Below are 140230 nucleotides of genomic sequence, written 5' to 3'. Positions count from 1 at the left end.
AGAAAGTCGTTGATTTTGTTTCTGTATTTTCCGTCGTTGGGTTTCCTCGTCATGTCGATCGTCGCGAATCCGAAATCGTCACTGTTTCAGCAAGAAGAGCAGCGTTCCAAAAATTGATTGATCAACAGGCCGTTGAGTTTAGATAACATGGAAGGTAGAAATTCATGATCTACCGTGCGGTGTACAGTCTCCATTGTTTGCTTTCGGAAACCAAAGAAATTCATTGTCCTTGCTAGTTATTTATTGTGTATGTGAGACAGTTAAAGTTTTTTTTCATTTGCATTGCCTACAATTTTTACTGATTTCTAAACAATAGTGTCCCCAAGGCAACGTGTGGATTCCACAAGACAAAATACATCTTTTATCGTCATGCGGATCTAATGCTACTTTCCTAACTTCGTTTGTTGTAATCACATGGTCTACACTTTGGATTCTTTGTTCTATACTTAGTATCGTCGATTGTGAGTAAAGGCAATCGATGTAATCGTAGAAGTTGAGTTTGTTCTCCACCGTATTCTTGCCCACACCTTTTGCTTTCTTCGTGACGCTACTCTCTGTTCTCATGGCATACATCTTCGAACGCAAACCCGCGAACTCGACAATAATATCACCGTTACATTCATCTTTCAGTTTACCTAGGACTTTTTTGTTACGAGATGGAATTCCAAATCTGTTGGGTTGAGGATACGCAGAAGTATCGAAATACTCGAGCATGGAAGAATTTTTTATGTCTTCGTATAGGTTAGGTGTTTGTATGCTGTAAATGAAGCTGTCGGTGTCCGTGTACAAAAGTGATATCTTATCATTGTAGAAGGGTTTCATCACGTCGTAATGAAATTCGAACATGTAAAGTTTCGACAAGTCGAGAACCGTTGCACCAACGTAAATTGGTTTTCTAAATTTCATCAATTTTATATCTAGGTTGAAAAGTACCAAATTCTCGTTGTAAATTTTTCTCGACTTGAATCTAGGATCGGCTATCCACTTCCGACATTTATTCTTATCGGAAATTAATTTCACGTCTACGTGCTTTCTAACATTCTCCATGGTCTTTCCGTACACCGCATTGTTCATTAATTTAAAGAAGTCCTTGTCTAAATCGGAAGTGGCAGCTGTTCTATGTTGTGTGTTAGTTTCTATGTAAGGTCTTAACCACGTGGAATGTTTAAACTTTAGTATTCGTCTAACATTCACTATCTGAACACCCTTCCCAATCAAAAACCGGAGATTCTTGTAGTGGACGACGTATCTCTGTTTAGGGTCCAATGTTAACAAAAGCTTGTCTTGAACCGAGTCGGGTGGACATTTGATTTCGGGAGTCGGAGGCAAATCCGAAAACGTGTCGTGCAGGTGGTCGGAGAATTGGAGATCTACGTCTGCGAAGAAACCACACTCGCTATCGTCGAAATGAATAATGTCTATCGAAGTGGGATCTAACCATTCGAATCCCCCGTAAGGAAGTTTCTGTACCATGGCATGTCCGTAGAGATTATTAACGTCAGAGTAGAAGATGTAATTCGATGCTCGATTTGAATCGTAATCTTCTTTCATGTGTACGTTATTAGCTTTTGCATGTCTCTGTACGCATTGCACCATTCCACCTCGTATCCCTCTTTCGATAAATAGCAACATGTCAACGTCCGATATCAGTTCCAGCTTGACCTTTGTCTGGAATAACATTGCCGACCACGCTAATCCCGGTAGACTGTAGAAATACGCTGGATCTAATTTATAAATATTCGTTGCCGTTTTCCTGAACGCTTGAAAAACATCCGCGAGTATCGTCACGTCTAATTTTAAGTAGGCATCGTGGTAGTCTCCGAGTGTCCTACATCCTAATTTCTCCCACATGAGTTGCGCGTGTTGGTATTCTTCGTCCGTGATTCCTTTCTCTCTGAGTCTGCTGTAAAATTCTCTTGGAAGTGGAAGAGCGTCGTCGTTAAATTTAGAATTATCACTAACGTATTCGTAAGGATAAATCCCTTTACGTCTAACGAGTTCTATGTCTACGTTGGGAAAACTAGCTCCAGTTATTTTAAATTGATCGTCGGTGAGTTTGTTCGCTAAAGCATCCAGACTTGCAGAGAGAAATCTATACGAATCCAGGAAGCGCATCTCGATTGTATTTTTCGTTCCCGGAATCGACACTTGCTTGCTGAGACTAATGTAGCGTTCTTCATTCTCGGCCAAGACACCTATACGTTTCGGATCGTAGCCAAGATGTCTCACCAGGTGGTGAAAATCATATCCGCTTCCGTTGTGAAAAAATATGGGGATGAATTTAGGTTTCTGGATTTTAAGATTGCACGTGTTGCAAATTCCACCTATGTAGTTTCCGCTGAAATGATCGTGGTGGAATATTTTTTTGTTCTCATCAGTAAAACTTTGATCACATACCGGACACACCTCAGTGGAATTGTAATTTTGAAGTTCATTTTCAGTTAAAGGTGCCATCGGTTTTGATGTAAGCAGTACGCTACCAATTACCTCAACCTCCTCCACCATTTTTTCCAGGAAGTGTTCGATTACATTTGGCCCGCGGTATATATATGCTTCATTTATTTTATCACGTCGCACAACAACATAGCCGAAACTATTAGGTTGATGAAGCTGGTACGGCGTTGTGGAGGAAATTTCAGGATCCGGTTCGCAATAGGAGAGTGGTTTGAGGAACGCCTCGAAATCTGCGACGATGATTGCGGGATGTTCCAACAATGCCTTGTGTATTTTGAATTCTTCGACTTCGTTCGTTTCGGGCATCAACATTCTAGCCGGTCTGTTGTCACCGCAATAAATTTTATGTTCGGCAAGTTTCTCCAGAGCAATTTGACGACTATGAAGATTTTGATGATCACGTCGGTCACGATCGTCGAACGTGGTTAGGCATCTCGGGCAAACTTCGATGTTGTTTGCATACTTGGTAGTTTGACTTCTGACCAAACGTGATAGAGAACGAATTAGCGTGTAATGATGAACATCCTCGTTGGAAATAAGAAGAAGATTTATTACACAAGCATCGTCATCGTCGATATCGCTTATCCTGACGGGATGCACGAGATATTTATCTGACGTGAAGGAATACACATTAATAGCGATGCGTTTTCCTGTACGATTTTCGAACTTTGTTATATCCGACAATGTCACCGGGTATTCGATGTCAGACATTACACTTTCAAATTCGGACTCGTATTGCTTGTAATGATAAATCCGTTCTGGATTATTTTTGCAATGAACAGGATGCAGTGCAGCCAACACACACCAGAGAAAACACTTGTTATCGCTGTTCTGTATATTTAACACAGCCCTCTTGTGTTGAATGTTCGGTGGAAGAGGGACGTAGCTGGATGCACGAAGAGGCGAGAATCGGTTCACGTAAACGGTTAACGTGTGAGGACTTCCACATAGAGACCATCCCGACCCTTTAGCCTCGAAATCGTCATGTTTCTTAACCAGCTCGTTGGAAACTTTATAATAGAAGTTGTCCAAATTTTCGACGTCAGCAAAATAAAGTGTCTGGTTTTTTGTACAATGATAAAAAATACTCGTTGTGCCATCGACTTTCTCGTATTCGGAAAACAGAACAACATATACTTTTATAGAGTTGTTTTCAAGTTTATCTTTCAAAATATTTAGTACAGATGTTTTCGTTTCGTCCAAGAAACTAAGGATGTCACGGCCTGGTTCTGACTTAATTGAAAAATCCTGGAGTTGGTCGTTGAATGCAGATCTAATTGGTTTGCGTTCATTGGATAATTTAATTTGCTTGGAAGTGGAAGCTTCGGTTCCTGGATCATCGATTTTTCTTTTCAATGTTCCTTGTTCGGTCGATGGTTTGCAAATTTTGAGGTGAGTAGTGGTATTTATGATATTATAAAACCACGAAAGGAAGAGCTCCCCTCAAGGAGATTTGCTTACACTTAAAACTAGCTCAACATGCCCATATGAGCTTTTTGCTCAAGTGTGGAACCCTGTCTAATCCAAGATTTTTGTAAAAATGCCCTCATGGATTCCATGAGAAAGGAAGAGCTCTCTCAGATTGATTTGTCTATACTTACAAAAGGCACTTCTGTAAGATTGTTGTCCATAAATTTGTTAAAAATATGCCCCTCTTGGGCCATACTTAAAACTAGGCTATACCCACCTATATACACCTACACCCACCCACACCCACCCACACATATTCACTTCCGGTCCACTTCCGGTCCACTTCCGGTTCACTTCCGGTTCACTTCCGGTCCACTTCCGGTTCACTTCCGGTTCACTTCCGGTTCACTTCCGGTCCACTTCCGGTTCACTTCCGGTTCACTTCCGGTTTGCCTACTTCCGGTCCACTTGTGGCCAAGTTGTGGCCTATTTCTGCTTTTTTTATCCAGCATAGAGTTTTGATTTGAACCCCAAGAAATTTTATATAAATACCAAAGCCAAAAATATCAATACACATATACACATACATACACTAAATATACAAAACACAGTGTTGAACCCAACTGATATTTTTTATTAAGCATAGAATTTTGATTTGAACCCCAAGAAATTTTATATAATATAGATACCTGAACATGCAAACATATTTTGAAAGAAGAAACATTGCAAGATATATAAAATCAGATCACCTGTTGGATTGTTTTAGGAAAAAATTTGAAAATTTATCAGAGTATGATTTTTTTAAAGTGCAAAATGAAACAGAAGCAAGATGGGTACTTGACAGTGATGTTGGGTTTGGGTATGTGAGCATAGAATTGGGTTCTGAATATGATGAATTTGAATCCAATACATACTGGCATAGAATTGATGCATACCTGTTGCATTGTTATTGGGGAAAATATGTTGCTTTTTTTACAAAAAGTACTTCAAGTTTAGAAAAATTTAGGTTTTACAAATTTTTCCATGATCATAAAATTTATACAAACAGCAGGTGGCCTGTTGATGACATAACATGGGACACAACAATTTCCATACTTGATGAGGCAGGAAAATTGGATGTAAATTCTGGTTTATATTTTAATGAGTTGATTATGTACCTGCTTAAAAACAATATCAATTCTGGCTTATTCAATACAAGATGGACTTAAATAATTAGAGTTTTTACACAAAATATTTTTTTTGTAGATGGAACCTCCACCAGATTATAAGTTAAGTCCATGGATTCTGTCACACCTATTCTAATACAATTAATATCACAAGTACTATTACAAGGCATGCACCGCATAAAATCATAATTCCAAGCGATGGCATGGATTCCACGATTCCATATCATACATACTGCAATTGGAGCTTCAGCAGTTCGGGACTGTGCAATATATTGTCTACAAATGTAGGAAAAATAATATTGTACGGGTTGCAAACAAAACTCCCAAAGCTTATGTATTTCAGGTTTCTTAAATTTGAAACAGAATCCAAACTGTCTGGAAGTTCATAAAAGTGAAGCCATTCTACAAGCGGGTCTATCTCAGCTTCTGCATGATATATTTGAGCAAGAGGTGATGTGTTTATAATATTTGTTGGTATAGAGGTTTGTTCTGAGTACAATTATATCTTATCAATTATGAACAGCTCTGCTGCATGTTGTGATGACGAATATCTAGTCCCTAAACCTAACACAGCTGTGCAGTGATGTTGTTATTGGGAACAGGATTCAAATCCTACACAGATTTATGGAAGAATTAATTTTTGCTATGAAATTATATCTAGATCCCTGTGCAATAATGCTGTTATTGGGAACAAGATTCAAATCCTACACAGATACAGATTCTTGCTGAGCTTAATAGGTGATTGTCATGGAAGATACTCAATATTTCTGCTCTTATTAGGTACAAAATTCAATTATACAGACACAGATATAATATCTAGATGCATACAGAACTGTGGTTTCTATAAATCTATACTCAATATCCCTATACCTGACAGCTGTGCGGTGATGCTGTTATTGGGAACAAGATTCAAATCCTACACAGAAACAGATTTTTGCTGGGCTTAGAACTATTATGGATAGGTGATTGCCATGAAATAATATCCCTATACCTGACAGAGCTGTGCAGTGATGCTGTTATTGGGAAACAATTTTAACAGAGCTGTTGTTTCCATAAATCTATACTCAATATCCCTATACCTGACAGAGCTGTGCAGTGATGTTGTTATTGGAACAGGATTCAAATATACAGATCCTTGCTAAACTTAGAACTATGCCATGAACAAAACTGTGCGGTGATATAATTATTGGGAACAAGCTTCAAAACCTCGCACAATGCTGAGCTTAGAGTGAAGATACCAGTGATATAATTATTGAGAACAGGATTCAAATTTTGGATAGGTGATTACCATGAAGATACTCAATATTTTTGTTATTAGGTATAAATATTATTTTATTCAATTCTTCACCTCCATATCTATAACATCTCTGTGTAATTCCATAACAGTTCCATGATCAGCTCACAAACAAATCTCATCTAACAGTTCCATGCTCAGCTCTGTGTCTGTGTGAGGCAAGCACAGCTCTGTTAGAGATAGGGATTAAAAATTATTTCATTCTTCACAAATAAATCTCATCTAACAGTTCCATGCTCAGCTCTGTCTGTGTGGGGATTTGTGCCTAATAACATCAAAAACAACACAGCTCTGTTAGTTCAATTCTTAACATCCATGTCCATAACATCTCTGTGTAATTCCATAACAGTTCCATGCTCAGCTCTGTGTCTATGTAGAGCAGATAGGGATATTAAGTATAAATTTAAAAATTATTTTATTCTTCACAAACAAATCTCTTCTAACAATTCCATAGCAGTTCCATGCTCAGCTTGTATCTGTGTGGGATTTGTACAGCAACATTAGAGACAGAGTAGATGGGTATAAATATTATTTCATTCAATTCTTCACCTCCATATCCATAACAGCTCTGTGTTTATAATCTAACAATTCCCATAACAGTTTCATGCTCAGCAAGGCTCTGTGTCTGTGTAGTTTCATAACAGTTCCTGTGTGGGATTTGTACAGAGCACAGCTCTGAGATAGGGACTAACAGTTAGGGTATAATTAATTCTTCACATCTAACAACTATAACAATTCCTCCTATCTATTGAATGTCTAGATGTTATTTCATCCCTATGCCATGACAGTTTCAACTCTGTATTTGAGTGGGATTTAAAGCTTGTCCAATTCTTCACATCTCCCAATGTGTGGCATGAAATTGTGTTTTTTGCCAAAAAAATCTCAGCATGGCCCTGTGTCTGTGTGAGATTTGAGGCCTGTTCCCGGTATAGGTAGATTTGAAATAGGATCTGTGCCTCCCGGCTTGAGAAGAAAGGGACTATGCACATTGTTTTGAGGTGGGATCTGAATCTCAGCAAAAGCCCTAATGACAGCGGGGCTGTGTCAGGGATCATAATTGATAGGATATAATTGTATTCAGAACAAACCCCCCTATAAGATATGATAACTTTCAAGCTCTGTTGTTACAAACACTTCCCTGTATACATACTGGGCTATCACTATAATAATATTTGCCACATGTTCTGTGATTATAAGTAATCTTGTAATAATTATTCCTGTCGGTGATAAAAATATTGTTCAATTCTAACTAGTTCAATTCTTCACAATTCCATAACAGTTCCATGCTCAGCTAGCAGATAGGGATATTAAGTATAAATTTAAAAATTATTTCATTCTTCACAAACAAATCTCATTTAACAATTCCATAACAGTTCCATACTCAGCTCTGTGTCTGTGTGAGGCAAGCACAGCTCTGTTAATAAATTTCATTTTTTCCAATTGTATAATTGAACATAGCAAAAAATCTCAGCATGGCCCTGTGTCTGTGTTTGAGGCCTGTTCCCGGTATAGGTAGGTACAAATCTGGCAATCACATAGGATCTGTGCCCCCCGGCTTGAGATATGCATATTGTTTTGAAACCTTACTGGGTGGGATCTGAATCTCAGCAAAAGCCCTAATAAAATATAATTTGGATGTGTTTCTGTATTTTTCAAGCTCTGCTGTTACAAACACTTCCCTGTATACATACTCTGCAACATATGGGCCATCACTATAATAATATTTGCTACATGTTCTCTGATCTGTAATCTTGTAATAATTATTCCTGTCGGTGATACAAACATTGTCACAAATTTTCTGTCTTGAGGAAATATCAACAAGGCTTATTCTTCACAAACAAATCTCATCTAACAATTCCATGCTCAGCTCTGTGTCTGTGCGAGGAGGATTTGTACCTAATAACATCAGTACAGCACAGCAGCTCTGTTAGAGATAGGGATGATTTAATTACATTATTATTGAAACATCTAGAAATTATTCTTCACAAACAAATCTCATCTAACAATTCCATGCTCAGCTCTGTGTCTGTGCAAGGATTTGTACCTAATAACATCAGTACAGCACAGCTGCTCTGTTAGAGACAGAGCAAATAGGTATAAATATTATTTTATTTATTTCTTCACAACAGCTCTGTGTCTGTGTGAGGCAAGCACAGCTCTGTTAGAGATAGGGATATTGAGTATTGAAACATCTAGAAATTATTTTATTCTTCACAAACAAATCTCATCTAACAATTCCATGCTCAGCTCTGTGTCTGTGTGGGGATTTGTACCTAATAACATCAAAACAACACAGCTCTTGTCAGAGACAGAATATTCAATTCTTCACAATTCCATAACAGTTCCATGCTCAGCTCTGTGTCTATGTAGAGCAAAACTGTTAGAGATAGGGATATTAAGTATAAATTTAAAAATTATTTTATTCTTCACAAACAAATCTCATCTAACAATTCCATAACAGTTCCATGTTCAGCTCTGTGTCTGTGTGAGGCAAGCACAGCTCTGTTAAATATAGGAATATTAAGTATAGATCTAAATTTCATTATTCACAAACAAATCTCATCTAACAATTCCATAACAGTTCCGTGCTCAGCTCTGTGTCTGTGTGGGATTTGTACAGCAACATAGCTTTGTTAGAGACAGAGTAGATGGGTATAAATATTATTTCATTCAATTCTTCACCTCCATATCCATAACAGCTCTGTGACATTTATTCTTCATATCTAACAATTCCAATAATAGTTTCATGCTCAGCAAGGCTCTGTGTCTGTGTAGATAGGGATATTAATATTTCATTCCTTCATAACAGTTCCTGTGTCTGTGTGGGATTTGTACATAGCACAGCTCTGAGATAGTGACTAACAGTTAGGGTATAATTAATTCTTTACATCTATTGAGTGTCTAGATGTTATTTCATCCCTATGCCATGACAGTTTCAACTCTGTATTTGTATGGAATTTAGAACTTGTCTGAAAAGTGGCAATCAATGCCCATTGTTTCTATATAAATGTTTCAACGTATGTTCAACATAAGTGGCAATCAATGCCCATTGTTTCTATATAAACGTTTCAACGTATGTTCAACATGTTGTACAACAGATTTGTTTGTGAAGAATAAAATAATTTCTAGATGTTTCAATACTCAATATCCCTATCTCTAACAGAGCTGTGCTTGCCTCACACAGACACAGAGCTGTTGTGAAGAAATAAATAAAATAATATTTATACCTATTTGCTCTGTCTCTAACAGAGCAGCTGTGCTGTACTGATGTTATTAGGTACAAATCCTTGCACAGACACAGAGCTGAGCATGGAATTGTTAGATGAGATTTGTTTGTGAAGAATAATTTCTAGATGTTTCAATAATAATATAATTAAATCATCCCTATCTCTAACAGAGCTGCTGTGCTGTACTGATGTTATTAGGTACAAATCCTCCTCGCACAGACACAGAGCTGAGCATGGAATTGTTAGATGAGATTTGTTTGTGAAGAATAAGCCTTGTTGATATTTCCTCAAGACAGAAAATTTGTGACAATGTTTGTATCACCGACAGGAATAATTATTACAAGATTACAGATCAGAGAACATGTAGCAAATATTATTATAGTGATGGCCCATATGTTGCAGAGTATGTATACAGGGAAGTGTTTGTAACAGCAGAGCTTGAAAAATACAGAAACACATCCAAATTATATTTTATTAGGGCTTTTGCTGAGATTCAGATCCCACCCAGTAAGGTTTCAAAACAATATGCATATCTCAAGCCGGGGGGCACAGATCCTATGTGATTGCCAGATTTGTACCTACCTATACCGGGAACAGGCCTCAAACACAGACACAGGGCCATGCTGAGATTTTTTGCTATGTTCAATTATACAATTGGAAAAAATGAAATTTATTAACAGAGCTGTGCTTGCCTCACACAGACACAGAGCTGAGTATGGAACTGTTATGGAATTGTTAAATGAGATTTGTTTGTGAAGAATGAAATAATTTTTAAATTTATACTTAATATCCCTATCTGCTAGCTGAGCATGGAACTGTTATGGAATTGTGAAGAATTGAACTAGTTAGAATTGAACAATATTTTTATCACCGACAGGAATAATTATTACAAGATTACTTATAATCACAGAACATGTGGCAAATATTATTATAGTGATAGCCCAGTATGTATACAGGGAAGTGTTTGTAACAACAGAGCTTGAAAGTTATCATATCTTATAGGGGGGTTTGTTCTGAATACAATTATATCCTATCAATTATGATCCCTGACACAGCCCCGCTGTCATTAGGGCTTTTGCTGAGATTCAGATCCCACCTCAAAACAATGTGCATAGTCCCTTTCTTCTCAAGCCGGGAGGCACAGATCCTATTTCAAATCTACCTATACCGGGAACAGGCCTCAAATCTCACACAGACACAGGGCCATGCTGAGATTTTTTTGGCAAAAAACACAATTTCATGCCACACATTGGGAGATGTGAAGAATTGGACAAGCTTTAAATCCCACTCAAATACAGAGTTGAAACTGTCATGGCATAGGGATGAAATAACATCTAGACATTCAATAGATAGGAGGAATTGTTATAGTTGTTAGATGTGAAGAATTAATTATACCCTAACTGTTAGTCCCTATCTCAGAGCTGTGCTCTGTACAAATCCCACACAGGAACTGTTATGAAACTACACAGACACAGAGCCTTGCTGAGCATGAAACTGTTATGGGAATTGTTAGATTATAAACACAGAGCTGTTATGGATATGGAGGTGAAGAATTGAATGAAATAATATTTATACCCATCTACTCTGTCTCTAATGTTGCTGTACAAATCCCACACAGATACAAGCTGAGCATGGAACTGCTATGGAATTGTTAGAAGAGATTTGTTTGTGAAGAATAAAATAATTTTTAAATTTATACTTAATATCCCTATCTGCTCTACATAGACACAGAGCTGAGCATGGAACTGTTATGGAATTACACAGAGATGTTATGGACATGGATGTTAAGAATTGAACTAACAGAGCTGTGTTGTTTTTGATGTTATTAGGCACAAATCCCCACACAGACAGAGCTGAGCATGGAACTGTTAGATGAGATTTATTTGTGAAGAATGAAATAATTTTTAATCCCTATCTCTAACAGAGCTGTGCTTGCCTCACACAGACACAGAGCTGAGCATGGAACTGTTAGATGAGATTTGTTTGTGAGCTGATCATGGAACTGTTATGGAATTACACAGAGATGTTATAGATATGGAGGTGAAGAATTGAATAAAATAATATTTATACCTAATAACAAAAATATTGAGTATCTTCATGGTAATCACCTATCCAAAATTTGAATCCTGTTCTCAATAATTATATCACTGGTATCTTCACTCTAAGCTCAGCATTGTGCGAGGTTTTGAAGCTTGTTCCCAATAATTATATCACCGCACAGTTTTGTTCATGGCATAGTTCTAAGTTTAGCAAGGATCTGTATATTTGAATCCTGTTCCAATAACAACATCACTGCACAGCTCTGTCAGGTATAGGGATATTGAGTATAGATTTATGGAAACAACAGCTCTGTTAAAATTGTTTCCCAATAACAGCATCACTGCACAGCTCTGTCAGGTATAGGGATATTATTTCATGGCAATCACCTATCCATAATAGTTCTAAGCCCAGCAAAAATCTGTTTCTGTGTAGGATTTGAATCTTGTTCCCAATAACAGCATCACCGCACAGCTGTCAGGTATAGGGATATTGAGTATAGATTTATAGAAACCACAGTTCTGTATGCATCTAGATATTATATCTGTGTCTGTATAATTGAATTTTGTACCTAATAAGAGCAGAAATATTGAGTATCTTCCATGACAATCACCTATTAAGCTCAGCAAGAATCTGTATCTGTGTAGGATTTGAATCTTGTTCCCAATAACAGCATTATTGCACAGGGATCTAGATATAATTTCATAGCAAAAATTAATTCTTCCATAAATCTGTGTAGGATTTGAATCCTGTTCCCAATAACAACATCACTGCACAGCTGTGTTAGGTTTAGGGACTAGATATTCGTCATCACAACATGCAGCAGAGCTGTTCATAATTGATAAGATATAATTGTACTCAGAACAAACCTCTATACCAACAAATATTATAAACACATCACCTCTTGCTCAAATATATCATGCAGAAGCTGAGATAGACCCGCTTGTAGAATGGCTTCACTTTTATGAACTTCCAGACAGTTTGGATTCTGTTTCAAATTTAAGAAACCTGAAATACATAAGCTTTGGGAGTTTTGTTTGCAACCCGTACAATATTATTTTTCCTACATTTGTAGACAATATATTGCACAGTCCCGAACTGCTGAAGCTCCAATTGCAGTATGTATGATATGGAATCGTGGAATCCATGCCATCGCTTGGAATTATGATTTTATGCGGTGCATGCCTTGTAATAGTACTTGTGATATTAATTGTATTAGAATAGGTGTGACAGAATCCATGGACTTAACTTATAATCTGGTGGAGGTTCCATCTACAAAAAAAATATTTTGTGTAAAAACTCTAATTATTTAAGTCCATCTTGTATTGAATAAGCCAGAATTGATATTGTTTTTAAGCAGGTACATAATCAACTCATTAAAATATAAACCAGAATTTACATCCAATTTTCCTGCCTCATCAAGTATGGAAATTGTTGTGTCCCATGTTATGTCATCAACAGGCCACCTGCTGTTTGTATAAATTTTATGATCATGGAAAAATTTGTAAAACCTAAATTTTTCTAAACTTGAAGTACTTTTTGTAAAAAAAGCAACATATTTTCCCCAATAACAATGCAACAGGTATGCATCAATTCTATACCAGTATGTATTGGATTCAAATTCATCATATTCAGAACCCAATTCTATGCTCACATACCCAAACCCAACATCACTGTCAAGTACCCATCTTGCTTCTGTTTCATTTTGCACTTTAAAAAAATCATACTCTGATAAATTTTCAAATTTTTTCCTAAAACAATCCAACAGGTGATCTGATTTTATATATCTTGCAATGTTTCTTCTTTCAAAATATGTTTGCATGTTCAGGTATCTATATTATATAAAATTTCTTGGGGTTCAAATCAAAATTCTATGCTTAATAAAAAATATCAGTTGGGTTCAACACTGTGTTTTGTATATTTAGTGTATGTATGTGTATATGTGTATTGATATTTTTGGCTTTGGTATTTATATAAAATTTCTTGGGGTTCAAATCAAAACTCTATGCTGGATAAAAAAAGCAGAAATAGGCCACAACTTGGCCACAAGTGGACCGGAAGTAGGCAAACCGGAAGTGAACCGGAAGTGAACCGGAAGTGAACCGGAAGTGGACCGGAAGTGAACCGGAAGTGAACCGGAAGTGAACCGGAAGTGGACCGGAAGTGAACCGGAAGTGAACCGGAAGTGGACCGGAAGTGGACCGGAAGTGAATATGTGTGGGTGGGTGTGGGTGGGTGTAGGTGTATATAGGTGGGTATAGCCTAGTTTTAAGTATGGCCCAAGAGGGGCATATTTTTAACAAATTTATGGACAACAATCTTACAGAAGTGCCTTTTGTAAGTATAGACAAATCAATCTGAGAGAGCTCTTCCTTTCTCATGGAATCCATGAGGGCATTTTTACAAAAATCTTGGATTAGACAGGGTTCCACACTTGAGCAAAAAGCTCATATGGGCATGTTGAGCTAGTTTTAAGTGTAAGCAAATCTGCTTGAGGGGAGCTCTTCCTTTCGTGGGTTTATAATATCATAAATACCACTACTGAGGTGTTTACTTAAATTTGTAATGCTGATCATCTTTCCGCATCGAGCACAAGACTTATAAGATGACGAACGATTAATTCTCGAACATGTTTCGCTACATCTTGCCCTGTGTACCGATAAATTGTTCCTTGAGATTAGCTTCCCACAAGTAACACATTCAGTTTTATCATTTTTACGATTGAAACTGGTGGTGGATGCCATTGCTTTTTCGAAAATCACAGAAATCAAAAAGTCTAGTATATAGCGATACAATTTTCAGGTATGTTATTTATATAGAATTTTTTGAGGTGAAATAGAAAATGCACGATCACGTCAAAATTCAATCTGGTCGAAATTACTATAAAAAACCACGTGAAACACCTTTAAACTTGAAATAATAGATGGTATGTAGCTTCAAAGAAAATTAAATACCTATTTTTTTTACAAAAAACGAGGAGCGCTGCAACAGGACGTCCGTACTCTTCGGCTGCTCTCACGAGACTGACTGATCTGCAGTGTATGCCGTCTTATATAATAAAAACGCGGACCGTATTGAAAACACCTGTAATAATTAACCAATCAGAAGACGCCACGTTAGATATGACTCATCACATTACGTCATAACTTGTTGCAACATGTTGTGTAATAGTTTACTCCCTTATAGTTAATACAACGAAGAACATTAGATATGAGTCATCACAATGTTACGTAATAACTTGTTGCAAAAACGTTGTGCAATAGTATACCCTTATAAGTAATACAATTAAGAGGTATTTAATATGAGTCATCACAATGTTAGTTACATGGTTCTAGTTAGGATGATGATTTTTTTTTGGTTTGTTGGATAGAGGTTGAAGAAGACTATTTGTTGTAGTGACCACAGTATTGTTTTTTTTTTTTTTGTGTTTTCTGTTCTCTTACGAGAATTAATATAAGTTGCCATAGAACCCTCCAATTCATGACTTAGGAAAAATCTGTTTGCGGATTCATCACGTACGCCTATACGTGAGTAAAATGTGAATAGAACCTATGTTCGGAAATCCAAAATGGCGACCGGAAGTAGGATTATCTTAGAAACAGTAAGACTTAGGAAAAATCTGTTTGCTGATTCACCACGAACGCCTATATGTAAGTAAAATATGAATAGAACCTATGTTCGGAAATTCAAAATAGCGACCGGAAGTGGGGTTATCTTGGAAACGGTAAGACTTAGGAAAAATCTGTTTGGTGATTCATCGTGTACACATATATGTGAGAAAAAGTATGAATAGAAGCTATGATCGGAAATCCAAAATGGCGACCAGAAGTGGGGTTATCTTGGAAACGGTAAGACTTAGGAAAAATCTGTTTGCTGATTCATCACGTACGCCTATATGTAAGTAAAATATGAATAGAACCTATGCTCGGAAATCCAAAATGGTGACCGGAAGTGGGGTTAGGGGAACAGGAATCTTAAAAAAAATATTATTTGTTTGTTTGTTTGCGTCACAATATAGGCACGCGGGCGCGTGTGTGTGTGGCACATCGTTCCCGAGAGAGAGGTTTACAAAGGTCACGATATACAAACATTTGACCGGGGCTTGGAAAATTACGATAAGGTGCATTCATCCTTCAAGAATAAGAGACTGCATTATTTACTCATCACGTTGTGTCAGCACAATAAATAAGGCGCTGAACATAGAGAGAAAATGAGAGTTTTTGAGGTTTGGTGAACCTCAATTAATAAAAATAAGTTTTTGAGGTTTTGGTGAGCTCCAAATAATCAAAATGAGTTTTTGATGTTTTGGTGCTGTTTTCTACGCTGTGAAACATCGTCAGCGCAATAAATGAGGCGCGGAACGTGGAGAGAAAGTGAGTTTTTGAGGTTTGGCGAGCCCCAGGCGAGCTCCTCACTTCAGCTCCTCACAAGAGGTTTGTCAACCGGCCTGATTGGACTACTAGTTATGTTGGAAACAGTGAGAGTTAGAAAAAATCTGTTTGCGGATTCGTCACGTACGCCTATATGTAAGTAAAATATGAATAGAACCTATGTTCGGAAATCCAAAATGGCGACCGGAAGTGGGGTTATCTTGGAAACTGTAAGAGTTAGGAAAAATCTGTTTGCAGATTCATCAGGTACACCTATACGTGAGAAAAAGTATGAATAGAACCTATGTTCAGAAATCCAAAATGGCAACCGGAAGTGGGGTTATCTTGGAAACAGTAAGACTTAGGAAAAATCTGTTTGGGGATTCATCATATACACCTATACGTAAAAAAAAAATATGAATAAAACCAATAGTGTTCGGAAGTCATGCAGGTTTGGACGTGACGACGCAGTTCAATAACATAGGTTAGACCAAGAAAAAAACCTTGGTGATTTTATTTCGAGTAAAATGTTGGCAACACTGCGAGAAAATAAGGCTTATGTCTTACAAGAGCAAACTATTAAGTCGAGCCTCACCGAGCCTCACTTCGAGCCTCACTTTCGGTTGCAGCTCTGTCTTTATGGTTCTACTCTAAAGTAGGTCAAAGCACGTAGAGGCTCTCGTGTAGTTTAGCACAAAAAAAAATAAATAGGTTAAGTTATATCACGTAAGATCGTGGCATTCGTACCAAGTACGAGTGGGAAAAAAGGGAAAAATAGGAAATTTTACAAAAACATCGCTAAACGCTAAAACATCGACAAAAATTTGTCAAAATATGTCAAAAACTGATTTTCAATTGATAAAAAAAAAGCTACAAATGCATACCTACCAAGTACGAGTGGGAAGAAAATGAGATGTGGTGAAAATTGCACTGAAAAATCGTCAAACGCTAAAACATCGACAAAAAATTGTCAAAATATGTCAAAAAGTGATATTCAATTGATAAAAAAAGACAATACCTACTAAGTACGACTTTGAAACAATCCAATTACACTACTTCTATATAAAATATGTATGATGAATCTGCTTACTCTCAGTATCATCTAGACAATTTTAATGAAAACATCATGAAACCTGTCAAAAATTCTACGATGGAATAACATGATAAACTTCTAGACCGTATTACCCATAAGGATAGTGTTTCTAGATGCAAAAAACGTAGACGTGTGCCTTCTACCAAAATCGAAATTTCTGTTATAAAAACTGAACCGATCGATAGTGGACTGGATGTAACAACGGATTTTGATTTCATAAAAATACATAAAGAAAACAGTTTTTCCCAAAACAAAACCAAATGTTCGCAATTGCACAACATAGATGTCTTTTCATCTTTATCTTGCAAATATATATTTTCTAAATACTGAAAAAACCAAATATGTAGCAGTAGGATTCGAAAAACAGACACCTTTCAATCTGGTATGAAAGTTTTTGCAGCAAGGAAGATCGCCCGTACGAATTCATTCTTCACAAATTAGAGAATTGTGTGTTTTTAAATCTGATTTAATTAATTACTTTAAAACAGGTCGACGAATTAATTATGAGGCCACAGGGAATGTTACTGTCAGTGCTGTAATTTTTTTCGGAAAACGTTGTATTTCTATGTATCAACATTACTTTTATTTTTACACCCTCTGAAGTAACTATTTTTTTGTAAACTTTTCACACCCTTAAGGAAATTAATGAATAAACGTTATCATAAATTACAGCCACATATATGCATTGTATCGAAAATAATATGTTGTCAGAAAGAAAAGAAGTACCCGAGAATCTAATAAATCATTTTCATGTTCTTTGGTACAACGAATTGATGATTGATATATATCTTGAAAACGATCTTGGGCATTCATTTTTATTATAAATAACTTTATTATACATTATGTATTTTTACTCTAAATTAAAGATCATTATTCTTCATGTAGCGGAAATTGTATATCTTTATATGTATATTATTAAATTGTAAATAAAACATTTGTAAATGTTCAACATTTTTTCTATTACAGTTGAAATGGTACATTTTCCAAACATTTTCAACTGCACAGGTTTTTTACACATTGTTTGATTCAGTATGTTTTCTACATTTTTTTTCAGAAAGTTTTATACTCACCAATTTCAGACACCCAAATTCTCCAATATTATGTACAGTTAACATACTCACACGTTTTTCTCCAATACATTTTTCCAACCATTTAGTTTTTTCAGTACCTTTAACATATACATTTTCATTTACAAGTATAGAATATAAAAGATCTCCTAACTTCTCATACGGTACCCAACCATTTTCCCAGTCAAGTCCGTGTTTGTTTGCACGAAGAGTAATTGACACGACGATATTTTTAACTCAGAAAATGCAGACCGTATGGAAGTTCACTAAATAATCAAATGTACATTCAAAAGAAGACTTCAATATTCCAACTTCTTTCCACACAAATTCGCCGCCTTTTCCTCGAAAACCTTGAACGTCCAAAAAACATACATCCATTGTCCAACAGCTAAAAACCGTCAATGTATTTTTAATAGGTCTGCGACATATAGCACACTTATCGATTTGTGAGGTACAGGATCGACAACTGACGAAATGTCTGCATGCTAGAAACACCATATCACAAACATTATAAAAACAGATTTTACAAATCATTACAGAATCTGCATTCTTTTCAGCAACACTTTTTACAGATTTTTTCTATTACCACAATATTTACATTCGGACTTATAATGTAGTAATGCAACACTTCGTATAAAACTACAATGACGTACTAATGCAAGATGTCCTATAACAGGAAAATCTTCAGGTGTCCAATCACGAATTCTATAAAAACAATATGAACACAGTACTCTATCACCGTGGCCTGAATAGCAAAATCCTCCAGTCACTAACTCTTCAGGTGTCTGTTGTAATAACACAGGCCACTTTTCGTAAGTTTTGTATCGAGAATCGACTGATAGGTAGTTATTACAATGCCCCGAAAACCGGTAGCTGGGGTAACTAAATACCTTCATAAATCGACGAAAGAAAAACAGTCTGCTACAATAGGTGATGGGGTTCCAGGTATTGGTGATAATGGTACCAATACAGTATCTTCTAGGTCACTATCGAACAAAGATCTGGAAAAGCCAAGACTCTCCGAAGATACCACAGGAAAACAGGGATGTCCTTCTAATTCACGTAGTAGAGAACAGTTACAGGTAGTACACCACAAAATAGTTCTGTTTTCTAACACAGCAAGCTACTCTTTCACTCTTTGTTTTAAAGCTTCAGCAATGTCATCTTCATCCTTCCTTTGAATGAGTTCACACGAACATCTGTGACTAGGAAATCTTGTTATCTCATCCGTAAACTTTTTTCTTTACACTATCTCCTTCAACGTCTCACAGGAATGATGGACTGCTTCTCCCGATCTATTGAACAGGTAACATCCGCACCATGGAGCTTCACGTAGTGTAGCGTACATAAACGGAAAATGTTTCAACACTCGTTGTACAGCCTTACGATCGGTATCGACATCACCGCAAGATTCTATAACTTCCCAAAACTCCTCGTAACTTATCTCGTAGAAATTCAAAGCTTTCTCCGGTAACTTTATGCAATACTCTGCCATTGTGGCACACTCTTGTTCTTTTATACCGTCTATACATATATATATACTCTTCTTCCTATTACGTCATTTTCCCTAAACATGTCCAGATAAACAATTTTCTGAATTCTTAAAATAATGCATAGATCTTTTAATCAAATGAGTCAGCAACATATTCCCAGCTTCTCAAAGACCGGTTGTGAACCTCTATACTGAATGAGTCATAAAATTCTCAACAATACAGCAAGTTTGTACATGTTATCAAAAAACCTAAAATAACTTCTGTACCAAAAACAAACATAATAAATAAGAAAGGAAGCAGTAAAACCATTCCACTCTCTTATCTATAACTTCTGTACCAAAAAAACACAATAAATAAAAAAGAAAACAGTAAAAACATTCCCCATCTATTATCTATAACATTTTAACCTCTTATCTATCTCAAACTCCAGACATTTTTGGAACCCACCCAAAAAACAACAAAGCTTGCTTGTACACGTGAGAATTAAGGCGACTCGGGTATTTCCTGTCACGTGACTTTCACGTGAGACTGGTGGGAATTCTGAGAATCAAACTGACTCAGAAATTTCCTGCCACGTGACTCTGGTGGGAATTTTGAGAATCAAGCTCGGGAAAAAAAAACACCTATGACGTCACCATCTCATCCCAAAAAACAATATGAACCCTTCCCCTTATCCAAATCTCCACCCATTTTTGGAACCCACACAAAAAACAACAATGCTTGCTTGAACACTCTGCTTTATCATCAATTGATCTTTCATCGATCTTTTATCGGACCAAATCCGGGACCATAACTACAATAGCAATTCGTAATCAATAGTTTATCAATAAAGGATTAGGCGTAGGCCTATTTCCAAAATTCACACTCAAACTCATCATCTTCTTCGTCACAACCGGCGCACTATTCATGTGCTCACTTCTTACATTTTAAACATCTAATCCATCCTTTATTGTCTTTCGAGTCTGTCTGTTTCGTGGCCACTTTGCCCGGAATGACGCCATTACAAAAACTGTGGTCTAACTAACGTCTAACCTACATGACTTAACGTTTTCAAACACACATCAATTAAAAGGTTATTTTAAGCTGATCTACATCACAAGAGCATATAATTATAACACTTACTATTATTTAGCTATAATCAACAATTTGTACCACTTAGTTAAAATCAGACTTGCAAAATAACAATAAAATGAGTTCAAATCTAGAAAAGTGCAGCCTCACGCTTCAAAGTCACAGACAACACTGACAGCATCAGTAGCGACTGTTTTGCCCAGCTCCCGCGTGGCGAAAGCGCTATACAGCGAAAAAGACTCACATAGTCACTTTGCCCGTACTGGACACTTTACCCTTCCTTCCCCACACTCTAGTTTCCTGTATGCAAAATTTTTACGCACAAAGGAATCTAACGAGAATCAATTAAGACCATTGTGGTTTGTTATGCACTTTTATGAATTGTGTAAAAAACTGTAATAATTTTTTGTAGGCTTACTTGCTAAATCAGTAAAACATGGGCCCCTTACTCCACCACGGATTCTATTTGCTTCAAAGGGGAGACTCTTGCATCACTTCAGACAATGTTTGCCTGCTGGTTACGTTAACCATTTTGCAAAATATCGTGTGGTTGAAATACATGTGTTTGACACCCGACAAACAAATAGGAATTCCTTGATTGATCAATGACTTCTTGGAATACAGTGTCCTCATTAATATTTCAAATCTAGTTTAGAGGGAAATGTTGTATCGTCTTTACATTATGAAAAAACCTTCCTTAATGACTATGGTACGAAACCGAACGATATAAGGAGGGACCTCCTTCGCCTTACCCCATTTCCGTGGCACGAGGTCTCTGGATCGATTATCGCCACCACCTTTGGAGCAGAAGCGTACAAACCCCAAATATTAGGTTTTTTTTATGCTGATACTGATTTCTGGTTGGCCGCGGTGGCTCAGTCGGTAACGCGTCTGACTACCATGCTAAAGGTCCCGGGTTCGATCCCCGGCCGGTTCAAATCCGGGAACTTTTCTAACGATGGAAGCGGCCCCGGCGCCCACCCAGCGTCGAATAACATGGGTACCTGGGGGAAACCCTGGGGGGTAAAGGCGGTCAGGGGCGTGGTGCTGATCTCATCACCCCCACTCACGACCGGATCAAGAAAGTGTGGGGCGTTACCCCCACACCCCCTATACGCCTTCATGGAGTGGTGCTAAGCACAGGGGAACACTTTACCTTTTTTGATACTGATTTCTTCCAGTCACAAAATGGCTTAAGATATATGAATAAAATTAGAAGAATCCACTCCATAGCAGAAGAGTTGACATAATTATTTGTCACAAAATGAGGTTGTGCCTGAGGTACTTTAACAAACAACGTCTGCTACAGGCACAATGTAATATTATAAATATAAGAAAATAAATAGAATATAATTTGAGAGATTTTCAATCGTATTTATTTCACTGCAGCTTTTTTCTACTTGTCACTTTCTTGAACCTATATTCATAGGGTCTCGCCTAATAACACCATCAAGGCAAGCAACTCTTCTCAGTCACTACTTGCTCATCTAATGCTTCTTTCAATGTAACAAGCAATCCAAATATGGCATCTTCTGTCCATAATGTATGCAATCTCATTGATAGCCTCGCAGCCTCAAATGTCATTTATTTGTACTGCCGTTTAAAATTCTGAGAGCAATATATAACATGCTATGGAAATGATATCATGCATACAGTCAGAGTTAAAATTTGACTTTTCCTTTATAAAATGGATATCATAACACACACCTACGTTGCTTATCATTAGAGCCCGGATGTTCAGGCATTGAAAAGTATTAAAAATGGCAGCCAAAAAGGCAACGAAAAATTGAAAACAAGGCAGTGTGTCGAAAAAAAGCAGTCAAGTTTCAGAAAAAGGTAGTGAAAATTGAAGAAGAGGAAAAAAAATTGAAGTGAAGGACTTAAATTCTTCTTAAATTTTTATAAATGTATTTACAAATAATAATTTGAATAACAAGGGTTATTGAAAAACGAAATCAAATAGAAGAAGAGAAATATAATTTTCAAAAATGCCTTGTCGGAATGACAAAAGAGTCAAAAAAAGGCAAAAATGTTTGAAAAAGGCAGCGTAAGGTGAAATGGGCAAAAAAGGGCAACATAATACCTTGTTGGAATGACAAAAGAGGCAAAAAAAGGCAAAAATGTTTCAGCGTAAGGTGAAATAGGTAAAACAGGCAACATAAAGTATTGTTCAGAATGTTAAGAACCTTCGGATCGGTGTACTTTTGTGTTCAATTCTTGTCTACCAGTTTCGGAAACGATTAGGCATTTTGCCTAAAATCCGGGCTCTGCTTATCATATTTTATACGTTTGCATAGAGATATGATACACGTACATAAGATTTGAAAATGATACTTACACTCCATAAGATGCTTAGTGTAACCCGTATCAAACTACAAATTGTATCGCTTTCTAACCGAAATAATAAATGTGAAACACTATCACATTTTCATCGTGTTTGACAATAATTTGAGCCAGTAAGCTGTCCGACATCTTTCACTAGCCTACCTCCATGGTGGGATGGTTACATGATACACTACGAAGCCAGGGGTTCCAGGTTCGAGCTTGGGTATGAGTGTTCTTTCTAAGCAGATGCGAAAAAAAAATATCTGGAGAGGGGGGTCAAGTACCAGGACAAATGTGCCAATAATAATAATAGTAATATAGTGCTGGTAGTGGTAGTAATAGTAGTAGCATTAAAATACGTTATTTTCGTCGTAAATCATGAAAAAGGGGGTAGAAGTCTGTGCTAAAGCATTTGTGTTTGAACAAATGATATGAATTATTTTTACAACACGCAATTTCATGTTAGCTAATAATGGAAAACAAGCACACAAACTGTAATTTTGAAAGACAGAATATGCATGACGAACATTATTCCTTTTGTACATATGACACGTATAACTTCCATGTACAACATATATTTTACATATATGCAACATGGAGCGACGTAAAATAAGAAAATACATATGCAACATGTTAACGCTAAATTGTGTACGTATTCAAAGTTTATTTAATATATATATGTATATATATTATTTAAATACATCACATGATCAATTCATCCGCCAAATTGTGCGCGCTCCTTTTCCTCAAAAGCATTCTTTATGCATTTAAGCAGCAACAATCTGAAGTATATATCTGGCCTTACTTCTCTCTCGGGTAATTTAGAATGCATTACAGAAAAGAATCATATTGGGATCGAAGCGAGCAGGAAAATCTTTAGATATAAATATGTATTTGCAAACTGAAAACAATATTGATTTAATAGCGCGCAAATAATTTCACGGGGCGCCATGGCATTCTCTTTAACATTTTTTTTTCATTTAGATTGTTTAGACTCCCAGAGCTGACTCCCGTCGCCCCTAGCTGTGGCTCTGAACTTGAACTATAAGAATAGCAGATAGTGGGCTTGCGAGCGAAGCGAGCAAAAACATTTTACGAAATGTACTTTTTATTTGCATAAAATTTGAAATCGAGGGGGCAATTGCCCCTGTGTGCTCCTGCAAGTGCCCTTAGCCGTCTGGAAGAAAAATGTAAGAAAGCTTGAAAACGAATTCCATCTTGAGTATCCATTTGCCCTGCTATTCTTAGATTCTGCTAGACATGTTTCTTTAGTTCAATGTTTGCCCCCCTACATTGGACTTCTGTCCACGTTTGGGGGAACAATGCCCCTGCCCCCCTGTGGTTGCAGCACTGTTTGTGAGTGTCTTTTCATCAATTTCACGTCATCAATCATTGTCACGATTAGCTAGATGTGGCAGAAAGCAACGCTAAGTAACAAGAATCAAATATCCACTCCCTCTCTCTATGACATAAATCGCTATTACCAAAAGGTAGACTTGGGAAACAAAAAAAATATGCAGTTCAAACTTCATAGCAACATATCCAAGAAAAAACATCCGAACACATTAGGCACCTTAATACAAGACTACTCAAAATGTCAAAACTGTTCTAGATACTGAAAATTGCGAAATCATTTCCCGAAGTCTGAATCTGGAATAGAAGTTTGTCCCCCCTAATCCTTATACGACATAATACGGAATCCCACACACGTTCATAAATCACAAAATCAATAAGTGTCTTTGTTATGTTGCTAGACAGGATATAATTGTAAAGATTAGTGAGAATTCTAGGTAGGAATGATGTGTTCTGTATTTTTCACAGGGGGGTTAAGCAGGCTCTCAGGGGGGCAGTTGCCCCCTACCCCCCTCTAGCTACGGGCCTGACTTACTCTATTTTATTCTATGCATTGCCAAAAAATCATGGACTATAAATTGTGCCGCTCACATTTTTCGTTCCCAACTGTAAAAGAAATGTATATTTACCATCTCTGGATGCTACGTAAAAGTATTTTCTTGGAATTGCTAGCTTGCAAGGAAGCTATGGTTTGTTGCATTTTAACTTCATCCACGCTTTACTTCAATTCATATCTACTTGCATGTGAAAACTTCAGTGTTTAGGTGGACTGTCGAGATAGGAAAAAGTCATTGTCGAAGGAGTGGATCTTTGGAGCTTGTTGAACTTGGAATGGAAGAGAAAGAAATAGGTAGAAGTGGAAGACTGTCTCTGCACTCGCGCGTCTAGTTGGTTACACGGTGCAACACTGACTCGTCTACTTGGTTGATTTGGTGTCAAGTGGTGTATTTGGTGTCAAGTGGTGTATTTGGTGTCTGCACCGTTTGCACTACGATCTGGAGCGGTGTAGTGTGTGGTGTAGAGTCACGTGGTTCGTGCTTAATAATCAAATGAACGTTCAAACCAGCAGACAGATAGCCTATTCGTTGATTCTTCTGAACTTGAACACCGCTATTCGTCTACTTGGTTGAATGTAATTTTCTTCCACCAGCCTGACACCGAGATATACATGCACTACACCTAGTAATACGTGGCGGCGATTGGATTCCAAAACCGGTGGGGACAAGGTGCCTAAACTGGGGAGGCAAGGACAGTATATTTATCTTTGTAGATAAGGTTTAGCATAGTGGAGGGGCAAAATTGGCGAAAAGTGTGGGGGCCCCTCTCCCCACTAATCGCCGCCACTGCTAGTAATATATGTATTTATTATGGTTTGTACATCCTGGCTCAGAGTGTTGTTATTTTTATTATTACGATTTGTTTGAAATAAAATTGCAGGTGCACGATTACATATTTTAGCATTTTTATAACTGTAAGGCCTAAAACCTTTGCTCTGCAAACAAAAAAAGTATAATGATAGACGTATCTAAGGTTAATACTGCATAAGTAAAATATATGTAATTGCAAATATAATAATAACGTCAGCATAGAAATAAATACCATAATATAACTAATTCCGTAATGTAACAAGTAACAGTAAGGAAAATTGGTATTGTTGCTGTGTTTTAAATAATAGTTTTTAAGGAATCGACACTAGATGGCCCTTTGGATGTGCCATTTCCCTCTCACTTTATTACAATAAGTAGTATAATAGGCTTAATGTTTCACATATGGTAACTTAATATTTTTTTATTGTTCCTATTATGATGAAAACCGGGGACTTACCCCAATACAAGTGATGTTTGGGTTTCCCCTTGCACCTCCCTGCTGGCACCGTCTATGCTGCTACTTGTAGCAAAAGATGTATGGCAATTTATTTAATTTCTTGCTCCTCTTCGCAGCAAGAGTAAATGCATAAATAAAGGTGCTGAGAAAGTCAACGAATCAACATGTCAATTAATATATTTTACTCAGAGGCGCAACCATGAATTTTTCTCTTGGGGGGGGGCAAGTACCAGGATAAACGTGCCAATAATAATAATAACAATAGTTTTATTAGTATTATTGTAAGTAGTCATAATTGTAGCAGTAGTGGTGGTGGTGTTGGTAGTAGTAGTAGTAGCAGTAGTAGTAGTAATAGTAATAGCATCAAACACGTTATTATTCACGTAAATCACGCAAAAGGGAGGTAGAAATTGGTGCTAAAGCATTTGTGTTGGAACAAACGATTTGAATTAGTTTTTCAACATGTTCAATTTCACATTAGCTAATAACGAAATACAAGCACACAAACTGTATTTTTGGAAGACAGAAAATGCATGACCAATAAATAATTTTTGTATATATGACATCTTTATCTTTCATCTAGTACAACAAATGTTTTACACATGTGCAAAATGGAGAAACGTAAAATAAGAAAATACCTATGCGACATGCTAACACTAAATTATGTACGTATTCAAAGTTTATTTAATACATATTATTTAAATACATTAAATAATCAATTCATTCGTCTCAGGAATGATATACATTGTCTCTCAATGTGCGCGCTCCTTTTCCTCCAAACAATTGGTCACGCATTTAAAAAAAAACTGTTTAGCTGCAACAGTCAAAGTACATAGTGGGACTTTCTTCTATCTCTGGTAATTTATAATGCATCACAGAAAAGAATGGCATTGCGAGAGAGGCGAGCAAGAATATATTTCGTTTCAATTTTTTTTATTGAAACAACACTGATTTAATAGGGCGCCAATAATTTAACGGCCTTATGGCATATTCTTTTACATTTGAAGGGCCAGGGGGAAAAACGATGAATGTTCATTCGAGACAATTTGCCAGGAAATGAAAAACAAAGTATTTCTTTCCATAAGAACGTTAATATATGCCAAAATAATAATGCGTTTTTCAGGCACTTCTCATCGTTTCCCAACCAAGGCCGTTCTCATTCTTATAGTACAGCTTCTGAACTATCAGATGGCGTTGCGATCTCAAAATGGGCGAAAAATCGACATTCATCGTTTTTCCCCCTGGCCCTTCATTTATTTATTTAGATTGTTCAGCTCCCAGGGCCGACTCTCTCCGCCCACTAGCTACAGCACTGAACTTGACGAGACTAAAATACAGAACGTACTTCGAGAGAAGCGAGCTATAATATTTTACGAAATGTATTTGTATAAAATTTGAAATCGAGGGGGCAATTGCCCTTTTGTGACGCCCTGCAGGTGCCCTTTGCCGTCTGGAAAGAAATACGCAAGAAATAGTGAAACTAAGTCCACCTTGAGTATCCTTTGTCCTGCTACTCTTAGATTATGTAAATCTTGCATATTTTAAATTCAATGTTTGCCTTTCTTGCTCCCCCTAGAATTTATTTCCGTTAAAGGTTGGAGCAGAACAATGCCCCCCTGTCGTTGCGCCACTGGTAAGGCATGAGATCCTTTCGGAAGGAAACCAATTGTCAACGTCTCCTTCACGTTGTACACCCTGGAAAGCATTTTGCAGACTGATGAGCCTCTGGTGTCTGGACTCATTGCCAGTATAATCCTCTGTGGGGACGTGTTGTTCATGTTTGTTTGCTGTGGTGTCCACAAGGGACTATGGTGCAGACTGCGCCACCTACATTTTTTGGGGGGAATTTTTCCCTCTCAAATAACATGCAATTCAACATTTATATATTTTTCTAAAATATAACTAAAACTTTTACACCTTAATTTTCATTTTTTTTACTATACTATTCAATCCATTAGATGAAAAGATAGTACTTAGGGCAGGGGTGTTCACAGGGGGTTTGTGGACACCCGTTGTGGAGGGGATTTTATGATGGAAATTTAAATTAAACAATATAGCATTGGACACAACTTGCCATTGCTGCTATATAAATAGCAATTTGTAGACTTCCAAGGGAATTCTAAAGGGTATGTATTATAGGGAGGGTGGAGAGAAATATCCAACTCTTACACATTGACACGTGGATTCTGGGGGGATTGAGAATTAAATGTTGGGGGGACAATATACAAGTCTTGAATATCAGTGTTAGGTCTTAGATTTTGGGGGGTATTTTGGGTAGGAGGGATTGAGCGTTAAATTGAGGAGATATCAAATTTTTGTGTATTACTATTGTCTAGAGTCTAGACTGTTGCGAAAATTCTGGTAACTCAGAATTATTTGTTTTGGAGGAGGTAACATCCACTCTTGAACACAAACAGTAAGTTTAAAATTGTCACGAAAATGTTGGTGAGAGGATTGGGTATTAAATTTAAAGGAGGAGATATGAAGGTCTTGATAAAGTGTTAAATCTTAGATTGCCAATGGATTTCTGTAGAGGGGGAGAGTACTAATATTAGCTATATTTAGGGGACTGTATTTAGCGACATGGCATCCGCACGTTTTTGGCGCCGAACGTGTGAAAAGAGAAGCTAGAAAGAGTAATATCGCGCGGTCATAAGAAAGTATTGACATCCCATTAAAATAATATTCTTAAAAGCCTGCAAAGAAATGTATGTAAAAATGTTCTTATTCGCTTTGCTCGCAATGTTGTGTTACGAAAATGCATGTTTCGTATTTTACTAAAGTTTTATACTTTAGCTGCATTACAACACATGAACTACATTCTCGATGCTGATTCATTCCATCACTTCTTAAAATATAATGCTTATAGTGTCAGTATTTTGCTTAATTTAAGGAAGGTGCATCATGTGCATGATGTACTTCTATTAGCAGTATAATTGTAGTATGGATTTCCTAAATGCTGTAATAAATGTACTAAGTGTATACTTCATAGAGTAACACCTTATACGTTACCCGATAAAACAGAAAAATAAAAATAAATTAAGTCAAGTTCCTTCGCTTTTCTCACATCTTGTCTCAAGACAATTTCACATTAACAAGTGACATTTGCACTGAAGATAGAATCCACGTAATTATTGCTATGGATTACTAAAATAATTATATTTACCCCAAAGAAGAGGGGGCTAGTTCCTTGAAGGAGGAACCGTATTACATTATCACCAATAGCTTATGAATTTGTAGCTAGGGTTCTGTATAATGTCTCGTGAAAAAAATAATTGAAACGTTCACGCGGCTGCAGCATGTTATTTGGTTTGCCCAGGATTGATTTTTATCTTAAGTTGTATAACAATTTCTGTTAAATGCTCAGATTTTGGTTTTATAAATCTCATCAAACTTATTCTAAATTCACAAACACTGTTTAAATGCATATTTATCTAATTTAACTTATTACACTTAACCAGTCAATGTGCTAGTTTTCCGTTATTTCGAAAATTGAACTATTAAAAATATATGGACAGTTTAACATGGTATTTTATTCAATAAACATCAATTAATACTTATTCATCCAAACTGTTTGGGGGTGATTATGATGAACGATTTAGGTGAGGTAATGAATGCTTCCACGGTCTTGAGATGATGTTCGATTATTAAAAGTAGGTTGCGTTCCAGTTTGGGGGATTCACGATTGTCAAGTTTGCTTTTTTTGTAGTGAGAGTGACATTCTTACAAAAATTCCAAATGATGAAATAATAGATAAATTCGCAAGGTCCAGTGTTCAGAGACAAAAGCTTATTTTAAGATCTTCAAACTAAAGTTTGTTTTAGATTCAATGCTGTCTTGTAAATAAACATTAATGTAAAAACAGCACAAACGTTCTACTTCTGATATTCTTTTTCAATGAGTAATCAAAAAACAATGCAAGAAGATATAAGGCTTGCCATTCACTTGATACTCTGCGAACTTAAGATTTCTTATGTCGTCATAAAAATGTACTGTGTAGGCTAAGCTGTGGTTTCTTTGTACAAGATATTAAGTTTTTAGTTCTTACTAGGAAAACAATTCTACATTATGTTCATATATATCTTTTAATGAATGATAGCGCAAGAAATAAATAAAAGTCAATACATGTCTTTACTTAAATTCATATAATTATAGTTACCTATTGTACTTCCAAATGAGCAGCATATTTTCTCTTAACAGAACTCGCACATTGTTATTTCATATAAATTTAAGCAGATTGAAAATGACATTGCATTTTATGACGTCAAATATGTTAGAGTTATTTTTATATCCATACCATGTAGTTTGATGTGGCAATTCATCTCTTATCCCCTGATTAATGGTAAACCTTGCTTACACTAGACGCAAAACAGATCATCGAGTCTCCACTATGCACTACATACAATAGTAATTAATGTAATAGTGACGATTTAGATAAATAAAAGGAATAACTCAGGACGGGGAGTATCAAGTGAAGTGTTCATTTAACAAAAATATTAGGAATACTCTCCTAATTAAATACTTTGTAGGGATTATGACATGAATTTGGGGCGGGGGTTGCTTCATTGGATTTTGGGGAGGGATGCGACATTGGCTTTTGAAGGGGATTGCGCCATTGGCCTTGGGGGCAACGGGCACCCCTGATTGCTTGTGATCGTCCTTTCCTTAGTTCCTCTAATATCCGTGCATCCTCATTTTCGTGATTGTCCATACTTTGCACAACAGCAAAGATTAATCAATCAATTACTCACATGACGTTTAGATATTATCAGAAAGAAGCAAGGTCATCGAAATGTCCCTGCAAACATATCTTCAGGGCAATGGCATTGATAGTAATCAAATCTGTTTTCAAAACATCAACCAAGTCCACGTCATGGCTGGACTTTATCCAATGTAACATTGAAAAAGTTGCTGACATTTGTGTTTTTCTGATAACATCTGTTATCTGAAAAAAAAATAAGCATTGACATTTGTTCCCTATTAACAAAAAACCAGTAGGTATCAGTAAACAATGTGAGTTATTTAATGGTAATATGAACCAACTTTACTTTAAGTCTGAATGCACCACATCCAGGTTTACAGGTATGACGAAAGATGTAATTGAGTCAAATGAACATTTATGTTGCATACTTATGGTTTGATTAAAACAAGTGATTCTACGTTACCTGAATTTAAAGTTCTTCTCTCTCTTGTTTCAATTATTTCAATTATAAATTGCAGTAATTATTCAAAAGCTTCAAAATAGAATGTGGGTTTGCGACATTTTGAAATCCATTTTCTTATAATGGTTCAGTTTCTGAAAACAAATGTTATGAAACTATTGAGATATTTCATTGTTGTTTCGTATCTATAGTTTCACGATAATTGCAGAAAATAATTGCCGCTGATAAGATTATAACTGTGTGATTTATACATGAAAAATCAAGTAAATGTAAGGTACATACATATGTTTGTAATTCCATGACAAATTTTGCAGATAACACTATGCTACTAAACTTCCTTCGTGGCCGGAAATACAGTTTAGAATCTGCTATAGAGAAGATATATAGATTTTACACTTACAAAGGAATGGTTCTGAATTGTGTTCGAACATGGATCCACTATCACCTGACATGAAACTTTTAATGAAAAACCAGTAAGTAAAAAAGAAGTAACCTATTTTTAAGCGAAGGTCAGTTTCTAGCATGTATTTTTGCATGTACCCCAAGCATCTCGCATGCAATAAAATTAATAACATTAGTTATTAAAACAACAGATGTGTAGTTCAATTATAATTACAACACTGTTCTACACAAATTTTGTTACCGAAACAAAAACACCCATTATTTACTAATCTGATGATCCTGAACGCGGAAATTGCATTACAAAAGTTCGATTGGCTCTGGTTTTGGCGTAAAAGAAGGGACAGAGGGGCATATTAAAGCGTCCTACCTCAACTCGATTATACTGGGCGGTCCATAATGATGGGACACATTTCAAATGCAAATTTGTAAGAATGGAAGGAGTACATTTATTAAACACTGTGTATAATACATAACCAAGATACGGGAGTTTACAATACTGTTCATCGTTTGGATATAACATCCCGTAGATGGCACCCTTGATGAGAATATTCTTGGGTACTCCAAGTCATCCTGTCCACACTGAGGCATAGCAAATCGCCCGCAAAGACATCGATCTCCCTCGGATTATTTCCTTTGAGCTCAGTAATAATTGTTTGGGGTCTGGTGGTAGCCAGTAGCGTACGCAGGATTTCATCAAGGGGGGTGTTATTTAGAAAACTTTCTGCAAATTCACATTACCATTGTTTTATTATACTTTAATTATTAATAATAATAAATAAATTAATAATTATTATAATTAATTAATTAGATTAATTACTACTAATAATTACTACTAATGCGGCTGCTATTTATGAAAGAAATAGAACAAAATTTCATTTCTTTTGTTTCTTTGTTACAAAATAATTGTCTAGTCAACGGTTGTATATGATAAGTGAGACATTTTAAGTGTGAAGAAAATCCATAAAAACAAGCAAATATATTAAATTTATTGAAATAATGAAAATATGAAACTCATTCAAGGAGCCGCGCTGGTCTAGTCTGACAACTTCTTGGGATATCCGGGTTCGATTTCCGGAATTGGTTGGAATTTATCCAGCCTTGTCTCCGCACCCAGCCTCATAGCAATGGGTACCTGAGAGCAACCCTGGGGGATGAAGGCTGCCGGAGCATGGTGCTGATCACATCACCTGCAAAATAGTTCGAGATCGAGAATCTTTGGGGCCCACCACACCACTACGTGTGCCTTCATGGCAAGGTGCTATATGCACGGGGGAATTTACATTACCTTTACCTATGGAACTCGCCCAGGATGATGATGATGATGAAGCGTGAGAATACATGTTGCGAAATTCCACTGAGTCTATGTTTTCGTTGAAAAGTAAGTTTATAGACATTCCAACACATTTATCACTTCTAGGTGATTCACAAAGCCCTTCAACATTATTTAATGATGTGGATGTAGACTCAGCATCACTTGAGAGTTCACAAGGGGATGTGAAATCAGTACCGGGAAGAACGTTTGCAATAAGGTCGGCACACTGCGACGAAGCAAGGAATTTTCACAATTCTCGCGAGAGTCACTGCGCGACTTTTTGCAAAAAAAATTTGCAAAATTGAACTTTGCGGCCACTTAGATTGTGTTTGGAATGTTGTGTTTTTCTTCATGCTGCATGGGAATAATAATTCAAATTATTATTATTATTATTATTATTATTATTATTATTATTATTATTATTATTATTATTATTATTACTGTCGCAGATCTTTGACTGTGATAAATTAGCCATGTTTAATTTTTTCTACAGCATTTTCCATAATATTTCAAAAGCTCAAGGGGGGGTTTAAACCCGGTAACCCCCCCTTGCGTACGCCACTGGGTGGTACACTATTTCGTTTAGGAAACCCTTCAGGAAGTAGTCCTGTGGGGCTAGATCCGGTGATCTGGATGGCCAATTGATACTGCCGAATCTGACACGAGATTTGTGTTAGTAACTGCTTTGCTGTTAGTAATTTTTACTGTTCAAGCGATCTATTTCAGAAAGGAAAACGTACTTTGCCCTATATTATAGAAATACTTTCTTGTCGAGGATTCATTAACCATATACTTCACGGTACCTTGCTGGATATTTTCTAGAGGGGGAGAGGGGGTTAAAGTGGAGGAAACGTTGAGTGATGTCTTTCCCCCGGTTACGAGAATTCTTATAAAGCAGCACCAGCATAATTTGCATTGGCACTTAATCTGCTGTCTTTCACAGCACCTCGCCTGTATTTTCACGTTTCAAAATTTCAATAATATTAAGTCTTTCAAGATATTTCCGGGGTGGGGTGGGGAAGTGACCCCTTCTGCGGGCTCCCTTGATATATTTATCAAATTACGTCCACATAACTTTAAAAAATTGATGATAATTATGATTAATTGTTATGTAACATGAATGATGCTTATGTTGTAAGAGCCAATGCATTGCTTATGGGTAGGGTCAGGGACTATATGTCCTATATGTATGTAATTATGTCATAAAAATTGCACAATATGTCATAAAACGTTAAATATATGTCAGAAAACGCAGAAATATTCCCAGTAAAGCCAAAAATATGCACAACAGTACTTTCGAATATCTCATTATATGGAATGTCAGCATCTTCCAGGAAAGTACATCTAAGGTGGGGGGGGCGGAATAATTGAAGTTGGAATGCCTTTAAGCGAAGAATGTAATGGGAAAATACTGAAAATATCGTGAGGTTCACTGCAATTATCCTAAGTTTAATTCACTATTATGTCAGATTTACACCTTCGTGGCAACTAAAGCATAATTGGCAGCTCTCTACAGCTCTGGTAAATTTAAGCAATCAATACAAAAACACAACTTGTTAAGGCAGATTTTGATGTTTCATTGTGCCTACATGCGGCAACAGGCCCGTACCCAGGGGAGGAGCCATGTGGGCCATGCCGCCCCCTCGAACTATGAAATATTTAAATGTGAACCTGCAAAAAGCTACGAAAATTATATCGACGATTTTTCAAATTTGTAAATATTTCGATTTTGTCATTGCATAAATGAATGGGTTTGTCGGCATGTTCCAGAATTCTTCAGTCTGCAATATTGAGTAGTTTTAGTTTTAGAACCATTGATGCAAGAAGGATACCAAACGTTCTTTTTTATTATTTGGGACAGTCCATTCATTTTAATCCCTGTCCCGACTTTTTTCGAAGCAGCTGTCATGCTAAACTGTCTGTTTTATTTTTTGGTTAACTCATATTTAGGCATGTTCTCTATAGCACTTATTATTATTATATCAATTTCATCATATCGTCACTCATTCATCCCCTTGGCAGAAAAGTGACATAAAATATCCTAATTTAATCAACCCCACAGCATTTCGGATCTACTCTTTGTTCCATATTTTCGATTTTAGCGGTCTTAACTTCATGGAAGCTAGATAATGAATACATACTGCTATGTTTCTATTCTTTGTACCTTCTTTTTACCTATTCAAGTAATAATAACAATACAGTATAAATTAAATTAAGCATTATGAATAGAGCTATACACTATCTTAACGCATTAATTTAAACATGTTATTATTATTATATTATTATTAATTTGTTATTATCATTACTATAATTTCTGATAGACTTTGTTCAGATCCCCTACATATATTTCTAAATGCATACCTGCCCCCCCCCCCCCTCAAAGAATTCTGGGTACGGGCCTGTGATTGAAGAGATTATCTCTTCAAATATCCTACCCTGGTTTCACACCACTTCCAAAACAGAATCTTATTATTTGTGGAGAACACATCGCTCTTAAATTGTGTAACATACCCCTCAGTCTCATCGAAACAGATTCCTTTACAGGAGGCAATTTATTCACTCTCACTGCTACACACACTGCCTGGCTCAAGCAACAAGTGACCTTGAAACTCCCATACTCGATTGCCGATAGAGTTGGGGCTGTAATGTACCTAATGCTAGTATTAATTTTGGCTGATTGTTGTGAGAAGGAAAAAAAAGGTAAACTGTCGAACGCCTGGAGCGATTTCAACCAAACTTGGTATGCATATGACTTACAATCTGGAAATAAATACTGTGGGAATAAGACATGCTTGGCACCCCTAGGGGTGAGGGTTGGAAGGGGAATACAATAATTAATTAACACAAAGATGAAACATTGTTATTGTAGTCTAACAATACACAGTCACAACAACACTCACTCAGTCAGTAATGTAGTCGCCTCCATTGTTAATGACCATCTGCCAACGTTGGGGAGGAGTTCGATGCCTCTCCTATAGAGGAAATCAGTTAGCCAAGTTTAAAGAGCAGCTTCATAAGGAAAGACTCCCCATGAATGTTGTTATAGAGAGAGCGAAAGAGGTGGAAATCTCTTGGCGCAAGGTCAGAGAAATAGGGAAGGTGCCGAAGAGTTTCCCAGCCGAGTTCCTCAATAACGTCTTTGGTCAATTTCTGCATGTTACCCATCGAATGAAAATGGCGCACAATTGTTGAGTTTTCACAATCCATAAGTTGTGCCAATTCCCCCGTTGTTTGACGGGGATTCTCGTGAAGATACTGATTTGCGACCTTCGTCAAAATGTGACGGTCTTCCTGAACGTGGATTATGAAATAAGTCAAATCGCATTCCTCTGAACAGAGAGCACCATTTCATTGCTGTACTTTCAGCAATGGCATTAGCCCCGTATACAGCACAAACTGTTTTCGCTGCTCCTGTTAAACTCGAAGAGCAGAATGTGCCGGAAGTGTTCAACTTTGTCCACTTGGCACTCCATCTTGTTTTGTTTGCAAAATAGACAAAATGTGTTCAGAATTAGAAAGCAGTGTGTTTTCACGAACACAAAACTACAAACTAAACAATAACAATGGAATAAGGGACAACGAACTCTTGGCAACCCATAACAATGCGCTACGAACTTACGCACCAACCCAATATAAAATATGTTATAACATAAAGTCCCGCCACCTTCTTATGGGTAACATGATGTCGTAACTTCAAATAAGGAGCGAATCTTTGAAAATGATGTGCATATTTGTGTTCAGGAGGTCATTTGCAGTAAGGAACAGATACTTTCCTATCTGTAACACAAGAAAAGTGAAAATTTGTAGATCAGTGTAATTCTTATTATTAACATAATAATAATAATAATTATTATTATTATATGTAAATGTAAAATATGGCATACAAATGGACATTTAAAAACATGATTTTATTAGGTATCTTGTTTTTAATTATGACTACTTAGATTTAAAAATAGGGGATCTGCAATAGACATAATGTTAATATAGATAAAAGTTGTAATTTGTATGTTTTGTTATCTTACTTCTCTTTCCTGTTACTTTTGGCCAATCGCGACAATGAATGATATTATATGAAAATAATGAATCGATAGTCATACAAAACACTAATTCCTAGCCGAGACTCGAACCCGGGTACGTCAGTGGTAGGTCAGAAGTCCGTCGTCACTTGTGGAACCTGGTCAAAAAGTCAGGGAAGATAAATTAAAGTTGTGTTTAACGGTCATGGCTATAATTGGACTCTGGGATATCCATATTTAGTATGGTAGAATTGCCGGAAAATATTTCACTTCTGGTGGAGTACGTGCCCTTTGGGAAGCGCATACTACATTCATTCCTGAAAATAAAACGCCGCAGACTTCAAGTTTTTAAGCCCTTGTTTGTCTGTAAGGACTTCATCAAAATGGCCGTCCTGATGAAAAATTTATTCCTGAAACCTGTTACTTCATTGCAGTTATTTATTTTTCATGGCATCTTATTATCACCTAATTTGTAGTTTACAACTGTATTACGATAATAAGATATTTAAAAGACCACCATTTCATCGCATCATATTAGATATGGCAGCCAATATGTCCGCGAAAAGTCTAAAAATAACCTGTTTGCGATCATGTTTGGGATCAAACCCTGTGTTATGGAGGTTCCAGAGGTTGACTGATTGAGTTGGAGTTCTAAGTCGACTTTATGCACATTAAGGCTAATCGGGACTGGACCTAGAGTTTAAAGTGGAATCCGAACCACTATGTGCCTCCATCGGGTATCGAACCTGGACACTTTGATTTAAAGGCGACGACGTTACCGCTGCGCCATCGTGGAGTCTCTTCACATTTGTGAGTCTCCCTTCATAAATTTCATAATATTTTCCTTCATCGTTACGATTATCCAAAAGTGGCATAAGAGTGACGTTAAATAAAGACAATCAACATCAATAATGTTTTTTCTTGTTATTATAGTTTGAAATTTTGCACTGTATTTTTTTCCAATTTTAAGTCACTGTCCTGGAATTGTGGTGAATATATGAAGTGCTCGGTGCAAGAAGGAGCAGTAGTTATTCACCCCCGTAGAGTCCGATAAATCAATTGATTGGAAAAGATCGATCAAAGATCAATTGATGACCAAGCCGTGTGGGCAAGCAAGGGTGGGTGTTTTGAGCGTTTTGATTGGTTGATGAGGGAAAAGGGGCGGGGCTAAATGATATGGGTTTCCTGTTGTGAATGAGGAGAGTGATAAGTGTTTCCGGTCTGGGGGCGTTTTCGGTTTGGAGGGTTTGATAAGTTTGGCGGGAAGTGTTTTCTGTTGTTAATGAGGACTTGATAAGGGTTTCCGGTGTTGATGAGATAGGTGGCTATTTTTGGGGGGCGTTTCCCGTTTGAGACCGTTGATGAGTCTGAGATTCATGGAAATGTGTGTAACGGTTTTCTGTCTGAATAGAACATGTCCGAACATGTTTTGGGCGTAGGTTTGGATGAATTTGCAATTTCTGGGAGTCACGTGACTGTGACGTCACAAAATGGAAGTCACGTGACCAGATTATATTATTAAATTATTATTAATTTAAATATTATTATATTATTATTATGAATTGTTTTAATTTCTGTGACGCCATTTTGTTTTTGTTACGCTATTTTGGCGTGTGACGTCATATATAAATTGGAGTACGTGTTTCCGGTGTTTGAAAACAGATGGCGTTGATGAGTCTGAAATTCTCCCGTTTTGAGACCGTTGATGAGTCTGAGATTCCTGGAAATGGGTGTAATGGTTTTCTGTCTGAATAGAACATGTCCGAACATGTTTTGGGCGTAGGTTTGGATGAATTTGCAATTTCTGGATGGTGTAACGGTTCTGTGTCAAAATGCCCGAACATGTTTTGGGCGTAGCCTTGTAGTTTGAAGTCTGTTTAACGGAAATGGTGACGTAGGAGGGAAAAGGGTATAAATAGAAAGGATGGAGGATAATAGTATCATGTGAGGATGGATGTAAGCGGTACACGTTTGTCTGATAATGGTGTGAATTTCTACGAGATCAGCTACGAAGAGTTCTGGGAACTTGTTCGGTCTTGCGGCGATCTGGACAGCGATCGAACGGCCCTGGATCGGTTGCTGAGTTATTTCCCGTTTATGTATGTAGCGATACCTGAATCTCCCTGGTGTGGATGTCACGTGGTCAACGGATCAGGAAAAAGAATTCACCGTCGCTGCGAGACTTTGAAGGAGATAGAAGAGAGGAAAAGAAGAGGTGACGAGAGAACAGGATTTCCGAGTCACGGGTGTATCTGCGAACTACGTCGCAGGAAGGAAGAGTTGGGCGAAGCTTTGAAGAAGAGAGTGAAAGAGTGGCTTTCTTTGTTGGCAGACAGAAATTCCGTGTGGTGTTCTGGCTGTGATCGTCCATTGTTACTTAACTTAGAAGGTCATCCTTGTTTCCCTGTGGTTCCTCCCGAAGGTTTCGATTTTCGCAGACGGCTGTTCCCCGACGATCCTGAGGATATTCTGGCTGAACCTTTATCGCCGATACCGAGGACCCCGTCACCTACAGTATCTGATTTTGAGAATATTCTGGCTGAACCTTCATACCCGATACCTACAGTATCATACGAGTTTTCTTTGTTCGACATATGAGAGTGTATACTTACCATACTCGTCTGATAGCAGGCGGTCCTTTTACCACCGATTATATGTCGGTGAATGCGAGATACAAGACTTACAGAAAGTGGCCAATAGGATTACGTCAGACTGCTGAAGAATTAGTCACTGCAGGTTTTTATTATTCAGGATTCGGTGATAGGGTAATATGTTTCCATTGTGGGTACGGAGTGTGTGATTGGACATCCGAAGATTGCCCGATTCTAGAACATTACCGGGCAATACCAGCCTGTAGTTACATACAGAGTGTTGCAGCGTTACACAGTGATTCGAAAAGTTGCAAATATTGCGACAGTGTGGAAACTACTGAAAAAACATCCGATAATCAGAGTGTGGATTCTGTGCTACTCTGTAAAATATGTTTTGAAAACTCTTGCAGTGTGGTAATTCTTCCGTGTCGACATTTTGTAGCCTGTGGTCTCTGTGCCTCTCAATTGGACAAGTGTGCCGTATGCCGGGGCAGCATTGAAGATACCTTAACTGTTTTCACCTGTTGAACAAAATGGATGCCTGTTTTTTGGACATTCAAGGTCTTCGCGGAGCAGGAGGAGAATTTGTGTGGAAAGAAGTAGGGATTTTAAAATTTCCTTTCGACAGCGCATTTGACTGTTTAGTGAAATCTCCATATGGTTTTCACTTGTTGAGTGAAAAGTATCGCCGGGTGAATTACTGGCTCCGTACCAACAAACACGGTATGAACTGGGGAGATGGGTGGCTACCGTATGAGAAATTAGGAGACGTTTTATATTTTATGCTTGTGAATCAGGAAGTGTACGTCAAAGGTATGGAGAAAATTAAATGGTTGGAAAAATTACTTGGAGAAAAACGTATGGGTAAAATATCTGTGCGCAACATCGAAGAACTTGAATGTCCAAAGTTGGATAGTGTGAAAAACACTGCAGGAAAATGCAGAGAACATAGTAAATGTGAGAACGTGAAAAAAAATTGTGCAGTTGAAAATGTCTGGAAGATGTACAGTTTCTATTGTAATAAGTACGAGAAATAAAAGATTTTTTGAACATTTACAAATGTTTTATTTATAATTGTAGATATAGGTTAACAATATGATTCGATCACGATGTGAAATATATTTACATATGGACATCGATAATGGTAATTTTACATAATACATAAAAGTAACAATGGTTTATTTACAATATGAAATACAATGGATAGTTTACAACAGCAAATATATAACAGATTTTATTTACAATACCAATGTGTGTCCAAGATTGTTCTCAAGATATATTTCAATCATAAGTTCGTTGTACCAAAGTACATAAAAATAGTTCAATACATCGGGTACTTCTTTTTTTTCTGAAACCATATTCTTTTTTATACAATATACAAAAGCCTCCATTTCGGGTTGTAATTTATGATAACGTTCGTTCATTAATTTTTGCAGAGGTCTGAAAAGATTACACATAAATAAATGTAGTTCAGAGGATGAGAAAATGAAAGCATCCGGTGAATGATGTTGATACATCGAGATGTAACGTTTCCCGAAAAAATTTACACCATTAACGGTGATATTTCCAGTAACCAAATAATTGAATCGTCGACCAGTGTCGACGTAATTCAGTAAGTCAGATTTTAAAGCACACAGTTCTCTGATCTGTTTAGAATCGATGCGTACGGCTGATCTCCCCTGTTGCGAAAACTCCCACACTAAATTGAAAGGGGATAAAGTAAAAAAAGTAAAGTGTTCCCCTGTGCATAGCACCACGCCATGGAGGCGTATAGGGGGTGTGGGGGTAACGCCCCACACTTTCTTGATCCGGTCGTGAGTGGGGGTGATGTGATCAGCATAACGCCCCTGACCGCCTTTACCCCCCAGGGTTTCCCCCAGGTACCCATGTTATTCGACGCTGGGTGGGCGCCGGGGCCGCTTTCACCGTTAGAAAAGTTCCCGGATTTGAACCGGCCGGGGATCGAACCCGGGACCTTGAGCATGGTAGTCAGACGCGTTACCGACTGAGCCACCGCGGCCACTAAATTGAAAGGGGATTCCTTTTCGAATCCTATGGCTACGTACTTGTTTTTTTCCTTGTTCAGAAAATATGTGTTTGCAAGATAGAGATCTAAACATGCATCTACGTCATGTAGTTTAGGACACTCGATTTTGTCTGTGGAAAAACCAATTTCCCTACGTCTCTTTATGAATTCACAGTCCGTAGTCACATCCATTCCTTCGTCAGCCGCCTCGTTCTTGATAGTAACGGTTTCTAATTTAATGGGTTGCACACGTTTTCGAGATTTACGTTTGGAAACATCATCCTGATTGGTCATGCGTGTCACAAGTTTGTTGTGTTTCTCCATTATAGAAACAGCAGAAGGTTCCATGATGTGTTCACTAGAACTATCTCGATGGCACTGAGAGAAAGATACGCAGCACACATTTTAAATAGATTTCTTCATGACACGAGCCTGGATCGTGTGGATAGAACAACACGCTTGTTCCCCTCTGGGACACTTGGAATGTGGTAGACATTTGAAGATCTGACGAAAACGGTGTAGGATATATCCATCTTTACTGATACCTGGTGGAAATGTCTGGATGAAATCCTTGGTTGTAACGTGACGTGCTTTGTAATAAGCATACACGCAACAGTAATGACCGCATGTTGTGGCCAATATCCCCTGTAAGGGAATACTGTTGTAAGTCCAGACCGAGGAATGACTGTTCAGGAAAGTTACGAATTCTTGATAGAAAGGATGAAATCCGTATGAATCGAAATACTCGGCCACATTGTTTTTGTCGAAATAGAAGGCCACCCAGTGTGTACCCCGGGAGTCGGACTTGTCAGTGTTTGCAATGACCAAGGCCGGCTTAGGAAACGTCCGAGGTAAAAGATCTCTCGGGTAAACACCGTAAAAAATGTTTCTGGTGGAACAGTTTCGAGATAGAATCTGTCTGATCTGCGACGTGTTCATGCTGCTTATGTTTTCAATAATGTATAATAATGTGTCTGTCTTTGGTCATTTCTATGCTTCCTGGGCTGTTGTCAAATAGTTCGGGAAACAATTGTATGTTCACAGGTTTTGAAGTTGTCACTTTCGAAGAAACACTACTATGCTTAATAGTACGGGTTATCACTTTGGTGGGTTTTTCCATCACAAGCAGTATAATGTTTACATAAGAGCTATTTCGGTAACACTGGGAGTCAGAAACACAGGCACACATATTTATGGAAAATTCGGTCTCACTGATGGAGGATGACACTTCTATCTTTAGGTATATCTACTGCAGATTCAAATTCAGCATACAAAAGGCATGTTATATTTTCCGACAGCTGAGGAGAAAACTGCATCTCGGCTCCGATGATGCCTTGTTCCTGGAGACTGGTGTGCGTGTCGTTTCCTGAAGAGTCTGGCGTTATGTCGTAAATCAGGAAAAAGAATCCGTTCTCGAACATTTTCCGTGTGATCTGGTGTCCGTAATTGGCGTGGTGAATGCCTGTACCGGAAAATAGAGTTTGATAGGCACGTGTTATCAATCCGCTGTTTCCTCCTGTGGTGATTTGTAAAGGTTCGGAAGGTACGAGTTCTCCATTTTTCACAAGATGGAAAGAAGATAGGTTAAAACTTCTAAAGTCGAACGGATTTTTCTTACTGTCTCCGAGAAAGCTGGCGGTGGATACCATAGCAAAAAGAACAACATTCGGAAAAGGACCTTGAAAAGCATTATCGATCGAAATCTGCTGCGTTTAGGCGACGTAAGAATAAGCTTTGATGACACTTCTGGTGAACGGATAATGAGCAGGAGCGTAAGTGAGTGCTCTGTCTATGGCCAAACTGGTGGTAGGAGTAGGAATGATGTGATTTATTTCGAGAACAGCCTTTAACATTTTTATTCTTACTGTAGGTGATGTCTGGTCTCCCCAGATGTAAAAAGCGTCACGTGATCTAGCTAGATCGATGCGTACTTCAACACCGTTGATCAGGTATTTAGACTGGTGGAAGAAATCTATGTGAAGTTTTCCCATAAGGTCGACCACGGCTGTCACTTCCGTAGGATTACCGATCGTCGGAACATACTGGAAAAATTTTTTTCTTGTGGTGAAACCTGTGTTGTCGGCAGTGATTTGATCTTGATGTTCAGGTGTGTCCAAATACCACAGGGCATTCGTGAGATGCGTGTTTGCGGCATCGCTTCCGTAATTGATAGCTGCTTCGAAGATCGCTTTATATGCGTAATTGTTATCGGCGGTTGTTACAGCAATGCCGTTGAGAGTCACTGTACATTGGGAAAAGAGTGAATGGAGAAGATAATTCACGACCCCGCAGTTTTTTGTGAGGGCATTTTCTGTTTCGGAAGCACTCATGGGACTTCCATCCTGTTTAACCATTTGCGTTTGCAGACGGAGATAGGCAGATGAAAGATCGAGAAAATCAGTTCCTGCCGCCGGTATGACAAACTGAATTATATTCTGATTATCGATGGAAGCGATAGGTTTGTAGGTGGCTGTGTACGTTTTTTCCACATTTTGCTGAATAGGTTTTTTCCGGAAGAGGTCGAACTGCGAGATCATGCACATGTTATCCTCCATCATTATCCAAAAATATCTTTCCCTGAGACCTTCTGTTTGATTTTTCTTTTACGTGTTCTCCTAGATTTTGCGGATGTTTTCCTTCGTTTTTTGGATGCTCGTTTTTTACGGATCGTAGATGTTCTAATACGGGTGGCTGAACGTTTTAACATCAACTGAGCAATTCTTGTTGCAGGTTTGGTTCTTATACCAGAACCTACCAGAGAGTCGATTTTCCGTTGTGCTTTACTTTGAAGATTTTGACCTGCTTCACGTACCCGTTGACGAACAATAGTTTTCGGAGTTTGTTGGGTTGTTGCAATGTCGGTGATAATGTTAGCTCCTGTTTTTAAAGCTTCTCTTCCGATCGTTTTTGCACCGCTCCAGAGTAGAGGTTTCACCATTCTAAACAGTCCTGCGAAAAGTGACCCCAATCCTCTCCCTTTTTGATTTCTAGTTGAACGGTAGATGGGCCCAATTCCTCCACGGATTTGGTTACTATAATATTCGTTCTGCGAATTCATGATGATTCATTCGCTTTTCGACAAAGACTGAGAGAAATAGCTGTCTACTGTTTTTTAAAAGGACTTTGCTTTTCTACGAAAATGTAAAACAGCGATTGTGGGTACGGACCCAGTTCTCAAAGGTAAGAAATTTCCTTTTCTATCGTACAACGCAATTTCTATTGTTTCGAAAGAGGCTTTATCCAGAGGAACGTAATGAATCGGGTCGAATGTTTGATGGGCTACGGGTACTGTGCAAGACGTATTTGTGTCCGAACACTGTTTTCGGGTAAGACGCAAGAGACGTACCATTTCTCCCCCGACCAATTGTTGTTTCACCAGATCAGAGTAAATAAATATGTATGGGTTTTTATCCACAACACTATTGGATATTGCGTGCGTAGAATAAATAGATTTCAATATGTCATATCGAAATTTAGCATAGTCATCAGTTTCGTCTATGGGTGTAACGGTATTTGTTGGAGCATCGTCAGGTTCAGGCTTCGGAACCCCTATCACGGATAGATGTTTGTACACGGCCTGCTTGAAGAAAAACCTGAGATGAGTAGGAACAGCTACATTAGCAGGGTCTGTTTTCAGGAAATAAATCAGATCCTCTATCGTATATGTTGTTGCAGGAAAATAAAATGGTTGTTCGTTAATATAGAGTGTGTTATCCGTACAGGTAGTAGATCCAAATGTTCCCCATTGCGGTTCCGTCAAAAAATGCCAGAATTTCTCGAGAACGGATCTCCTTATTTCCAGGTCGTCGGGGAGAGATTCGATGATGGTAGAGACTAGGTCCTCAGCACTTGCATATGTCCGAACAGGAAGAGTTAACATTCCAGAATCAGTTTCCAAAACATTGTCGTATAGAGTTGAATAATGTAGTTCTGCCAATCCGACTTCCCACAATTCTGGAGACAGATCGATTCGTTTAGCAAGTTTTACGGTGAAATGGGTGAGTGTGTTGTCTGGAAAATATTCCTCCGATGCAGATGATAGAAGGTAAACGTAGAAATTATCATCCATTCTCGCCGAACACAGAAGACTCACTGGATCGCAGTACCGTTATATTTTGATATAAATATGTTTTGGAAATTATTTTCCCGATAACTGTTTTACGGAAGATGCCTTGATCCATGAATCGAAACTAGGCGGATATCCGAGCCAACGAACCAGGTATTCCAAATGTTTTCCTTTTCCCCGGGTGTTCAAAATTTTATCAATTTTATACTCTTCGTCAGGATCCGAATAAACTTTCTGCAGTTCATGTTTGTAAAATGTACCTTTTACTGGTTCTTCATTTAAGTCGTCTAATATGTATACAGGTACAGGTGTTCGCTGAACAAGGGCATGGATTTTGAAAAGTTCTCGTGACCACGTTTGTTCGTATCCTTTCTCAAAATGTCCTTTGACGACAGAAATTCGTACAATATCACCTACATTAAGATCTGAAGACGGTTGTGAAACATGTTTGTCAGGTTTGTTGAGACGTTTCCACACAATGTAAACGTTTGTTTCGTTGACATCTCGAGGGGCCATTCCTATGGAACTGTGGATTGCTGTATTGTAACCTTCGAGAAGTTGCGGTAAAATATCTACATAACGTCTTGTCTGTTTTGAGGTGAAATATTTCCACATCCGTTCTTTTAATGTTCTGTTGAAACGTTCCACTACACTCGCTTTCACAGGATAATTTGTTGCTGTCGAGAACCGTACATGTTCATTTTTTAAAAATTTCTGGAATGTAGAATTTGTAAATTCCGTTCCTTGGTCGGTCTGTAGTGTAACAGGTTTCCGTCTGTTTTCTTCGAAAATAGTTTTGAAAGCTTCGGTTACCGAACTGCTTGTTTTATTTTTTAGCGGTAATGCAAAGGCATATTTTGAAAATACGTCGATCACTGTCAGAAGATATTTGTATCCGTCGTTATGTTTTTGTATCGATGTCATGTCGTTGAGATCAGCTTCCCAAAGCATGTCTATGTTCCATACATTGTAATGATTTCGAGGAAACCTTTTTCTCGCAGGTTTGTGGAGAGTGTAGGTTTCCTGATGCATCAACCATTTTTTCACCGTATCGCGGGATATATTTTTATCCCGTACCGCTTTCCACAGACGATCTACAGATGAGAATGAAGCATGGTGTCGGGGATCATAATATATTTTGGTGAGAATTTTATCGTGTTTCAACTTAGAGACTCCCATGACCGATCTCTCTGTCTACGGCTTTTTCTCAGAGGAACCAGTTTGTAAGCGTCAGGTGTTCTCAGAAAAGGTGTAGTTTTCCTGGAAACACGGACGGTCACTTTCTTCTTCTTCTTCTTCTGTCGATGAGACGGTCCAGGGCTTTCCGTTGGCGACGATGAGAAGTTCAATGTTTTCGGATCCGGAAGTGTTTTTTCCTGACGTTCGTCTATCAAATGTTGTGCCGTGGATTGGTACTCATCGATGATATTCTGTAACTGATGACGTGTATTACGGGGTAATGTCTCTGCCAGATTCTGAGGAAAATACGTCGATTCTGGTGAAATAGTAGAAGAACCGTCGTTATCTTGAACAATAGGAATCTGTAATGGTTCTTTGGATTTTCGACTCAACCATAAATACTCGTCCAGTTCCTTTCTGTAAAGACGCCATTTTTGATCGTCTGATATATTTTTCATTTTTAGAATATCATTCATCTTCTTATCTAGAACGGATAATTTTTGAGTCACAGACAATTCGGAACCACGAATACGTGCTAACTGTTCCGGTGAAAGGACGATCATTTTTTTGTAAGAAGATGTCATTTCTCAATGAGGAATGAGAGTACCGAGAAGACCCGATAACAAGGAGCCTAGAAGTAAAGGTAGAAATCCTCCTTTCTGAACAAGAAGCTTTCTGCGTTTCTCGATGTTCACTTTCGGTTTCACTAGATTGCGTATGACCGACTTGTAAGGTGTCAGACGACGTTTTGCGGACGGTTTAATTTTCACGTTTCCTTTTAAAACGTTCAGGCAGCATTCGCTGATGAAACGTATCGTTTTTTTCGGAGCACTTTTCAATAATGATTTACGGATTTTGGGCGGCGAATTTTTCAACACGTGCAAGAAAGGTGAATGTTTCTTGAAAGAAGTGGAATGTCTATTCCTGTTAGAACGTGAGTTGGTACGTGTCTTCCTCGTTTTCCTCATCTCGATGTTTTAAACATTCCTGAGGAAGATATACAGTTGAGTAATTCTGGTTGAAAACGTCTGTTTGATAACGTAAAGGATCCGGTGTTGACTGTGAGAGATCAATATACAAATAACTGTAAGGTTGCGTGGTAGCATCTATATATACTTTTTCGAGTTCCTTCATGCGATGAGGATGAAGTTGTCTTGCAAAAACAGTGAATTGGTTCATATCTCGAGGATTTTTAAAAATAACAAAGTGCTTCACGTTCAACGAAATATCCCTGCAATTTTTTCCTTGGTGGAAAAGATTCTGTGTTATGAACACCACCGAAATGTTTTTGTGATGGCTGCCTTTTGTGAAAAGGTCGGCGACTTTTTCCCTTGTGCAACCATCATAAGATCATCCAGGATTATGAGTGTAGGAGTTTTTCCGTTCCACGACTGCCAATCGACGATACCTTTATGATATTGCACATCTCGAAGACTTTGTGGAATACTGTTCTCCTGATCGTAACACCATATGATTTTCTTGACGGATCCTTCTACAAGATGAACGATGGAATCGACCATGTTTGTCACAAAAGTAGTTTTTCCGCTTCCTGATGCTCCGCAAACCATCATGGTGAAAGGATGAGAAAGTTTAGGAATCATGCTGAAGAAACGTCTTACAGATTCTGAAGAAAAATGAAGGTCTGGCAGTCTGCGAACACGTTTTATATCAGCCCCGAAGGGTTCGAACTCTGGACCGTTACAGACATATTTTAGTCTGCACAGTATCCGAAAGGAAACGATAAATGTTCATGGTCGAATTGTCGTTTCAACAATACTGGCTGAAACAGCTTTTTTTCATTTGTACTGATGACTTGGAACTGTTTTGTTCTTCTGATTCTGAAAATATTTTCGACCATAACTTCAGGTTTCTCATTGTTTATCATGTCGCACATGGTATCGAAATTGATCAATTCTGATGTGGAGGTATTCAATGTAATCCCTTTCACTTTACAAATATACTGTGCTTCGGAGAACGGTTTTGTTATTTTCATGCTGTAACTTTTCGGTCCCGTTGAAACAAACTGTTCACAAACCGCATCGGTGCCGAAATCTGCCAATTCATCGGTGAGTTCTCCTAGTGCGTCACCTGTCTGGGGATGGTATTCCATTTCAGGACTATCTATGTAAATTACTGAATCGGTATCACAATAACATACCCTGTCACCCAATTTTTCTAGAAGTTCATAAAGTTTCAGACGAGCATGACATGTTGTGAAGGCAGCGATAGGAACGTTTACTTTTCTGTTCTGACTGACAGCCTCTTCAACATATTTCCAGTTCACTAAAACGGTGTCCTGATTGATGAATACGACTCCTCCGATTACGATATTTGGGTCAGTCATTTTATCGAGGAAATCCTTCGATTCCTTGATGATGGTTGTCTGGGAAACATTGTCCCGTTGGCAGAACTTGCCCCATAAAGAATTGAGGCAGAGTTTAGCCAGAGTACGTTTCCCGGGATTGACTTCGATACTGTTTTCTTCCAACAGAATACCCTCCTTATCGAAATATTCCTGTATGTATTTCTGCTTATCCTCGTCGTTCTGACACCATGAAGGCCACCCGCTCGCTTCCTGTTTTATTTTCAAGAAGGTGTTGACATAACCAGAAAAAAGTCCTCCAGTCTTTGTGACAGGGTCGTACATCGATGTTTCATACTTCCACACTTCCGACACGGACAGCATTTTGTAGCCTAAACTGCAAGCTTTACGCACCTCGGCTATGACCCAAGTTCCTGAAAGTATACGCTGATCATCGGAATGGCTGCATGTACCTTCACATTTTAATCTAAAAGCACATTCCTTGCACAATACAAACATCAGTTTTCCGTGCATTTTTGTAGGTAAAACAGGATGTAAAAGGGTTTTCGGTAGCAGAATAGTACATTTGATGAGTCCCTCCATGTTCAAAACCTCATTTACCGGAGGAATAGAATTTCCTAGAAATATTGTAGGATGTCCGACAGGATAGGCACAGTATTTGTTAACATAAGGGTACAAACTTGTAAAATCGTTGTACTGCAATTTCTCGTTTTTCTTGATCTTGTAATAAGTCCTGACTGTTTCAACTCTTCCTCCATATAAGGCGTCTCGTGGATTCAAAGGAATGCAGCAAACAATAGGATGTGTCGATAGATATCTATTCAGTTCAGGATCTGCTTTCAATATTTTGTTGAAATCGCATTCCCACATAGTGACGACATGGTATCCTTCAGAACGTAAAGCCGCAAGTTTACGACATGTTGTCTCGTATCTGAAGGCTGCAGTGTTCAACATGTCACTGTGTTTCTGACTGTTACTATCCTGATCGGTTTCATCGTCATCTTTCGGATACATATCCCTGTTAACAGATATGCAACGTTGACAACCATGCCAGTAACAGCCCAGGGCCTCATACACTGTTTTCGTCTCCTCGTGATAACCGTCCACTCTGTAACGTCCTCCTATGACATATTTTTCACGAGTACGTCCGCCGTGAAGAAGTATTACATCATTCTGTTCTTCAACGTAGGTTAGCCATTTCAATGCAAACTTCGACATCTGATCTGCATGATGGTAACCTCCTTTAGGAATTATTCCTATAGTGCTAGCAGGCATAAATTTCTGTCTGTAAATTAGTGAACAGGCTGATGCTATTGTGAGGCAATCCTTGAAAATGTCTATTTTGCATATGTCTAGGAAATTCTGTCTCAGCTTCAGACATCCTTGTCTCAACAGGGTAACATCCTTGATGCAGTATTGGAGAAGTTGGTTTCTGTTGTTGAAAGGTACGTTTCGCATGCATTCGACGTCATACCAAGACATGAAACGGTGTTGATCTTCAACTGTTTTCATGTATTCATAACCGTATGCAGAAGGAGGAGGCATCGGTCCAATGTAATTTCTGTTCTTGTAGGTGTTCCACAAATGCGGATAATATCCTTTCTGAACAGGCAAACCGAAAAGTTTCGAAAAGCCTGCAAGATTTGTCTGAACGTAGTTGAGACTGTCCACAAAATGAAGATTTTGGTATGTCATGCTGATGATTTTGGTACCATCTAAGATGACACGAGGTTTCATTTCTCTCTCCAACATTCTCCGTAATAAAAATGTACAATCGTAACCTCGTGCATTATGTGCACAGATGATTATGTCGGAAAACTTATGCTGCAATTCCAAATAGGACAGAAATGTGTCTACAGGGTCATCCCAGAATATAAACTCTCTTGTTCCACAAACAGAACACGGAACTGTTAAATCCTCTTTTTTGTAACATGCGTGACAGGCCGTCTGCACCACGATAAGATTCGGAACGTGAAGAAAAGTTTTTTCTTTCTCAAAATAAGGAATGTCAGTGTAGCATTCAAAGTCGTAAAACACAAATAGAAATTTTGAGTTCTGTTTAGGTTTCGGTATAGACATGTAACAGAAATGATTTACAGGTTTCACACAATTACATACCGTACAATATTTCATGTTGCATCTATGTACTTTCTCAAATCTATTGTTCGTGAGAATAATTCTGAAACATCGGGGACACTGTTGGATTTCGCTGCAGACAGTACCGTTTCGGAACGGTGTAGAAACATGATTTGTGAAGCAGTTCTCATTTTTGAAAATTCTGTTACATGTTTGACATATTCTACGAACACCCTGTTCAGGCACACACGGTGGAGTTGAACGGCACATAGAACATAACTGTTTACACAGATGGTTATGAGCTTTCTGAAATATGAGTTCGTTACACCCGCGACATTCTTGTTTTGCCGCAAATGCTCCAACACGGTTCACTATCACATCATAATGCTGTCTCAGGTTATCGTAGAGAAGATATATAAATTTGGAAGCGTTTTCAACCTGTCCTTCAAACAAAACATCTTTAACGTCACGAAGATTGTTGTATACAATAATTTTATATTCTGGGAGAACTTGCTGAAATTTTCTCAGTTCGGGAATTCCACTTCCGGCACACGTATTGTCTGTCAGATCTACATCTGCTTTTCGCATAATTTCGAAAACAGGTTTGAGAAGATTTCTGTTTTTTCTGTATTGAGTATAGGAAGGATCGTTATCAGCATAGGCTTTCCCTATGACTAACGCTTCAGCTAAACAGAGTGGTTTTTTTCTATTTGGCACACCGACGATACTTCTTTTTTGAGTGCTTAACATGTAATTAGGTAAACAATATGTTCGATTACCCCCACCTCCAACAGGTATATTGACATGGTCTGCTCGTAAAATTAAACGATCTGTAGCAGTGAAGGTTTTCGCACTTTGTAGTATTTTGTACATAATGTTCCACACCATATCACTATGCAACTGATCACATCTATGCCACCCGATGTAAATATCTTTCACAGTTGGGTCAGATATGTTAGACAAAGTTAAACCTATTTTGTCTTCATCCTTGGTGTCTTTTTTAACGTAGGTGAGAAGATTTTCAACACCTTCGCGAATCCAAGTGTGAGGATCGACATTTTCTGGTGGCTGTGAGAAACTGAATTCAACACGTCGTCCCTTGGAACGGAATTTAGGATATTCACGTTCTTGAATGTTATGTAATGTTATATTCCCTATCTGTTCACGAGACACTGAAGCACGTTTCCTTTTCTTACCTTTCCCATTTGATGGCTGTTCTGCTGGGGGGTCCGGTCTCCATGACGGTCCTGGCAAAGGCTCCGGGTGTGATCTGGATGCAGCGTTTGTAGAAGTTCCTGTGTCGGATGCCTGCGCCTCCCTGGTGACTCGGGATACAGAATCAGGTGTCGACGGGGGGCCTGGGGACTCTTCGGGAATATCTGTCCATCCTCCTCCTGAAAGATCGGGTGCGGATGTTGTCACTGTCCGTAGTAAGTGGTCATACTCCTCGACCAAAGAGATACTTTCTCCCGCGATGATTTTCTGCGCAATAATCGCCAACACTTCCCGCAATTGTGCAGATGTTGTGTAATATCCGTCACGATATAGCACTAACAGATCGTCAGCGGATAACTGTACGTCCATGATCGTACAAGGATTATTTCACGAAGACTGTTTTGTGGAGAGAACGCCGTTCTTTATATACGCAAACATGACGCAACAGTTATCTCCGATCCTAACGGTTCTACTGACCCTATGTAATTATCCTGGAAATGGTTAACCGTCTTCACCACATGTTTTCCTCGTAGATATCGCTATGTAACGGTTTTCATGTTTATCTGTAAACACAGGATGTAGATAAATTCTTAACGAAGGAACGTCCGAAATGTTTATCTATCGACAAAGGAAGAAGGACGTAGATAAGGTTTATCTATCGATAAAGGAAGAAGGACGTAGATAAGAAAATAGCTCGGCTCCTAATTGAACTAGACCGGAAGTGATGACAAATTAGTAATCTGCACGTCGAGACCTTTCATTAGAGTGTTCGGAAGGGGGGTCTACGATTGAAAATAAAGAAACTAGGAAACCGCTGGTCCTAGAACAATGAAACCTGGTTCACCGGAAAGAGGACTTCACTCCGAGTCCGACAAGCTATCAATCATCCTCCTAGCTCAATTAGGAGCCGAGTTACAGCGATTTTAAGTTTTCGCAAAAAAAAAAAAAAAAAAAAAAAAAAAAAAAAAAAAAAAAAACGGAATTTTTCAAAAGGCTCTAGCTCCTCCCCTAATCGACGTAGAGCGAATCTGATTATATATTCGTAATCTGCACGTCGAGACCTTTCATTAGAGTGGTCGGAAGGGGGGTCTACGATTGAAAATAAAGAAACTAGGAAACCGCTGGTCCTAGAACAATGAAACCTGGTTCACCGGAAAGAGGACTTCACTCCGAGTCCGACAAGCTATCAACCATCCTCCTAGCTCAATTAGGAGCCGAGTTACAGCGATTTTAATTTTTCGCAAAAAAAAAAAAAAAAAAAAAAAAAAAAAAAAAAACGGAATTTTTCAAAATGCTCTAGCTCCTCCCCTAATCGACGTATAGCGAATCTGATTATATATTCGTAATCTGCACGTCGAGACCTTTCATTAGAGTGGTCGGAAGGGGGGTCTACGATTGAAAATAAAGAAACTAGGAAACCGCTGGTCCTAGAACAATGAAACCTGGTTCACCGGAAAGAGGACTTCACTCCGAGTCCGACAAGCTATCAACCATCCTCCTAGCTCAATTAGGAGCCGAGATATTCAAATTTGAAATATCGTACTCAACATGGGTTCATAACTACTCGACTCAACGGGGGTGCATAACTACTTATATAAATGCAAAAAATTTAAACAGTCGTCCTGCCGGTCCTAATTGAGCTAGACCGGAAGTGATTGCGTATTCGGAATCTGCACAGCAAGACCTTTCATCTGAATGTAACATCAAAAATCTCCGACCGGAAATAAAATTTAAACAGTCGTCCTGCCGGTCCTAATTCACCTAGACCGGAAGTGATTGCATATTCGGAATCTGCACGGCAAGACCTTTTATTTGATTGTAACATCAAAAATCTCCGACCGTAAATAAAGAAAATAGAAAACTGGCGGAGGATGAAACCTGGTTCATCTGAAAGAGCATGTTTTTCTGAGTATAATAGCGTTTGAATTATCCCTCTACCTCAATTAGAAGCCGAGATATTCGAATTTGAAATTTTCAAGGTCAAGGCCAGGTCAAAGGTCAAGGTCAATCTCAAGGTCAAGGTCAAAGGTTAAGGCCAAGGTTAAAGATCGAGGTCAAGTTCAAAAATTATATATATCATATATTATATATACATATGTTATACTTATATATATATTCCCTGTGAAAGCTTATAGAAGTTCGGATCCCACTTTCAAACTGTAGGTCCGATCCCGATTAGCCTTACTGTGCATTTCCCTGTGAAAGCTTATAGAAATTCGGGTCCCACTTTAAAACTGTAGGTCCGATCCCGATTAGCTTTACTGTGCATAAAGTGGACTTATACCACCAAACCCTTTATAAAACATATATAACCAATATTATAAAATACATCTTTATTATGGGAGACACCTGCCTCAACTAATAACATCCATATTTGTAGACTTTTCCTGCCGATCGGTTCATAACATTACATCGGGAAACAGAAAAAACGAACTTTATATTAGAACAGTTTATCTCAACACTTCTCGACAGGGCTGTCAGAGAGCTGTATATTTAATTAGACCCTTATTATTTTTCTATCAGAGTCTGCCAAGCAATTAACCACATGCAGCAATTAGATATCTCGCAACTGTTGACACCAACTTGATATGATACTGCGATCCAAATTTCCCGGATATGCCAATTAGCCAGCAGTGAGTTCATCTCGCAAGTGTTGACACCAATTTGATATGATACTGCTATCAGAGTTTACCGGATATACCAATTAACCAGATTCAGCAATCAACTTACTATCTTGAAAGGCGATATGATACTGGAATCTGTGTTTGCGGCAGCTGCATATGTTTCTCTACGATCATTTCACACTTTGAAATTGTTAACGAAGAATCAGAATGGAGAACGGGGACGATGTAAGTACCTTATATTAATTTCATTTTGTCAAATAATAAGTTCATATTTACACATTTATTGGTGTCGATCATCAGTTTACAACATATATACACAGAAATTCTTACACGTAATGAACCTCTACAGGGAAGTAATTATATAATATCGGTGTTGCAACAAATCACGTTCAATGCTAATATTCTTTTGAAACTCATTTTCTCCCCAAACCAAAAATCATCTTCAGGAAAATGTTGAATTATTATGCTTTTCAGAGCCTGAAAAGCGTTTTAATTCTTACATTTTGACTACAGGACGAAAACTGTCGAATTTCCCAGAATGACTCATCAATGCCATCTCTCCTCAAACACCGGATACACGTACCCATTTCCCAGAATTTCAGACTCAACAACGCCATCTGTTTTCAAACACCGGAAACACGTACTCCAATTTATATATGACGTCACACGCCAAAATAACGTAACAAAAACAAAATGGCGTCACAGAAATTAAAACATTTCATAATAATAATAATAATCCGAGAATTTCAGACTCATCAACGCCATCTGTTTTCAAACACCGGAAACACGTACTCCAATTTATATATAACATCACACACCAAAATAACATAACAAAAACAAAATGGCGTCCCAGAAATTAAAACAATTCATAATAATAATAATAATATTAATCCGAGAATTTCAGACTCATCAACGCCATCTGTTTTCGAACACCGGAAACACGTACTCCAATTTATATATGACGTCACACGCCAAAATAACATAAAAAACAAAATGGCGTCACAAATTAAAACAATTCATAATAATAATACTAATATTTAAATTAATAATAATTTATTAATATAATCTGGTCACGTGACTTCCATTTTGTGACGTCACAGTCACGTGACTCCCAGAAATTGCAAATTCATCCAAACCTACGCCCAAAACATGTTCGGACATGTTCTATTCAGACAGAAAACCGTTACACACATTTCCAGGAATCTCAGACTCATCAACGGTCTCAAACGGGAAACGCCCCCAAAAAATAGCCACCTATCTCATCAACACCGGAAACCCTTATCAAGTCCTCATTAACAACAGAAAACACTTCCCGCCAAACTTATCAAACCCTCCAAACCGAAAACGCCCCCAGACCGGAAACACTTATCACTCTCCTCATTCACAACAGGAAACCCATATCATTTAGCCCCGCCCCTTTTCCCTCATCAACCAATCAAAACGCTCAAAACACCCACCCTTGCTTGCCCACACGGCTTGGTCATCAATTGATCTTTGATCGATCTTTTCCAATCAATTGATTTATCGGACTCTACGGGGGTGAATAACTACTGGAGCTAACCCTCAAAAAGTTGTTTTCGAGATATTAGCATTTGAAAGTTTGAAAAATCCATAAATCTGAATTTAGTTTGTATTGTCGTATGGTTGATTTCAAAAGCATGTCTGAAGTTCCCAGTTTACATGGACACATTCAAATGTGGTACAAATATTGCAAAGATGATTAAATTAGGTTTTTTCAGTTCATTGTGTCCTATTGTTGGTTAGATCCTTATTGCATCATAATCTTCGGTGTCAGTTCTGTGGAATAGCAACAAACAGGAATGCATGACCATTATATTGTGAACAAAAAAATTTACATAAGAATGAAAAATCAAAGTTAAATTTTGTAGGGAGAAAAAATGACATACAAGTTTAATTCATATGCAGTGTCAGCCGAAATATTCTCAGCACTGACACCAAATAGTGGCATATGAATGCAGGTCGCACAAACTATTCTGAATTCAACTGATCCAGGCCCTCCTAGTGTATCAGTCATCAAGTCCATCCAGAATTTCTGCACTCTTCTCGGCAGCTACTTACGTCGGAACAAGGCTGAGATAAAAATTATGGTATATTGGAGGGATCCATTCCAACAGGGACATTATGTCTGAATATTTCCAGACATCTATGGGAATCTGTTCCTTGTACTTGCATGGCAAATCACTTAGGGGTACCTCTGGCAGTGGACAGCCTCTTTTCTTTAGGGTGCACCTAGCCCATACTGGCGCTTCTTTCTGGTATGAATAACTCTCATGCAGAATATGGCGAGTAGCGGATTCAATCATGAACACCGCAGCCTCTTTAAACTTGAGGGGCTCCTTACCATCTGTGGTGGTTTTCTTGGTAATTGATGCCACAAGTGGTGTGAGATCCTTGAAGTCGGTTTGCTGCATGCGTGTTACATGAAATTTCTTCTTTCCGTTTGCACTGCTGATCCCATCTGCCCATTCATCTGTTGAATATTGTATATTATAGGAAAATGTGAATGACCACCTGGAAGAGTGTCCCTTTGTGTAGGAACGTTTCGTATTCTGAATTATAATATTTTGCATGAGGTATGTGTTCTGTGTTGCATAATCAGCCAAGTCCTAGAATGTGTGAATAAAGAACTCTGCATCCCCCTTAATTTTGTTCCAGCATTTCTTTGGACAAGAACATGGCTCACCTATCTTCCTGGCTGGAACAACATCTTTTGTGTGCCCGGATGTGTACTGCTCCCCTTTATTTCTTCTTCTCTTACGTTTCACTCTCTCCCAGTTATCTTGGTCGCAGCGTCTCTTTCTGGCTGGAGAATGTTTCACAGGAGATCGCTCTGCCTTCCTTGTGATGTGAAGGTCATTCTGAAATGAATCAGAGTAACAAATTTATTTGAAAATGTAAGCTAGCACTAAGCAATAACAGTCCAATCCACTCGACAAACAGAAATTTCCGAAACACATCATTTTTGCAAATGAAAAAACAATTCTCATTATTTATCTTTACATTATTTCTACAATACCTTTCCTGTTGATTGACTGATTGATTTGTTGTTTTAAGTCTATTTTATGCACAGTAAGGCTAATCGGGACTGGACCTACAGTTTAAAGTGGAATCCGAACAACTATGTGCCTCCACCGGGAATTGCACCCGGGACTCCTTGATTACAAGGCGACGACGCTACCACTGCGCCATCCGGGAGGCCACCTTTCCTATTCTATACGATTTATCGCAATGTCCTTGATGGTACGTTGTCAGAATTTGTCATTATTAGGGAACCATGTACGTGTGTCATGTCGATTTCTTCGTGATTAATCATTTCAGCAATATGGTGCTAACCTACATTCATTATGTTAGCAGCAGTTGTAATCAGAATAAGTTCATGATTTTACTGTACCAACTTGCAAGAGGCCTGACGAATGCATAGAGAGCTGATTTGCGCATTAACATGCACATCACGACGCACACTTACCAACCGTTTTCGCTGTGCCCAAGTCTGAGACAATAAGATGTTAACCAACATTTTCAAAAAATACAAAAAATAAAAACTTCTTTCTTACCTCAGAGTCGGTGCTTTCGCTGTTCGACACTCGACACACATAGTCTGGGTCATCAAAGCTGTTGTCACCGCACAGAGGGCCATTTTCCTCATCAGAATCACAAATATATGAGGAGGTGCTCTGCAGACCTTCCTCGTTATCCGACATTTTCCTGTAGCTTGACACCTTGTTGCACAGAACTTTCCGTTCGTACGTTCCTTTCGAAGAAGGGTACCATGTGATTGCGCGCGAATGTGACACAGCACCAGCACCACCTCTTGGTGAATGCAGCAGACGTTCATGCCGCACGTACTGCACGGTGTATCTCAATTTTGACAGAAGTGAGGGTTAGCTCCTTATTGCACCGAGCCCTTCATATGTGAAGTAAACTTTGTATTTTGTGCGCGGCGAAGATAAAGGGGGATTTTCCACTTGGCTATCCTAGACTATAGTCCAAGGGACGCAAGTCCAAGGGGCCGAACAAAAATGCGATGCTGAAGAGGCAGGAGTGAAAATTCTTTAACATTGTGATAACAGCAAGTTAAAACAAAATACTAAGTCATTTTGCTTGCATATTTTATGAGGAAAGGTAGAAGAGAGGGGTTTCTGGTATTAAAACAACTTCATAATCCTATTTTCAGAAATGTATTTTAACCGGAGTGCCATTCTGTATGGCAGACTGCAAGGGATGCCTCGCGAGGTCATGTAACAGTGCTCGAATGTAAAGAATTCTTCCTCGAAGAAACGAATGTAAACATTTTGAATGCCAACAGTTCAATGTCAAACGGAAAAGTTTAATGAAAATATTTTAATCAGATGTGTCTATATTTTAAAGCTTGCAAGTATTATTAATACACAGGATGTAATATTCGAAGTGTAGTACCACGACAACAAAATGCTTAATAATATTAACAATAATAATTATAATTGTAATAATAATAACTATGTAGAATTATTAAACCCTAAGGTTTATGGCTGCAACAACACAATCCGATCATCTCTCCCTTTCCTGGGCAAGATCAATCCAATGTTTTTCATCCTTACCTATTTCCTTTAGGTCCATCTCGACGTTATACCTCCATCTTCCTCTTTGTCGTCCTACAAATCTCTTATCATCAGGATTTTCCCAAAGCAAAATAAAATAAAATAATAGTTATAATAACCTTCACCTCCCCCGGATGAGGATGAATGATGTACTTACAAAGAAAAATATCCATGGCCTGGCCATCCTCATCATGGCAGAGAATCGATGTAAAGTAAGAAAATACAGTCCTGGATTCGAAAGACGAACGTTAAGTGAAAATCTATAGAGGTCTTCACTCTAAACACTCGACTTCCGAGATGGGAGGTGAATGATTAGATGAAATCAATTAGATTGTCCAAAATGGCAGAAAGCGATGTAAAGTAACCATAGTACGAGGGTCGTCCACAATAAAAGGAACGTTTTGGTGTAAAACACAAACAACAAACAAAACAAAATATGGTACAGCAACAACAAATCTTACCTTACGTTTCCTCATATTCGCCATACCCATTAAATCACTTATCATAGCGTGATACGCGTTTATTGATACTGTCATTGTCCTCGGTATCTTTCCAGGATCAGTTGCGCTCTTCAAGGTTACACTCTAGAGGGATACAGAGTATTTTTGTTCTCCCACCAAAATGTAGATCCTGAAATCTTTGATTATGACGTAATTGCGAAGAGAGGAATCTGCAGTTACGACCTTATGTTAGCTTCAGACACTCTGCAGAGAGGAATCGTTGTGATCATGGATGCTACTGAATTCAAAATAGGCCAAATAACGATCCCACAAATTAATAAGGCCTTCACGGTAGCCCAGGTAGGTTTTATGTGACCCTAATTTCGTAAATATTATAACAGCAGAGTTTATTGGCGAACCAAAGAAGTTGAATTGTTGAATACGAGAAAGCAGAACTATGGTTAGTCTATGTAAATTGTGTACAGCCATTGGAGACGAGAAAACACAATTTTTTAATGTTTTTCTTGAAACTTTCTCCTCGGAGATAAATTGTAATCTGAACCTTTTCTCACATAAAGACTGTTATGGAGTCGATCCCCAGTGGAGGCACATAGTGCTTCTGACCTCAATTTAAATTGTATGTCCATTACATTAATCATTTTGTGCTAAAACTATAACTCAACAAAAATATAAAGTCTGTAAGTCTACAGACACTATCTTCTATTGAAATCCCTTCTAAATAAATAAAACTTTGCCGTCGAGCCGGTTTTTAGGCGCTAATGGATTTTAAACAATTATATATAGCAAATCTTCCAGGCAGCAGTTGTTTGACCAATCTATCAGTATTAACTTCTCATGCTACTGAATCTATTTCAATTAAATCCCAGTTTGATGGTATATATTTGGACATTTCAAAAGCCTTCGATAAATGTAACCATAATTCCCTTCGTAATAATTTACGATCCAGATTTCATAGCCACGTTAAATTTCTATATTTGTTAGAAGACTGTCTGTCTGCCGTGTTGTCCTGTCTGGCACCTCTTAGAGAGTTATACCTGTTTTGTCCGGAGACCGACCCTAAGAGTGTTAGGCCTACTCTTGTCCCTTCTCTACATGGATGGTCACCTTGACAGACTGTCTTCTCTTCCTATAATGTGCTTTCGTTTGCCCATGACTGTAAAGTCAATGCCAATGCCATTGCTTTATTGACAGGTTTTATGTAAGTATCGGGACCATTGGGCCATTGGGCTCTTGACTTACTAAATTCATTCATCCACATCTCCTTTCTCTCAGTCGGAGCAGGTTCAATCACAAGTATATTTAAGCTATACCTAAATGTGTCATTGTTGCATCCCTGTGACCTCTGATCACTGCTAAAAGAGGGATTACAACACTATTATTATTCAAAGCTTACAATAGTTCGGTACACTGATGAAAAGTTCTAATCACAAACTACATTTTTGAACATCACTTTAAAGGCACATTAAACGAAAAGTAACCACATAGAATAATAATAATGATAACAGTATATAAGTTACAATAAGTTACAAAGTAACAACAAAATCACAATCTGTGCTTTTATAAGTGCACTATCAACGATCACAAATCTGCTCTATTGAAAACAGTACTTTGAAGTACTCATAAACAGGAAGTATATGTAACACATAACATAATAATACAATAGTATTTTTTAATTTAAATTTGTTCAAAATTTTGGGGCATGGAGTGGGACTTCCGGACCTGTGGTCTAGTTGCAATGTCCCGAAATGCTGGATTTGGATGCTGTTGGATCTGGGCCCAAAAGTTGTAACACATGGCATACATAGCAGATTGAACATAATCTAGTTCAAGGTCCTCATGGATAGGTGAGATACGAGTATCTCAGCTATGTCCAGTAATAAGTCGAGCGACATTATTCTCTATAATCTACAATTTCCGTATAAATGAAGGTCGGAGATGACCCCAAGCTGGTGCTGCATACAGGAGTGTAGGACGTACCATCATCTTATACACATGCAAGCGAGTCGTCAGTCCCAAGGTAGGATTTCGGAAAACTGGGTACAATTGTCCAACTCGAGTTTGTGCTTTTGCTACCACAGTTGAGATGTGGTTATGGAAACTTAGTCATCGGTCTAAAACCAATCCTAGATACGTAGTAAAACGTTTGTCCGGTATAGGAAATCCCTGGTGTCGTAGAATCTTTGGCAGTTGTCAATGTCGACGTGTAAATAAAACCGCCGCAGTCTTCAGTGAATTATTCTTCATGCATCAGCGAGTAGACCAATGTTCCAACTCTTATAGTTGTTGTCTCATCCTACTGTAGCATAGTTCTTTTAAAGGGCTATGTGTAAAGATGGCAACATCATCTGCATAGGTAGCTAACATACATCTATGAGTGGCAGGGATATCACTGGTATATAAAGCAAAGAGAAATGGAGATAAAACAGTTCCCTGAGGGACACCAGCACGTATGATCTTAACGGTAGACCGAGCCCTTAAAAATTGCACCTGAAATTGTCTATTTTGTAAATACTGATCCAATAATTGCACCAGATAAATAGGAACTCCCAATTCCGCTAGTTTTACAATTAATACAGAATGCCAAATTCGATCAAAGGCTTTGTCGGAGTCAAGAAATACTCCTAGAGTATGTCGACTGAGATTAAAGTTTCCTGTAACATGCTTCACTACTCGGACCATTTGCGTAGGAGTATTGTGCTGTTTACGAAATCCGAATTGATGATACGGTAGCAACCCATTTTCATCCACCACAGTTTGTAATCGTCTGAGCAGTATATGTTCAAAGTTTTGCTAACATGGCTCAGAAGATTTATAGGTCTCTAATTCTGTGGTAGAAGAATGTTCTTTCCTGGTTTTTGCAAAAGGATTATTTTTGCTAGTTTCCAACTTGATGCATAATAGCCGGTAATGAATATAGCATTGAAGACTTTTGCTAGAAAAACTATCAATTTTCTAGGACCATTCTTCAGTTGTAACGTGGTAATAGTATCAAAGCCAGGTGCCTTACCAGGTCGAAGAAGATCTGAGGGGTTGTGACAAGTGGGCTTCCTAAGGGGTTGTGAGAAGTGGATAAGTTGTGAGTGGTTCATGACGTAGTTGTTCCAGTCGATGTTGAATATTCTGGATATAATTGCCATTATGCGGTTGATCTAGTGTGTGGAATTGGTCCTCCAGATGCGTGGAGAACACTTCATCTTTCTCCTCTGGTGTGTACACCATGCCACTTGGACCCTGGAATGGGTAGGCAGCAGATTGTGGATTCTTTCTCAGATAGTTTCTTAATAATTGCCAGAATCTACTATCCTGCGTTGATATCCTGGAGAATTCGGTGTCCCAATCTGCCTGCCGCTGTCGATAGAGATATCGGCAAAATCGATCGTGAAATTGATTATACAACTGTTTGTAGCGATGGTTATAAGTTTGTTGCTATTTCCGTCGGTATTATTTTTTACAGTTCAGGAGGATCATAGCCTCATGGGATAGACAACTGTGGTTATTTTATAACTGGGGAGGTTCTGATAGTAGCGTGAAGATAAGAAGTTTGTATACCTGCTGTAAGGTTTTCTAAAGCCGAATCAATCTCGGCTGGAGTTTTTAAAGCTAAATGCAAGTCAATGATAGGCACTAATTGTCGAGTGTAAGCATCCCAGTCTGTTGTAACGTGATATTTTGGAGGAGGGGGCTTCAAGAAATTATGATCAACAATTTCAAAGATTATTGGTTGATGGTCCGAGTCTAGACCATGAATAATATTTACACCTTGATATATCAAGATATCCAACACATCTGGAGTTCACGTCCTCGTGGATAATGAGAGTGTTCTCTTGGGGCAAGAATGAGTAAGTTCAATTGTTGGACACTTTGGAGAAGAGAGACACCTCCAAGGTTCACTGAACGCGAATTTCATGCAGGGTTTTTTCCAATTTAGATCAGCAACTAATACCTCGGGTTCGATACCCGGTGGATGTACAGTGGGAACCATTCTAATTCCCGGACGACGGGGAGAGAAGCTTCTCCTTCCAGACAGCTGTGGCTACGAAGCCAAGTCAGGTGGTTTCTACCTGTCTGCTACGTCACAACGGCCATCGCGCTACAAGGAGCTCACAAGCCCCAACTGCGAAGGTTGCGGGAAAGAAATGAAAATATGTTTCAGATACATTGCACATTATGTATGCACATTTCGGTAAGGGGATATGTCTCGGTTTCCATAGCTGGTTCAGCCACATAGTGGTTCCGATCTCACTTTAAACTGTAAATCCAGTCTGCGATTAGTATAAAATTACGCACACGTATTCATATTAATTTTACAGATTAGATGGTAATTTATTTTAATGTTTTGAAAATGAAATGGGTTACGTCCCGGGTAAGCACCGCCCCTCCACAACAGTTATCACTTTGAAATGCCACCTAACATTATATGAATTTCAGTAATTCTTTGTTCTGTATTGGTGGAAAGTGAATCGAGAAGATGAAAACAAATACTATGTAAGCAAGGTGCATGTGAGGAGGGGGACATTATCCCGCCTAACTACGGAATAGGCTCTTTCCCTGGCCTTTTAAACTTTTGATTTTCCACTAGCGATGGAAATTTATACTTTGATATGATGTCAGGAAAGAATAGGACTGGATTCATTTGGTGTTTTAGGTCCCCTTTATGGACAGTAAGGCTAATCAGGACTGGACCTACATTCCTCCACCAGGAATCGAACCCGGGACCCGTTGATTACAAGGCGACAACGCTACCACTGCGCCATCGGGAAGGCCTGATATGATGACAGGAAAGAAGAATTGATAAGTCACAAATGGGAGAGATGAAGCCAGACACTTTTCGTTTAGTCACAATTATATCCATAGAAAATACTTGTTCAGGATGTAATTCAAAACCGCCTACTGTTTAAACCAGAGACTAGTTCAATCTGTTCGTAATGACATTATAGATTGTGATTGATGGTGAAACATGATTGATTATTGCAAACTGAAATCTGTCTTCTCTATTAGTGTAGATAGCATAAAAATTTCGCATCATAAATTTTATTTGTTAGAATAATACTCAAATGACAAGAACATGTTGAATTCTATTGTCTCTACATTTCTTCAAATAAATGATATTATGAGGCATTCAAGTCAAGCCTGTTCAGTCAGATCCATATGAGATGATGAATGCTGAAAACCACGTCTTCTATATCGAGCGGTCCTGAGTGGAGTGGATTTAGGTGTTTCAAAGTCCTGTTTTTTCATTGTCGGAGCTTGAGGAAAACAGGAAGCGAATTACGAAGATTCCTAAGTTGGTGAGAAACACCCCCAATTGCGTTTTCGTACATATTATCGGTGCACACAACGCTTGACAAATTGTACACCACGATTGTATCGTCCCTGTTGTGTCCGGAAGGAATGAAGCAAATGTGCAGTACATCATCTTTTTTACAGCACGAATTCCCCGCACTCACGAACCGGTGATTTTTGCCGAATTACACAATTACACGAGAATACGATCCAAAGTAGGGTCTGATGTGATATTTTATTTAGGTTTTAGGCACTTCGATCACCAATGGTAGGCTGACGAACCACAGATGTGGCTAATGGTGTATATATTGCTATCTGAGTCCACTGATTCAGAAGAACCGTTCTTTTGAATCAAAACATAGCACCGTCTGTGTACTTCGCTAAGTACAGTTTTTAGCGATTTTTGTACAATTATTCACAACCACGGAACCCAGTTACTTACATCGGGCGTTCGACAACTTCCGAAACACTAGAAAATATCCGGATAACAGTAGAACTTGATTCTTCTTACCGTAATGAGTGAAAAATATAGAGCTCAACGCAACACGTTCAACTCACTTATTACCGCCACCGGAAGTTCCAACTGTAAAGTCTCCAAGGAAATCTCATCAGAACGTGATTCAAAATTTCTACACAATGGGTGCGTTCCGAAAGTCTTAACGAAAGGAACGCATTCAACGAAAATAACTGGGCTCGTGGATCTGGTGAAACCAGTTATTTTAGACTAGGCGAAAGCGCAGAGAGACAGTTTCTGCATGGCGTCAGCAGAAGGAATGTCCTTATGGCAAAAATAAACTCTACTGTGGACACTGTTACTCATTTTAATCACATTCTAAGAACGGTCAAGGCATACTCATCCTGTGCACGTTGCTTCATATCGGTCTCTGTTAAAATTATAATACATTTTCCGAACTAGTGCAGTTTGAATCCATCAGCACGCGCTTTGTCTGCAAGAAGCAGAAGATTCTCACGAAACAAACCAGCCTCCTGGCCCGTGCGTTTGGTGAATCTTGTTCTTGCACGAAACGCAGGGAATGCGACTTTTGGGGCAGCATAATGAAACTCACGAAACGCACGAAGCACTTATGGGACAGCCAGTTGCCATAACTCGTTTAACGCGTTAAACTCGTGCAACTTTCGGAACGGGCCCAATCTCTTGTAGAACTACTTGCGTTTTCATCAGTGTGAATCCAAATTTAAATCCACAGAAATACACCTGCCTCACTATTTCCAAGAAAGTGAACAAAATGCATTCTGTTTATTCTCTATATAAAAAAGTCTCATTGAAAAAGTTCTCTCTCAAAAAAATCTTCATGTTTTCACTTTAATCATTACAAAAACTATTAAAAGAACCGTGCACCTCCTTAGCGTTCATAATTACGAAGGTTTTCATGTATTTTTAGATATTTTAATATCTACCAGTTAGTTAGATCTGATAATCGCACATTTTAACAGCTTGTAGCTCATCTCAAGCATTCTAACCCTGATAAGCCTATTTGTGTAAAGTGAACTAGATAGTATTTGCTTCTTATATCAGCAGATTATACTGAATTGTGTGTTAAGAAATCAGTATTTTTAGTATATGTATGAGAGGTCTCAAAATCTTATCATAGTAAAGAAGCCAGTGGAAGATGCCTCCTTTATTATGGGTCCTTACGCCCATGTACGTATGTTCGCACACACACATATACACATATAAACCGTATGTAGGATGTACTTATGTATTAATAGTTGATATGAATTTTTTGCAGGAAGAATATCCACAGCGAATGAAGAAAATATTTGTATTAGGATTGAGTCCAATTGCTGTGAAAATTGCCAATATTTCACTACAATTTCTGAAAGAAGAAATTAGAAAAAGGTAAGTTAATTCTATGGATATATTTTCTTTTAACCAAGTGCGACCATAAATGGATTAGAGATCTGTTGGATCATTTCATAAATGATGATGTACTTTCATATGTGATGGAAAGAATCCAATGCATTCCTGGAATGCATGATTTATTCATTTTCAGTCTTCCGAATTTTCGTTCTCAAGACCTTTTCAATCCCTAACATGAAACAGTCAACGAACTTCGACTAAAATGCTCATTACTGCTCTTCCATATTTTCGTCTCTCTAAAATGGATATAGCCGAAAATTTTTCAGAAAGCAAGGACTATTTGACGAAATATTTATTTACAATATACGGCTAATGAAGTCCATCTTTTCAACAGGTAGCAAGGTTAAGAATACATGCAGCTATTTGAATGGTAACAGACAATCAGATGCGACGTGAAACAATCAAGAAACGAAATAGATAGCGTAGTGATCATATCCCTTGATTCACCAAACATTTGCTGTTGGAATCTGAGAACTGCTTTAAATATGCAGTGAAGAGCAAGCATATTGACGAAAGTACCTACTGCTTTACAAAGACAATAATTATAATTACTGAGATTGAATGATAACAATTGTTTATTTAAGAATAATACTATCAAATATTTTTTAAATGTCCAGACAACGTCTTGCACAGAGCAGACTTGATTTGATAAGTAGTTTAAGAAGGTTAAGTTTGGTTTGAGTTGGTGTTTTAAGTCCACTTTATGCACAATAAGGCTAAGGAAGGTTAAGTTCGTCAACGACAGAAGGATGTTGAAAAAATCTCATATTTCAATCGCATATCTTGAAATTCCATCGTTACAGAAAAATCAAAGAAGCTGAGTAGATGAAAAAAAATATAAATAAAAATAATTATTAGAAAAGAAAAACTGTGAAAATATATTGCTCATTTAAGACATTTCATACTCAACAGAACAACATTAAGATTTGAAGAAGTCTGGATTTGAACTCACGAGGTATTTTTTGCTTGAAAAAGTGAAGGTCACACGCATGCAGATTAATGGCTAATCTTCTGTATAACTAGGCACAAGTCCATTGAGACACGAAAATGATTGCTCAAGCAACCATTTTCCCACCTTTCGTTCAGATTCTCACCGAAGATCGTGAGAAATTCAACTTACTCCCTATAGCACAGTACTCTGCAAGTTAATCTATATACAGTAAAACCTCGTTAATTCGGACCCAGATAAGCCGGACTTCGCTTAATCCGGACAGACAAAAGGAAAAAAAGCAGAATGCAAAGTTTTAAATGTGGCTAGAAGCACTTCATTCTTGCATTGCTTTACATTTTACTCTACTGTATAGTGTATTTAGGCCTATGCCCTTTAAAGACACCATAATGAACGTATTTTGTTGCTATGAACGGAGTTTTAATGCACTTTTTACTGTTCTTTTAGATTATTTAAGTTAATCCGGAATTTCATTAAACAGGTCAACTTATCCCCCCAATTGAACGGGATTAATGAGGATTTGCTGTATATAAAAATGTATGTATGTATATATGTTTGTTCCGACATAATCCCGAATGCCTGGAGCAATTTCAACCTAACTTGGTACTCATATGACTTACAATCTGGAAAGAATTACTGTGGAGGTAAGACACCCCTGAGACCCCTAGGGGTGGGGCTGGGAAGGGATGAGATGTGAAACGACCGATATTAGTGTGGAATCTATAGTTTACCGGGTTGCTAAGATGAATAGTGACACTCGCAATCCCATTCAACTCCAAGACACCCCTTGCACCCTTAGGATAGGGAATGGGAAGAGGGTGACATGTAAAACGACCAATATTAGCGTGGAATCCATAGTTTTCGGTATCACTTGTAACACTTGTGACTCCCAGTGCCGCTCAACTCTAAGTTCATTTTACAGTATAGATAGAATTCATTATATTCCTGTCTAATAGAAGATTGGGATAAATAAATACCCGGGCAAAGCCGGGCAATCAGCTAGTATTTAATATATTTCTCCTAAACTCTTCGTAATTACGTGATTTCTCTCTGGTGAACAACTAGCGAGTGCAATATTTAAAACCTCACAAAATCTCTGTTTCGTTCTTAACATTCGGTATCTCCAATATTATTCTTCAATTGAGTTCTCTCTACTGATACGCTGTAATGCAGTTTCTGACTTCATGTAACAAGCAAGATTGTAAATCTGTCACCACTGTATATTTCGTCGAGTAAATGGCCCTGTAGCAACGTTATTGCGACTATTTCATGACCTGCAGATAATCCAGCAACATGACAAAAGCACTCGAAACATAAAATATCACATTCACAAAATACCAATTCACGAACGCTCAAAAAATGCAGTCAAATAGGACTGCACAGTCACCCAAATTTACTTCATGTACTAGCTATAAAAATAAACTATAAATATTTTATAAAACTTTTTTGTTGAACTTACAAGCATGCTTTAAAGAAAGAGAAAAATAAATAAAGAAAACGACCTGTTCTTGTTGATAACCTAATTCAACATTATTGTATATTGAACTAACGTATTTACTACATACACCCCAAGTGACAATTTAATAGATCCTTTATGAGATCTATTTAAACCTTAGGCTATTAAGAAATAACACCATATTCACAACTTGTCGAAAGCTTAGTACCTAATCACATATAAGCCCGACCCTGTGGCCGAGCGGTTAGCACATCGCGCTGCGACGCCAAGGGTCCCGGGTTCGAATCCCGGTCGGGCTTGGTTGTTTGTGAATGTCCATTCATCAATTTCATCATTTCATCACTCATCCCCATCTTCGCAAATTAGCCAAGAGGCACAAAAGTAAAATAAACTAAATCAATCAATCAAACCTAATCACATATAAGAAATACATATCACTGGAAACCATGAATTGTGCAGCGAGGTCACTTAAATGAAGCTTGCGAATGTACATTTTTAAGGGATCTAGTATCGCAGATACAAATGGCATTTGGGAAAAATTTCGAGCACAAAATGGAAATGTTATCATTGTTATGGTAATAATATGATGGAAATTTGAGACTTTTGCATCTAAAATATTATTGAGTGATATATAGCTAGCTACGCGTATATATTGAGGGATTTCAAATGTTAGGAAATCACATATATAAAAATGAGTTTTGAAATACTGTATAAAGTAGCAATAATAATAATAATAATAATAATAACAAGCACATTTCTTCGAATATTGCTTTTTATCTTACTTCAAAGTAATGTTATTTTTTAATTTAACTTGGTTTTATTTTACCATACTTATTTAATTGATCACCAGCTTCATTCTTTCCTAGGATGGGTACTGGACAGGCGGTCCGTTCCATTTCCTTCTCGCTCTTGAGTCGGATCCTTTGCAACACCTCTTTGAATCAGCAGAGAAATATATCGTACATGAACATATTAGCTATTCTAAGCTCTAGTGTGTTGGGAATTCTTTAGAAATATTTAATTACAAATATGACTTATTTATAGGTTGTATTTCTGGTGGACGATATTGTGGAAGAAATGTACAAAGTGATACCTCAGAAGAAAAAGAATATGGAGGATTCGCTGGGTCAAGTTTTGACATAAATGGTAAGTTTTCGAAAGAAAACAAATTTGTAATTGATGAAAACTATAAAATTTAAAGTAAAAATATAGAAAAATAAACACTTAAGGTAAATTGTATTAACTACTCGTAAATCCAAAGTTAAGTTCAAACAAGACAAGTAGCCTATACTATAATCAACAAAGATTATCGTAATTTCTTATTATCGAATAATGAAATGAAAGTATAGCTGTAATAACAACTAAATATGTATAATATATATGATATATTTGTGTCCTTGTTTCATATTTTTACGCACTTATACTCTTGTAGTGAGCTCAAAAGATTCATACTAATTTAAATTATACTATTACTATCTACGACACATGTAACAAATTGAGAGAATAGAGTGTCATAAAATTTATGATGAATTCTTCATTGGGTGTCGAGTAACAATGTGCTGGTAATTGAAAGATTAAAAGTGTGGTACTGTTCCGAGTAACTCTTTTATACACTGTGGTAATTAAATTTATTAAAAAATTAGATTTCTCCAAGTTTAGCCCCTCCTTACTCTCTAGCTCTCGCCCTGAAATCAAGTCGTATTGTCTTGTTTTCCCGTGGCTGATATTGCATGGTACGTCGGATTAAATTTTACAATGCAGGTTATGTTCCAGTTAGCATATTTAAGAATAATGTTAATTTAAAACATATGTTGCCTGCTGCGTGCACTGAGGATCTGATAAATAACGTTTACCTAAGAATAACAATTTGAATCTTCATGTTCTGCCTTTACGTTTTATCATAAAACATCATTAATGAAGAATATATTTATTGTTGGGGATCCTCATTTGATCACACACCTGATATTTTTTTCAATTAATTTACTGCGTATATTGACAAAACTTAAATTTTACCTAACAACTCGAGATGATTTGACGGTGACATTCTTTTTGATTTTCGAACAAACCTGTACTTGAAAATAATAATTATATTACCCCTGAAGAAACTTGATAAACTTCAGAAGGTTCACCTTATAGAAAATTTGATACAATATTTTCATGAATAGCCATAGAGCAGATCAGATCCATGTATATTGTGAATATTCATTGAACATCCATTACATATCCAGAATATCCAGAAGTGGATGTCAAGAAGTCGTCCCATTCTGAATGTGCATTGCACGTCCATGGGATATCCAGAACTGAATATCTAAAGCTCATCCAATTCCGGATATTCAATACAGAGCTAGATCTTTTCCAAAACTAGATATCTAAAACTCATCCAATTCTGGATATCCAATACCTATCTACAACTTGTCCAAAAGTGGATATCTTAATGGATATAAAAAGAATGTGTTTCGGATATTAGGAAATTGAACACATTAAACTGTCAAATAGATTTGATGTTTTGCAGGATTTAAATGATGATGATAATATAAATGAAACAGACGTAAATAAGAATTGGGAGCACATACGTATTGCAATAGAATCAGCAGCTAAAGAAAGTATAGGATACGATAAACCAAGAAAAAGTAAACCATGGTTTGATAATGAATGTCATAATCTAATAGAAATAAGAAATCAGGCTATACTTAGGTGGTTAAATAACTCTGATGATACAAATCTAAGCAATTATCATAGAATAAAGCGAGAAGTTAAGCACACGTTTAGAAGTTCAAAAAAGAGATTACTTGAAAAGCGAAATTAACGAAATTGAAACAAACAGCAAAAACAAAAATATCAGAGATTTATATAAAGGTGTAAATGAATTTATAAAACCTAAAGTAAACTTCATAAAAGATAAAGATGGTGATTTTCTAGCTGACCCAAGCGATATTCTAAATAGATGGAAGAACTATTTTAATGACCTTTTAAATGTTCATGTAGGAGATATATCAGAAGTAAATGAAGTCCACACAGCAGAACCTTTAGTTCCAGAACCTAACTTGACTGAAGTTAAAGATGCTATTAAAAGGCTAAAGAATAACAAAGCACCTGGCATTCATTTAATACCAGCTGAGTGAATTAAATATTATGGAAATTCGTTAATATGTCAAATTTATAAATTAATTTGTTTAATATGGAATAAAGAAGAAATCCCTCAAAGAATCCATAATTGTTCCTGTGTTTAAAAGAGGTGATGAAATGAACTGCAATAATTATCGTGGAATTTCTCTACTCTCGACAACATATAAAATATTATCTAACATTCTTTTAACAAGACTAACCCCATATGCTAATGAAATTATAGGTGATTATCAATGTGGATTTAAACGTAACATATCAACTACAGATCAAATTTTTCACATCAGACAGACACTTGAAAAAAGGTGGGAATATAATAAAAATGTCCATCAGCTATTCATTGATTTCAAAAAAGCATACCTATGATTCGGTCAAAAGAGATAAATTATATAATATATTAGTAGAGTTTGGAATACCTAAGAAGCTTGTTAGTATGATAAAAGTATGCACCAGTGAAACAGAAAGTAAAATTCGTGTGGGTATTAATGTGACTGACAAATTTACAATTCATGATGGGCTACAACAAGGAGATGCATTATCTCCATTGCTCTTTAATTTTGCCTTAGAATATAATGTTAGTAAGGTAAGATAAACTAAGGAAGGACTAAAATTATATGGTGTGACTCAGTTGTTAGCATATGCAGATCATGTAGACTTATTAGGGGATACAATTAAGAATAATGCTAAAATATTTTACAAAACTGCTAAAGAGATAGGTTTGGAAGTTAACAAAGAGACAACTAAATACGAGTATATGCTTACAGGCCGAAACCAAGTGTTAGGTAATAATCAAAATCTAATTTTTATTGATAACAACTCGTTTGAACCAGTTTCCAAATTCAAATACTTAGGAGTAATATTAACAAATGAAAGTGATATTAAAGAGGAAATAAAAACAAAAACAATAATTTTGCCTGTAGTATTATATGGGTGTGAAACTTGGTCCCTTACATTGAAAGAGTAATTGAAAATAAGATCCTTAGGAAAATATTTGGACCTAAAAGGGATGAGGAGACAGGTGAGTGGAGAAGGTTACGTAATTTATAACTACATAACTTGTATTCATGTCCAGATATTATTAGAATAATTATATCACAGAAACTTAGGTGGGCGGGCAGGCCATGTGGCACGAATGGGAGAGGAAAGAGGAGTTTACAGGATTCTTGTTGGGAAACCTGATGGTAAGAGACCTGTAGGAAGGCCAAGACGATGATGGAGGGACAACGTTGAGATAGACCTAAAGGAAATCTGTAGTGATGGAAAAGAGTATATAGATCTTGCTCAAGATAGGGACAGGTGGAAGGCCTGTGTTGCTGCAGCCATGAACCTTCAGGTTTAAGAAGGCTAGAGAGTTAGTTGTTTAGTTAGTTAGTTAGTTAGTTAGGAAATTGAACACAGATGTGTACTCATATTTTGTCGTGCAATTGAAACAATAATTACACTTTTTCATTTGAGTTCATGAACTTATTTATTATTACTGGTGATTGAAACATTTTCATCTTAGAATCAGAGACCTTACAATACAATGAAGAGTAAAATCGAGTCAATACTCGCTTATAGTGTCACAAATTTCCAAGGGATATTCATTGTATGTAAGATACATGTGCATTGTAGATATCCATTATCCGTCCATAAGAGCTCCCTACCTGGATATTCAGAGATTACTCATGTGGCTGTTGCCAGTGTCCCAGCGAGTCACGAATGCGCGCCAAGTCCAAGTGAAAGTGTTCTGTGTTTCGCCCGTTGTTGCCAGTTTGAATTCAGGAAGTTGCGTTATGTGCACGTGGCAGTGAAGAACAATCTGAATACTCTGCTATTGACGTGGATATGCGTGTGAATACAAGAAATTCTTAGGATGTGTAGACGTGTGAGTGTGGGCTTGTGTGTGTCCATTGTCCGTGCGTTGTGTGTATATTTGCGTGTATGGTTTGTTTTTAGAGAGAGAGAGAGAGAGAGAGAGAGAGAGAGAGAGAGAGAGAGAGAGAGAGAGAGTGTGTGTGTGTGTGTGTGTGTGTGAGAGAGAGAGAGAGAGGGGGGGGAGAGGAATGCATGTTATAAACATACGTGCACAAATTTATCTAAATATAGTCCAGATGAAATCTCCTTAGCTCCATAAAAGTTTCCTTACTAATGGAGAGAATTTTTATACACATGCGACATCTTAAGCATTTCTAGAATTCAGACCAAGAGTCATCTATTTGATGTTTACGTGATGTCCTAATAAGATTATAATATGTCCAATACAATTCCCTGTTATATCCATATAATGCTAGGATAATGTCCAAAAGATGTTCCAATCTATTCAATAAAGCATCGTGGAAACATCCTTTTTAAATTCCAATAACATCCAGAACATGTTCGAAACTACTCCAAAAAAATGTTCTTTTCAGATCTAAATAATGTCCTGATAATATTTAAATGTAGTCTAAGAAATTTATTTCTCGTATTCATACAATATCCAAAGTACGTACAAACCTCTAAATGAAAGCATAATGCCCACGTAACGTCACATTTGATGTCCAAAAGTGATTTTGAAATATCCATAACATATCCATATCTGGATATCCCCAGGATGTCCACGCTGGATGTTCACGTATGCGGACAAATGGACATCATGGGGACATCCAGTAGATGTCTATAGGATATTCCTGGATCTATGGATATTCATAAATTCCGACATGTATATCCAAGAGATATCAAATGAATGTATTTTGGATCTCTGTGTGCTGTATGGGTAGTTGGCAATAATTTTCAAAACTTCTCTCTACATGACCTTGAATCTTTGCAGATAGTTGGAACAATGAGCTGATCTCAAAGAGAACGTTTCTGACAGAGATGGGAAGGAAGAAATCAGACGAATCTAGGAGACCAGGAAAACCAAGAAATACGAGTGCCATTTTAGGAATTGAAGGTTCCTTCAGGCAACTCGCTGTGGACTGAATTCCTGGAACTATCAAATAATTTTCATTAAGGTTAGCAGCAATAAGAAGATTGTTCCATGTGTTTCATACAAAATCTGGAATATCTCGATGTTACGAATGTGCATTAAGGAGTAAATTTTACTATATGTCCAACCAATAATATATTTATCAAATCCAATTCAAATGCATTCATTCATTTATTAACCATAACTACGTACTGCTAATCACCTAACTACTTTGGACGGGTCCATCAGACCGCTGTTTTGATATTGAACTAAGAACTAGCTGTTTTCCCATTTTCAATTTCTGACGCGTTTCAAGTCACGTGACATAGTATAGTAATATATATATATATATTGATGCATTCACTTTTTTTTTATAAGCATAAAGTACGGGGATCATGACTGTGAAAGCTTAAGAGGTCAGATGGTAGAGCAAGATTACGTTTTATGTTCCCCATACAATCTCTTTGACAGGCTCTTGGCAGAGAGTGGAAAGATTTCAAGGGATGTTGACGATGTACATCTTACCTCTCTGCCAAGCGGTTGAGCGTAGACGTCAGGCGACGGAGCACGGGGTCCTGAGTTCGACAGCCCACGGTCTTCTTGCCCGTGGCAGGCGACAAAGCACAAGCTGGTCTTGGAGATATAGCCCTTGAGATGGCTATTCGAGTGACGGCTGGCCTACGGCTGTGACTTACAAACCATGGTACTGAAGCTGGTCAACTCGCATATGAACTGTGCGGTTGCCTTTGGCGAAAGCTACGTCTCGGAGTCCGAGCCAAGCTTGAGACCTGAGAAGTTCAGGAGGTCTTCGCCTGGTAGTTGGTATTCTCTTAAAGCTTCTACTGAATTCTGAGGTCTGACTAACTCCCGAATTCTAGTACCTACCTCTCTTTTAAGCTGCTGGCAAATACTTCCTAGCTGCATGCTCAGCTCTTCCGTATTTGCCAGACGATGACGGGTTTGAACCTGGTAGTAAAGAAGTATGCAGAGCCTCCTCATGTCATGTGCTTCCGCTATTTGTGGAATGTTACGTTGTGCAGTGTATTGTTGCTTGACCGAGTACTGATGTCTGGAGAGAGATTTTACCTTTTTACATAGTCTCCCTTGAATCGTTCCACATTCCCCTGCTCGTTCTGAGTATCCACCTGTCGTGTGGTTACCCAGAGTCTTGAGAAATATCATAGGAGGTTTATTTACTTGACCCCAAAAAAATTGTTACATAGAACTATGAAGTATAACCGATGGATTACACAATTGATTTTACCTTCACCTGTTGAGAGAAAAACAAAATGTAGCTGATGTATACAAAAGAAGTTATTGCTTATGTTGCAGTGTCTTTTCACCGGTAGTGTTTCTGTGCTAGTGGCGCTGACTGTATTGTATATATTTTTTCTTGTATTTAGCTTACTATGAATACCCTGTTCCATGAATAGTGATAATTTTTTACATCAGTTTTTCAGTATTACTTGCATAAGATACTGTCAATTGTTCAAACTGCTTGGTGCGAAGTGCAAGTCGTTAAGCTTAAAAATAATTGTATAAAGCTTAAGTGCATGAATTAAGAACGACTTATGATTTTTTGTTTGTACACTGTGGTTCGAAGCACTCATATATTGTAGTTTTTGTAGCACTTGCATACTGTTGTTCGGAGCACTTTGTGTGTGTATGCCATTGTGTGGCATAAAATAGCCTTAAGTGTGTCGCCGCGTGGATCCGTCTCGATGCACTGATTGAAACACAGGGGGAAATTAGAGTTCTGCCGACGGTGTGGCCTGCTTCCGGATGGAATGACACCTGTCCCTTAGCTGACAGTTGAGGCGATTATAGAAGAAGGGTGTGGGAAATGTATTCTTGTGAGTAAATGGACTGTGGGGGAGAGTTGTGATTCACTTTGAGGGTTTTAATTTGCGTAGTTGCTGATGGGACTGGGGGAGTTTGATGTTTGGGTACTGCCATATATATTGTTTGAGGCGGAGGAGGGGGTGGTACTAATGGGCAAGATAACGACGGTAAAGGTGTACTTATTGTTGGAATTTCTTAGTCCTTGTGAAAGTTCGGCCCACCTATCCCTCGTTTCTATCCGGCCCTCTGGATTGCTTCCTGCCTTAATCCCTCCTTTCACCTCACCCTGGGTGCCAAGCGAGCAGATTATATTGGCGCTGGAATTACAAAAGGGATGTTCACACAATAATTTATATTTTTATGTCACTGGTTCGTTTACACATGTACAGAAAGTGAATATATAACTTGTTAAGTGGACAGTACCGTAGTTCTTTAAATCATAACATTCTAGTAGGATATATTGGTTTATTATACGAAGTCATATATATACATATTTTACATAGCGTTTCCATGTGTGTCTGAATAGACCAAATTACCAAATCTCTAAATCAATATAATTGCGCACCTATGGCATAACCATGGGCACCTTTACCGCAGATTTAGCATAACTATCTCTCGGGCCTATCCTCAGCTTAAATGATATTCCGTTTATTACAAATGCGTTTCCTTACGTCTTCACTCCTTCTTTTGGGCATCAATTATTCAATACGGAAATATCAACATATTCAAAGCTTTTTCTAAAAGGGGACTTGGGACAGCAACAGGGGCTGGCTTAACCAGATGCTACATTATTATATTCAGTTCAGCCACCATAAGTGGACTAAACTTGAGGAGATGTTCCTCTTTCGTCGATCAATGGGGAAACACTGTTTTTTTTTACTAAAGCCCACTGGCCTTTTATATAGTCGGGGTAAACGTCCGTGGACGTGGACCCCGTAGCGTTGGAAAATTCCACTGCAACGGTCTTTTGAAAGACAGCTAGCTCCCCCAACCGGGGAGGTAAAAAACAAGGGAATCTAACATCCAGCAACGCACAATCCAATAAGCATATACACTTACATGCAATAATAACATAAAAGTACACTCATGGAAACATATTACTTAACCCACACCTTGTAGCTGGCCAGCAATTAATCAACATATTACCAAAACCAGTAATGGTCAATCCGACCGTTACATCCTTAACCTTTCGAATGGGTTTTCTGCAAGTTCTGATTTGTAATATAAGTACAAAAGAGTTTATAAAGAGCTTTAGAATAACAAATAACGCAATGGATAAGTAAGACGCAACGTGACTTGGGTATTGATGGAGAATGTGGGGTGGGAGAGCATTAGCTTTCTTGCGGCATAAAAATAACGGAATTAAATGAAATATTTTATGACGGTACTTTATAAGCTAAAGTGGTTACTTTTCTTTATTTATTATTATATTATTATTATTATTTTACTGCGCGTACTGTATGTACTTTCCAATGTCACGAGAAAAGATATTATATGTATTTCCTGAGGGAGCAATTCGGACCTTCTTGTGTTCACGTGTCTATTTCATTTATTTATTTATTCTGCCAAAACTGTGTCATGATCAGTGCTCGTAGGCAGTTGCAGCATTATAGCTGATTCAGCACAGGACGATTATTTATTTACAATATTCTTAATTTGTTTTCATCTTGCCTGCCTAAACTGTATCATCATCAGTACTTCTAAGCAGTTGCAGTTTCAGCTGATTGTAGCGTGGCGCGTGACCTTTATGGGTCACATGGCCTCATTTATCCACATATGCAATTCTGAATGAATGTATTCTGTGGTGCTTTTTTTTCAACTTCGCAAGCTAAGTTTCCATATTTACTGAAGGAAACAATTCTCAGCGTTTTGCAATTATCGTTTATCACGTGCCTTCATGGTCAAGCTTTGATCAGAATTGTTTACAGTTTCTTTCCGCTCATATATTGGTTGTAGTACTGGACATTTGGCAACGCTTTTTCTTAACTCATTCTTTTTCTCATACGTTAAAGAAGTTTGTATGTTTGATTGCGTTCCGATGTAAATCGGAGAGACTCTGTACATAAAACGTGGGGTGATTGTGTAAGCGTATTACGCAATTGCAATGGGTGCTAAGGAGACAACGTACTGAATTGGAGACAATCTTCCTCCTGAATCCAAGATTGATTTCACAGAAAGCGGCTATGTGAACGAAGCAGCGTTTATGAGGCGGCTTCATTACTATCAGCAACACAAATCTCCTGGACGTTCTTTGCTTATTCTTGGCGGCATTACATACACACCAGTAGTCTTGACCTCCTACTTCTCAGCATGGAATATTGCATTATTCTCCTTAACCTACCAGCCACACGACTCACATATTACAACCCTTAGATCAGTGTGTGTTTAAGTCCTTAAAATGAGCATACTTTAATCGCGGGTTAAGGAGTAGAACAGCCCATGAATCAAGAACGTCTAATTTCTAATAATAATTTCTAATTATGCCAATGCATGTGTGAAGGCCAGTGGTGGCATTATGGCGGGCAGTTGTCCCCTACATTTTGTCCCCGCCCCTATTATAGTCTCTTAAGTCAATCATTGTTTACAAAGGAAAAATAAACTTTTTTTACCCCCCCCCCCCGTTTTTAACCCAATCGCCGCTACTGTTGAGGACCAATGGTGGTAGAACAATCACAAGGATAGAAGTAGCTCACGTGCGTTTATCATAATATGCTCGAACAAGGATATTATAGTAATTCTTGAAGCTTTCCTGGCTGCGAATGATGAAGAAGTTCTCTCCGGATATCAGCCAGGTGATTTCTGGAAAGGCTTCCGAGCTTTTGAGAGCTAACGTCACTCTTATCTTTACGGATTGAAGTGTGGTACTGTTCCATATAGTGTTAAGCCGTCCCGGGTTTCTTTCGGCAGTGTGGATTTATTTAGTAGAACCATCGTTTTTCTCTCTATTAGTTTCATCCTGAAGATGAGTGTGACGAAAGCTCGGAACCCTTAGCAGAAATCACCTGGCTGATATCCCGAAAGAACTTCTTCAAGGGTATTATACTCGTACTTTATATTTCAGGTGGCCAGTGATTTATGATTTTTTGTACAACTTGTGACAGAGTAATTAATGTGTTAGTAATATATGTGTCCCCTTCCTAAATTAGATCATTTTTAGTGGTGTAGTTGGAAGACTGTCCAGAGTCCAGTGTCACTCCAGTAGACTCTGGACGTTTCGCAGGTTGCACTTTTACTGACGCTAATTATTTCTGGTTTCAGTTAAAAAGGTAAAACCAGTATCATTCACTAGTCAAATGATGTCTCATTACACACGTAGAAGAGGCCATGAAAATGAATTAAAACTGAAGACGCTAGTGTATGAAATCCCTGAACCCCCCACCCGAGTCTACTACTTTGGGAAACAGAAAATTCCAGCAGCGTTTTACCAGAATATTACAGTATCTCTGGCAAGTGTAAATTTCTCTGTCGCATATGCTGAATTTGTTATATTTTTTGATTCTTTAAAATATGCAATGTGTGGCGCTCTCTGTACATAACGGCCTAGGTTTCAGCTCCCCTAGCTCCCCGCTACGGCCCTGCTCGTATGAATTGGGAACAAACTAATTACTTGGTAACGTTTCTTCTTGTCATTACATGCTTTAAGAACACGTTACCATAATTCAAAGAGTAAATGTACCATTACTTCTTTGTGTGTGTTCACCAGTGATGTGCGTCTAGGCGTAAACAACGATAGTCTACATTCTACACGTAGACAATTTTATACACGTACATTACGTAATCTATGTAAACAATATGGCGAAAAGTGATTACTTAGCAAAGGGTGCCGTGGAATTAAAATAAAATTATACTGCGTATCAGTTGCTGATGTGTAAGGATAACTTTTCATACTCTTTTTTCCAAATTCGAACAATTTCTCACCTAGGAAGAAACGTAATATAGGAAATATTCTAGTGTTTTATGGGGAAAAGACCACTCTTGGCTCACGACTGCCATCTGTTGTTTTCTTTTTGACATACTATTTATCTTCTTCCATAGTTTATGATGGAAGAGGAGATAAATTTTGTTGTAAATATGATTCTTTTCAGTTCGTTAGGAACCAATAGCTATAGTTGAAAATGTCACTTTCCTTTCATGAAAGCCTTGAAAATTAATTTTAATGCAATTTAGATTGTCTACGTAGTGTATGTAAACTACAACCCAATGTAATCTACGCGTAGATTACGTATAGACAACGCATGTAGACTCAAACTTATGTCTACGGCACATCACTGATGTTCTCACACTCGCTCACTCCTCGGCGCTGCAGTCCGGTGTAGGCCTTGGCCTCCACAAGAAATCATTGCTAACGGTCCCGATCCATAGACGCTTCTCTCCAATTTCTTACTCCAGCTGTACGTGCATCCCATCTTCCTATTCCTCTGTTTCCTCCTGAGTTAACATCAAGTACCTTCCTTGGAATCTCATATTCTGCCATCCTCCTAACATGCCCTGCCCATTTTAGCCTTAATATTTTATATATTTTACAATATCTACTTCTTTATAGAGGCTATACAATTCTACATTATACCTCACCCTCTACCTCTCTCCATCCTGTATATGGCCAAATATCCTTCCCAAGACTTTTCTCTCCAAGATATTCAGCATTTTCTCATATGCCTTTGGCATAGTTCATGTGTCCGCAGCATACGACAAGACATGTCGAATTAGTGTCTTATGTAATGTAACTTTCATACAACGAGTCCATAAGAACATTAATTTTCTGCTAATATGCGTTTTCTGATTTCAGAGGTGGTATCATTTGTATTTGTTACCAAAGATTCCGAATAGACGAAGCTGTTCACTCTTTAAAACTTATAATTTCCTGTCACCAATGATTCCAGTCTGTATGGGATTCCAGTTAACATACATTTAGTTCTGGTTTAATTTAATCTTAAACTCATATTCCTCCTTGCTGCCTCGAAGTACGTATATCAAGGCTTTTTATCAATATATTTTAGTTACATTATCAAAGTCATCTGCATATCTAAAGGTTTCACGGATTTTGTAAAAGCCGTACCTGTTGATTTTCTAATCAATCTATCCAGTGCTACATTAACCAAAAGACAAGCTTACGCATCACCTCGCCTTATACCATGACAAGCACAAAAAAGGTAAGAAATCCGATTGCACTCTTGCACAACACAAAACATTAGCCCACTGCACTTGGGTAAGCCTTTTTAACTTTCTGTGGAAATTGTGTTCAACCATTGCTTCAAGGAGTTCCTCTGTTATTGCTGTCATATGCTGTCGTAACGTCAATAAAGAAATTATATTTGGGAACACTGAATTCCAGGCATTTCTCGAATATTTGTCTCAGAACAAATATTTTCTCTGTTGATTATTTCGCAGACAGGAATACACAATGATATATTCCAATATTACTTTACTTTACGCATAGGGCAATAATATTTCATATAGAATATTAGAGAAAATCTTGAATCCACTACTCAACAAATTAACACTCCTGTAATTGTTTCACTCAAGTAAATATCCCTTTTCATGCATGGGGCAGATAATCCCTTTATTCCAGTTATCTGGAATTTTTTCTACATTGCATACCATGACCAACAGCTCATGTACCATTCTTATCATGTCATCTCCACGTGTTCAGGGATCGGCAGAAAAATCTGACGGTTTTGAAATGTGTATACAAATAAAACAATTAATGTAATGCAAGGTTTAATAATCACAATTTCTACAAACATAATTGCCGTTTTCAGTGCTTACATTAATTTTTTCTTTGTTTTCAATATTGTGTCCAATAAATGATGACTCAGGCAACACACTTCGCCGTTCAAAGACCTTACACAACAATCCAATTGTGTCAAAGGTAAACACCAATTTTGAATATTTTAACCATTTGAACCATTTGAACAAAAATAAGTGATCTCAAGTTAGCTATTCGCAACGAAATAACGCCAATTCCCAATGAAATGCTCATGAGGGCGACGTGCAACTTAACGTCAAGGCTACATGAATGTGTAAGGAATGGAGGTCATCATTTGTCGGACACATTTTTTAAATCAAAGAAAAATTCATGTGAGCACTGAAAATGGCAATTATGTTTTAGCAATTTTGATTATTAAGCCTTGCATTACATTAATTGTTTTATTTATAGACACATTTCAAAACAGTCAAATTTTTCTGTTGGTTCCTGTATAAAATTGGGAAAACACACACATATATATATATATATATATATATATATATATATATATATATATATATATATATATATATTATGCCTGTTCTTTGTAGAATCAAGTTAATCTCTGTAGAAGATAGGAACCAATGTGGTATTTGACAAATTCCCAGTGAGAGGGAAATTTCTTGAAGTATTGATATATTTACCAAGTAGGTAAAATTGACAACCAATACGGGAATCTCCCTCATCTCCATTAAAGCAATATCTCCCTGGAAACAACCGACCAGATGCGGCCTTGAGAAGCAGAAAAACCCACATTATGTAACAATGGTGAGAAAAAAATATCTCTATCATTAAGGAAGGAGGTTAGAAAAATCCTGTTCGCACATGAATTATTCATAAAAAATTGCAGCACGTCAGCCATGAAACTTAAATTACGTTCACATAATTATCTGAGCAAGACATGCTATGTAATTTGCAAGTTCTTCTACATTTAAAAGAAACACCTTCTGATTGCGGAAATGCAGTTCTTGAACTACAGTGATCTCGGAGGCATCATTTTAACATTTCAGGTAAGTCTTGTTGCACTTCTAACAATTCGTTTGTTGTGAATATTTTGATATCTAATTTTCCTTGCAAAATTAACTCTAGCTTACTAGTGCCATACAAGAAACTTAACTATACTCTGCCCCAGCTAACTGTGAAACAGAGTTGCGCATAGTGGCAGAGAAGAAGTAGGGGAAAATAGTGGTGAAAGAAGACTCCTACATTAAAATGTTCACTGCGAAAGTAATGTCAGCAAAACAAAAAATCTGACAAAATTGAAGAACAGGAACCTTTTTTTCCATATCGTATGCTTTTACTCAGTGCATCGACAATGACTGTATATGCGTGGACTTTGTTCGATTTGCTTTTTAAGTTCACATTATACACAGGAAGTTTTATCGGTAGAGGGCCTACAGCTTAAACTGAGATTCGAACCAATGTGCAATGTATCTCCACCGGTTATTGAAACCGGGACACCTTGATTACAAGGCGACGACCGACGTTACTCGTGAACTATATAAACCAACAGTAAAAATGAATAAGTCTGTGTCAAAGACGTCATTATATGATTCTAAACCTCGACACAATTCTTCAGATACAATTTTCCATAACGATTAATAGAATTGCATCAGCTTTGATTACAATGCCTAGTAAGTAGTTTTTTTTTCCTTTTGTGTATATGAGTAGCTACTGTTTGGTGCCAAAAGTGGGGGCGCAAGGACAGTTTACTTTTCTTTGCAGACAATCCACCGTACAGAGGTACATTCACCATTTCACTCTTAGTGCTAATTTCTTGTAAATTTGTTATTGTGCTCAGATACGATTGTTTGCATATGTGCCTCATTCATTGTACAAGGACAATATGTGGCAAATTAGAAATTTTAAGTCAATTGATTTCAATCACAAAATTCCCGATTAGAGGACATTTAGGTGATCTAACCTTCAATTCCTCCCATCTATAAAACGCCACTAGCCTGTTATGTCATTAGGATGCCGTTTGTCAACATGTTTGACTATATATCATGTTTCCTTCGAGATTAACTAGCATGCAATGCTATACAAGCCATTAATTTAATGCTAAAATATACAATCAATCTTGAGAAACAGGTGTGTGTGTGAGTGTGCGTGTGTATATATATGTGCGTGTGATGGTGTGTGGGTTAAGTATTTCCCTAAGAAATTCTTAAATCAGGCGTATGGACCTAGAGACAAAAATACGATCTTTTTGCCATATGTGTATGGGTATATTGTTATCAAAAGTTGGCAACGCTACCAGAGTGAAGAAGGGAAAGCAAGAAACTCCAGTCGGCCATTATGCAATCGCGTTCCTCTCACTGTTCATTGGTGGAGCCGTCTCGCGTCACTACTTGCGCAGAGACTTGTTCTCGTTCGCCTGGTCTACAGTTAGCTGGTTCGGGGTTTAAGAGTGGGAGCGGTGTCAGATGCTTAAATATGTTTTTTATCAATAAAATTAAGAAACCAATTTGTTATAGAAGCACTACTGCCTTTGTTGTTTACATAAGTATACTAATTATAACAGTTACAAATATTACCATAATTAATAAAGAGTAGGAACATATTGTAGCATATGATAACACACATGTTATCATTAATTAAACTTAACCCTTCAAGGTGTTATCAGTAATCCCAACGGGAAATTAAACTCCCTGCAATTTCAGCATTAATAGGTTTGCACCACTGAACCTTTGTGTATTCCTCCCCCACTATTTGTACTTTTAAAAGTTCGGGTCTCAGTTGATTGCTATCGTTCACGTCAGTAAGACCTGTTTTGTAACAGTTGCGTTCTTGGGGTAACAAGTAACCCCATGTTAGGGAAAAGGGTGTATTTTATTCCAACCATCTCCAAAGTTTGGTCTTCAGTAATGTCTAAGAGATATCACAATAGCTGTGCTGGGTCTTCTAAGCACAGCAAAGCAACTATGAGTGTACTTGGTAGATAGGAAGACTAAAACAAAGTGTGTAAACTTCGGTACCTCGGTTTGTATTAACATCGTCATGACATTTGTGAAAAATGTGTATAAACTCTACACTAACTTTTCACTATATTATATTACATAATATTTTTTTTAAATACTAAGTTGCTGACCAAGGCAGTTTATTAAGTTATAAAAACACTTAACATGTAACGTTTCAACCCTGTATCAGGGTCTTCCTCAGACGAAGAACTAAACTAAAATTATGAAATACATGATTTGTTTTTGTGTGGATAGCAGTGGCGCAACCACAGGGGGCAGGGTGTATTGCCCCCCACCTTTGTTGGAAATGAGTTCTAGGGAGGAGCAAGGTGGGGGGGGGGCAAATATTGACGGCCTAGTGTACCTGTAGGGGCAATTACCGCCCAGAACTTCAAATTTTATGCAAATAGGAAGACTTCTCGTAGAATTTTCTTGCTCGTTTCGCTCACACTGCCTGTCTTTCTTAGTCTTCTCAAGTTCAGAACCGTAGCTAGGAGACGGCCCAGGGCGCCGAACGATCTAAATGAAAAAAAGTTGTAAAACTGATTGATTGATTTGTGTTTTTTGTCTACTTTATGCACAGAAAGGCTAATTGATACTACCACTACCAATAGTAATAATAATGTTTGTACTTCCCTCGAATCCCGGCTTGGGCATGGATGTTTGGGATTATCCATTCATCATTTTCGTCATGCCATCACTCATCCCCATCCTCGCAAATTAGTCAGAAGTTGCACAAGAAACGAAGTAAAATAAAGAAAATCAATACTAACAATAATAATAATGTTATAATAACATTATTAGTAACATTATTTTATTAACATTATTATTATTATTAGAATTATTATTATTATTATTGGTACGTTTATCCTGGTACTTGTGCCCCCCTCCCGACAAAAATTCGTGGTTGCGCTTCTGGTGGCTAGTCACCCTGCTATGTGTATGTAATCATTCTGTGTGTGTATTTCATCATTTTAATTTAGTTCTTCGTCTGAGGAAGACCCTGATACAGGGTTGAAACGTTACATATTAAGTGTTTTTATATCTTACTAAACTGCCTTCGTCAGCAGCTTAGTGTTTTTAATATGGAAACAGGGCTTGATTATATTGCAATATATTTTCTTGTATTATATTATTGTGTTGGTCATCACTGGTCGTACCCCATGCAAAGTAAGACTAAAAACATTCTGCAGTGCAAGCAACACCTTGACATTTCGTAAAAGTGCTTATCATCTGTTATTTTATTGTATTGGGCTGTAAAATATAGTACTTTTTATTGTATCTCTAGTGAAATAGACATGAGCAGGTAAAAGTAGATACACGGAAACAGTAAAACAACTGGAGCGAACTGACTAACTAAATTTGTTAAAACACGTAACACTTCATTGTATTATAGTGTATTTTCTTGAATTGCATTCGTGTATTACTACTATTTTATTAGTTATGAAAACGCCTAGTAAGTGTAGAAGCTATTTTGTATATATCATTACGCTCTCTTATTAACGGGGGGATCGAACTAGGGACTTTACTTAGCTCATTTTCCATTCATCTTTCTTTCCGGCGCCGCTCGCTATACGTGGTAAGCTTGATGGTAAAGTGCAAGAGGTACTAACTACACACATTCAAGAGATGGCAAAACACAAAAATTTGGATTTTACGGTTTCAAGTTTGAATCACATTTGGTAAGAAATGTATATAGTCGCCTGTCTATGCTGATAGCTCTCACCTTCAGAGTGAACAATTAGGCGTGAGACTGTACTTCTCTCCCCAAAACTCCCCTACTCCTTCCAAGTTACAGTCTTCTGAAAAAATGACCCCTCACTGCCCGTTGCACTTAATACTTATTCTCTCTCCTTTTTCCATAACGCCAAGTCATTTCCCTCCAGTACCTTTTGGGTCAACATTTTATTTACCTGTTTGCAAAACCATTCATACAGGAAGGTTGGTTAATTTCTGACGTGGCATTCTTTAGATACCTATGAGTGCAACGGCTGGTGATCGGGTTTATGAACTTCGTGCCTGATAAAGTTTCTCATTGTTAAGGTTACCCCCTCTGGAAAAAAAATTGCTCAATTGAAATTTATATAGTAGCATGGTGATCCACCCTTGATAAGCCGAGTTTTATTTTTAAAAAACCCATAAAATGAAAATATTACGGTATGTGAAGAAATCCTGCAAACAAAATAAATTAGACCTTAGTGTAAAGTGGATTTACAGGCAACCTCATGTTAGTGTTAAATTGTTCTAATTTCATGTTAGGGTTCCAGGGTTAATGAAAGAACATTAACCTTCGTTTGTTTCTGTACCTGCATTTATAAAGCAATTTTAATAATTACAAAAAGCACCATCATTATAAAGCAATTGAACACTGTTACGGGAATTAGGCTCATCTCGAAACACACATCACATTATGTGGGGAACAGATTTTTACGTGAATTTTACCTCCTATGTATTCCGGCGTTGGCTCACTGATGTCGGAATAACAAAGATGGCCGACATGTAAGCGCTACGCCTTTCTTTTCAAATATTCGTTGATCATTTGGTCTCATTATCATTTTTGTTCATCGTGTTAATATTCTACATTGTTGTTTCGTCAAATTTAGTGCAATGTGTACCATGAACATGTTTGAGTTTCATTGTCATATTCTGCGGCTGATACTTCATTTACTTTCATTTCGTGTTTCAGATCCCAAACTAAAAAGAAACTATCGTCTTCAGGTGACGTAGTTCCTTCTGTACTCACATTTTAGTCCAGTCAATGAAGGCAAAAGAACGTCGAATGTCAGGAATAATTTTAAAAGCTGAATTTTGGCCATTTGGAATACCACTTCTTCTTCTTCTTCTTCTTCTTCTTGAGGCGCTACAACTTCATGTATTGAAAGTTTTGGCCTTCTCAACAACATCTCTCCATTTTTTCCTATCCCGGATGCTCTTCGTCCAATTCTTTACTTTCATGTCTTTCAGATCTTGAATTATTTCATCTTCCCACCGTTTCTTTGGCCTTCCTTTGTTCCTGTGCACCGAGTCAAATGCATGGGTAAAATCTATAAACACGTTGTAGAGTCCAATATTAAATTCATAGCTTTTTTCAAAAATCTGTCTTACTATGAATATATTATCTATAGTTGATCTGTTGGCTCGTAATCCCATTTGATATTCGTCAATTTTGTATTCAGTGCATTCCAATAGCCTTTTATTTAGTATTATAGCAAGTATTTTATATGCAATGTTTAGGAGTGTAATTGGCCTGTAATTATCACAATTTAATCTATCTCCCTTTTTGAAAATTGGGCACACTATACCTTCATTCCATTGAGTTGGTAACTTTTCATCATTCCATACACTTAATATCAGCTTGTGCAACTTCTGTTTCAATGTTCTTCCTCCATTTTTAATTAATTCTGGAGGGATGTTGTCAGATCCTGCAGCTTTATTTGTTTTTAGATTTTGTATTATGTGTGTTATTTCGTTCCACGATGGAGGATGTAGTTCTTGTTGATTATTGTCATTCTGTTCTATTGGTGCCTGCATACTTGTTGTTACATTATTATTAAGAATCTTTTTAAAGTATTCCTTCCATCTATTTAGGACTAGTGCTTTTTCTGAGATGATGTTACCTTCTGTATCTTTACACATCATTGGCGATACTGTTTGCTGTTGTTTAAAGGATTGTATCTCTTTGAAAAATTTTCTTGTCTCATTTTTCTTATAATTAATTTCAATTTGCCTTATTTTATCATTCAACCATTTCTTCTTCTTCTCTCTACACATTTTATTAGCTTCTTTCCTTTTTACATTATATAATTCTTGGCTGGCCCTGGTCTTTATTTGCATTGCTCTCCTTCTTGCTTTGTTCTTTTCTTGAATAATCCTTCTGCAATCTTCATCCCACCATTCATTTTTGGGGGTATATCTTTCTTTTTGTATAACTTCTTTAGCTGCCTCATTTTATAAATTAGACCTTAGTGTAAAGTGGATTTACAGGCAACCCCATGTTAGTGTTAAATTGTTCTAATTTCATGTTAGGGTTCCAGGGTTAATGAAAGAACATTAACCTTCGTTTGTTTCTGTACCTGCATTTATAAAGCAATTTTAATAATTACAAAAAGCACCATCATTATAAAGCAATTGAACACTGTTACGGGAATTAGGCTCATCTCGAAACACACATCACATTATGTGGGGAACAGATTTTTACGTGAATTTTACCTCCTATGTATTCCGGCGTTGGCTCACTGATGTCGGAATAACAAAGATGGCCGACATGTAAGCGCTACGCCTTTCTTTTCAAATATTCGTTGATCATTTGGTCTCATTATCATTTTTGTTCATCGTGTTAATATTCTACATTGTTGTTTCGTCAAATTTAGTGCAATGTGTACCATGAACATGTTTGAGTTTCATTGTCATATTCTGCGGCTGATACTTCATTTACTTTCATTTCGTGTTTCAGATCCCAAACTAAAAAGAAACTATCGTCTTCAGGTGACGTAGTTCCTTCTGTACTCACATTTTAGTCCAGTCAATGAAGGCAAAAGAACGTCGAATGTCAGGAATAATTTTAAAAGCTGAATTTTGGCCATTTGGAATACCACTAGCAGTGCAAAATTCCAAATGTTTTCGCCGCTCCCCGCGGTGTTTCTCCCACCAAACCTCAGATTCACATACTCTCAGTTAATAACCTGTATCTCCGTAACGAATGGTCATAAACAGATAATCTTAATTTAGTCTTGATACTAATTAGATGTGCTACAAAAAAGGGATCTGTTTGGTTTTTCTCTAATATCGGTAGTTTTGTCGTAATTTAAACAACAATAAAAAAAGAGCTGGTATTTCCATGAACGTTTTATACCTTATAACATTTGAATATATTACATAAAAGGGAATTTTTTAAATTAAAAGTTGTAGCCTAATTTATAAGCTTTACAGTGATAAAAGTTTCAATGTATTTTAATGATTAATACACCATATTATTTTACCATTTAAGGTTTGTTAAGTCGGGTAGCCAAATGTTATTTGCTTCCTGATGGCCACCATCTTGAAAAGAGTCAACCATTTTGAAACTTTTTGGATTAATATATCTCGGGAAATGTAGCACATATCAAAGCCCGTTTTCTTAAAATCTAATTATATTGCGATTTACATTTGCATTACAATTTTCAAAAATTCAAGTTGTATTTGATAAGACTTTGCCAAATTTTGGTTGATGTGGTTATTAAAAAAATAGTAACTCTTTTGTTAATCAAAAATAAGGCGAGGAAAGTTTATTATTTCATACACAAGTGAACATGATTTCACTTGTGTCAACATTCAACGAAAGTTACAAAGAAAGGGAAATAATTTAACAAACTGTACGTAGAATGATTTAGAATATGGAATGATAAACGTTTGCATCTAGCATTGTTTTCATTACAAAAGGAATATTCTTTTTGCGTTATTTTAATTGAAATGGAAAATAATTTGGAAAGTTTGAATGAATATATTCCTACTAGTTTGAAAAATTACTTGCTATATTGTGTAATTTCACAGATTCTTTTAATTATATGAGAGCACAACACATTCAGTCTTTCTCGATCAGCTGCTTCTTAATATTTCAATACATATTTGACTTTTTGAAACACATTTTCAGTTGAAAAGCTTATACTTTGAAATTATAAGAATGCATTTACAGGTCATAAAGACAAACAGAATACGATCGAAAATAAAATTTTCTCCAGCGTTTGTTGCTGGGTCGTAATGGCACGCTTGAATATGTTCTACTTAACTTCATGCAACCGCCGCTTGACACTACCGCTTGTCTTAGTCGAAACGTAGTTAGACGGCGCATTGAGTGGACATAGTGCAACTGACCCTTAGTGGTTTTGTCATCGCCACGATTAAGCAAAGATGCAAAAAAGGTAGGTTAAACAACTAAAAATCAAAATCGTTTCTTTAGGTAATTATATGCCTTAAAAGGGATTTCTAAAATACCAGGTCATTCAAATATAACCGGGACTCATCTTTTTTTAAAATAACTTGCCATGCGCAGCAGTTGTGCATCCTTGGGAGAATAGAGCCCCAACTCCCAGAATTTTGCATAGACTCAAACAACAGTATGGGGAAGAGTGCTGTCACGAACCCATGTGTTTGAGTGGTGTAAGTGCTTCAGGGAGGGAAGAGAGAACGTGGAGAATGAGTCCCAGCAGTCATCACGTAAGTGGCAGCATACCGGTTCTCTCAGACCCCAGAAAGCGCGGACTCGTTCGGTAGGAAAAGTGATGGCAACGTTTCTTTAGAACTGGCAGGATGTTATCCATGTAGACTTTCTTATATATGCCACAACAGTCACTGCAGCTTATTACTCAGAACTCCTGACAACAGAAGTGAAGGAAAATATTCGATTCAATCGGAAGAGAGGTGGAAAGTGGATAGCCTTCCTTCAAGATAATGCAAGGCCTCATACAGCCAAACCAACTATGGCAACCCTCATCAAATTAAAATGGGACCTTCTGCCACACCAGCCATACAGTCCCGATTTGGCCCCAAGTGATTTCTACCTGTTTGGAAGGCTTAAATCAGACTTGGAAGGCATGCGGTTTGCTCATAACGACGCCGTCATCGGTAGTGTTCGGGAATGGATACGCAGCCAACCCAAACATTTTATGAAGGGCATATAGATGCTTCCAGATAGTTGGAAAAAATGTATGGACTCTGGAGGCGAGTACTTTGAAGGGTGACATGTACAATTAAGTATTTGACAATAAAGGATTTGGTATAAAAAATCAGTCCCGGTCATATTTGAATATCCTAGTATATATAAATCTTAACGTACGTTTTGCATTTTTTGAGGGTTCATAATGTGATTTCAGATGCTTAGAATTTCCATTATAGTCATATTGTCACACGCAACTGTATGATTTTCGTATCAATGACGTTCAACAATGGCTGTTTTATTCACCAAAAACAACGTTCTAACGATCAATTCTTTATGTAATGTGTTTGTGGGTCAGAATTATTTAAAATTGATATAAATGTCGCACTAAAATCTTGGTCTCATTTTCAGCGAAGTAACTCTCATATTATCCAGGAAAGGGGCAATGGATAAACTAGTGTACGCAGACCTATCTGAAGAAGAGGAGAAACACCTCCGGAGTCTATTTAAAGAAGACCCGGAGCAAATCCGGAAGGACTTGGAGTATCTGAGGGAGTGGTTAAAGAAGCAGCCTCACTTGCCACACGACATGGGTAATATTTTCAATAGTCTATTTACTAAAATAAACAAACACGATATCTACAAGATAAGAAATTCACCATAACCATCGAAACCTGTAACAGTGGTTTATGTAACTTGCCTTCACTAAATAAATTTGTTAGGATTACATGAAGGACAGAATGTTTCTTGTTTCTGTGGTGAAAAGATGATAAACTGATCGTGAAAATGAGAATGTGGTAACTTAGTCGAAGTCTTTGTATTGCTGTTACACTACTTCAAAATAACCTAAAAAGGTTATATATATATATATATATATGCCTTTGACCACAGCTTTGATTTCTTGACCAAACGACCACAAAAAGTTGAAAAACTCATTTTCTCTCCCTGTTCCGCACCTCATTTATTGCGCTGACGATGTTTCACGGGCGCAGAAAAGCAGTGATGAGTGAAAGATGAGCTCTCATCCTCTCATCCTCTCATCCTCTCATCTTCTCATCTTCTCATCTTCTCATCCTCCAAAATGTTTGTAGATCGTGACCTTTGTAAACCTCTCTCTCGAGAACGATGTGCCACACACACACACACACACACACATACATACACACATACACACATACACTCATTTTCTCTCCACGTTCCGTGCCTTATTTATTACGCTGGCGATGTTTCAGGGCGCAGAAAAGCAGTGATGAGTGAAAGATGAGCTCTCATCTTCTCATCTTCTTATTCTCTCATCCTTGAAGGACCAAATGTTTGTAGATCGTGACCTTTGTAAACCTCTCTCTCGGGAACGATGTGGCACACACATACACACGCGCGCGCGTGTATCATTTTCTCTCCCTGTTCCGCGCCTCATTATTGCGCTGACGATGTTTCACGGGCGCAGAAAAGCAGTGATGAGTGAAAGATGAGCTCTCATCCTCTCATCCTCTCATCCTCTCATCCTCTCATCTTCTCATCTTCTCATCTTCTCATCTTCTCATCCTCCAAAATGTTTGTAGATCGTGACCTTTGTAAACCTCTCTCTCGAGAACGATGTGCCACACACACACACACACACACACACACATACACACACACGTGTATTGTGACGCAAGCAAACAGACAAAATAATAATAATTGTTGTTTTTTAGGATTCCTGGCCCCCCATAACCCCGCCAGGAGTGCGTGGTGCCCAACCAAAAAAGTAAAGGTTTTCCCGTACGGCCTTCGAACGTAGAATTGATTGACGTGCGGGCGAATCTCTTCCGGAATGTTTTTCAATTCGTACATCTGACCATACATGCTATTCATCATCAATTTAGCCGTGTTTTGTTTGGCGTCTATTTCGAGCAGTTTGCCCGGCGGTAAAGTCTTATTGTTTTTAAATTTTTTGATTTTTTTACGCAAGGCCATGATCTTGCGTATGCACGTGGCGTTTAGCGTGTCCTGTGAGAAATACACGTGAAGATCAGCTTTCGTACAACCGGCTGGATTCGTAACGCCGCGATAAACATTAACTTCCGTACCGGGCAGAATGCCTGTTCCGGCGGCGTGGAATTCGCGCTACTCCCCAAGTTCACGTTGAAAGGGGAGAGGCCGGCTGCGACCATGATACTCGGGTAGAGTGACGTAAAGTCCAATGTCAAAATAATCTCATTCTCTGTTCTGTTTTTGAGTGCTACGTTTATGTGAGGGTTACGGCGTACGTAACCCCCGACCAGCTTGTGATGATACTCGAGATACTACTGTGGGAAACACAAATATTGCTTGTTCTGCAATGCTTCGCTGAAATAGTAATGCGAGAGATGCCAGTTGAGTTTGTGCTCTCGAACCTGGTCCGCGTGCAACACGCTCTGGCAGCACCTTTCACCGCTTCGGGTAAAGTGTTGGCTATCGGCGTGGTGCCAACATTCAAATTAGTGCGTCGTTGTCGTTGGCAGCTCTTCGAAACGTGATTCTCAGTCCTCCCATTTACATGATCTTCTTGTAGTCCGAGAAGAATCCCGGAAGCAAACACATGGGAAAGAGCACCGTGTGACTTCTCGTTGATATTTTGGTTCTCGCTTCGAATCCTCCCGCCTGATAGTATGCTGCGTCTGTTTTGGATAATTTCAACGTTCCCACTGCTGTTGATGTGATGCCTGGATAATCTATTCTGTCGATGACGGTGTTGTGTTTCCTCACCCCCACCTGCGAGAACAGGTGAGGTACGAAGTTATCCACGAGTATCAAATTTGCTGCTGCGGGGAACACGTATCTATTTTTCTTCTTCACCACGTCGAATTCAAGGTAGAGGTCCGCTCTGTGAGGATGAACGAACCCGTCCCCTACGTCCACGTCGTATTCGATCTCTCTGTTCGCTTCGTTCAAATTTCCGAACATAGGTTCTATTCATATTTTTACTTACGTATAGGCGTACATGATGAATCAGCAAACATATTTTTTCTAAGTCTTGCCGTTTCCAAGATAACCCTATTTCCGGTTGCCATTTTCGATTTCCGAGCATAGGTTCTATTCATATTTTACTCACGTATAGGCGTACGTGACGAATCTGCAAGCAGATTTCTCCTAAGTCTTACCGTTTCCAAGATAACGCCACTTCCGGTCGCCATTTTGGATTTCCGAACATAGGTTCTATTCATACTTTTTCTCACGTATAGGTGTACGTGATGAATCACTAAACAGATTTTTCATAAGTCATGAATTGGAGGGTTCTATGACAACCTATATTAATTCTCGTAAGAGAACAGAACGTGTCCTACGGGGCAAGTTAAGGGGCATGTGCATGGCCAAAGGGGAAGTTCCTTTGCGCGCTCAAGCATGATTTAATTTTATTATATTTTCAGATTGACCACAAAACAAGGTGTTGACAGGCAGTGTGTATATATATTGTAAGAAGATGTTTCATTATCAACCTCTACTTCTTGCAGTACATCCTGGACACAGCGTTGCAGGTTAACAAAGGACCTTTGGTCAGTATATATTTTTTTTCTTAAAACTGTTCGGTTACTCGCTCGTTCCTGACATCATACACAAAAGTTTTCTCCGCGATGAGGATGACGCTACACAGAGTGTCGGCAGGCAAGGCATCGTGGAACTCGCACACAATCTTGATGTTGGTGCGATCGTTAACAACCACCTGCTTTCTTTTAGATGTGTTGATGACGAACATGGGTCTGCGAGCTATGAACTCGTTTGGATTGTAGTACACGTCCACGTTACCGGAAGTCACTCGTTTGTAAGCTGTGTACGCCTCGTACAGTTTCAGGTAGTTCTCTTCTGCGATGTTTAGGTTGTAGTTCTCACGTGGGAAAACTTCGTTCCTGCTATTTTTGAGGTAAATGTTCTTAATCTTGCAGTTGTCGAACTGGCTTGAATTTTTCTCCTGATTGTTACCTCTTCCTGTCTGGAAGAGTACGACTGCAAACTCGGGCATGTCGTACCGAATGTTGTTGAATTGGGTGGTTACGTCAAATTCGAAATGATTGCCGGAAGCAGGTTTTTGCACACACTGGTAGCCATAAAACTGAATGGACACTTGAGGATTCTTCAGGATGTCGGCTTTGTACTTGAGAGCATAGTTTGATTCGTATTCTACCACTGGCACGCGCAGCTCCATGGATTTTACAATACACTTGGCAGCGTCGGGTAGTGTGTTGGGAAGCAAGGTAGTCCCGTCCGGGCCCAAAGTGCTGTATCGCATCAGTGCGTCGTTGTCGTTGGCAGCTCTGCGAAAAGTGACGCGCAAACCACCCTTCCACATGATCTCCTTGTAGTCCGAGAAGAAACCGGGCAGCAGACGCATGGGAAACAGTACTGTGTGACTTTGAGTTTTGATTTTTGTACCTGCTTCGAATCCCCCTGCCTGGTAGTATGCTGCATCGGTCTTGGAGAGTTTCAGTGTTCCCACGGCAGTTGAGGTAATCCCGGGGTAGTCAACCCTATCGATGACGGTACCGTGTTTTCTAACTTCCACCTGTGAGAATAGGTACGGCACAAAATTATCTACGAGTCTTAGGTTTGCGTTGGCAAGAAATGCTTCGCCGTTGTCTCTCTTCACCACATCAAACTTGACGTACAAATCAGCTCTGTGAGGGTGAATGAATCCATCCCCGACGTCCACATCGTATTCTATCTCTCGATTCGCTTCGTTAAGGTTGGCAAACGTGCGACGGTTGGGAGGGAAGGACTGCAACTCGTAACTTTCGATTTGTTCCATGATGGCTATTTATTATATGTTAATCTCCACGACGGCAGTGGTCGCGGCTCCTGCAAAATCAACCACCTCCCTCTTCTTGTCTGTCACTGCTAATTCTATGTTGTCTATGCGATTACGATATACAGGAAAGTATATCGGTGGGGAGGGTGTGTAGATAATTGGCTCCATGAATTTAGAGTTTGGTTTGAACGTAGCGATAATACCTGTCTGCTTGTGACTCCCTGGGATGCCGTCAGAGGATTTGGTGATCATATCTTGATCATTTTTTTACAGAGCAGTTCGGGTAGGTTGTTATTTATAGACCCCACCCCAATTTTTTTTGTTTTGTGTTCATGGCGATGGTCGTACCTAATGCGGCGACCCGTTCGCCCAGCGAGACGTCTCTGCTGACGAGTCTCCCGAAAGCTGCGTGCTCTAACTTTCTGTCAGCATCATGACGTACATCGAGATCGGTATTGGTATTGTAGGCAATATCGTGATCCTTGCATGCAGCATCCAGGGGATTCACACCCCTTGTCGCCTCTTTTAGTCGCTGTTCGAGTTTGGTACCGGGGCCGCGGTACTGGTAACCTGGCAAGTGCATCTTGAAGGGTAGCTTGTTGATGATGTCGTTCACGAGACCTCGACCTTTGGCCATGTTCCAAAATTTCGGAGGTAGGGTGTTGATGATTTTGATGAGGTACCCTATGCCTTTGTCATCATTCACAATGAAGTTGGCAAGCTTGGAGCTAACCATGTCCACAATTCCTACCTTCTCGTTGCGAAAGTTGCTGTTGCCTGTATTCTCCTCTCCTGCAATAACCAACAACCTGTCTATGAGCTTGCGCACGTCGTCAACCCATACAAACTCTTTGGGCAGGTTGTTGTAGAGTTTGATGCCGTTGCCTGTTTTGACCTGGTTCCATATCGGCTTGATGAGGTTCTTGTATTTTTCGCCGCTGCTAGATTTGACGCGATTCTGCGTAGTGTCGTTGTTTTGGTACAAGGCATCCGTCATGATCAAAATTTCCTTGTAATTTTGGTAATCATCGTCTGTGTAATCTCTTGGTTGCTTTTTTGGTGATGAGTTCCCACAGTCCAACCGTGCCGGGATACCTGTTCCAGCTGTTTTTCTCACCCAAATTGACTTTCACGTTTTCACCCTCGAACGTGACTTTCGATTTTCCGATTTTCCAAACCACGCCCTCGTTGAGTTCCATGGTTGGGTACAATCCGAAAACCTCGTCTTTCTCGAACTAAACTTAACGGCCAGTTGGTTTCTCACAACGTTGCAACGTTTAGAAAGTCGTTAATTTTGTTTCTGTATTTTCCGTCGTTGGGTTTCCTCGTCATGTCGATCGTCACAAATCCAAAATCGTCACTGTTCCAGCAAGAAGAACAACGTTCCGAAAATTGATTGATCAACAGGCCGTTAAGTTTAGTTCGAGAAAGACGAGGTTTTCGGATTGTACCCAACCATGGAACTCAACGAGGGCGTGGTTTGGAAAATCGGAAAATCGAAAGTCACGTTCGAGGGTGAAAACGTGAAAGTCAATTTGGGTGAGAAAAACAGCTGGAACAGGTATCCCGGCACGGTTGGACTGTGGGAACTCATCACCAAAAAAGCAACCAAGAGATTACACAGACGATGATTACCAAAATTACAAGGAAATTTTGATCATGACGGATGCCTTGTACCAAAACAACGACACTACGCAGAATCGCGTCAAATCTAGCAGCGGCGAAAAATACAAGAACCTCATCAAGCCGATATGGAACCAGGTCAAAACAGGCAACGGCATCAAACTCTACAACAACCTGCCCAAAGAGTTTGTATGGGTTGACGACGTGCGCAAGCTCATAGACAGGTTGTTGGTTATTGCAGGAGAGGAGAATACAGGCAACAGCAACTTTCGCAACGAGAAGGTAGGAATTGTGGACATGGTTAGCTCCAAGCTTGCCAACTTCATTGTGAATGATGACAAAGGCATAGGGTACCTCATCAAAATCATCAACACCCTACCTCAGAAATTTTGGAACGTGGCCAAAGGTCGAGGTCTCGTGAACGACATCATCAACAAGCTACCCTTCAAGATGCACTTGCCAGGTTACCAGTACCGCGGCCCCGGTACCAAACTCGAACAGCGACTAAAAGAGGCGACAAGGGGTGTGAATCCCCTGGATGCTGCATGCAAGGATCACGATATTGCCTACAATACCAATACCGATCTCGATGTACGTCATGATGCTGACAGAAAGTTAGAGCACGCAGCTTTCGGGAGACTCGTCAGCAGAGACGTCTCGCTGGGCGAACGGGTCGCCGCATTAGGTACGACCATCGCCATGAACACAAAACAAAAAAATTGGGGTGGGGTCTATAAATAACAACCTACCCGAACTGCTCTGTAAAGAAATGATCAAGATATGATCACCAAATCCTCTGACGGCATCCCAGGGAGTCACAAGCAGACAGGTATTATCGCTACGTTCAAACCAAACTCTAAATTCATGGAGCCAATTATCTACACACCCTCCCCACCGATATACTTTCCTGTATATCGTAATCGCATAGACAACATAGAATTAGCAGTGACAGACAAGAAGAGGGAGGTGGTTGATTTTGCAGGAGCCGCGACCACTGCCGTCGTGGAGATTAACATATAATAAATAGCCATCATGGAACAAATCGAAAGTTACGAGTTGCAGTCCTTCCCTCCCAACCGTCGCACGTTTGCCAACCTTAACGAAGCGAATCGAGAGATAGAATACGATGTGGACGTCGGGGATGGATTCATTCACCCTCACAGAGCTGATTTGTACGTCAAGTTTGATGTGGTGAAGAGAGACAACGGCGAAGCATTTCTTGCCAACGCAAACCTAAGACTCGTAGATAATTTTGTGCCGTACCTATTCTCACAGGTGGAAGTTAGAAAACACGGTACCGTCATCGATAGGGTTGACTACCCCGGGATTACCTCAACTGCCGTGGGAACACTGAAACTCTCCAAGACCGATGCAGCATACTACCAGGCAGGGGGATTCGAAGCAGGTACAAAAATCAAAACTCAAAGTCACACAGTACTGTTTCCCATGCGTCTGCTGCCCGGTTTCTTCTCGGACTACAAGGAGATCATGTGGAAGGGTGGTTTGCGCGTCACTTTTCGCAGAGCTGCCAACGACAACGACGCACTGATGCGATACAGCACTTTGGGCCCGGACGGGACTACCTTGCTTCCCAACACACTACCCGACGCTGCCAAGTGTATTGTAAAATCCATGGAGCTGCGCGTGCCAGTGGTAGAATACGAATCAAACTATGCTCTCAAGTACAAAGCCGACATCCTGAAGAATCCTCAAGTGTCCATTCAGTTTTATGGCTACCAGTGTGTGCAAAAACCTGCTTCCGGCAATCATTTCGAATTTGACGTAACCACGCAATTCAACAACATTCGGTACGACATGCCCGAGTTTGCAGTCGTACTCTTCCAGACAGGAAGAGGTAACAATCAGGAGAAAAATTCAAGCCAGTTCGACAACTGCAAGATTAAGAACATTTACCTCAAAAATAGCAGGAACGAAGTTTTCCCACGTGAGAACTACAACCTAAACATCGCAGAAGAGAACTACCTGAAACTGTACGAGGCGTACACAGCTTACAAACGAGTGACTTCCGGTAACGTGGACGTGTACTACAATCCAAACGAGTTCATAGCTCGCAGACCCATGTTCGTCATCAACACATCTAAAAGAAAGCAGGTGGTTGTTAACGATCGCACCAACATCAAGATTGTGTGCGAGTTCCACGATGCCTTGCCTGCCGACACTCTGTGTAGCGTCATCCTCATCGCGGAGAAAACTTTTGTGTATGATGTCAGGAACGAGCGAGTAACCGAACAGTTTTAAGAAAAAAAATATATACTGACCAAAGGTCCTTTGTTAACCTGCAACGCTGTGTCCAGGATGTACTGCAAGAAGTAGAGGTTGATAATGAAACATCTTCTTACAATATATATACACACTGCCTGTCAACACCTTGTTTTGTGGTCAATCTGAAAATATAATAAAATTAAATCATGCTTGAGCGCGCAAAGGAACTTCCCCTTTGGCCATGCACATGCCCCTTAACTTGCCCCGTAGGACACGTTCTGTTCTCTTACGAGAATTAATATAGGTTGTCATAGAACCCTCCAATTCATGACTTATGAAAAATCTGTTTAGTGATTCATCACGTACACCTATACGTGAGAAAAAGTATGAATAGAACCTATGTTCGGAAATCCAAAATGGCGACCGGAAGTGGCGTTATCTTGGAAACGGTAAGACTTAGGAGAAATCTGCTTGCAGATTCGTCACGTACGCCTATACGTGAGTAAAATATGAATAGAACCTATGCTCGGAAATCGAAAATGGCAACCGGAAATAGGGTTATCTTGGAAACGGCAAGACTTAGAAAAAATATGTTTGCTGATTCATCATGTACGCCTATACGTAAGTAAAAATATGAATAGAACCTATGTTCGGAAATTTGAACGAAGCGAACAGAGAGATCGAATACGACGTGGACGTAGGGGACGGGTTCGTTCATCCTCACAGAGCGGACCTCTACCTTGAATTCGACGTGGTGAAGAAGAAAAATAGATACGTGTTCCCCGCAGCAGCAAATTTGATACTCGTGGACAACTTCGTACCTCACCTGTTCTCGCAGGTGGGGGTGAGGAAACACAACACCGTCATCGACAGAATAGATTATCCAGGCATCACATCAACAGCAGTGGGAACGTTGAAATTATCCAAAACAGACGCAGCATACTATCAGGCGGGAGGATTCGAAGCGAGAACCAAAATATCAACGAGAAGTCACACGGTACTCTTTCCCATGTGTTTGCTTCCGGGATTCTTCTCGGACTACAAGAAGATCATGTAAATGGGAGGACTGAGAATCACGTTTCGAAGAGCTGCCAACGACAACGACGCACTAATTTGAATGTTGGCACCACGCCGATAGCCAACACTTTACCCGAAGCGGTGAAAGGTGCTGCCAGAGCGTGTTGCACGCGGACCAGGTTCGAGAGCACAAACTCAACTGGCATCTCTCGCATTACTATTTCAGCGAAGCATTGCAGAACAAGCAATATTTGTGTTTCCCACAGTAGTATCTCGAGTATCATCACAAGCTGGTCGGGGGTTACGTACGCCGTAACCCTCACATAAACGTAGCACTCAAAAACAGAACAGAGAATGAGATTATTTTGACATTGGACTTTACGTCACTCTACCCGAGTATCATGGTCGCAGCCGGCCTCTCCCCTTTCAACGTGAACTTGGGGAGTAGCGCGAATTCCACGCCGCCGGAACAGGCATTCTGCCCGGTACGGAAGTTAATGTTTATCGCGGCGTTACGAATCCAGCCGGTTGTACGAAAGCTGATCTTCACGTGTATTTCTCACAGGACACGCTAAACGCCACGTGCATACGCAAGATCATGGCCTTGCGTAAAAAAATCAAAAAATTTAAAAACAATAAGACTTTACCGCCGGGCAAACTGCTCGAAATAGACGCCAAACAAAACACGGCTAAATTGATGATGAATAGCATGTATGGTCAGATGTACGAATTGAAAAACATTCCGGAAGAGATTCGCCCGCACGTCAATCAATTCTACGTTCGAAGGCCGTACGGGAAAACCTTTACTTTTTTGGTTGGGCACCACGCACTCCTGGCGGGGTTATGGGGGGCCAGGAATCCTAAAAAACAACAATTATTATTATTTTGTCTGTTTGCTTGCGTCACAATACACGTGTGTGTGTATGTGTGTGTGTGTGTGTGTGTGTGTGTGGCACATCGTTCTCGAGAGAGAGGTTTACAAAGGTCACGATCTACAAACATTTTGGAGGATGAGAAGATGAGAAGATGAGAAGATGAGAAGATGAGAGGATGAGAGGATGAGAGGATGAGAGGATGAGAGCTCATCTTTCACTCATCACTGCTTTTCTGCGCCCGTGAAACATCGTCAGCGCAATAATGAGGCGCGGAACAGGGAGAGAAAATGATACACGCGCGCGCGTGTGTATGTGTGTGCCACATCGTTCCCGAGAGAGAGGTTTACAAAGGTCACGATCTACAAACATTTGGTCCTTCAAGGATGAGAGAATAAGAAGATGAGAAGATGAGAGCTCATCTTTCACTCATCACTGCTTTTCTGCGCCCTGAAACATCGCCAGCGTAATAAATAAGGCACGGAACGTGGAGAGAAAATGAGTGTATGTGTGTATGTGTGTATGTATGTGTGTGTGTGTGTGTGTGTGTGGCACATCGTTCTCGAGAGAGAGGTTTACAAAGGTCACGATCTACAAACATTTTGGAGGATGAGAAGATGAGAAGATGAGAAGATGAGAAGATGAGAAGATGAGAGGATGAGAGGATGAGAGGATGAGAGCTCATCTTTCACTCATCACTGCTTTTCTGCGCCCGTGAAACATCGTCAGCGCAATAAATAAGGCGCGGAACAGGGAGAGAAAATGAGTTTTTCAACTTTTTGTGGTCGTTTGGTCAAGAAATCAAAGCTGTGGTCAAAGGCATATTTTGACACTACTTATATATATATATATATATATATATATAATTTATCCACCAGAAGTCGGGATTAGCTCTCGTCTGAGCAGAGAGGGTGTCAAGTCGGGCAATTACCAGAGGCCCCGCGCAAGGGCATTCCCATACAGAATAAAAATAAAGTATTTATTGTCATCGGCAAATACAATATTAAAATATTTGTTATTGATAATTTTGTTTTCAATAATGCGTAAAGGTGCATGACTAGGGGTATGACTCAATAATTATATGCCAAGTATTATAAAGATTTGGACATAACATAGAGCCATGCCAAATGTCGCGATATTGATGGAAGTGATTTATGTTCAGAACTGAAAGTGTTCCGTGATCTCTTACCTCAGGAAATTAAAACAACAGAACGTGACCTACAATACACTCGGTATCTTTAAACCTCTATTCCAAACATTTAGAATTTTGCTAACAATAGCTGTTAATGTAGCTAGTGCTGAGAGAAATTCTTCAAGGATTAAATTTATCCAAATTTACTTGAGATCAACTACGTCTCATTCAGAAGAGAATTTCCTCGTCTCCATAAAAGGAGAGCTCAGTGAAAACTGTGCATCGAAGAAGACAACAAGTGTTGGATTTTGGTAGACAAACTAATAGATAATGCAAAGTGAAAATAGAAGTCATAAATGTTAGTAGTTTCACATTACACAGAATATGTAATACATATATGTTTATTACATAGGGAATCGACTTTCAGAATGAAAAATAGTTTATCCAAAATTTTCAAATTTGTAAGGTGTATGTACGATTTTGGGTTGTAAAATGATAAAACTTGTACCAAAATCTTAATACATTATTCTGTGTGAAAAATATAATGGAGGGCTATATAAATCACTTGGATCTCGAAATGAACAAATTTCGTTATAGGCCCTGCGATTGTTATGTGCCCTAGGCCCCGCACCCACGAAGGGCAGGCAGACCCTGCCTCTAATTACAGGGAAAGGGAAACATCCTCCTGAAATAGTTTAAATGTTGTAATTAAGTTCATTTATTACTGAATCTTAGTTCTTGACACATGATCCACTCAGCAATTACAAAAGATACATTACGTTTCAGGTATGCCCAAATGAATATCATGTAAGGATATGTATTGATTTTTGAATAGTATTCCATGAAAACTAGTTTGAATAAATTTCAACCCCTGCAGAAAGTTCTAGAATCTACGCTGGCTTGGTCATTTACAGAATCCACTTTTACGACTTAATTACGGACGTTATTTCTTTGTTACTTTAAAAAGCACACGTTGCTTTTTCCGGATGTTTGGAGACTTTGGCATAATTGAACACTCTACTGATTTTATTGTTCTATTTCACAGTCAAAATTATATTAACACTTTGGAATAGATAAACTAACAAAAACAGCCTTCTAGAACACGTAAAAGTATAGTAGGGTGGAATTAGAGTCGAACCAGCAAGTGATTACTGCAGAAATGATCTTTGGGGGTGTTGTTCATCTACTTCAGGGTAATTAATTGCCAGAATGTCAAAACTGTACTCTTCGGGTAACAATATATATCAAAGGAACAATAAGAGGGACTAAATAGGCTTTGTCATGAATATTATGTTAAATACCTTTAACCACAAAACCTTATCAGAAGGTTATAACGTATCCATTTATTGTATCAGTAGCTGAAATATGTTACATTTCAATGAACGAAAGTATAATAGAGCGTAAAATTCGAATTTTAGAAGTTTAGGTTTGTTTAGGAACCTTACACTTTGCACATGGAACTAATGACGGAATAAGGAAGCAATGATCGAAAGAGTTCACTGATAGTGATATTTTCTGATCACTGATAGGTTGAGGGTGCCATACGATTTTGCCTCGTGGGGAATGGTTAAGGACATGTCGTACGCCTCACAACAGACAGACATAGCGTGATTGACACTTATTGGGTGAGCTGCATCTTGCGGCATCCTGTATTAAAGTGAATAAATATAGTGTGAACTTGTGTGCTGCTACGTACGTTGTAACATGAATGCTTTGAAATGTTTCAAAAAAGACTATAAGACAATATAAATGTCTATGAGCATAGCCGTAACTTGGCGGACTGAGGGCGGTGCTCCCCGCAACCAAAATTATCAGGTTCATGAAAATTTACGAGTTAATGGTAATTTCGTTAACCTCCTGGACCTGATGAAACGAGTATGTTTTTTTAATTTTTCAAATGTAACAGTTATTTATAAAAATAGTCGTGGATGATATTTTTATGGGTTTGAAAACTTTTAGATTCTGCCCTCCAATGTTAACAATATTTGGTCCCAAGTTCTCTTCTACCCCCCTCCCAATTTAGACCACAAGCTACACCTATGTCTATGAGACTTACATAAAAGCATGACAATATCGTGAAATTAACCATGTTCATCGGAATCGAAGAGTTCTCTTGCTTTTCTGTAGGAATTTGCACAATCGTGGACGTGGCAATATCCACGTGTCAATATAGCCAATTGTCCGGCAGGAGCATCGGTGGTTCAACGATTCTAGTCTGGTTAAGATGCTCTCATTGTGTCCATCCCCACATTACTGGGTCTCACTTGCTAGTTGGTCCGGCTTGACCAATAAAAACTTCACAATGATAATAATAAAAATAAATGTCTTGGTAGAAAGTCGTTGGGGTGTTGCCATAGTATAGAGGCATCATCTGCCTTATGCAAAACCCAATATCAAAGACACAAAAGTGACACATAAGCAGAGTAGTTGCACTTGTATGGGTGAAACACGGAAGTTTGTGTTTTATCTGCTTCGTCTGTCATTGTTCGTACATGACGATGAAAAGTGACGGTGGAAAGAAACGACTACGCACACGGGGGAACACTCTCATGTATGGAGGCATGTTACGTCATATATGGATGCATACTAATGTCATAACACGACGTACTATGGAGTAGGATCACTGCACCATAGGGTCGTTGAATCCATGACCCATGAGAAACACTGACGCTGCACTGGAACGCACGATAGCTGATGACGACACCCGAAGTTGTGGGAGAACACAGGATGACGTAAGGAGGTCGTACTGAAGGGGAAATATCGGGATGAACTGTTATATCACTGTGAGGGGGTTGGGGGTGTCGTAGCGAGAATCCAGAAAAAGGGGAGGGGTTGCAGAACACTAGGGTGGTATAAGCAGAGGGGTGCGATTCATGTTCGGAGGTAACTGGAACCATACACTCAGATGTCGTTTTTAGAGAGGCTAACCGAGATTCCGCTGAGGACTGTATACTTTTGTTCGGCTGATGTGTGTACGGTTGTAGTTCTGCTGTGGTCTGTACAACTATAGTCTTGCTGTTGACTGTTACAACGGTAGTCCGGATGCTACATGTGCACTGTAGTATTGATCTTAACTGTACAGCTGTAGTTTTTCTGGCAACTGTACAGCTGAAGTTCTGATGGTAACTCTACAACTGTAATTTTTGCTGGGGAACCGTCGGGCAGCACAATCCGGAGCTAAAGTCTTCATGAAGGGGGGTCCAAGGAGCGCCGACCACCGAAGATAGCATGACGGGTGGCTATGGATCGATGCACGGTAATTTACATGACTGTACTTATCCAAAACGCTGTACGGTAATGTGGGACACTAGCTGCTGCTTAAAGAATCGCCGTTGGGAAGTCCAGGGGGAAGGGGAATCTGAAATCCATTGAGTTGAGCTGTCGGGGTGTATCCAAAGAACAGAGATGAGCTGGGTACATCTGGAACTGTCGAAGGTGAGATACTCCATTTTGGTGTGTGATGAGCGAACACGATGACGTTCCTCGAAATATTCTGTGGCAATGTACATTGTTGCCGACTGTACCGGTGACTTGACGGTCAGGACGCGGTATCGTTATTGCGACGACATATCGACGTGTGCAGTGAGAGAGAAGAGGAAAGAAAATGTTGGTGGGAATTCAGAGAAGATGATTGTTACTTATATAGGCAATAGAAAAATAGCTTTTATGTAATGATGATGGAGGGGTGTAAATGAAATAGATTGTAATTCTATTGGACGCTAGGAGGAATTAATTGAGACGGCTTTGACTTGGAACAACGTGGAGCGAAACAGCAGCATAATAGAAGAATGGCTGAAATAGAAAATGGAATTTCTGTTGCGCAGATTAATGTGATATTGAGCTGAGATGAAGCGTCCATTGAGTTTTCCGTGTCTGTAAACAAAAAATAAAAAAGGGGGAATAAGTAAAAAAAAATGAAATTGAGTATCGGGCTACTAAACATTTCCTACTTGTAATTGGTGTAAATATAAAAACTGCATGTATGGAAAAGTGCATGCGTATGCAAGGGGTTATGCGCCCTTGTCTCGCCCTAACAAGAAATTAACTCTAAAGGGAACAATGTTCTAACTCAAAACAAAAGTATGGCATTTTTGATTCTTCGAGATGAGAAAGGGAGGGGGTAGTTGTGATCATTCTCTGGTGGTAAGGGGGAATGAATGAATGTAAAAGTTCAAATGCAGAATGCATTAAATCATTAGTTTAAAAATTGTAGAAAGGGACAAGGAGAGGAAAAAAAAACATTGCTGAGTGTATCAGCCTGTCTGATGTTTGTTTTCAATTGTATTTCCTTATTCATTAGTGGCAGTTACGTAACGTAAACAGTTCGCGGAGCACAATGACAAGCGAGTGACAGCTGAAATGCTGATTCGTCTAGATTCTTCTTCTTTCTTTCTTTTGTTTATTTCTTTCCCCGTCGAACACCGGCAAGGGAACAATAGAATTCCATTCGTGCAAGATTCGCAAGATACACTTGTAATCAACTCAAAGTGAATTGATTAGTTCATATATATAGCATATTCATTAATTATTAACATTACTTACAGCAAGGTGATGGATATAACGACTCAATTAAATTACATTTATTGGTGGGGAAAAGGGGAAGTTTACATCTACAGTTTACATTTGTTGTCTTATTTTTACATTGTTGGCATGCTTTAACCTTGAAAGTACGAGTTCTTTATTTCAGTGAAAATAAAAGGAGACATTGGGGGGGGGGAGACCAATCAGTTTGAAAGATGACTTATTTTATGTGGAACTAAGTGTTGGAATTATGCAGGAGAGAGATTAATCGGAGTATGTGTGACGGGGTCTATGAGGGGTGGGTAAGAGTTGATGGGGAATATCAGTCAGTTAGTCAGTGTCGTCATAGCGAGGTTTTAAGCGGGAAATCGTGAAAGTATCTGTTTTCGGTTTATCACGACCAGGTATGAAAATACTTCGTAGAAATTAGCATCTATTTTGCGTTTTATTGTGCCTGACAACTTACAGGAAGAAGCAAAACCCTTTGAAATTCCTGGGGTTGGTGTTGTTTCTAATATCCAAACACGTTGACCAGGTTCATATTCTACTTGTCTTTGTTTTCTGTCTGAACATGTTTTTTTCTGTTCATGACGTTTGTGCAAATGTTCATGAGCCGCCTTTCTGATGGACGTTAGTCCTTCGAATCTCTGTGCGTTAGTAGGACAAATGTTGCCGGGTGTGGTGGGAAGAAGTACTTCGTCTGCTAAGAGACCTGGGTGGTGACCAAATAGAGCATAATACGGTGATACCTGCAATCCAGAATGGATTGTAATATTGTGACTAAAAGTACTGCTTGCTAAGAAGTTATCCCAGTTTTGTTTCTTTTCTAACACGTAAAGTCTTTATACAGGGTGTCATTTTAATGGCGCCCACGGACCACAGATTCGTATAGAGGACATCAAAACAAACAACTTTTCTCAGTAATATTTTTCTCGTTGGTGCGTCGATTCGACGCTACAGCCATTCAAAGAAGACCGTTTTGCCGCCTGGATGCTGGCAACCCAACACAACATTTAATCGTACCTGTGACGTCATATCCTGCGGCGAAACAGCGAACGGCAGGGTTACAAGGAACACACAAATTTTGTGAAAATTGACAAACTACCAACCATATTATTAGCTGTAAAACGAAGCGAGAAACGCGTGCAGTAGACCGAGCATCATAGCGTACCAGATAGATGATGAGCAGTCATCTCAGGGGAAGGGGGAAGTGAACCAACGATATGAGAAATGGTAAAAAAAAAACGTATTCCAAATGAAGTGTCAATATCGGATTTTGTCTCAGTCTACATCTAAAATATCAACAACAATAAATTTTATTGGCCTTGCAGCTTACATGTGGCTGTTTACGCCCAGCTACATGTCAAATACTTGCAAATCTAGTTGCAAATTTGATATCTACAGGTTTGTGTCCAGATGCCTTGTGGTACTTTTGGGCTGATAACGGAAGTATCCGAGGTTCACGCTGTTACATTACGACTAAAACACGCACAAATACAGTAACAAGCTAATGATGAATCAGTAACGAATATACTGCCCTGTTCAGAGTTGCAAACTATTACATGTGTATCCGGTGCATGCATAAACACAGTCGTCAGAGAGCTTGTATTACTACTACATATATCCCTGTATTTTCAATAATTTTTGCCATTTGCCTCATAATGCTCTGAATATACATTAGATTATCTGTTGCTTACCTTTGGAATTTTGAGTTCCTTCATTTCTATTTTGTCATCTGTTCAGTGTGTCACAGACAACTAGTATCAGAAGGACGAAGTGGATAGACTAAATTGTAGATGCCAACTTGGTAACTAGATTTGCAAATATTTGACATGTAAGCTGAGACAAAATTCGATATGACTACTTCCACTTGAATTCTATTTTCTTTCTATCATTTTTCGTATCGTCTACTTTCTGTTAGGTTACAGAACGTGCTTTCTCGTTTTGTTTTACGGTACATAATGTGGCTGATTGTAGCTATGTCATTTTTCACAGAGTATGTGTGTTCCTGGTAACCCTGGAACGCATCGCTTCACGACGGGATATGACGTCACAAATGCAATCAAATGTTGTGTGTGGTTGCCAGCATTCAGGCGGCAAAACGGGCTTTTTTGAACGACTGTAGCGCCGAAACTACGCACCAACGAGAGAAATGTTACTGACAAAAGTTGTTTGTTTTGATGTCCTCTATACGTTTCCGTGGTCCGTGGGCGCCATTAAAATGACACCCTGTATATTCTTGATATAATTGAACGACGCTTCGGCGACTCCATATCTAATGCCCTGAGTTGAACGCCAGTTAATTGAGCTAATTCTTGCAGTAATAAGCTAGAGTTTTGACTACTACGGTCAAAACAAATACGATCGGGATTTCCATTAACAAGTAAAACATTCTCTACTGTCAATGATTGAGAAAAAAATATTTATGTCGGGTGTGTGCTTGGTAGAAATTAGACATCTAGATGTATTTTACGGAAGGAAAGGGGGTTAGGGGGAAGTTTGTAAAGTTTGTTGCAGGGCTCCAGAGGCTTGTTTTGCTATTTGACATGGAATGCAGTTACGTAGATTGTCACATACATAAGGCTTCATGTTTGGAAATTAACATCTTGCAAGAAGGAGTGCATATGTTTTATGCCCTCCTTGATGTGCTGCCATCATAGGATTACAATGAACTAAATTAAAAATCTCTTTGCGCATTGCTTGTGGAATGCAAAGACGATCTTTGTGACCTTCATTTATTTTGGTTTTTTTTGTACAAAATATCATCTTTAAACACAAAAGAAAAAGATAGTTTTTGATATATAGGATTAGCTTGTGGACTACTTTCTAGGATGCTCATGACTTATTTAAATAAGAGTTATTACGCTGGGTTGTTTCAATATCAAAATTTGCAGATTGTAAAAAGAATGTCTGGTGAAGTAGATCTTCTTCTTCATCATCATCGTTGCGACTTTTATCAGAATGGTGTTGTTCTTGGTTATTTGGTACAAAATGTTTTGAAAGTGCGTCGGCTAGATCATTCAGTGCAGAACTAATGTGTTTTATGTCAAAATCGAATGTTTGAAAAATAATGTTCTGCGTGCAAGGACCCCAGAAAGTTGTTTGGTTGTCTTGAAGTAGGATAGAACGCGATTATAAGTGCAAACAGTGAAGTGACTGTTGATTAAAAAGAACTTCAAAGTTTTAAACACATAATATGCACCTGCAACTTCGAGTGTAAATATGTCTGCTTTTTTTTCCGTCGCGGTTAGCGGAACTGGGAGAGGCTTCCCCTTAGGCCGTCTGTAGATGCATCAACATGGACAATTGAATGGCGGGACGGATCAAAAGCTCTGTGGGGGGCAAAGACGTGATCATTTCTTTCGGGATATCAAAGCTTTGTTGATGTTCATTAGTCCATACGAACTTTTCATTTTTACGCAGGAGCTTAAATAAACATGCTGTGGGACTCCAAAGCTTTTAATGGGGCGTGTAATAAAATTCACAATTCCAAGAAAAGATCGAAGGGGGGAAATCCTCAATGGCTTTTAAAACATGTTCTGAAATTCAGAAGCCTTTCTTGGTGACTATGTGGCCTAAAACGAGAATCTCTGTGAAACTTACATTTCGTGCAGCCAATTTGAGATGAACTTTTCCAAGTTTATGAAAAACTCTCTCAATTAAATCAATCATTTTTTCAAGGCGATCAGTATACAGTAAAATATAATCCGTGTACACGGAGAGCTCTAAACTGTCAATGCCTTGTAATGCGAGTTCTGAGACTTTGTTCATTACTTGGCTAGATATACTCATTCCTTGGGGCAATCGGTTATATGGGTAAATTCCTAGATTATTGATAGAAAAGGCTGTAATGTCGTTGGATCTTTCAGTAAGCTCTACGAAAGAACGCGCTATTAAGATCTAAAACTGTGTAATATTTCTTCCCTGCTAATTCTGACAATATCGTGGCGATATCTGGTGATTGTAAAGATAAAGGGAGGATATGTTCATTGTATTTTCGAAAATCAGATACAACCCTAAAAGAGCCATCTCGTTTCTTTACTAAAAGTACTGGGTGGCGATAAGGACTATCCTTACAGTGGCTGATTACTCCGTGTTCTAAAAGCTTGTTAATTTCTTCTTTCATTGAATATCGAAGATGGATCGGGACTTGATAGTTTCGTGCGAATATTGGTTCTTTTGTCTTAAGTTTGATGTCATATTTTAAAATGTTGGTTTTGTAAGTTTGTCACCTGGCCAAGAAACAACATCTGCGTATGTGTGAACGAGCCTGATAATTTTTGCTCGTGCTTCCGGTGGCAGGTCAGGATTGATTTGGAATAAAGAGGGGTCAAATTTCACAGAGTTGCTGATCTACAGCACTTTTTCTGACTAGTATATGATAGGTTAACGTTGTTGCCTGTTTCATACAAAACTGAAGTTAGGTCAGTTAGAATGTCACAAAGTGAAACGTCACCAATGGAAGTGTGTTGTTCTAACTTTACTACAGTTTCATTTGGGTTAATTACTTGGATCACAGGGAATTCAAAATTTATTGTAGCACTCGGGATTGTAATTTCACATTTACTCATAAATTCATTGAAAGGTGTGAAAAGAAAAGCTTAGCTTTTTACAGATGAGGGGGTCAACATCAAACAAATGTGCATACGGCTAGGCGGTTGAAGCTGAACAGTTTATTTAATTGTAGCTTGGCATGTAAACACTTTGTTATCTTCTATCTGATCTAAAATTAGCTTTGTCAAAGGGTGTACTTTTTTGCTTGTCCTTGAGATATTCCATTTCGGAATGTGACCAAAATGATGTAAAGTTAGAGTGTTGTTGTTCAGTGAAATATCACACTTTTGTGATTTTAAAAAGTCATTGCCAAGGATGGGTGGTAATTTTTTTGATTCTATAACCCGGAAAGGGTGTGAAAACTTGTTTTTGCCTATGGAAAGTGGGATGACTACAATTATGGTTATGTTCAGTTTCGAACCAGTGACCCCTTGAATGTAAGATTTTACATGAGGGGGAATTAAATGCAGTGGAATCAGGTTGATCTTGGACCCTACGTCAAAAAGGAGGTCAATATTTTCATCTTTTACCTGTGCATTAATAACGTATAGTCCATTTTTTCAATGATAGGTACATTTTTCCTAATTTGTGAATTTCTTCCTACAATTCATAAATTGCACTAGTTTGGGTTGGACTGTCTGTTAGTGTTATAAAAACAAATAGAGGCGTTATGATTGTTTTTCCCACAGTAGATACAGTAAGGTGCATTATTGTGGCCCCTTGAAGAGTTTCCACGAAAACATCCTCTGGAACCACCTCGTGAAAAACCACGAGAGTTACCTTGAAATTTCCCTCAAGAATTTTCGTGTGTGCGATTAGCCGTATAATTGTAGCTGGGAGGAGTTTGGTGTGCCTTCCCCTCAATTTGAAAGTTACCTTCGGAGTTGTTAGAGTTATTACCCTTGTTGTTAGTTTGTGCTTTTTTTGCTAATTCTATCACTTTCGTGAAAAAGGGAAAAACAGCATCAGGCGAGGATAATTTACAATTGCTCAATTGTGCAGTCAAAGAGTCAATTGAATTCTGATTATTGCCGCTAGGCTTCAATTTCACTGGAGGAAGATGTGTAGACGTAGATGCTGGCGCCACACAATGGCCGCAGTAGGAACTGCTTGCAGAGGGGGCAGATAGGTGTTGAAGTATTAGCGGTCGAACTGCCGTGCTTTGTTGGGGGCTAGTTCTGTATAGCTTTGCATGTATGCGAGCTGATTCAATAGTGGGGGAGGGGGTGGAAGGAATTTGCTGGAAATTGTTCTGTGGACATGATGTAGCTGCAGGCGAAGTCAAACCTGGGAATGCTGACTGCATGTGCATTGTTTGCGTGGTACTGGGAAAAGTTAAAGGCGATGTAAAGTACAAAGACTGCAGATATTTAGCGGGATTGAATGCTTGCTCTAATTCATTCTCGTCTTCCGTCTTTCGTGTCTGAATCAGGGATTCTTGTCTGTAAAAGTTTTGAAGGATGGCAATAAAATCCTCAGTTCTGTCAAAAGTTGTATTGGATAGGCAAGGAATATATTTCGATCTCAATAAAGATATATTATTATTATTATTATTATTATTATTGTTATTATTATTATTATTATTATTATAATCCTGATATAACGTAACACATAATCTGGTCCTCTGTGGCCTTGGGGAACTGTTGTAAAGACATCTGTTTCTTGGATATAACGTAAGCCTAAGTCGGTTCAGTGAACGTTTGTTTACGTCCAAGTAACAATTGCACCGGCTGACTTGGTACATAAGATCCATTAAAAAGGTTACTTATTTTTGTTTTGATCTGGTCATAGGTCAAAGTGTTACAGTTTTGTCTAGTCCGTATGTGGTGTCTCTTGGAAGGACATAAGTATATCTAATGTACTTAATGGATGTCTCTTCATGTCTGCTGGATATTCTGAACTTCGACACGAGGACCCGAGATAGTTCTTTTGCAGGATAGCGACTGCAGATTCTGTTTCAAATTATGAATGTTGTAAATGAACATGGAAATAGTAATTCCTAACTTTCAAAATGGAATGAGAGATGCTGGAATTGTGACACAGTGAAATCTATATCTATAGAATTTTTATTTTTAAAAATATATATGTGTAGTTTTAAGTTGTGTCTAATATTCCTAATTCCTAATCCGGTTTCATTTTACTCGATCAAAATTTGATTAGTATGTTTGTTAGAGTGTTCTGCATATACTTTTGGATGACAATGTCATAAAGTCTTTGCCATTCATATCGATAATTACGTGACTTACTAATAAAAGAGAAACATTTAATATTATTGTGTTTGTAATTCAATTAGTGCACTTGCAGATGATACCATGTTATTACACTTCCTTCGTTGTCGAAAATACAGCTTAGAGGACACCAAAGAGAAGATAGATGCATTTTACACTTGCAAAGGAATGGTGCCTGAATTATGTACGAACATGGATCCTCTGTCACCCGACATGAAACTCTCAGTGAATAGTATGTGAGTATTAAACACTATGAAATAATAATATTCCCAAATATTAAAATATTCCTTCTTGAATGTTCTGCCTTAGTCTCGTCCTTGTCATTGCTAAATTATTACCTGCTACCATATCGTTTGTAAGTTTAACAGTCCATTCAACGAAGGACAAAAAACGTCAAATGCATAGAATAATTCCGTATAAGCTGAACTTTGTTCAGGGTTATTAGAACACTACAAGTAGTTCAAAGTCCCAAAAGTCCCACCCCTCCTCGCGGTGTTTTCCCCCAGTGGCCCTAAACATCAATTTCACAAAGTCTCAGTTATTTACCTACATATACGTAACAAATGATCGTAGGCAGGTAATATTTTTTCTTTAGTTTTAAGAGCCATTATTTTTAAAATCTAACAAAAAAAGTGATATTTGGATAGTTGTATTTCTTGATCACAGTGATTTTTGTATGTTTTTATATGTTGCCAATGAGAAATTAATATTGTGCAAATTTGAAACTGAAAAAATTTTCCTCCCCTGTAGAAAATGTTGAAATTCAAGATCATACAAATCCTTCATTATTCATGAAATGTGAAACATGAGTAAGTTCGGAATGTTGTAGTTTTGGAAGGCAACAAGACCCCGAACTTTTGTTTTAATATACTGTTAGTATGAGCCTTCCTGCTTGCATACATTCAATTGTTTTGATGGGGCATTGTTGCTTTTCATTGTTATGTGGCAACAAAGAGGGGTCCAAAGTGCAGTTTTTACCTGTTTTCAACCCTTTATCTTGGTTAAGCAAGAGTACCCCAAAGATTTGTTAACTGATCATGAAGCTCACTATTAGGACAAGCTACCTGATATAGCACATAACTTTAGAAAAAATGCACGTGGTTTTTGTTTTTACTGGTAATAATCAGTGTTAATAACAACATTAATAATAAACTATATAATGATTGATTGATTCATTTGGTGTTTTAAGTCCACTTTGTGCACATTAAGGCTAATCGAGACTGGGCCTAGAGTTTAAAGTGGGATCCGAACCAGTATGCGCCTCCACCGGGTATCGAACCCGGGGCCCCTTGATTACAAGGCGACGACGCTACCACTGCGCCATCGGGAGGCCCAACTATATAATGAAAAAAGGTGTGTATTGTGGACTTGTGGGAGATAAAGCATGAGAGCTTTTCTGCACGGCGTTGGACATGCAAAGGCATTTATCTTTATTTTCATTCTATTACTAGCAGTGATTCTCTATTTTCATTGTCTCTATAAAAAACACTCATAGAAACTAATTCTATTTTTTCATCTACCACATCTGTCGCCATCTTCCTTGTCTTTTGTTTAATTCCCCTTTATGCATTGACGTTAATAGATACGTAACTTTAGAATTTTACATGGATTGAAACATAAAATGTTGCCGGCTTTGGAGAATTCGAACCTGCGACGCCCCTTTGATCACAAAGCGATAGTGTCGGCCATCTTGCTTATCTTGCCTACTATTTATGCATTACAGCTAATCCGTACTGGAGCCCACACGGCAAAACAACAGAATCTGACTTCTCTTTATACATTAGTGGTGAAGTCTTTGCATTGTAATCAAAGGGTTCAAGGTTCGATATCCGTTGAAACAATTTTATGCATTACGGTTAAGCGATACATTAGTCTCAGTGAAAATCGAATCTTCGACCTCTTGGTTACAAAACTCCTAAGTCAGCCATTTTCTCTTTGTGTATCAAGTACAGCGCCTTGAATAACGTAGTGTGGAAAACGACCCAAGAAACTGGTTCCCGCGACTGATGAGAACATAGATGGCAGTGCGATCAGAATAGGTGCTAATTTTCTTATGAAAGTAATGCGGCTTTGTTAGTTTTTGGAATATATTATGTAGATTTGTTTGTCTTGAAAGGCGGTACGTGAATTGGTGGAAACAGTTATATTTTTGGAGTGATTTGCAGTCACGAAATAGCATTAATTTGGAAAGAAAAGTAAAATGAAATGAATAAATAAATAGCATGTGTGCGTAACACAAGAAGAAAAATCGCAATGTGATTCCGGACGTCAGGTCTTGGACTGTGTATTAGAGTTTATTTTTCTATGTTAATAGAATATAAATAGTATCCTGAGAGATATTTCATACCGAGGCGACAAACCACAAGTGTCGCTTGAAAGCGAGCAGTCGGTAATCAATGCAGCCGTTCAAACCGTAGGGACATAAGCTCTGACTGCACCGTTTCCTCAAGGAGATTTTAGACCAAAGCGACACGCGACAAATGTTACGAGGATTTCACACCAAAGCGACACGGGTCCTTCGGTCCAAGGCAACTTTCATACCGAAGTGATACATGTTGCTTGGAAAGGAGCCAATCAAGAGCAACATTTCACATCGTAGCGGCATGACGGGAAGCACAGGCAAGCGTTCTGTTGGTAAAATCCTCAAGCGATAAGTGTCGCGTGCCGCTTGTCGCTTTGGTGCGCAATCTCACTAAAGCAAGACACTCATTGCATCGCGTATCCGCGAACAACAAACCACGGCAACATGTTGCAAGCTATTGAGGAAATGGCCCAGTTTCAGCGACGCACAAGCGACAAAGCGACACGTGTGACTTAACGTGTAGCCTAGATCTGTTGTTGTAATGTGCGGTTTTTCGTGTCGCCTATCTGTTGTTCGCACAATTAGCAGCGAACGCTTGCCAATAGACTGAAGGCACCATGTCGCTTGTCACTTAGTTGGGAACTCCCCCTGAAGCGCGTCGCTTCGGTCTGAGCACCCTTCCTTTAAGGAGCTTTCTGACCGAAGTAACAAGTAGCACGCGAATACGCCATATGAACGTATCGTTTGCTGGTTGGACCCTCATGTGCAATGAATGCTATTTTACAGTCTGGAAGTGTGTGTCACTAGTGTGACAGTGTGAACATCCCGTGTCGCTTGTCCCATTGGTCTGAAAGTTTCCTTACACACATGTCGATGGCATTAAGGACGTTTTGTGGCTTTCCCCTTGTCGTTTCATGCAATCATCATTATCATCATCGCCGCGATTAGTTTAAAGCGGAAGAAAAGATACAGTAAATATAAAAAATATAAATGCTTCTGTGTGTATATCTTTAAAAGAAATGATGATGTTGATAATAATTATGAACCTAATTCATACACAAAAATTTAGTTACCAAGAGCATTCCACGCGTATTTTTTCTCCCGTATTATTAACGAAAGTATGACGATAACAGGACGTGGTCGACTGTCTAAAATGTTCGTAATATCTTCGCGACCACTGTACCAAATATCATGGCAATTATCACAGTCATAGAAGTGCTTCATGTAAAAGAATCAGACGTTGCAGCGAAAACTCCATTTACTTCCATTATAAGCAGACGAATACCAAGCACCGGGTCCAACACCAGCGCCTCTAGCGGTATCATTTTCGGGTGGAACCAGCCAGAGAACGCAGAACCGTGCCGTTTTCCACACTACGTTATTCAAGGCGTGGTGGTATCAAGGTTAATCGGGAATAGTAACTCACATTTTAAACAAATCAATGTTATTTTGCAATTTTGGTAGCATTGGGACTCGAACCAAAAACCTCTTCAATACTAAACAACAGTGTCAGCCACTTTACTTTACTTTTTGAATATCAGCTCTTTAATAAATACTAATCGGTACTGTAACACACTTTCTTTTGATTTAAACAGAAAATCAATATTAGGCAAATTGACAAGATTGGGAATCGAACCCGGGACCTCTTGATTACAGCATAAACACCCCCTATTTCCAAATTAGTTCATTTCCTCTTTGTGCACAAAAGTTTGTCAGGACTTTTAACCAAATAGAATTGAATACCCAATTTCCCCAGTATTGGGAATCGAACCCGGAACCATTTGATTAAAACATCAACTTTAACCATTTTATATTTGAACTACTAACTATATCGCGGGGGCGGAAACATAGTTTGTGCCCCGCCCGCGACCGCGTAGCCGCCGCACACAAAACACGGCCGCCATATTGTTTTTATAAGAATGCTATTTATGCACAGATGGGCTAATCGGGACCTATAATGCGGCCAAATAACAATTGACTTCATTTGACTGCATACAAAATCGAACCTTCATTCAAAGGCGACAACGTTAACCACTAACCCCACTCGATTTTTGAACACCACGATCTTGTGTTTATTTACACATATGTAATCGAGACATTTCAATATTGACGTCGCCGCCTTGTAATCAAATGGTCTCGGGTTCGATACCCGATAGGCACATAGAGCCCACTTTAAACTGTAGGTCCAGTCCCGATTAACCTTGCTGTGCATAAAGTGGTATTAAAACCCACCAAATCAATAAATATTGACTCTACCAGGAATCGAACCCTCGACACCCTTGTTTACAGAGCAAAAATCTTAGCTGCTAGGCTTTCGACTTACAGCGCCATCTTAAAATCAAGTTTCTTCATGTCCTTGCATCTTACACGCTGGATGCACGCGCATATCCTACACACACACACACACAAGCATACGTACGTGTTAGGTTAGCATACACCAAGATACAACAACACAGGTTAATTACCCCCTCCTCCTTCCCACGTCTTCAAGGTGAACAGACACATCAACTTTCTGCTGACTCAACAATATAGCCGCTCATACATGGCTGTCACAGGATGTAAAATAACACCAGACACATCGGATTTCTGCTGACTCGTAGGATTGAAGTGCTGCCATTCTACTTGTTCAGTATTTTAATTGAATTTTTAATATTATTTCAGGGTCGCTTGCGCTATTCCCGGATACACTCCAGAGGGATATAGAGTGTTATTGTACTCTTTGCAAAATGTCGATCCTAAAATCTACGATTATGACATGATTGCAAAACGCTCAGTTTGCAGTTATCTCATTATGTTGGCTTCGGACACTCTACAGAGAGGAGTCGTAGTAATAATAGATATCAGTGCAATGAAAGCTGCCCATGCGGTGAAGATATCCATGGCACAAATTAGGAAGAGCTTGGTAGTAATCCAGGTAGGTTTTATTTTATTTAACATGCAAAGTGGAATGTTTTGTAAATACCAGAAAAATGATGATGAGATTTGAAGTCAGTCACTTATATCCCTGAAGATGAGAGTGACGTCAGCTCTCGAAAGCTCGAAATCCTATCCGGAAATCACCTGGATGATTGCTCGAGAAAAGTTCTTTACCATTCACCGCCAGGAAAGCTTCAAGAATTATACCAGAAAAATGTTTCCAAAATTTGAGAATATTTCTACATGAGAACTACCGATGGTTATAAAAATAATGGAAACACCCATGTTTAGCAAAAACGCATCATTGTGGGCTGGCAACACTGTTCAGTTTGTACAGCTCGTGTTGGACTGTGAGTGTAGAAACAGGTTGGTCGAGATGCTGATTGACTTCTGACGTCACTTGTATCAGATTTGCTCGACGGTTCCTTGAGACATTCTCTTCAATGTTCAGTGGTCGGGATCACGGAGGATGCTTTTTCGCCCACTATTTTCCTTCGTTGACGATGTCTTGGCATGAGTTGTGTATACTGTCATTCCTTTGGACACTGTTGCTCTCGATGCACATAAAACCCTGGCCATCTTCATTACATTTGCGCCAACTAACCGCGCTCCAACAATCTCGTTGAAAGTCGAAGAAGTTCTCCATTTTGCCTCACCCATGTCTGGCCGATTGCAAGCACGAATGCATACTACACCGATCGTACTACTGACTACCATCCTTCACCGCAATAACAAATGCCGGTTGCAGTGCACTACTGATCAGTGTTCCCAGCCCACACAGATGCTGTGTTGTTGAATACAGGTGTTTCCATTATTTTGATAATCATCTGTATATATTAAATATTCTTTGCATTTCGATTAGCAAGATTCGGGTTGGATGTACAGTAATGGAAAAGAATACTTTCCCATACAGCCTTAATACCAATAACTTATAGGGGAAGTATTTCTTTCCACGACTATACATATCCAAGGTTATGTGTACAATTTTAGCTGTAAAACAAGTCTTAAATGGTCTATCATTTCATATATGTGTCTTTGATAAGAACAAGTCCTACTTAACAGTAAATTACAAGAATTAGCAGACATTTGAAATGTCACTACGGCAGTCGCATTTGACTTATACGAGGGCTGCTGGTAAAGTTTCTGCAATCAATATGAATAAGGACATGTGAAATTGTGGGAATGGCTTAATTGTTTTCAAAGTATTCTCTCTTAAGATTGATACACTTTTGCATACGCTCAAATCAATTTTAAAAGCAATTTTACCACTTTGAAGCTGATACCTTAGAAACCGCTGTTCGGAATGCGTCAACAGCTGCTTCAGGCGACACAAATCGCTCACCACACATCTTAGTTTTCATGTGTGGGAACATAAAGAAGTCATTAGGTGATAAATCAGGTGAGTACGGACAATGAGTCATTAAGTAGACATTTCTACTGGACAAAAAATCAACAGCTAGGTTTCCTTAGTGGGAACTGGCGTTGTCGTGGTGAAGAATAATGCGACAATTTGGGTTGGTTTTACGCAATTCATTAATGACCTCTGGCAAACAAATTGTTGTATACCACTCAGCATTTACAGTCCTTCGATCTTCTAAAGCTAATGTTACCACATGTCCGGTATAACGGAAGAAACAAGCAAACATTTGCTTGGCAGCACTCCTCGAACGAACAACCTTTGTTGTATTCGGCTCACTTTGAAACACCTGTAACGACAGCCACTGTGGTGTGGCGAAAGTCACTGACTTTTGCTGCCACCTAACGGTGAGAGAAGGAGCTCCTTCCGCCTCACTTGACGCGAGGTGATTTACCTTGGAAGCAGGGGAGAAATACACAGGACACAGAAGGAGTGAGACTCGAGGCATCGCGGACACAACGACGAGAGCGGCCTCCTTGTATATTTCTGAGTGTTTGTGGTGTAATAGTGGCTGTAAGTTGTGATCATCCCGAATAAACCAGGAGGTAAGATAACATTCTTTCATTTGGTGATTCTACCCTAAACTGGTGACCCCGACGTGATCCTTTTTTGGGGCCGTGAATTGTGCGTGGACCCCTTTATGTACCATACCAGCCGGACAACGTACACGCTAGACGACGCGCCCAATCCTCCTTTGTTTGTTCTGGACGCACCAAGTACACCGCGATGACAGAGGAACTTCAAGCGCAGCTCGACCAACTCAGGCGGGAAAACGAGCAACTCAGACAGCAAGCACTTCAAGCGAGGACTCCAGCACCGCACACGGTACCACCGCAAAAGGACTCTGTACATCGAGTGAGTGTGAAGCTCCCCCCATTCTGGCCAGAGGACATGGAATTGAGGTTATCGCAAGTGGATGCCCAGTTCACCATCGCACACATCACCCGGGAAGAGACGAAGTTCGCATACGTCGTGGGACAGTTAGAAGGTCGCTACGCGTTCGAAGTGAGATACATTGTACGTACACCACCAGCGACCGACCCTTACAACCGGCTGCGGACCGAACTCACGCGGAGATTTTCCCTGTCTGCAAATCAATGATTGCGGCAGATCCTGATGGAAGAAGAAATTAGTAGCCGCAAACCGTCCCAGTTCCTACGCCACTTCCAGTCACTCGCAGGCACCACTCCCATGCGTGACGACTTTCTGCGCACGTTGTGGCTCCAATGCCTGCCCGCGCAAGTCCAAGCGATTCTGCAGGTGCAGTCTTCGGAACTCCAGCTGGACCAAATTGCCTCGCTCGCGGACCGCATCGTGGAGGTGAGTCCCTCCATGTTCACCTCCTCGACAAGCAACATCGCCGCAACGTCCGCTTCGCCCAACCCGCCGGCCATCTGCGCGACCGCGACGCCACTCGGCCCGCCTCCGACACGGTTCGGCTTGTCCAGCGCGTCGAGGAGCTAACTCGCCAAGTCGCGTCCTGCAAAGCGAATTTTGCGCCTTCAGTGGCCGCTCGCAATCGCGTGACCGTACCAGCCCGCGCCGCTACGGACGCAGATCGCCGTCGAGAAGAAGAGATAAGGCAATATGCTGGTATCACCACAGCTTCGGCGACCAGGCTTAGAAGTGCAACGACCCATACACGTAGGCGCCCGCGACAACAATCACCAACGGCAGCCGCTAGTCGCGGCAAACGGCTGCCGGCCTGGTGGAAGCCGCCTTTACGTGACCGACCGCTATAGCAACCATCGCTTCCTCGTCGCCACAGGCTCGGATATTTGTTGTTTCCCGAGACGTTTGCTCCCGGACCGACGCCATCCAACCGACTTCGTGCTGAGTGCTGCAAACGACTCGACGATCAAGACGTACGGAATTCTGGCTCTCTGCCTCAAACTCGGCCTGCGTCGCGACTTTTCATGGCGTTTCGTCGTCGCGGACGTTTCCGTGCCCATCATCGGATCGGACTTCTTACACCACTTCGAGCTGCTACCGGATTGTTGCAACAAGTGCCTGCTCTACGGACGAACGGGACTCTCGGCTCCCTGCCATCCAACGAACACCACGAAACCCAGCATCAAAGCCTTGTCGGACGATTCTCCTTACAGCGACGTCCTAGCCGATTTCCCGACGCTCACGCGTCCCGTCGGCACGCCGCAAGAAGTGCGTCACTCTACGGTGCACTACATCCGGACCACCCCGGGCCCTTCCGTGTCCAGCCGACCTCGCTCCAGTTCGTTTACAAATAGCCAAGGCCGAATTCGACTCCATGTTGCGCGAAGGCACCGCATGTCGCTCCGACAGCCCCTGGTCTGGACTGGATTTCTGCTTCCCATTCATCGACGATATACTCGTCTCTTCACACAACCACGACGAACACCGCGAGCACCTCCGCACCCTCTTCGGACGTCTCTCGGACCACGGCATCCTGATTAACACCCAGAAGAGTGTGATTGGGACCCCTTCCGTCACGTTCCTTGGCTACGAAGTCTCCGCCGCCGGCACACGACAGCTTCCCGACCGCATCGCAGACCTACAGGACTTCAAACAACCAGCCACGGCTCGCGGCGTGCGTCGCTTCCTCGGCATGATCAACTTCTACCGTCGTTTCCTGCCGTCCTCTGCCGAATACCAAGCTCCGTCACCACCCTTCGCGGATCCCAGCCATTCCCATTGACATCGGACCTAGAACAAGCTTTCGAGCCCTGCAAGACCAGCCTTGAGAACGCCACGCTCTTGGCCCATCCGCATCCCGAAGACCCTCTGGGACTTTTCACCGATGCCTCCGCCACCTCCGTCGCTGCATGTCTGCAACAGTTCGCCAACGGCTTATGGCAACCCCTCGCCTTTTTCTCCCGGAAACTCACTACCTAGTGGCCACCGTACTACCGTACTACCGCGAACTTCTCGCAGTCTACGCAGCCGTTCAGCACTTTCGTCACATCCTGGAAGCGCAACACTGCACCATATACGTGGATCACAAGCCCATCACCTACTCCTTCCCGCAGCGGCTTGACAAACTACCTACAGTGCAACTCAACCAACTTTCCTTCATCGCTCAGTTCAGCACGGACATCCGCTACATTGAAGGCACCTCGAACGTGGTGGCGGACGCGTTATAGCGAGTAGACGCAGTTCACGGAATCACCCCCTCCCCCGACTTGCGCTCCCTCGCCTCCGCCCAAGAAGAGGACGATGAGCTCCGTGAGCTCCTGAATGGCGATTGTGATCTCCACCTCCAGCTCATGGACATACCTGGCACCTAAGTCAAGCTCTACTATGACACCTCCACAGCGAAACCCCGGCCGTACGTACCCGCAGAGACTGTCGCGCTTGGGCCCGATCATGCCAAGACTGCCAGCGCACCAAAGTTTCCCGACACGTGAACGCACCATTGGGCAATTTCGTTCCTCCGTCTACAATGTTTCAGCACGTGCACATCGATCTGATCGAGCCACTCCCACCAGCGGGACCCTACAAGTATTGCCTCACAGCCGTGGACCGTTTCACCCGTTGGCCCGAAGCCTACACCTTGGAACGCATCACCGCGGCTGACGTCGTGACGGCCTTCACATCGTGTTGAATCTCTCGATTCGGTTCCCCCGCGCGCATCACCACAGATCAAGGGTGGCAATTTGAATCTGAACTCTTCCGCGAACTAGGCCGGACCATCGGCTCCGAGCGCCATCGTACCACCAGCTACCACCCATACGCCAACGGCATGGTCAAGCGCTTTTACCTCCACCTCAAGGCAGCACTCATGTGCCACCCTGGTTCCACCTGGATAGAAGCCCTGACCCTCGTGCTCCTTGAGATTCGCGCAGCCATCCAAGACGACCTCGCAGCATCGCCCGCCGAAATCCAAGTTTCGTCTCATGTAACGATGTAGTACACGAATCGGTTGAATGTTTTGAGCCTTTCTTTACATCAATTTACACGAACCTGTTTTTGAGCTTCGGTCAAGTTGTGTGGGATCCAACGGCTTAAAAGTTTCCGTACGTTCAGTGGCCGCGGTGGCTCAGTCGGTAACGCGTCTGACTACCATGCTCAAGGTCCCGGGTTCGATCCCCGGCCGGTTCAAATCCGGGAACTTTTCTAACGGTGGAAGCGGCCCCGGCGCCCACCCAGCGTCGAATAACATGGGTACCTGGGGGAAATCCTGGGGGGTAAAGGCAGTCAGGGGCGTGATGCTGATCACATCACCCCCACTCACGACCGGATCAAGAAAGTGTGGGGCGTTACCCCCACACCCCCTATACGCCTTCATGGCGTGGTGCTATGCACAGGGGAACACTTTACTTTTTTTTACTTTTTTACGTTCAGATGACCATGCAAACTCGTATGTATTGATGTCATGTCAATGTTCAAGGATGCCTGAATATCACGGTATGTTACATGCTGATCTCTCTCAATCATTTCACGCACAGCATCAACATTACTGGCAACAACAGACGTGGATAGACGACCGTCACGAAATTCATCACTGAGGAATGTGCGACCACGCTGGAATTCGGAAAATCAATTGTACACAGTTCTATTGGATGGTGCTTCATCCCTAAAATCCAAATGAAGTCGCTCGATGCATTGTTTTGGTGTTAACCCGCGGTTGGTTGGGTGGTAAGCCTGGCGCTCACTTTAATGTTACTAATTTTATAAAACACCGAAAAAATTATTTCGGGGCGCCAGCTTCTCAGTATCTGCCAATTGGGATGTAAAGAGGGGGGGATGACTCACTACTTGACCTTCAGTCGCTTCCGAGCCGCCGTAATGTAAACAACTACGTGCTGGTAAGCGTGGCGCTCACCACCCGATCAGCCGCGTTACTGTTTTTGCGCATTTTGTTGGTTTACGTTTTTGCTATAAACGGTGTGTTACGTGTCGAACCTCAGTGTTATCTTTTGTTTTATCACTCATTTGTGCATTTTGTACTCGCTGCCTACCTGTGAACTATGGATCAAGTCCAGCAATTAGTGCAATGGTTAGCAGATAAAGACGATCTCCAAGATGCAAATGGTGAAAATGGATTACGTGAAGAAGTTTAACAGTCGGATGATTCTGAAGTTGATCAAGTGGAGAACAATGAGCACGACAGTGAAAGTGAGCAGTCTGCGGAAGAACCGGAATGTGTTGATGTGAACGTCTGGCCAAACTAGATAGGTAAAGACAGTGTGACGATTTTAAAAATTCATAAACCACCCCAGAACGGACGCAGAGCAAAAAGGAATATTGTTATTCACCCTCCAGGAGTCAAAGGGGAAGCCAGGAATGCTAGAACTGTATCTGAAGCTTGGAGCCTGTTTTTTCCACCACAAGTTGTTGAATAGATAACTCAACACACAAATGTTCGCTTGAGAAGACTTGCATGGAAGTATAACCGAGATGATGATGTAGTTGATACCAACCCAGAAGAAATAAAAGCTCTCATAGGGTTACTCTACATGGCTGGGGTACTCAATTCTTTTCATGTCAATGTCCAGGACCTCAGGGCAAAAGATGGAACAGCTCCAGAATTTTTTCGCCTAACAATGTGCTACAGACGTTTCTTCTTGTTGTTGAGGGCTCTCCGGTTTGACGATATGACCACAAGGCTAGCAAGGAAGGCCCTTGATAAGCTTGCTCCCATAAGGGACATCTTTGATGGGTTTGTAGACAGATGCTTGAGTAACTATAGTGTCGGCGAGTAAGTTACACTGGATGAGATGTTGTAATCTTTCAGAAGGAGATGTTCCTTTGGGCAATATATGCCGAAAAAACGGCCAAATATGGTATAAAAATGTTTTTGTTGTGTGATGCAGGAATGTTTTACACTGCCAAGTTAGAAGTGTAGGTTGGGACGCAACCAGATTGTTCACCCTATGCTGTGGACAACATGTGCGATGGTGTTGATAGAAGAATGGCATTACCAGACCATGCTTCGATGCCCATTGTGATACTCATATGACTGCTCGAGCTTCCTGTAATAATCTGAGTAACGATCTTCGCTTGAGAATGAGAAGCCACCTTGGGTTGTCAATCGAAGACCACAGCCGCAACCTGTACACAACAGGGAGATAGTGAAATGCGGATTTTGTCCAAGAAAGAAGAACAGGCATACCACAGCAAGATGTGAGCGATGTGTGTCACCTATTTTCGGGGAACACACAGTAACAACTTGCCCTCAGTGCGGAGGAAACGGTCAACAACAATAAAATATGAACTACTGATTGAGTGAACTTTGTTTAGCAAGTTAGTTTTATATGTACCTTATCTAAAGCCCCTATCACACGGAACTGGATTTCTAGTTGGAATGCTCTAGTTAACGCTGGACTGGCTACCCATTTGCTAGTTTTCGCCTCACACGGTACTTGTTATACCGTACTTCTCGATAGTCTTTCGTTCCCATAATGGCGGCCACGCGAGATGTAAACAACGTATCACTTCACACTTTTAAAATACGATAACTATCCAACCGAGAAAAATATCGCATCGCATTAAATGGTTTTAGGTAGAGAAGAACGGCGCTGATAAAATACATACTTTACAACGTTTACTATACACGTATGGAAGAATATTTTAGCTTTTTCAATTGTAAACATGCCTTTCGTGCAGTATGCACTCGGAAGCCACAGACAAAAAAAGGCTACTTTACATACTCACAGATTATCTTCACATGGCCAAACTTTGCTCTGATTGGCTGTTCCACAGAATCTAGTCGAAGAAGTTAGTAGCAATTAGAACATGTCCTATTCCTCAAAACCAGTCAAGCAGTCAGCCAGGCAGCCATGATTACTACCCAGAAAGTCAGTTCATCGCCAACTAGGGCATTCCAACTAGAAATCCAGTTTCGTGTGATAGGGGCTTTATTTAATTTTTCTTATTCTTAGCTACTTAGTTCTTAGGCTTACACATTCTAACTTTATAAAAACAGAAAAATATTGATTGATTAGTTGATTGATTTGGTGTTTTAAGTCCACTTTACGCACAGTAAGGCTAATCGGGACTGGACCTACAGTTTAAAGTCGGTTCCGAATCACTATGGGGCTCCACCGGGAATCGAACCCGGGACCCCTTGATAACAAGGCAACGGCGCTACCATTGCGCCATCGGGGAGGCCCCACAGAAAAATATACATGTATATTATATTACATATAATCAAAAAAATTCAAAAGCATTCAAAAACAATCAACTGTTTAGCTACCTAATTTGTTTTTAAAAGTACCTCAGTAATAGTTTTTTATTCTTAGCTACTTAGCTTTTACACATTTGATAAGGAAGTACATGAACAATAACGTATACTTATTTATGTTTGTAAGGAAGCTATAAACCATAAATATAACTATAAACACAAAATGTATGAGAAAACTATTAAGTATTACAAAGCTTCAGAATCAAATATGTTGTATTGCAATATTGTAGTAGAAATCCTTACTTTGTAAACATTGTTCCTGAAAAAAAAATAAAGAAATAAAAAATAAAAATATGAAAAATATTTTTATATTAAAAAGAACATTAAAAACATTTCAAAACAATCAACCGTTTAAACAACGTACCACGAAATACGTGGGTGAGCGCCGCGCTCACCACCCGACCAACCGGGTCTGTCTGGTTCATCCGACCAACCGCGAGTTAAACTACATTTGAAATCATAAACAAACATTGCCGGAGAGTGTTCACGATAAATTTCCATTTCTCACACGAAACTACTTCTTCAAAATTCTTCTCCTTCTTCTTCTTCGTGACCACTTCTACAAACTGCTCTGAAAAATAAACGAATAGGCTTAAACAAACAACCAAAGATACTGTAATTTAAACATAAAAAAGGTATATTCTTCCGATTTTTAATAGCGGATCATTAGCGCCGCTGTTGGTCGTAGTTTGCGGAAACTTCAGCAATCCTCGTACACGTATCCATGCACTCTAACAAGTATCTCAGTTGTTGTCAACCCCCGTGGCGGAGTTGTTAGCGCTGCGACGCCAGAAGTCCCAGGTTTGAATCGCGGGTAAGACATGGGTGTCCGTGTTTGTCCAAATGAGGAAAAAAAGAGATATGTAAAAATTGAGAAAAGTGTAGAAAGGAGGATACTACAGCTTATGGTTTTCCTTTTTAAAAAATAAGAAAGTTGTTGTGGCGTCTGACTACCATGCGAGAGACCGGCGTTCGATCCCCAGAGAAGGAAAACAGGATTTTTTTTCCACTTGTTCAAGCAGCTCCGGCGCCCACCCATCGTCGTATAACGTGGGCACCTGGAGGAAGGTCTGGGGGGTAGAGGCGGCCAGGGGATGGTGCTGCTCACATCACCTCCAACTTAGGCTGATATCAAGGAATTATGGAGCCCTAATTCTACACCGCTCCCCGTACGCCTTCATGGCGTTGTGCCTGAAAAATAAATACTGTCTACACTCTATCTCGCGAATATCTGGAGAAAGTCAACGAATGTCTGCGGAACTACTTATTCGATAGGGCTCGATCAATTAATGCCAGAGTCCATGTAGCGGATATGCTGCTACAGCTACTAGCCATTTGCAGCAGCGTGAACTGTTTTTCTCATCCCACTCGCTTTCTCCCATTCTGTACCGTTATGTGCGACCTTGCTCCACAGAATCCTGAGACGATAATTTTCCAACATTCTCTGAATATCCAGAGAAGGTTGCTGGAACTAGTGTTGATGTGGTGTGTTGTTTGTAAAATCAGGTACATCGGCCCTTGCTTTGTTGGGGAATAATTCGAACAGCTATCGTAGATTCAAATTGCTACATTTCGATATTGTGAAAATTACTGGCACCAGAACGAAGCAGACGTTGGTTAGGTTGATGTGATTCAAACAAAATTGGCAATAGCAAAGATTTGAATGGCAGTTGTGAACAGCGGTTTATCAGGACATGTCATTTCCATCGAAATTTCGTGGACACCGTCACCTCCGTCTGCGACTTCCCTTGGGGGTTACCTAAAATGTATGGTTTTCATGGAGAACAAGGAGAAGTTGCCAATCTGAAGGAAGCGATTCTTCCAAAAATTCACGCCATATTCGCATGGGAAGAAGTGTCGTTCGACTATATATAATTATAGTTTAGTATCGTGTAATGCATTTAATATAATAAATTGCACCTATCTTTTTATTTACAATTAAAGTTTTATTCTAGATTTAACTTCTTACCTACCATGACTCTTCTACGAATTATCCCCGACCTAATTGGAGCCCTCTCCTATGCGAATTCCCTAATCCATTAGTATGTCAAACGCGTAGTTGCCAATTATGTTTCTTTCCCATGAACATATTTTCCACCAAAACTCCAGTCAAATCGGAAAGAAAATACAAGTTGCTCAAGCGATATAATATTTTGCCATAAGGATGTTAATATAACGTATCTATATGGGATGCATGGGACGTTTTCAGCATTCAATAACTAATAAGGAAATGATACTATTTGCACCATGAAATTAATTCTTCACACAAAAATACAATCATTTATTAGAGAATTGCAATTTATTACAAAAATATATTAAATAAATTTAAATATCCAGTCGCTGTTCGTTTCAAAATCAACTTCTACAGACCCAATTTCAAGTCTGTGACTTCCATGGTTTGGATTGGATTGATTTGGTGTTTTAAGTCCACTTTATGCACAGTAAGGCTAATCGGGACTGGACCCACAGTTTAAAGTGGGATCCGAACCACCATGTGCCTCCACCGGGAATCGAACCCAGGACCCCTTGATTGCAAGGCAACGACGCTACCACTGCGCCATCAGGGAGGCCAATTGTGACTTCCATGGTGCCCGACAAACTCAATTAGACTCTCCATTCCACTATTTTCTGAGTTATTGACTCATTAAAGTTGGACATAAGAGCCGCTAAACTTTCCACACTATATTTGACAAACTTCAGTAACAACGATTGCTCTGACTTCTTAGAATTTGTGCGTTGAGTCCATCTATTTCGTTCATAATGAAACCTGAAATCAACATTCGCTGCATGCAAACGTAAGATGCAAAGAGATACTGAATTAATCAAATGAAACAGACCCTTTTTTTCTATGCTTTGAGCGTCTGACAGTTTCATGCATATTGAACTCCATTTTTCATCACAAGCCTTAAAACAAGTTATCATTTCTGGTTTATCCTTGGAATATACTTTCTCTGCAACCAGCTCAGCTCCAAGATACCGCAAATGGGCCTCCAACTTGTTGCTTGAAGTTTGTGGATATGGTGCCTGCAAGACAAATACAACAAATTTCCTGCAAATACATTTTTCCAAAAGAATGCAGACACCTTCCATCGTTCCTTTCTTAGAAGCTGTTGTATCGAAATTCATGCACAGAGTGTCATGAAGCCTCTCCCAATAGAACAGCTAGCTCCTCGGTTGTTTTCCTAATACCTCTCCTGTTCCAGATGTACCGTTTACAGTACCTAGAACATTGTGAACTTCATAACCTATAACAGGTACATACAGAAAATGTATCCACAATTGTTTTCAGATTCGTTTGACTTGTTTCATCTTTCATGAAAGTACTATCCCAGTGCTAAACTAAGGGTATATTTTAGGTGTTACACACTTCCTCACGCACCAGTGGCGGCTGGTGGCCTGGTTCTATGAGTGTGCACTTCAGCCTCGCGTCCAGAAGTATTACACCACCCCTGTTAAATAATCGCACCCGTTTCTCCGTACACAATGATGCTAAATGCATTGCCAACCCAAGTTTTGATCACGTTTCACTGAAAATGACGCTGTGACAGAGTTATATTTCATGATTTTGTTTAACACTATTTTTTTTACAAAATTCAAATATTTCGGAAATTATCCAGCCAATCACGGGAAGGGCGATGTTATTGTGCAATATGTAATTCAGCATTCGATATCCTGAATATAGCACTCAAAATATAGAATTACCGATATACATTATCAATACTATTGTCGATTTGCAAAATATTTCGTAAAAACTTCCTCCCCCGCTCCGCTGATATTAATGAACAAGGAGAATAATAACATTGGCTTACACCAAGAAAGACGATCCAACTACTACATGGAAGAAATCAGTTGTAATATATTTAGCCGTTGTTTATTTCTAATGACATCCTGATCGAACCAAGCAAATCAAGCGAAATCAAGATAATAATAAATGTTAAAGCAAATAACAGTACTCACTAATTCCACATTGCCCTACTTCGTACTTCAGAATTATTCCATCCCTTCCGCCGTGTCCATATATTACTGCAGTCACTGCACGCTTTGTAGCAAACTTCCTTCAAAAAATTCAACAATGTTAAATCTCATGTCTCTGCTTTCGCTATGTATAGTTTTCCAATTCATCATGAAATGAAACACTTAGCATTGAAACATGAACGACCTTTTGAGAGCGCTAAACAATTTTGCAACGCAATAACAGCCACACAATGCAAAACAGCTGACTGATGTACGCTCCCTCGCTTGGGTTGATAATTCGGCTACTGCTCCACAGGGACCGTTTATATTGGCCAAGTCATGATCGAGACAGAAAGAAACGAACAATATACCATTGAAATTTCCCTTTAAAAAAATCCTCAATTTGCAATGATGTATGGGTTCCCTCGACTCCTTTACACGGTCTCCAATGGAATGGGTTTGCGACACTACATTTGCTAAGACAAGGACAGCTGTGTTTATGGGTTTCCAAAATGATGCAATATCCCCAGGCACTTCGTCAAAACCAGAAGACCCATTCAGCGTTCTGTAAGCGACTGCTTTAACAGCGTCAAAGGGAACGAAACTCGCATTGTGGGTGGCTCAGTTGATATCACTGATCGCACGCTTCTCCACTACCTCTCTTGCTGAAGCCACGTGGGACACTTGATGTTTCGAAGGAGACAGAGTTCAGTAAATAAATAAAATAATAATGATTTGCATTACAGATTTATTTGGGCGTGGACGTGCGAATATGCGAATAGGCAGAAGCCGCTACTGTCACGCACACGTTTTGTCAATGATTTCTTGATGGACAGCTCGCTTGTGCTGCACTGTAGAACCTTAGCAGTGTTTGACTTTCAAGATTTTGGTCAATAGTTGTTGCACTATTAGCTTCTGTGAGCATTATGAACTTTCTGTCCGAATGGCTGATAGGAGAAAGATTGGATTGAATTCAAAGGGACGCTTCAACTCCAGCAACCCTTCCCCCCTTCCCGCCTCACTTGTACAAGAAATGAACACACAAGTTTGAAACAACGAACTGAGTTGTAGATAAAGTTCATTGACTTGTTTTTTGTTGTTTTTTTTGTACAGTACATCCTAAATTTCTTCTTCGCAATCAGTCCCCTAAGTTTGTTTTCATAAAGCATTGATTCCAGCTGAGCTAATGATGCAATGCCGCTGTTGCAGAATTTTTCATCCAGTCTTGTTTTTCTTTGTACGTACACTTGTACACGTATTTTATCTTACTAGTAAAATGAATAAACATATTTGAAACCTAAGCAATAATGAAAGATAACCTATTTGCATTAAATTTTATAACAGCCTGGTATTAATACATGCGAATCTGTTTGATACTTTACATAACATATAGCATGTATGGAAATTGTTGAGGGCTTTGAGCAACCCATAAACATCTTTCAATTGCCACACACTTTTGCAGAGATAATGTGTAGATCTAATGGGACAAAATTAGCAACATGCGTTTAAATCGAAGAAAAAATATTGCCTGTGTTATGATGGATCACTCTAATATACAACTAATTGATTTGTAATGTTTCTAGGAAGGATATCCACAGCAAATGAAGAAAGTATTTGTGTTGGGTTTGAGTTCTATTTCTGCGAGATTTGCCAATATATTTCTGCAATTTGTGAAAGAGAAAAGTAGGGAAAGGGTAAGTTAAAATTGCCTATAAAATTAATTTCAAAACTGCTAAAGAGATAGGTTTGGAAGTTAACAAAGAGAAAACTAAATATATGCTTACAGGCCGAAACCAAGTGTTAGGTAATAATCAAAATCTAATTATTGATAACAACTCGTTTGAACCAGTTTCCAAATTCAAATACTTAGGAGTAATATTAACAAATGAAAATGATATTAAAGAGGAAGTAAAAAGTATGCTTAATTCAGGAAATGCATGTTACTTCTCTCTTCATAAACTTTTGTCTTCTCGTTTAATATCTAAGAAACTAAAATTTAAAATATACAAAACAGTAATTTTGCCTGTAGTATTATATGGATGTGAAACTTGGTCCCTTACATTGAAAGAGGAACATAAATTGAAAGTATTTGAAAATAAGATCCTTAGAAAAATCTTTTGACCTAAAAGGGATGAGGAGACAGGTGAGTGGAGAAGGTTACATAATTTAGAACTGCATAATTTGTATTCATGTCCAAATATTATTAGAACAATTAAATCAAGAAGACTTAGGTGGGCATGCCATGTGGCACGAATGTGAGAGGAAAGAGGAATTTACAGGATTCTTGGGAAACCTGATATTAAGAGACCTGTAGGAAGGCCAAGACGAAGATGGAGGGACAACGTTGAGATGGACCTAAAGGAAATCGGTAGGGATGGAAAAGAGTGTATAGATCTTGCTCAAGATAGGGAAAGTTGGAAGGCCTGTGTTGCTGCAGCCATGAACCTTCGGGTTTAAGAAGGTTAGAGAGTTAGTTAGTTAGTTAGTTAGTTAGTATAAAATTAATTAATACGTGCGTACTTGAATGGGTATAATCTCCCTGTCGGGCCATTCCGCATGTATCGCCTGTTTTCAACACATTTTGAAACAAAAAAAATATTTCTGACACAAGTGCATTAATTACTTCGTCATGAGTATTTTCTTAGTTCTTTCCACAAACGTTTAATTTGTGATTGAAATTACAAAACTCTCATTCTTCAATATGTAGAAACTTCTTTCACGTAAGATCTCTCTGGAGAGTAGGAAAAAATTCTAGATAATTTTATGAGTGGTGAGTATCAAAGTTGTCGAGTTGTTGTGGAAAGGACTTTTTTATGATTATGTGTATGTTAAATATTTCTTATCCAATGCACACCTCTTAACTAAAACGTATCAACTAACATATCGCAGCAACAACATGTAAACCAAAAGAAGAAAACGCTTTGTTAGATAGATTTGTACAGAATAGGCACGTCTTTGTCATGATTTTATATATTATCTCTATTTAAACCTTTACAAATTACACTTTTCCTATCTATAAATATTTCAATCGCATTATACTGAAAGTCCAAGAGAGGATTGGTCACATATCCACGACTGGTAGAACCAACAATATACGCGTGTTGGAAATTTAATAGTGGCAACACTGCTGTATTAACGCCATAAACGTGTGTCGCCCCTGTCAACACTTGCTTTTTCAAGCACAAAACTTTTCAATCTGTATTGTATTAATCTATGTTTTAATCTTTTCTTTAAAAATGTGTTATTGTTAATGTTACAATAGGTAATGAATTGTTTAAATTAAATCAGGAAAAATGATGAAACTATGGAAATATTAAACAACTATGTAGTAACCATGGTAAATTGTAAACAAAAGTATGATATAAAAGAGCTAGACTTTTGTAAGCCTACGGGACATTCTCCTGGTTGCCGAAAGGCTGATGGTTCAGGGGACGTTGGGTAATATCTTGCTTCAATCTTCGGATTGGCTGTTGTACTTGTACTCCATTTGGCAGATATTCCACAAACCCAACTCTGAATAAGGCGTTATCCTGCATCATCAAAAAGACCAGGGTTATAAACTTCGGTACAACTAATAGGCTTAGGCCTACAAGTCGTATCGGGTGAATTGTCTGTTTGAAAGAGTGTTTGTATAACATCGGAAGTATAAATAAATCTTCGAGTAAAAGATCTTAAGGATCTTTCATTTCAAACCTACATAGGTGATAATTAAAAATAAATCCTACACCACAGACCTCGCAAGGGCTTGGTCCTACTAACCCTTAGAAGCCTTTGAGAAGTCCGATAAAAGGGTTATAACCAGACTAACATAAAGCCCTAAAGGCAGAAGGTGCGTGTCAAACGGAACCGGTGCTTCTCACTTATACCACTTATACCTTCCAGTAAATGGACTGACTCTTCCTTCCGACACTAGGCGCATGTGCAGTGGCGAGAGAAATAGAGTATCGTTGGAGTTGGCGGTCTAAAGTTGTGTAGTCAGAAACCAACTAATGTGAATGTTCTGGTGATTCTCGCCGTATCTCCAGGACAGACCGTCAAAGCTACGACTTCCATTGAGAAAAAATAGGGGACGCTTTCTACTGATTCCTCCCGTCATTTTGCAGGACAATGCTCGGGCGCATGTAGCGCAACCTGTGGCTGATTTGTTACTTCGATTGAGCTGGCAGATACTCTACCATCCGCCATACTTCCAAGACTTAAGCCACTGTGACTTTGATTTGATCCCTGAGATGAAAATTCCTCGCTGTTCAAGAGATTCTTCAGGCAATAGACAGCTCTATTTAAACCATCAAGAGGACAGGCGCTGCTACAGAAATACTACGACTTCCACATCGCTGGCAACGGTTGTACACAATGCTGGTGACTATATCGAAGGGCTATAAAAGTTCCACAGAGGTATCTCCATCGTATCAATTGTAAATTAATAGTTGCCACTATTAAATTTTCAACCCACGTATTTGCATATTTTGTTATTTGAAACAGGTTCGTTTTATCTTACAGTTAATATTTAGTAAAAAGAATCAATACTAAATATTTTCTCTATGGAGTGATGTATCCGATAACTTCATTGAATACAAGGGATAGTCCAATATTGCGGACACAACAGTAAACCGTAGAAGCATTCGTATGCTTGTATGTATGTATATTCTAGTTACGTTAAGTGTGCGTTTAATTTAACTTAATTTTAAAATATAACTACATACGTATATTATTTACCTGCAGGTTGTATTTCTCGAGGAGAATAAGATGGAGGACATTTACAAAGTTATTCCCAAGAAAATGCTTCCCAATGAATATGGAGGATGTGCTGGACCAAGTTTTGATATAAATGGTAAATTTTCTTCTAAATGCAGTATATATAAGTACAATTAATATACAGTATTACAAATGTACGATCCGTTGGGAAAATGGTACTTTTGGCTATTGAAACTCAGAGAAAAGTTTGACAAAGATACTTTGATCCACATGAATCCGTCATTTCTTGTTATCAGATGTGAAAATATACATTGCCATATTTACGGTAACGCGTCTGACTACCATGCTAAAGGTCCCGGGTTTGATCCCCGGCCGGTTCAAATCCTGGAACTTTTCTAACGTTGAAAGCGGCCCCGGCTCCAACCCAGCGTCGAATAACATGGGTACCTGGGGGAAACTCTGGGGGGTAAAGGCGGTCAGGGGCGTGATGCTGATCACATCAACCCCCTCACGACCGGATCAAGAAAGTGTGGGGCGTTACCCCCACACCCCCTACACGCCTTCATGGCGTGGTGCTAAGCACAGGGGAACACTTTACTCTTTACTATTCTCTCTATGTGAATACGGATTAGTATATTCTCATCATAATATTATGTATCAAATTTTCTTATACAGCATAATTGAATAAGTGCTGCCTGAACGGTAACTGTAAGTGAACAGTTTCTAGCCAAAATGTGAAAGTCAAAAATAATTAGCATGCTATCTGAGTAAAATATTTGTTTGTGCTGTAATCGATCAGTGGTATAAATGATAAGGTGGTAACTAATTCCTCTTCCCCATTTCCTGACAAGAAACCTAATGGAAATACAAGAACATAAGTTACGAACATTGCACAGAACAGTTCCTTTTGATATGTTAGACTACAAAGTGCGTTTGTGGTAAACATTTATTGTAAACAATGAGATGTTAATTGGTTTGTACTTGCTTGTAAAAATATCGAAATAAATCAAGCAGGCTGAAGATATTTCAAGAGTCTGCAAGAAGGCATTTTGCATGTTCGTGTTTCCATCAAAAATTATCTCAAAGTATTTCACATTTTAGCTGGAGACACATCAATTGACCTTTTATATTTATGAATATCATAATGAATAGTATATAGATTTCTTTTATGCTTGGTGATGTAATTCACACTAATTTTCCATAGATAGATGATTTTTTCATAATATATTTTGTGCTCTATATATATGCAAAGTGTTCTCTCAAATTATATATTATTAACAGAATCACACAATTATATTACTTAATAAATAATACGAAGCTAAATGTATATTTGATATTTCCAAACGTAGTATCAAGTCACTTGCCGATATTTCAAGATGACCGATTATGGGGAAATCATGTATTAAAATTATTAACGATGTTAATTTGCAACGTGTGCAATAGAGTTAATTGTCAAGTCTGCCTATAAGTGTCTTTCGATTACTCCAATTGCATTGTTTATTCTCAAGAACTTACGCCGTTACGAAAAATATATATATACATGAAATATCTTTCCTCTTCAGGTCAAACAACTCATTGGCCTACAAATTAATTTATAATAATTAATTGAATTGATACGCAGTATGAGAAACTAAAATGAAGGTTTTTAGGTACGATAGCAGAAAGAGCCGCGAAGAATGTATTCTCTCAGTGTTCGCAAAAACGATAATAATAAAAGTATTTCACTCCTAATGCTGATTTCTCCAACTCGGAAAGCTTTCCAAAACTCGTTTCATTTGTAATTTGAAATCACCGCGTCACAAATTCTTGTAAGATATCT

At 39.0% G+C, this 140230-nt stretch overlaps 1 protein-coding gene across 1 annotated transcript; it reads left to right on the top strand.

Moving 5' to 3' along the window:
- The first annotated feature begins 84379 nt into the window (after window positions 1–84379).
- On the top strand, window positions 84380–138613 carry LOC145983082 (alpha-tocopherol transfer protein-like). Its single transcript, XM_083116353.1, has 6 exons — window positions 84380–84452; window positions 93445–93626; window positions 116042–116201; window positions 120929–121181; window positions 135300–135410; window positions 138439–138613. Exons 2-6 carry the CDS (start codon window positions 93479–93481, stop codon window positions 138586–138588), a joined length of 822 nt encoding a protein of 273 aa, XP_082972479.1. The 5' UTR covers window positions 84380–84452; window positions 93445–93478; the 3' UTR covers window positions 138589–138613.
- Window positions 138614–140230: the final 1617 nt, after the last annotated feature.

This window comes from Lepisma saccharinum, unplaced genomic scaffold, assembly GCF_977018435.1.
Source record: "Lepisma saccharinum unplaced genomic scaffold, izLepSacc3.1 HAP1_SCAFFOLD_633, whole genome shotgun sequence".
NCBI classification, from domain to species: domain Eukaryota; kingdom Metazoa; phylum Arthropoda; class Insecta; order Zygentoma; family Lepismatidae; genus Lepisma; species Lepisma saccharinum.
Note: the sequence above shows the minus strand (reverse complement) of the source record. Positions and strands in the feature narration are given on the sequence as shown.

What these genes read in the sequence shown, in the direction of transcription:
- LOC145983082 (XM_083116353.1), top strand. Translation starts at nt 93,479, where the DNA reads ATGGATAAACTAGTGTACGCAGACCTATCTGAAGAAGAGGAGAAACAC. An exon ending in TCACTTGCCACACGACATGG is followed by an intron (nt 93,627 to 116,041) that starts GTAATATTTTCA and finishes GTGCACTTGCAG; the next exon opens with ATGATACCATGTTATTACAC. An exon ending in AAACTCTCAGTGAATAGTAT is followed by an intron (nt 116,202 to 120,928) that starts GTGAGTATTAAA and finishes ATATTATTTCAG; the next exon opens with GGTCGCTTGCGCTATTCCCG.